The 141,275-nt window shown below is 49.4% G+C and overlaps 2 protein-coding genes, 1 long non-coding RNA gene, 1 other non-coding gene and 1 pseudogene across 15 annotated transcripts; 3 read left to right on the top strand and 2 right to left on the bottom strand.

Annotated features, from left to right (window-relative positions):
* The first annotated feature begins 18,319 nt into the window (after positions 1-18,319).
* On the top strand, positions 18,320-18,509 carry LOC115936164 (uncharacterized; annotated as a pseudogene).
* Positions 18,510-26,088: 7,579 nt separating this feature from the next.
* On the top strand, positions 26,089-50,767 carry HNRNPF (heterogeneous nuclear ribonucleoprotein F). Of its 5 annotated transcripts, XM_055352256.2 has the most exons (5): positions 27,805-27,902; positions 38,270-38,460; positions 39,049-39,183; positions 40,953-41,011; positions 48,848-50,767. In XM_055352256.2, exon 5 carries the CDS (start codon positions 48,900-48,902, stop codon positions 50,145-50,147), a length of 1,248 nt encoding a protein of 415 aa, XP_055208231.1. In that variant the 5' UTR covers positions 27,805-27,902; positions 38,270-38,460; positions 39,049-39,183; positions 40,953-41,011; positions 48,848-48,899; the 3' UTR covers positions 50,148-50,767. The 5 variants fall into 5 exon arrangements, with proteins under 5 accessions (XP_018890296.1, XP_018890298.1, XP_018890297.1 ...); XM_019034751.3 differs by lacking the exons at positions 27,805-27,902; positions 38,270-38,460 and adding an exon at positions 26,089-26,482; XM_019034753.3 differs by lacking the exons at positions 27,805-27,902; positions 38,270-38,460 and adding an exon at positions 26,436-26,887.
* An 8,669-nt stretch (positions 50,768-59,436) lies between these two features.
* On the bottom strand, positions 59,437-73,625 carry FXYD4 (FXYD domain containing ion transport regulator 4). 4 transcript variants are annotated; one of them, XM_055352260.2, is made up of 9 exons: positions 70,690-73,625; positions 62,980-63,025; positions 61,970-62,027; positions 61,270-61,302; positions 61,133-61,159; positions 60,199-60,273; positions 60,038-60,077; positions 59,703-59,740; positions 59,437-59,625 (listed from the first exon to the last, which is right to left on the bottom strand). In XM_055352260.2, exons 3-9 carry the CDS (start codon positions 62,004-62,006, stop codon positions 59,606-59,608), a joined length of 270 nt encoding a protein of 89 aa, XP_055208235.1. In that variant the 5' UTR covers positions 62,007-62,027; positions 62,980-63,025; positions 70,690-73,625; the 3' UTR covers positions 59,437-59,605. The 4 variants fall into 4 exon arrangements, with proteins under 4 accessions (XP_055208235.1, XP_055208234.1, XP_018890301.1 ...); XM_055352259.2 differs by having other exon boundaries at positions 61,970-62,102; XM_019034756.2 differs by lacking the exon at positions 70,690-73,625 and adding an exon at positions 64,389-64,450.
* A 196-nt stretch (positions 73,626-73,821) lies between these two features.
* On the top strand, positions 73,822-93,275 carry LOC115936047 (uncharacterized). Of its 5 annotated transcripts, none has more exons than XR_008668855.2 (4): positions 73,822-73,927; positions 84,938-85,214; positions 85,613-85,795; positions 90,432-90,757. It is a non-coding gene; the product is annotated as an uncharacterized lncRNA (long non-coding RNA). The 5 variants fall into 5 exon arrangements; XR_010135223.1 differs by having other exon boundaries at positions 73,841-73,927; positions 84,974-85,214; XR_010135224.1 differs by having other exon boundaries at positions 73,841-73,927; positions 84,989-85,214.
* Positions 93,276-94,608: 1,333 nt separating this feature from the next.
* LOC115936131 (U6atac minor spliceosomal RNA) lies at positions 94,609-94,733 on the bottom strand. The gene has a single exon (XR_004071710.1). It is a non-coding gene; the product is annotated as a U6atac minor spliceosomal RNA (small nuclear RNA).
* Between the last annotated feature and the right edge of the window lie 46,542 nt (positions 94,734-141,275).

Genomic DNA, 141,275 nt, shown 5'->3' on the forward strand with positions numbered 1-141,275 from the left:
GCGCAGGCAGCCTCTGCCGCCGGCTCTTGGGGAGACACGGAGAGGATGGGGTCCCCGCTGCGCATCAGGTCCTCTGACGCACCCCGGCTTTCCAGGAGGTAGGACTGGCCACAGGCCTCCTTCCCAGGGACAAAGTGCAAGGCAGAGGCTGTCAGCAGCGTGACCTTCGCTGCAGGAGAAATACGAGTCCAGTTCGTTTTCGTCAGAGTTCTGCTACATCAGGCCTGCCGTATTTGCTGTACACAAAGCAGCCAACTTCCCAGGCCTGGGTGCGGAGGTATTTGTTAAGCAGATGCACACAGTTGGAATTAGCAGCCTCAGGGATCAAAAGTTGTCCTTTTTTTTTTTTTTTTTGGAGACGGGGTTTCGCTCTTGTTGCCCAGGCTGGAGTGCAGTGGCGCGATCTTGGCTCACTGCAACCTCCGCCTCCCGAGTTCAAGTGATTCTCCTACCTCAGGCTCCCGAGTAGCTGGGATTACAGTCGTCCGCCACCACGCCCGGTTAATTTTTTTGTTTTTAGTAGAGATGGGGTTTCACCATTTTGGCCAGGCTGGTGTCGAACTCTTTTTTTTTTTTTTTTTTTTTGAGAGGGAGTCTCGCTCTGTCACCCAGGATGGAGTGCAGTGGCGCGATCTCAGCTCACTGCAAGCTCCGCCTCCCAGGTTCACGCCATTTTCCTGCCTCAGCCTCCCGAGTAGCTGGGACTACAGGCGCCCGCCACCACGCCCGGCTAATTTTTTGTATTTTTAGTAGAGACGGGGTTTCACCGTGTTAGCCAGGTTGGTCTTGATCTCCTGACCTCGTGATCCGCTCGTCTCGGCCTCCCAAAGTGCTGGGATTACAGGCATGAGCCACCGCGCCCGGCCTGGTGTCGAACTCTTGACCTCAGGTGATCCACTGGCCTCGGCCTCCCAAAGTGGTAGGATTACAGGCGTGAACCACCGCGCCCCTGCCCAAGAGTTGTCATTTCTGTAGCAAAGCAGCTAAGCAATATTCTTTTGCCTGCTACCTAAATGTGATTAGGTGCAGCATTATTAAGAAAAAAAATAAAAAGCCCGGGCGTGGTGGCTTACGCCTCTAATCCTAACACATTGGGAGGCCAAGGCGGGTGGATCACCTGAGATCAGGAGTTTAAGATCAGTCTGGCCTACATGGTGAAACTCCATCTCTACTAAAAATTCAAAATTAGCTGGGTGTGGTGGCACATGCCTGTGATCCCAGTTACTCTGGAGGCTGAGGCAGGAGAATAGCTTGCACCCGGGAGGCAGAGGTTGCTGTGAGCCGAGATCTCGCCATTGCACTCCAGCCTGGGCAACAAGAGCGAGACTCTGTCCAAAAAAAAAAAAAAAAAAAAAAAAAAAGCCCTGAGACCCACGGTAGCTGGCCTGGATTACTTGATGACTTGATGAACATAAACAGGTTCACAGAAAATTGGTATCAGACGAGTTCTTTCTGTGACTGAGGGAAGGAGAAAATAATTCCGATCAGTGATCTTGCCTGCATAAATAAAAACTGGCACTGCGCAACCACACACACAGAAGAATAAACATCCCTTCTTCAGCTAGCATGAGTAATTACTGCTTTTTCTCCAATGACAGCTTTAGCTCCTCTCTATTCCTCCTGCTTTCTGGATTTTAAAAAAAAAAATTTTTTTTTTTCTTTGGGAAGGAGTCTTGCTCTGTCGCCCAGGCTGGAGTGAAGTAGCACAATTTCGGCTCACTGCAACCTCTGCCTCCCAGGTTCAAGCAATTCTCCTGCCTCAGCCTCTCGAATAGCTGGGATTACAGGCACCTGCCACCTAGTAGAGATGGGGTTTCACCAGGTTGGCCAGGCTGGTCTCAAACTCCTGACCTCAAGTGATCGCCTGCCTCGGCCTCCCAGAGTGCTGGGATTACAGGCGTGAGCCACCGCGCCCCACCTAAAATTGTTAAAATAATCTTTTGAGTGGCCGGGCGCGGTGGCTCACGCCTGTAATCCCAGCACTTTGGGAGGCCGAGGCAGGCGGATCACGAGGTCAGGAGATCGAGACCATCCTGGCTAACACGGTGAAACCCCGTCTCTGCTAAAAATACAAAAAATTAGCCGGGCGAGGTGGCGGGCGCCTGTAGTCCCAGCTACTCGGGAGGCTGAGGCAGGAGAATGGCGTGAACCCCGCGGGGCGGAGCCTGCAGTGAGCCGAGATCGCGCCACTGCACTCCGGCCTGGGTGAAAAAGCGAGACTCCATCTCAAAAATAATAATAATAATAATAATAATCTTTGAGTTGCCCCTGTTAGTACAACACCAATCCAAAACACACCCCTGTCCTTGGACCCTCCCCAAAATCACCAGCCACAAGTCCAAATGGTATAACAAGCCCTCTAACAAGCCTCCTAAGACACCCCATGGTTTCAGAGGTGTGATGTCTCATTGCAGCAACTAACAGCCCCAAATAATAACTAGTTCACAGTGACGAATATATGCATTCACTGAAATAGCAAATCATCATTCCACCATATGTATGCCTTTTGTAGTCTGGTAGACACGGCAAATACAGATACACTTATATTTATATATGAAGGATACGTAACTCATATGCACAAATGAAACTTCAGAGCCTATACTCTAATGAGAAATCAAAATAAATTTTTCTTTCTTTTTTTTTTTTTAACTCTTTGAGACAGGGTCTTGCACCATCCCCTAGCCAGGAGTGCAGTGGCAGGATCTCAGCTCGCTGCAGCCTTGACAGCTCAAGCAATCTTCCCACCTCAGCCTCTCAGCCTCCCGGTAACTGGGACGACAGGGGGTCACCACCACACCCAGCTGATTTTTTTTTTTTTTTTTTTTTTGAGATGGTGTCTCGCACTGTCTCCCGGGCTGGAGTGCAATGGTGCGATCTCAGCTCACTGCAATCTCCACCTCCCAGGTTCACGCGATTCTCCTGCTTCAGCCTCCGGAGTAGTTGGGATTACAGGCGCACACCACCACACCCGGCTAACTTTTTGTGTTTTTAGTAGAGAGGGGGTTTCACTATGTTGGCCAGACTGGTCTCAAACTCCTGACCTCATGATCTGTCCTTCTTGGCCTCCCAAAGTGCTGGGATTACAGGATTGAGCCACCGTTCCTAGCCACACCCAGCTGATTTTTAAATTTTTTTGGAGAGACACAGACTTGCTATGTTACCTAGGCTGGTCTCTAACTCCTGGGCTCAAGTGATCCTCCTCCTGCATCGGCCTCCCAAAGTGCTGGGATTACAGCTGTGAGCCACTGCATCTGGCCAAAACAAACATTTCTTTTTTTTTTTTTTTTTTTTTTGGACACTGAGTCTTGCTCTGTTGTCCAGGCTAGAGTGCTGGGGCGTGATCTTGACTCACTGCAACCTCTGCCTCCCAGGTTCAAGCGATTCTCCTGCCTCATCCTCCCAAGTAGCTGGGACTACAGGTGCACGCCACCACACCTGGCTCATTTTTGCATTTTTAGTAGAGACAAGGTTTCACCATGTTGCCTAGGCTGGTCTTGAACTCCTGAGCTTAAGTGATCTGCCTGCTTTGGCCTCCCAAAGTGCTGGGATTACAGACGCGAGCCACTGCACCCGGCTAATTTTTTTATTTTTAGTAGAGATGGGGTTTTGCCATGTTCTCCAGGTTAGTCTCAAACTCCTGACCTCAGGTGATCTGCCCACCTCGGCCTCCCAAAGTGCTACTCGGGAGGCTGAGGCAGGAGAATGGCGTGAACCCAGGAGGCGGAGCTTGCAGTGAGCCGAGATTGCGCCACTGCACTCCAGCCTGGGCAACACAGCAAGACTCCGCCTCAAAAAACAAAAAAAAATTAGCCAGGCATGGTGGCAGGCACCTGTAATCCCAGCTACTCGGCAGGCTGAGGCGGGAAAGTCGCTTGAACCTGGGAGGCAGAGGTTGCAGCGAACCGAGATCACGCCACTGCCTGGGAGACAGTGCGAGACTCTGTCTCAAAAAAAAAAAAAAAAAAAATTAGCTGGGCGTAGTGGCGCAAGCCTATAGTCCCAGCTACTGGGGAGGCAGAGGTGAGAGAATCGCTTGAACTTGGGAGGCAGATGTTGCAGTGAGCTGAGATCGTGCCATTGCAACATAGGGAGGCCCCATCTCAAAAAAAAAAAAAAAAGAACCACAGATGTAGCCAGGCACAGGGGCTGATGTGTGTAATCCCAGCTACTCAGGAGGCTGTGGTGAGAGAATCACTTGAGCCTGGAACTTTAAGACCAGCCTAAGCAACGTAGTGAGACCCTGTCTCTAAAAAAAAAAATTTTAGGCCGGGTGCGGTGGCTCACGCCTGTAATCCCAGCACTTTGGGAGGCTGAGGCAGGTGGATCATGAGGTCAGGAGTTCAAGACCAGCCTGGCCAAGATGGTGAAACCCTGTCTCTACAAAAAATACAAAAATTATCCTGGTGTGGTGGCAGGCGCCTGTAATCCCAGCTAATCGAGAAGCTGAGGCAGAGAATTGCTGAGATCACAACACTGCACTCCAGCCTGGGCAACAAGAGCAAAACTCCGTCTCAAAAAAAAAAAATTTTTTCTTTAATAAGCTAAAACAGGCTGGGAACATGGCTAAAACCCGTCTCTACAGAAAACATACAAAAAAATTAGCTAGGTGTGGTAGCAAGTGCTGGTGGTCCCAGCTACTCAGGAGGCTGAGGTGGAAAGATCACCTGAGCCCAGGACGTTGAGGCTACAGTGAGCCATGATCATGCCACTGCACTACAGCCTGGGCAACAGGGTAAGACTCTATCTCAAAATAATTAATTAAAATAAATATAAAATTAAATTTAAAACCCCAAATGTGGCTGAGTGTGGTGGCTTACACCTATAATCCTAGCACTTTGGGAGGCTGAGGCAGGAGGATCAATTAAGCCCAGGAGTTTTGAGACCAGCCTGGGCAACACAGTGGGACCCTGTCTCTATAAAAAATAAAAACCACAAATCTGCAGGAGGAACAGGAAAAGTTTTGGTAAGGCGGCATTGTCAAATCAAAAGAGAAGGAAGGAAGGTATCTCTTTAGACTCTGCAAACACATTGACACATCTCCTGAGCTTTTCTTGGTGTTGTCAGCATCACCCAGCCCCATCCCCTACTCCTAGACTTCCCCAGACACAGAAATTAATCAACACTGTACAGGACAACCAACAAAACAGAAAATAGGGTACTCAAGCCTGGACACCAGACAGTCACCATGGGACAGCCCAGCCTTCTGCAGTAATAGTGGACAAATGTTTCCATTCAGGGAATCCAGTAATAAAAGGAAAATGAATGTGCATGTTAAGGGCAGACAAGAGGGAGAAGAGGGATTACTTGACTTACAGCAATTGCAACTTGGAGTCTGTCTTCCAGAATCTGATGGCTTTCATAATTATGTGGTATGAGTGGAGACTACCTCTGTGGCAGTGCTGTAGAATAGAATATAGAAATACATAAGCCAGCCAGGCACAGTGGTTCACGCCTGTAATCCCAGCACTGTAGGAGGCAGAGGTGGGTGGATCCTCTGAGGTCAGGAGTTCAAGACTAGCCTGACTGACATGGAGAAACCCTGTCTCTACTAAAAATATAAAATTAGCCAGGCATGGTGGCGCATGCCTGTAATCCCAGCTACTCCATAGGCTGGGGCAGGAGAATTGCTTGAACCCAGGAGGCGGAGGTTGTGGTGAGCCGAGATCGCGCCACTGCACTCTAGCCTGGGCGACAGAGCAGGACTCTGTCTCAAAAAAAAAAAAAAAATGCTACTAGCTGCATTTATAAAAGTAAAAAGAAACAGGTGAAATTAATGTTAATATTTTATTTGATTCAATATATCCAAAATATTATATTTCACATGTGATTAATAAAGTTATCCATGAGATATTTGACATTCTTTTTTTCTGTATTGTCTTTGAAACCTGGTATTACAGCACATCTCAATGCATATGCTATATTTTCCTGGGTATACTTAATTTTTATTTAGAATCCATAAAAATAATAGTTGACGCCGGGTGCAGTGGCTCAAGCCTGTAATCCCAGCACTTTGGGAGGCCGAAGCGGGCAGATCACGAGGTCAAGAGATTGAGACCTTCCTGGCCAATATGGTGAAACCCCGTCTCTACTAAAAATACAAAAATTAGCTGGACATGGTGGTGGGTGCCTGTAGTCCCAGCTACTCAGGAAGGTGAGGCAGGATAATCGCTTGAACCTTGGAGGTGGAGATTGCAGTGAGCCAAGATCAGGCCACTGCACTCCAGCCTGGCGACAAAGCAACACTCCATCTCAAAAATAAAATAAAATAATAGTTGAAAAAGTAGATTCACATACCCAAGTTGTTCTAAACATACTTAAAAGTCTTCTAGGCCGGGCGCAGTGGCTCATGCTTGTAATCCCAGCACTTTGGGAGGCCGAGGCAGGTGGATCGCCTGAGGTCAGGAGTTCGAGACCAGCCTGGCCAACATAGTGAAACCTTGTCTCTATTAAAAATACAAAAAATTAGCTGGGCGTGGTGGTGGGCACCTGTAATCCCAGCTACTAAGGAAGCTGAGGCAGGAGAATCACTTGAACCCATGAGGCAGAGGTTGCAGTGAGCCGAGATCATGCCATTGCACTCCAGCCTGGGCAACAAGAGCAAAACTCTTGTCTCAAAAGAAAAAAAAAAAATTCTTCTAATAACTGAATGAGTATTTGTTTTTAAATTTAAGGCAAGGACATGAAGAAATGTCAGCTCTATGTACTGTTGATAGAAATGTAAAATGGTACAGCTACTATGGAAAACAGTTCTGGCAGATCCTCAGGAAACAAAATAGAATTACCATACATACGATCCAGCAATACCACTTTTGGGTCTATATGCAAAAGAATTCAAAGCAGAAACTCAGATATTGTATGTTCATCTTCATAGCAGCATTATTTACAATAGTCAAAAGATAGAGGTGAGTCAAGTGTCCACTGGTTAGATGAATGGATGAACAAAGTGTGGTATATACATACAGTGGAGTTGTTGTTGTTTTTCCTTCTGAGACGGAGTCTTGCTGTGTTGCTCAGGCTGGAGTGCAGTGGCACCATCTTGGCTCACTGCAACCTCTGCCTCCTGGGTTCAAGCAATTCTCCTGCCTCAGGCTCCCTAGTAGCTGGGATTACAGGCACACGCCACCACACCTGGCTCATTTTTGTATTTGTAATAGAGACGGGGTTTCACCATGTTGACCAAGCTGGTCTCGAACTCCCAACCTCAGGTGATCCACCCACCCCAGCCTTCCAAAGTGCTGGGATTACAGACAAAGCAAGACCCTGGCTCAAAAAATAATACAATACAATACAATACAATAAAAAGTCAGCCTCTCAGTGGCACTAACCACATTTCCTTTTTTTTTTCGAGACAGAATCTCGCTCTGTCACCCAGGCTGGAGTGCAGTGGTGCGATCTCAGCTCACTGCAACCTCTGCCTCCCGGGTTCAAGTGATTCTCCGGCCTCAGCCTCCCGAGTAGCTGGGACTACAGGTGCGTGACACCATGCCTGGCTAATTTTTTGTATTTTTAGTAAAGACATGGTTTCACCATGTTAGCCAGGATGGTCTCGATCACCTGATCATGTCATCCGCCAGCCTTGGCCTCCCAAAGTGCTGGGATTATAGGCGTGAGCCACCGCGCCTGGCCAAACTAACCACATTTCAGGTGCTCAACAACATTTCATGGCTAAATGGCCCCTGTATCATACAATGAGCTCTAGTCTGAGACAGAACAATGGAAGTCCTATCTTAAACCTGACCTGTTGCTCAGTCTGTGTGCTAAGGTACTGCCTTTCTTGACTTACCCTGAAGGGTTGGAACCCCTTTATCTGACAAGCCTTGCTTATTATTCTGTTATTTCACAATATGCTGCGGTATGCTGTGGGAGTTTTACTAATATGTATAGAAGAGGCCAGGCACAGTGGCTCATGCCTGTAATCCCAACACTCTGGGAGGCTGAGGTGAGTGGATCACCTGAGGTCAGGAGTTCGAGACCAGCCTGGCCAACATGGTGAAACCCCAACTTTACTAAAAATACAAAAATTAGCCAGGCGTGGTGGCACATGCCTGTAATCCCAGCTACTCAGGAGGCTGCGGCAGTAGAATCGCTTGAACCCAGGAGGCAGAGGTTACAGTGATCCAACATTGCATCACTGCACTCCAGGCTAGGCAACAGAGTGAGACTCTGTCTAAAAAAAAAAAAGTATAGAAGAAAAATGCAGCCTCCTAATATGCTATCCATCCACTTTTACTCTGTGGATGCAAAATTTCTCAGAATGGAGGCATAGGGAGCTTACTCTAACTCCGTTTGTCGACTCATGAAATTGTACCCTAACATGGATGACTTCACGCCAAAGGCATTGACCCAACGTCTATGAATTGAAAGCAGCTTATTGTAAGGTTGTCTCATTTATGAACAGCACAGGGACTTGATATCTGAAACAGAGGGTGAAGGACCGCTGCTCCATAGGCATCAGGAGGGTTTGTTCTGACTTTGCCTCAAGGGCTTAATGTGGTTGGTTTTAATTTAGTTTTTAGTACAGTATAGGGTTCCTAACAGGTGCACAATATACATTTATTTCAGATAAGGATTGATTGGAAATGTGCTATTTTTATATTAGTCTTTATATTTCATTGCTGTGTGATTTAATCAAACTTTTCAATTCTCAAATATTCTGTTTGTTTCCAATTACATGCAGCTCCTGCATATGTCTTCTTTTCTGAAAACGTATAATATCTGACTTATCCCTCAGCTTGGCAGTAAGCGCTCTAAAAAGCAAGGATGCTGGCCAGGCGCGGTGGCTCACGCCTGTAATCCCAGCACTTTGGAAGGCCGAGGTGGGCAGATCACGAGGTCAGGAGTTTGAGACCAGCCTGGCCAGCATGGTGAACCCCTGTCTCTACTAAAAATATAAAAAATTAGCTGGTCATGGTGGTGCACTCCTGTAATCCCAGCTACTCAGGAGGCTGAGTCAGAAGAATCACATGAACCCAGGAGGCGGAGGTTGCAATGAGCCAACGTCGCGCCACTGCACTCCAGCCCGGGCGATAGAGCGAGACTCTGTCCAAAAAAAAAAAAAAGCAAGGATGCTGGTATCCAACACGTTAAAAAATAAATAAAAGCAAGGACAGAACAGTTTAATTCTTCTTACCTTCTATACCATCAGGCACAGAGCTCAATAAATTTTCAGTATTTGCTGACTACCAGAAATATTTTTTCTGTAAGAGTTCATGTGCATTTTAATCTTACTATATATGCTGCTGAAGTGAACACATGTTCACATGTATTTTGTGGTTTTTTTGGTTTTGGTTTCTTTTTTTTTTTTTTTTTGAGACAGTCTCCTCTGTCACCCAAGCTGGAGTGCAGTGGCGTGATTTCAGCCCACTGCAACCTCCGCCTCCTGGATTCTAGTGATTCTGCTCCCTCAGCCTCCCTGCTGGGTTCTAGTGATTCTCCTGCCTCAGCCTCCCAAGTAACTGGGACTCCAGGCATGCAACACCATGCCTGGCTTATTTTTAAATTTTTATTAGAGACAGGGTTTCACTATTGGTTGGCCAGGCTGGTTTCAAACTACTGAATTCAAGTGATAGGCCCATGTCGGCCTCCCAAAATGCTGGGATTACAGGCGTCAGCCACCATGCCCGGCCCACATGTATTTTCTTTTTCTTTTCTTTTCTTTTTTTTTTGAGATAGTCTCAGGCTGCCGTCCAGGCTGGAGTGCAATGGCATGATCTCAGCTCACTGCAACCTCCTCCACCTCCCGGGTTCAAGCGATTCTTTTGCCTCAGCCTCCCAAGTAGCTGGGATTACAGGCGCCCGCCACCACACCTGGCTAATTTTTGTATTTTTAGTAGAGACAGAGTTTCACCATGTTGGTTAGGCTAGTCTTAAACTCCTGACCTCAGGTGATCCACCTGCCTTGGCCTCCCAAAGTGGTGAGATTACAGGCGTAAGCCACCGTGCCCGGCCGTTTTTTTTTTTTTTTTTTTTTTTGAGGCAGGGTCTCACTCAGGTTGCCCAGGCTGGAGTGCAATGGCACCATCTCGGCTCACTGCAACCTCTGTCTCCTGGGTTCAAGCGATTCCCCTGCCTCAGCCTCCTGAGTAGCTGGGATTACAGGCAAGCACCACCACGCCCGGCTAATCTTGTATTTTTAGTAGAGTCGGGGGTTTTTCCATGTTGGCCAGGCTGGTCTCAAACTCCCAACCTCAGGTGATCCATCTGCCTCGGCCTCCCAGAGTGCTGGGATTATAGGCATGAGTCACCATGTCCAGCCAAAAACATTTTTTTAAAGAGATTGAGGGGGAGGGGGGTCTCACTATGTTGCCCAGGCTGGTCTCCAGCTGACCTCAAGTAATTCTCCTGCTTTAGCCTCCCAAAGTGCTGGAATTACAGACATGAGCCACCACATCTAACCCATAAAGGCACATTTAAGGGGCATGGTTGCCCAAGTGCATTTCAGCACCAGAAAGAACCATGGGGAGAGGATCCCAGCCATGGAAACAGGCCTGTCAGGTGTGGTCAAGATGAATGAAAACTAACTTTGTGGCTAAGTCAGCCAACTTATAGGAAATCAGCAAACTGATAGGAAATAATATTTATAGTTAAGATTTTTAGGAAACCAAATTGCTTTTCACTGCTTTTACAGATATCGGTAGACTTACTTATAGATTCAGTATTCATTACTTCATTGTATATTGAATCAAGTGGCCCTCTCTCTCTTAAGGGATGAAAGTTAGGCCTGGCTGGCAGAAGTCAGACTGGCTGGGATAGAAGAGAAAGAGTCCCAGTTAAGACCCATTATAGCTGGGCGTGGTGGCTCACGCCTGTAATCCCAGCACTTTGGGAGGCTGAGGCGGGCAGATCACGAGGTCAGGAGATTGAGACCATCCTGGCTAACAGGGTGAAACCTCGTCTGTACTAAAAATACAAAAAATTAGCTGGGCGTGGTGGCGGGTGCCTGTAGTCCCAGCTACTCAGGAGGCTGAGGCAGGAGAATGGTGTGAACCCAGGAGGCGGAGCTTGCAGTGAGCCGAGATGGTGCCACTGCACTCCAGCCTGGGCGACAGAGCGAGACTCTGTCTCAAAAAAAAAAAAAAAGACCCATTATTTTGCTGTCCAGAAAACTTATCCCAGGGAAGCTAAGCTAAGCAACTTTGGAAAAGTTGCCTAAATGGTGAATAGCTGCACAGAAACCCACTGTGCCTGAGTCCTATTCTAACCATCTTCCTCTCAAGCCAGACTGATTTATTTGCTATGCGTGTATGCATGTGTGTGTCTCCTTGCTTTGCCCAGTAAAAAGTACTGTAAGTACCATACCATAAGTACAAAGTAGTGTAAGACTGTAAAAGTGAACATACAAGCTGATACCATGCAAAGCAATCTTAATGATCAATGAGAAAAATTATGATTGTTCTGTGACTTTCAAAATTTTTTGCCAAAACATTAAAAACTCTTTCAGTTTTAAAGGTACAGGGAAATGAAAATAGTAAAACTAATATTTATCTGGTACTATGTAATTTAATACATTAGAAATATTGAGGCCAGGCGCAGTGGCTCACACTTACAATCCCAGCACTTTGGGAGGCCAAGTTGGGCAAATCACCTGAGGTCAGGAGTTTGAGACCAGCCTGGTCAACATGGTGAAACCCTGTCTCTACTAAAAATACAAAAATTAGCCAGGTGTGGTGGTGGGCGCCTGTAGTCTCAGCTACTTGGGAGGCTGAGACAGGAGAATCACTTGGAACCGGGAGGCAGAGTTTGCAGTGAGCTGAGATTACACTATTGCACTCCAGCCTGGGTGACAGAGTGAGACTCCGTCCCCCAACAACAACAATAAAAAAAAGAAAAGAAAAGAGAAAGAAATACTGAGAATTAGTTTTCTTTGTAAAAACCTACCAAGAGGCCTGGTATGGTGGGAGACAAGAAGCAACACAACCACATGCCTTTCTGTGCATAAGTGAACGAAATAACAGACTTTCAAAGACATTACGCAACTTGTCACTGATCATGTACATTTTTTATTCACAGTGCTTTGTGCACTGACGAGCTGGCAACGAAGTTTATATTTTATATAATTGCTCATACTTAACATACTGTAGTAACTGATATTTGAACCCTGTTGTTGGGAGACTGATGTTACTTAACAAAACCATGGTAAGCAAAATCCATGCATATCTGGGCCTTGTACAATGAGGTCTGGCTGTATAACGTATTTATATGACATTGGACAAGTCCCTCCGAGAGATAAAACCACCCATCTCTCAGAGTTACCATGCGAAGTAGTGATCACATAAATATGTTCTACACAGCAGTGGGCAGACAGCTGCCAGGCTTTTGAGTAGGAATAATTAATATTTGTGGCAGCAGAAACAAAATCTAATTTTTTTGTAGAAAATTCCAAAATTAGCCAGGTGCGGTGCTCATGTCTGTAATCCCAGCACTTTGGGAGGCCAAGGCAGGCGGATCGTGAGGTCAAGAGATAAAGATCATCCTGGCCAACATGGTGAAACCCCATCCCTACTGAAAATACAAAAATTAGCTGGGCGTGATGGCACGCACCTGTAGTCCCAGCTACTCACGAGGCTGAGGCAGGAGAATCACTTGAACCCAGGAGGTGGAGGTTGCAGTGAGCCGAGATTGCACCATAGCACACTAGCCTGGGTGACAGAACAAGACTCCATCTCAAAAAAAAAAAAAAAAAATCCAAAATTGCTTTTAGATTCCTACTGATGTGATTAAACAGAAGACTCAATACTTTATGGAAATATACACATTTCCTACGCCCAGCTAATTTTTGTATTTTCAGTAGAGACAGGGTTTCTCCATGTTGGTCAGGCTGGTCTTGAACTCCCAACCTCAGGTGATCCGCCCACCTCGGCCTCCCAAAGTGCTGGGATTACAGGCATGAGCCACCGTGTCCGGCTAGCAGTCTGAAACTTCTTAAGTCTTACCTAAATTATCTAGTTTTGAGAGGATGAAGGCAGTTAGAATGTCTAAAGCAAGGTACTGTGTAACCACAAAAGAGGACTGTTGCCTTGTTTCCAGGGATGGAGGAGGTAGAATAGGGGTATAAGATGAGAAAAGGGATGGTGTTCCGCACAGTGTTCTGTGTTTTTCTGAGTCAGATCTACATGGGAGCTTCATTATTTGGTTTGCAATTTCTAAAATACTCTTAACTCTAGTCCCAAGTGCAAGAATGAACATATTCCAGTAACAAATAACAGATTAAATTTTTGACATCTATAATTTTAGTTTGCTATAGCATGTTCCTTTCTAAGTGTTCTCTTTTATTTTATTTATTTAGTTATCTATTTCTTGAAATGGAGTCTCACTCTGTCACCCAGGCTGGAGTGCAGTGAAGCGATCTTGATTCACTGCCACCTCCACCTCCCAGGTTCAAACTATTCTCATTCCTCAGCCTCCGGAGTAGCAGGGATTACAGGCGTGTGCCACCATACCAGGCTAATTTTTGTATTTTTTAGTAGAGACAGGGTTTTGCCATGTTAGCCAGGCTGGTCTTGAACTCCTGGCCTCAAGTGATCCGCCAGCCTTGGCCTCCCAAAGTGCTGGGATTACAGGCGTGAGTCACTGTGCCTGGTCTAAGTGTTCTTTCTATATGGAAGTACAGATATATTGATGAGTCATATGCATAAGGATAACAAAGTCCACCGCTTTTTTTTTTTTTTTTTTTAAGAGACGGGGTCCTGCTCTGTCACCCAGGCTGAAGGTCAGTGGTGTGATCCCAGCTCACTGCAACCTCAACCTCCTAGGCTGAGTAATCCTCCCACCTCAGCTTCCCAAGTAGCTAAGATTATAGGTGCACACCACCACACCTGGCTAATTTTAAAATTTTTGTAGAGACAGGGTCTCGCTTATGCCGCCAAGGTTGGTCTTGAACTGCTAGGCTCAATCGATGCTCCCACCTTGGCTTCACAAAGTGCTGGGATTACAGGCATGAGCCACCAAGCCCAGCTAACTCATAGTCTTTAATACAATTTTTTCCCAGCATCTATAAAATGGTCATTCAGGAGAGTGTAGAAACAGCTTCTCTGATGAGTGGATTGCTCATCATATTCTGATAGTAGTCACTGGAATTAACATTGGTAAGAAGCAGTTGAGACCTGTAAGAGCAAAGAGAGACGATTTATTTCAAGAGGGTGCCCAGATGACCTGCAAACAAGTTTGCTCCAATGAGGTCCCTGAATTTGGAGAAGCAATGAAGGAAGGAGAAAGGGCTAAAATAACATAGTCGGTTGTTCCAATATTCCAAACGGGAAAAATGGAAGAAACCACTGATAACATTTTGAAGTACATCCTTCCAGAACTTTTCAATGTGTATTAAAGTATACATTATATATTTAATCACTATACCCTAATCCATCATTCTAGGGAAATGTACACGGGATCACTGTAAACGTTCTAGATTATCTCTCTCAGCCCAGCCCCAAGTCTTCCCGAAGGCAGAAAAGTTGACCACTTGTCCGATAGTAGGTTAACCTCTGCTGCGGGTGTTAGGATGGCAGTAAGAACTCAGCCTTGTCTCTAAGCACCCAGTTATTGAAGCATGGAGTACATGGTACAATTCCTTATCTCTGTTAGTGGACTCCTGTATCTATCAGGGTTCAAAGGGAGAAACACCACCAGTCACGCGTATGTGCGATGTGTTTCAGGGATCTGACGTTACGCAACCGCGGGAGTGGAGGGCTGCAGGAATATGCTGGAACGCACCTCGGGTCTCATGTTCTCCGCGCCTCTGACCTCGGCAGCGAGGACGTCCCGCAGAGGGAGGGGACCCTTCTCCACAGAGCTGCACACGCCTGGCCCCGGAAAGGCGAAAGGAGGAGCCAAAAGAGCCTCTCGGCCGGGCGCGGTGGCTCATGCCTGCAGTCTCAGCAGTTTGGGAGGCCCAGGCGGGCGGATCGCTTGAGCTCCGGAGTTCGGGAGCAGCCTAGCCAACATGGCGAGACCCACGTCTCTACTAAAAATACAAAAAATGTAGCCGGGAGTGGTGGCGCCCGCTGGTGGTCCCAGCTACCGAGCGGCTGAAGCGAGAGGAGGCTGAGGCTGCAGTGAGCGGTGATCACGCCACTGCACTCCAGCCTGAGCCACAGAGCCAGACTAGGTCTCAAGAAAAAAACAGAGGCGAGTGGCAGCCGCTCTCTGCAGAGCCTGGGAGTCCGCGTCCCGCCCCGCGCAGCAGGCGCGCCCGGCACCCCCCGCCGCCGGCAGCGCTGGAAGGGCGCTCTGGGCCACGTGGTCCTGCGGCCGCCCCGCCTGCTCCGGGTGGGCCTCAGGCGGCCTGCCCCGGGAGGATCCCGCGTTGGGCGGGCTCAGTGTTTCGTGATACCAGGCGGCTGTGAGGCAACTTAAGTTTTCTGAGGAAACTTTGGTTTCTTTTTCTTTGTCCGCAAAAGAGGTCAGCCCTATCCCTTGTTTCTCATTTTTCGCGGGTCTCTCTCATTGCCTTCACACACCAGTTTTAACCACAGTTAAACTGGGAAGGAGCTGGGCACGGTGGTAGCACGCGCCTGTGGTCCCAGCTACTTGGGAGGCTGAGGACGGAGAGATCGCTTGAGCCCGGGAGGTCGAGGCTGCAGTGAGCCGCGATCGCACCACTGCACTCCATCCTGGGCTATACAGCAAGACCCTTCAACAAAAAATAATTTAAAAAAACAAGGCTGGGCGCGGTGGCACACGCCTGTAATCCCAGCACTTTGGAAAACGGAGACAGACGGATTGCTTGAGCCCAGGAGTTCAAGATCAGCCTGGGCAACATAGCCAGACGCGTCTCTATAAAAAGAAAAATACAAATATTAGCGGGGCGTGCTGGCGAGAGCCTGTGGTCCCAGCTACTCTGGAGGCAGAGATGAGAGGATTGCTTGAGCTCAGGAGGCAGAGGTTGTAGTGAGCCCAGACTGCGCGCCATTGCACTCCAGCCTGGGCGAAAAAGTGAGACCCCGTCTCCAAAAATTAAAAAAAAAAAAAAAAATTTAAAAAGAGAATGGTAGGGGGAAAGGAAGGATAAGGAGAGATTTGCTAAAGGATATACATAAGTACAGCTATCTGGTTTTCTATGCCATAGGATGACTGTGGTTCACCATAATAGTTTCAAATAGCTAGGAGAAAAATATTGAATGTTCCCAACAGGAAGAAATGATAAATATTTGAGATGATGGATGTTAATTATCCTGATCACTATACGTTATATGTATCAAAACATCACTATGTACCCCATGAATATGTACAATTATTTGTCAATTAAAAATTATTTTAGGCCAGGTGCAGCGGCTCACGCCTGTAATCCCAGCACTTTGGGAGGCTGAGGTGGGCGGATCACGAGGTTAGGAGATCGAGACCATCCTGGCCAACACGGTGAAACCCCGTCTCTACTAAAAATACAAAAAATTAGCCGAGCGTGGTGGCGGGCGCCTGTAATCCCAGCCACTCGGGAGGCTGAGGCAGGAGAATGGCGTGAACCCTGGAGGTGGAGCTTGCAGTGAGCTGAGATCGTGCCCCTGCACTCCAGCCTGGGCAACAGAGCAAGACTCCGTCTTAAAAAAAAAATTATTTTAAAAAGATCAACTGATCTTTATGAACTTTTTTCCCCACTCTCTGTTGTAGGAGGGAAGAAAACTTCAAAGTCAACATTATTAAGAACCATTATGATGAAGATTTTATAAAAAGCTCAGATTTGGCTAGGCACGGTGGCTCATGCCTGTAATCCCAGCACTTTGGGGGTCCGAGGCAGGTGGATCACTTGAGGTCAGGAGTTTGAGACCAGCCTGGCCAACCAATGGTGGAACCCCATCTTTACTAACAATACAAGGATTAGTTGGGCTTGGTGGCACATGCTTGTAATCCCAGCTACTTGGGAGATTGAGGTGGGAGAATTGCTTGAATCTAGGAGGTGGAGGCTGCAGTGAGCCAAGATCGAGCCACTGTGCTCCAGCCTGGGTAACAGAGCCAGACTCTGTCTCAAACACAAAAACACAAACAAAACAGGTTACCTTGGGTGAGGTATGGTGAGGTTAGATGCAGCACAGGAGTTACAGACCAGTTTTACAGTTTTTGTTTTTGTTTTTTGTTTGAGACAGTCTTTTACTCCGTCACCCAGGCTGGAGAGTAGTGGCGCTCCAGCCTCCCAGAGGAGGTTGCTCCTCCACCTCCCGGTTTCAAGCGATTCTCCCTCCTCAGCCTCCCGAGTACCTGGGACTACAGGCGTGCGCACCACTATGCCCAGCTAATTTTTGTATTTTTAGTAGAGCCAGGGTTTCACCATGTTGGCCAGACTGGTCTTGAACTCTTGGCCTCAAGTGATTTGCCTGCTTCTGCCTCCCAAAGTGCTGGGATTACAAGCGTGAGCCACCACGTTGGCCCAAGTTTTAGTTTTGTACTCTCATTTCCCTGGGGCTTCACACAAGGCCACTCAGCAGGAGCAGAAGGGGTCACTAGGCAGAGGGAGTGAGGGGGGAACTGCAGAAGAGCCTTTGTTGTGGTTTTTGCAGGAAGAGAAGGGTTAGGCAAGGCCAACAGGTTTGGGATTGGCTAATTTGAGTAATTTCCGGGGGCTCAGGGGCATGGGGCTGGCCCTAGTTGTCTGGTAACTGGCCCTGGAGTGATTACGGTGTATAATGGTCCCAAGTGTTTGAGCCTGATAACAGAGGTGGTTGGGGGTGCAGACATAATCGGCAGCTCAAGAAGAGGAACTAACTGGCTTTTAGCCAGAGCCTAAAATCTAAGTCAAGACAGCACACACCCACACACAAACTACGTTGCCTGAAACAATATTCTTTAAAGATATTTACCTAAAGGGCCACAAATTTTATTAAATCTCTGATCCTGAAACTTCAATACTCCCCACTGACTGTATAAAGTTATCTTCAGTTTTTTTTTTTTTGAGAAGGAGTCTGGCTCTGTGGCTCAGGCTGGAGTGCAGTAGAGCCATCTCGGCTCACTGCAACCTCCACCTTCTGGGTTCAAGCAATTCTTCTGCCTCAGCCTCCCGAGTAGGTGGGATTACAGATGTGTGCCACCACACCCAACTGATTTTTCTATTTTTAGTAGACACGGGGTTTCACTATGTTGGCCAGGCTGGTCTTCATCTCCTGACCTCAGGTGATCCACCTGCCTCAAGCCTCCCATAGTGCTGGGATTACAGGCGTGAGCCACCGCACCCGGCCTGTATTTTTAGTAGAGAAGGGGTTTCGTCATGTTGGCCAGGCTGGTCTCGAACTCCTGACCTTAGGTGATTCACCCTCCTCAGCCTCCCAAAGTGCTGGGATTACAGGCATGAGCCACTATGCCTGACCAATTTAGAAATATTTTATCATTCAAAAATTAGGCGGCTTTCAGGGATCATTTCTATAGTCTGCTACTAGAGTACTTTCTGTGAAACTGTAGAGCCCCCGGAAACGACAGGAGGTGCAGTTTTCTCCTGAGTGTGAAGCCGGCGCTTGGTGTTGCTTTCGCCATTGAGGTTTCTTCTCCTCCGCGGGGGAATGAGAGGGAGAGGACACAGGCTGAATGGTTTGAGTTACCAAAGTAAAAAAATATATTTACAGTAATGCTTTTTAATTTTTATTTATTATTCCGAGACAGAATCTTGCTCTGTCGCCCAGGCTGGAGTGCAGTGGCATGATCTCGGCTCACTGTGACCTCCGCCTCCCGGGTTTAAGCGATTCTCCTGCCTCAACCTCTGGAGTAGCTGGGATTACAGACGCGCACCACCACGCCTAATTTTTTTTTTTTTTTTTTTTGAGACGGAGTCTCGCTCTGTCACCCAGGCTGGAGAGCAGTGGTGCGATCTCGGCTCACCGCAAGCTCCGCCTCCCGGGTTCACGCCATTCTCCTACCTCAGCCTCCTGAGTAGCTGGGACTACAGGCGCCCGCCACTGCGCCCGGCTAATTTTTTTTTTTTTTTGTATTTATAGTAGAGACGGGGTTTCACCATGTTGGCCAGGCTGGTGGCAAATTCCTGACCTCGTGATCCGCCCACCTCGGCCTCCCAAAGTGCTGGTGTTATAGGTGTGAACCATCGCACCCGGCCTGCTTTTTATTTTATTATTTATTTATTTTTTCTGAGACTGAGTCTCGCTCTTGTTGCCCAGGCTGGAGTGTGCAGTGGCTCAATCTCGGCTCACTGCAAACTCCGCCTCCCGGGTTCAAGCGATTCTCCTGCCTCACCCTCCCGAGTAGCTGGGATTACAGGCGCCCACCACCACGCCCAGCTAATTTTTCTATTTTTAGTAGAGACGGGTTTCACCATGTTGGTCAGGCTGGTCTCCAACACCTGACCTTGTGATCCGCCAGCCTCGGCCTCCCAAAGTGTTGGGATTACAGGCATGAGCCGCTGCGACGCCTGGCCAGTAATGCTTTTTTTTTTTGTTTGAGAGTTTCACTCTTCTTGCCCAGGCTAGAGTGCAATGGCACGATCTCGGCTCACCGCAACCTGCGCCTCCCGGGTTCAAGCGATTCTCCTGCCTCAGCCTCCCTAGTAGCGGGATTACAGGCATGCGCCACCATGCCTGGTTAATTTTGTATTTTTAGTAGAGACGGGGTTTCTCCATGTTGGTCAGGCTGGTCTCGAACTCCCAATCTCTGGTGATCCGCCCGCCTTGGCCTCCCAAAGTGTTGGGATTACAGGCCTGGCAATTTTTTTTTTTTTTTTTTTTTTTGAGATGGAGTTTCGCTCTTGTTTCCCAGGCTGGAGGGCAGTGGTGTGATCTCCACTCACGACAACCTCCACCTCCCGGGTTCAAGTGATTCTCCTGTCTCAACCTCTCAAGTAGCTGGGATTACAGGCATGTGCTACCACACCCGCCTAATTCTGTATTTTTAGTAGAGACATGGTTTCTCCGTGTTGGTCAGGCTTATCTCGAACTTCTGACCTCAGGTGATCCGCCCACCTCAGCCTGCAAAAGCACTGAGATTACAGGCATGAGCTACCACGCCTGGCCCAGTAATGCTTTTTAAAGAGTCGAAAAGCACCTCAGAGCACTGGTTTATCTATAGTCTTTTTTTTTTTTTGAGACAGTCTTGCTCTGTTGCCCAGGCTGGAGTACAATCTCACTGCAACCTCCACCTCCCCGGTTCAAGTGATTCTTCTCCCTCAGTCTCCCGAAAGCTAGGACTACAGGCACAGGCACATGCCACGACACCTGGCTAATTTTTTTATTTTTTGTAGAGATGGGGTTTCACCATGTTGGCCAGGCTGTTCTCGAACTCCTGACCTTGTGATCTGCCCACCTCGGCCTCCCAAAGTGCTGGGATTACAGGTGTGAGCCACCACACCTGGCCTATCTGTTATCTTTTGTCCAAAAACAATAAAAGAGCAAAATGTCTGTTAAATTTGTTATATATCTAGAATTTTCTGTATGTTTCAAATATTCCATAATTTTTTTTTAAATGTAAGTTAATAAGAGAAAAAGAAAGGCAGAGAGAAAGAGAAGGTGCATGCTGTCCTGTCCCTTGCACATTTTGATCCAAATGAAGTTTTCTGACTCTTCTGAGGCTCCATAGAGCTGAAGGCATCTAACTGTACACAGTTTTTGGTAGGAAAACTCATGATCAGACTAAAAGATGATGACTTAGAATGAAAAAAGAGCTGGCCAGGTGTGGTGGCTCATGCCTACCTATAATCCCAGCACTTTGGGAGGCCAAGGCAGGCAGATCACTTGAGGTCGGGAGTTCAAGACCAGTATGGCCAACATGGTGAAAACCTGTCCCTACTAAAAATACAAAAATTGGGTGGGCGCAGTAGCTCACGCCTGTAATCCCAGCGCTTTGGAGGCCGAGGCAGGCGGATCACCTGAGGTCAGCAGTTCGAAACAACCCTGGCCAACATGCGAAACCCCATCTCTATTAAAAATACCAAAAAAAAAAAAAAACTTTAGCTGGGCATGGTGGTGGGTGCCTGTGATCCCAGCTGCTCAGGAGGCTGAGGCAAAAGAATTGCTTGAACCCAGGAGGAGGAGGTTGCAGTGAGCCGAGATCACAACATTGTACTCCAGCCTGGGGTAGAAGAGGGAAACTCCGTCTCAAAAATAAATAAATAAAATAAAAGTAAATAAATAAAAATACAAAAATTATCCGAAAATTGCTTGAACCTGGCAGGCAGAGTTTGCAGTGAGCCCAGATCGTGCCACTGCACTCTAGCCTGGGCGACAGGGTGAGACTCCGCCTCAAAAAAATAAAATAAAAGGGTGAAGAAAGAGCTAGAACTTAGCTTACTAACATCCAAGTGAGTCCCTCAGTTGCTTGCTTGGCCTGCTGGGGAAATGGGCAAAGTAAGGGCAGCCACTCCACCAACACTGGCCACTACCACCTAATCAAGCTGTGGTCTTTTATTGGGCAAAGAAACCAATTCAAGCAAGTAACCAGCAAGCTCAGGTATCCCATAATCCTTCTTTCACTATTTAATACACAGTAAAAAGTGCTATTTGAAAGAACTGTCAAGTTCTCTGAAAGAATTGCAAATAACCTAGGGATCCAGCCTTCCTGGTGGTAGCTCACTTCAGTGAGTATCAGAGCAGCTTCAAAGTTGCACTTTTCTTTATTTTTTTTTTTTTTGAGACGGAGTCTCACTGTCGCCCAGGCTGGAGTGCAGTGGGGCCATCTCGGCTCACTGCAAGCTCCGCCTCCCGGGTTCAGGCCATGCTCCTGCCTCAGCCTCCCGAGTAGCTGGGACTACAGGCACCGCCACCTCACCCGGCTAATTTTTTGTATTTTTAGTAGAGACACGGTTTCACTGTGTTAGCCAGGATGGTCTCAATCTCCTGACCTCATGATCCGCCCGCCTTGGCCTCCCGAAGTGCTGGGATTACAGGCGTGAGCCACCGTGCCCGGCCTCAAAGTTGCACTTTTCTATATTGGTCATGAAAATTAACCAGACAAGACTGTGATTGCCGAATGTGCCTCTTCCCACCTGGGTTATCTCTGCCTCCTAGAGCACCTCGCTTCAAGGAGAAAAGTGACATTTAGACAGGGCCTATACTGACTAGACAGGTCAGTTGGCTTTCTCACTTCCTTCATTCTCCTCTCAGATGGGAAAGGGAGGAGACAGCCTGAAAAGCCCGTTTCTCACTAGGATCTAGATTGCAGTAGTTGAGAACGGACCCTGGAATCAGATGGGGCCTCCAGCCTCCATACAACTTCCAGCTCAGCCATCTAGAAGCTGGGTGACTCAGTTTCTTTCCGCCAAATGGTGGTAGTATCTACTGCGGGGTTGTTACGAGGTTTCAGTGGGATTAAGTAGAATAGCGCAAAGCATAGTGAGAATGCAGTATGTGTTAGCTACGGTTATTGCTATTTAACAGATAGTATGATTTTTGAGCAAGAGACATCTCTGAACCTTGGTGATCCCTGCCTACTTAATGGCACTGTCTTGCGGGAAGGGGGAATCTCAGCTTAATAGGTAAGGTAATTTTTCAAGAACTACTAAGTAGAAGATTTAAAAACCTCTATAACGCTCCAAACCTGTAACCAATTGTATGGATGAGTAGTGTCTAGAGGGGAACTTATTTTTTAAAACTGACAGTATTGGCCAGGCGCGGTGGCTCACGCCTGTAATCCCAGCACTTTGAGAGGCCGAGGCGGGTGGATCATGAGGTCAGGAGTTCGAGGCTAGCCTGGCCAACAAGGCAAAATCCGGTCTCTACTAAAAATACAAAAATTAGCCGGGCCTAGTGGTGGGCACCTCTAATCCCAGCTACTCGGGAGGCTGAGGCAGAAGAATCACTTGAACCTGGGAGGTGGAGGGTGCGGTGAGCCAAGATCGTGCCATTGCATTCCAGCCTGGGCGACAAGAGCAAAACTCCGTCTCAAAAAAAAAAAAAAAAAACCTGACAATATTTATTAAAAACTATTAAGTTTTTGGCTGGGCGCAGTGGCTCACGCCTGTAATCCCAGCACTTTGGGAGGCCGAGGCGGGCGGATCATGAGGTCAGGAGATTGACACCATCCTGGCTAACATGGTGAAACCCCGTCTCTGCTAAAAATAAAAAAAAATTTGCCGGGCGCCATGGTGGGCCCCTGTAGTCCCAGCTACTCGGGAGGCTGAGGCAGGAGCATGGCGTGAACCCGGGAGGAGGAGCTTGCAGTGAGCTGAGATCGTACCACTGCACTCCAGCCTGGGCGACAGAGCGAGACTCCGTCTCAAAAAAAAAAAGTATTAAGTTTTTGATAATAATCAATGTACATAAACAACAGGAAATAATCAGGCAGGTCAGTCTGTAAGGGGCAACATCTTGGAATTCAATTGTTTTAAACCATAGATCTTAAAGGTTCATCTCTGTGTAGATGCTCTCAAGCATCAAGGTGCTCTCTGAATGTTTAGATTTCAGAGTTTAGGTAAGACATTTCTATGGACACAGAGGTGAAAGGGCTACAGATAAGGAGGTAGTCCAGGTGGACCAGGTGTGGTTGAGCATTTGCGAGTTGGTGAAGTGAGCCCAGTGTGGAAAAGGCCTAGGACCTGTGGCATCATTCTGAGTGATGCCAAGTCTTCACTGTGGGATAAAGCCTACATGTGACTGTGTTGGTACTCAATGCTGAAAAAGATATAGTGGACACCTGGGATGACTCCTTAGGACGGGAGGAAGTTCTATAATCAGGCCAAAGTACCAGTCTTGCATTCAGAGAAGACCGTCTCCAACAACTATTACCTTATTTATGAATAATGGAGAACTGTCAAATTTGAGTGAGGGGATCAAAGGTCCACTTAGCTTAGAGGCTTTTTTTTTTTTCTTTAACTTTTAAAATACAGACTGGGTCTCACTATGTTCCCCAGGCTGGTCTTGAACTCCAGGGCTCAAGCAATCCACTGGCCTTGGCCTCCCAAAGTGCTGGGATTACAGGTCTGAGCCACCGCACCCAGCCAGAGAGACTCTTAATACAAACATTGCATGAATATATCTTCTTGCAGCTGGTTTAACAGTCCCTAAGTTCTGAAGCATTACTAGTCTTTTGGTTTAATTTTCTTTTTTTTTCTTTTTTTTTTTTTTTGAGACAGAGTCTTCCTCTGTTGGCCAGGCTGGAGTGCAGTGGCAAAATCTTGGCTCACTGCAACCTCCATCTCCCCGGCTCAAGCAGTTCTCCTGCCTCATCCTCCCGAGTAGCTGAGATTACAGGCATGTGCCACCACGCCCGGCTAATTTTTGTATTTTTAGTAGAGACAGGGTTTCACCATGTTGGCCAGGATGGTCTTGAACTCCTGACCTCAGGTAATCCGCCTGACTCGGCTTCCCAAAGTGCTAGGATTACAGGCGTGAGCCCTTTTGGTTTAATTTTCCTAATATTCAATTTAAATTGGCTACTTGAATTTTTCTCTCCAGAAACATCTTTCTACAGCATGAGCTGTGATGCTGTCACTGTATTACTTTTTTTTTTTTTTTTTTTTTGAGACAGAGTTTCGCTCTTGTTACCCAGGCTGGAGGGCAATGGTGCAATCTCGGCTCACTGCAACCACCGCCTCCTGGATTCAAGCGATTCTCCTGCCTCAGCCTCTAGAGTAGCTGGGACTACAGGCACGCGCCACCACGCCCGGCTAATTTTTTTTGTATTTTTAGTAGAGACAGGGTTTCGCCATGTTGCCCAGGCTGGTCTCAAACGCCTAACCTCAGGTGATCCACCCACCTCAGCCTCCCAAAGTCTTGGGATTACAGGCGCGAGCCACCGCGCCCGGCCGGCCACAACTTCTTAAGAATACCTACCTATCTGATTTTCGCCCCTTTCCTATGATGCTGAATACCTATCTGATTTTTGCAGGAACTATTTTCTGTAATTTTGCCTCAAATTATGCAGTTTTCTCTTTGGACATTTTTACCTATTCTGACAGCTCCTGCTTTACTCTTTCCATTCTCTTTCTTGGAACTAGCTTTTTCTTTTAACAAACTCCTTCCTTCATCACAATCATCCCACTCATCATCTGACACTATTTTGAGCACTCCTTTACTTTCTCTGGTGATTTAAAAAATAACGTTCAGCCAGATGCGTGGCTCAATCCAGTAATCCCAACACTCTGGGAGGCGTAGGTGGGCGGATGGCTTGAGTCCAGGAGTTCCTGACCAGCCTGGGCAACACAGCAAAACCCCGCCTCTACAAAAAATACAAAATTTAGCCGACAGTGGTGGTGCTACTCAGGAGGTTGAGGCAGGAGGATCGCTTGAGCCCAGGAGGTCGAGGCTGCAGTGAGCCGTGATTGTACCACTGCACTCCCGCCTGAATGACAGGGCGATACCCAGTCTGGAAATAATAATAGTAACAATGTTCAGCTTAACCTGTGATGAGTGCCTTGACATCATCTCTTCATGAAGAAGATCCACCAAAATAAAATGGTTACAATTATTAGCCCTACAAAGCATCAAAAAAAAAAAGAAAGAAAGAAAAGAAAGAAAATCTGTCCCTGGCTTAGCCATTAACCACCAAATCTGTGTGTTCAGGTGCTCTGTGACTGAAAATCTTGCCCTCGACCTGCGTCTAAGTTACATTCTGAGGTTTGGGGGCTTCTCACACCACGGAATTTATCACCTGAGCAACTTCAACCTGACAAATCCCTCCTAACGCCCCGCTCTGAGACCCCTTTAGGCGGTCTCCGGAGTACTCAGTGTACCTTTTTATTTTTTTTTCTTTGAGACATAGTATCGCTCTGTCGCTAGGCTGGAGTGCAGTGGCGCGATCTCGGCTCACGCAAGCTCCGCCTCCCGGGTTCAAGCGATTCCCCTGCCTCAGCCACCCGAGTGGCTGGGACTACAAGCGCGCGCCACCGCGCCCGGCTAATTTTTTTGTATTTTAGTAGGGGTTTCACTGTGTTGGCCAGGATGGTCTCGATTTCCTGACCGCCTGATCCGTCCGCCTCGGCCTCCCAAAGTGGTGGGATTACAGGCGTGAGCCACTGCGCCCGGCCTTCAGTGTACTACTTTCCTTATTTTATTTTTTGAGACAGCGTCTCGCTCTGTCGCCCAGGCTGGACGCAATGGAGCAGTCACGGATCACTGCAGCCTCGACCTCCCGGGCTCAAACGATTCTCCCGCCTTAGCCTCCCAAATTACTGGGACCACAGGCTTGCGCCACCAGGCCCTGCCATCGGCTCTCATTTCCTTTTCCCATCCTAGTCTTCAATCAGGCGTCCTTTCGGCGCACATTTCAGTGACCTGCGGGGCTCACCAGTGTCCTTCCTCCAGGGCCTCAGGGGCAGTCAGAGGGATCTTTCCCGCCGCTCCACTCCCTCCTCCTCCTCCCCCTCCCCCTATCCCCTCCCCTCCCCTCCCCTCCCTTCTCCTCTCCAGAAACGTCCTCGCTTGCCCGCCTCCGCCGCCTCCCCCGCCAGCCGTGTCGGCTCTGCTCCGCGCCCAGCCGGCCAACCGGCGGCTCAGCTCTGGGCGCGTCACAATGCGCCGTTGCGGCCCCGCCCCCGGACGCCGGACGCAGAAACTCCGCCCTGCCGCGGTCCTTGCGTTCTTCCGGCTCCGTCGTGGAAGCAGGACTGCGCCGCGTCTTCCTCAAGGTGGGGTTTGGGGGGGTCACCGAATCGCTGTCACGCCGGCAAGTAGCAGTGGGTGGGGACGCGGGCTCCTTGGGCTTCTGTTTCCTGGTGTCCAGGGCAAAGGGCCGAGCCGGGCAGTAGGGCCGAGTCGGGGCCTGGCACGCCGGGAGCAGGAGGGCTTCCGGCAAAGCCGCGTGCGCTCGACGGGCAGGCGCTGAGGATTGGGGCCGGCAGCGCGCCTGACCCCGCCCCTCTTAGGCTCCGCCCCGTGCTCGCAGGCGGGGGTTTCCATGGTGATGGTCAACAAGCCTCAACCGCCTCTGCTACAACTGCCAAGTTCCCCGCGTCCCACCCTCCTCTAGGTGCTCCGAGGGACCACCGGGGTGCCTGATATGAGAGCGGAAGTGTAGAGACTCGGAGGCCGAGGTGAGGGGCGGCCGAAGTCTCCGAGGTCGAAGGCCGCACACCCGGGACCTAGCGGGGACTGGGTCCCCCTGGGGGTGGGGACCGGGAGGTGGGATTTGAGATTAGGGAGACTATCCGAAGTCCAGGGCCCCGTACCCGGACTACCTGGGGATTGGGCGTATTGGGATGGGGATCGTTGGGCTGGGGCTGGGATTTGGTATCAGGGAAGAGAGATCTGAGTTTAAGCGCCGCAAACCTGGGACCGAGCGAGGACTGCACATAATGAGGGGCCGTGGCGCTGAGATTTGGGTGACGGGATTCGAGGTCGAGGGGCCCGTACGTGGGACCGGCAAGAACTGGACCCACTGGGATCAGGAGACGCAGCGTCGGAGGTCGAGAGCCGCACGCCCAGACAGTGGTCCCACGCGGTGAGCACCGCGGGCTGAGATTTTGGAGTCAGGAAAGCGCGGGGAAGGCACGGACGGCCGGGTGCGTTAGTCCGGCCTCCTGGCGGGGCGCTGGCGACTGCCGGAGGGTTCTGAAAGTGAGAACAGGCCTGGCGCAGTGGGAGGCCCAGCCGGGAGGATCTCTTGAGCCCAGGAGTTCCCGACAAGCCTGGGCAACATAGACTGTCTCTACTGAAAAGTAAAAAAAAAAAAAATTAGCCACGTGTGGTGGCGCGCGCCTGTTGTCCCAGCTACTCGGGAGGCTGAGACGGGAGGGTCGCTTGCTCTGAGGTCGAGGCTGCAGTGACAGTGATTGTGCCACTGCATTCCAGCCGGGCGACGGAAGTGAGACCTTGTCTCAAAAGAAGTAATAATAATAGTAATAATACCTGAGTAAAATGAAAGCCGCGCGCTCACGTGGCTGCAGGCGCCTGAGAGTTGCACAAGACTTCCTTGTGGGGAGTTGGCTCCGCCCTCCTCCCACGCCCGGTTCCCGGAGCCTTAGCTCTCGGCCCTGGGCGCTTTTTCTTCCTCGGCTGCGCCGCGTGTCCTCGGAGCGCGGTCCCTGTATTGGTCTCCTGCTCCTAGAGGTATCGTGTTTGTATTTGGGGTGAAAATCTGACTCTTGCGCGCTCTTCAGCTTAGTCGTCCTTTTTTTTTTTTCCTTTTGTTTGTTTGTATTAAGTATTTTCGTCGATTCCGCCTTGCTTGTAGGAAACTTGGGGACGGGGCCCGGCTCCTGCTGCGCCGGCTGCCCGGCTCCCCCAACCGCAGAGTCGTGGACCAGGGTTTTGAGGAGCAGGGCACCCGACTCGCCCTCCCCCCCAGGCCGCCCCGGGCGCGGGAACCCCTCCCCCTAGGCGCCTGGGACCCCCGCTCGGCTCCGCGTGTGTCCCGGCGGAGGGTGGAAGGAGAGCCGAGCTCGGCCATTGCCCGCGGGCGGCCCGGGCACAAGCTGACGCGCCTCTTTAGTTCTCGAAATTGCTCGCGGGCGCTGGGGGCTCGGGCCGGCCATCTGCGTGGCGGGACGCGAGGCGCGCGCTGGCTGCTGCGCGCGAAGGGCAACGGGCGGCGGCGGCGGCGGCTTCCCGGAACCGCGCGGGGCGGGCCCTGCGCCGGGGTCAGGGCCACAGCCTCAGGCGGCAGGGAGTTCTGAAAGCGTAGTTTTCAGTCGTTCCGTCCCAAAAGTCATCTTAATTCTTCCAAAAATATACGCATATAATTCTTTCTACTTAGTTATATTTTTAAAAGTTAAATACGTGGTTGTCTCTGAATTCCTAGTAAGATGAAAATTTTTTGGGTTCTCCAGGTAGGTGAAAGATACCTTAAGTGCTATTCCTGCAAAGTGACTCGTTGCTCTCACAGAATTTATAAACTATAAAATAAGACATTACTACTTTAATGAATATTAAGAGAGAGATTGCTTTATTCCTAAGCAAGAAGATCTTTTGCCTTGTAGGTATTACATTCCAGTGTGCATTCTGTAGACTAGAGTCATTATCGGCCGGGCGAGGTGGCTCACGCCTGTAATCCCAGCATTTAGGGAGGCCGAGGTGTGGGAGGATCGCTTGGGCCCCAGAGACCTACCCCGTCTCTATAAAAAATATATATTATTTTTTGAGACAGGGTCTCACTTTGTTGCCCAGGCTGGAGTGCAGTGGTGTGATCTCGGCTCGCTGCCGAGATCCTCTTGTGCTCAACGGATCCTCCCACCTCAGCCGCCGAGTATCTGGGACCACGGGCACTCTCCAGCACGCCCGGCAAATTTTTGTATTTTTTGTAGAGATGGGGTCTCCTTATGTTGCCCAGATTGATTTTCAAACTTTTGTGCTCAAGCGATTCTCACGCCTCTGCCTCCCAAAGTGCTGGGATTACAGGCATGAGCCATCGTGCCCGGCCACTTTTTTGTAAACTGGCACGTTTTCTGTTAAGGGTAGCGTTAACAAAGCTTTATTCAGGTAAAAATTGGAATTTATTTAAGGGAAAAGACTGAGTAAATAGAAAGTTACTTCTCCCACGTGGCCAGAACCTTGGAAAGCCTGGAGGCAAATGAGAGCCCGGTAGGGGTAGATGCCTGCAGGGGCTGCAGAAATGTGACAGGCCCTTTCCTTGGAGGTGACTTCACTAATTCCCTCTCCCCCACTGAGCTCTGGTTCTCTGCTCTTCGGGAGAACCACATTAGTTGACTCTTACTAGGTCCTAGAAGTTTTACTCCATTTTCTAATTACATGCTCAGGACTACTGCAAAAGGGCTTGCTATTAGCCCCATGTTTCAGATGAGAAAATGGAGGTTGGGAGAAGTCATGTGTCCAGGGACACAATTGGGACTGGGTCCCAAGTTGGACCGGGACACCCCTCCCCTGCCAGGGCCCTTGTCCTGTCTCAGTTGCCCTGAGCTACGGTTCTTGTGGAGGGCAACAGGGTGGGCAGAGGGAGAACTGAGCTCAGCCAAGACCACCCTGGCTTATTTTACAGCAAATCCCAGACCAATAAGGTCTTTATTAATAAATAAATCCGCAGTATTTCTAAGAACTTTTAAAACCTAACCATGATACTGCTGTCATGCCTAAAAATACATTCGAAAATATCAAGTATCCAGGGTTTAAATGTTTCTGTATTAAATTTTTTTTTTTTTTCGAGACGGAGTCTTGCTCTGTCACCCAAGCTGGAGTGCAGTGGCACAATCTCAGCTCACTGCAAACTCCATCTCCCGGGTTCATGCCATTCTCCTGCCTCAGCCTCCCGAGTTGCTGGGACTACAGGCGGCCGCCACCATGCCCGGCTAATTTTTTGTATTTTTAGTAGAGGCGGGGTTTCACCATGTTAGCAAGGATGGTCTCGATCTCCTGACCTCATGATCCGCCCGCCTTGGCCTCCCAAAGTGCTGGGATTACAGGCGTGAGCCACCGCGCCCGGCCTGTATTAAATATTTTAAACAGCTGGTTGGTTTGAGTCAGGATCCAAAGTCACACCTTATATTTTGTAGATAACTTTTTAAATTCAGAGCAGCACTGTCCAATAGAAATATAATGTATGCTATAAATGTAATCTTATATTCTTTAGAGGTAAAAGGAAACATGATTCATTGTATTAATAATTTAACCTAATATATATCCACTACTATTTTGCATGTAAGTAATTTTAAAACACTTTTTCATTTCTCCATGATCTTGACTAAAATAATTAAAAACAAAACCCTGTGAACTTGTCAAAATCCAGTGTGAGTTTTACACTTACACATTTCAAGCGTGGTGAATGGATGCTGTGTAAGTGATCATCTAGAGGTTCCCCTTTCTTAAAAGGCTCCATCCCCCGTTATATTTGTCGGGCTGTCTTGCAGCATTCCTTCCCCACACTTCGCATTTTTCTGATTGTTTTTCCGTGGTGGTCTTTGAGTGTCTGTTCTTTATATTTCCTGTAAAGTGATAGTTACCTCTAGAGGTAGTTTTGGTTTTGGTTTTATTTTTGTTTTTGAGACGGAGTTTTGGTTTTGTTGCCCAGGCTGGAGTGCAATGGTGTGATCTTGATTCACTGCTTCCCGGGTTCAAGCAATTCTCTTGCCTCAGCCTCCTGAGTAACTGGGATTACAGGCGTTATTTTTAGTAGAGACGGAGTATCAACTTGTTGGTCAGGCTGGTCTCAACCTCCTGACCTCAGGTGATCCACCCGCCTCAGCCTCCCAAAGTGCTGGGATTACAGGTGTGAGCCACCGCACCCAGTCTGGAGGTAGTTTTGATTCAGATGAGAGTTTTTGGAAAGAAAACTTACTTGAGGTGCTGTGCTCCAACTGGAGGCACATATTGGTTGGTATCTTCTCTTTTGTCATGTTACAGCAGCTATTAATTATCATTACGTAGATCCATTATTTTCTTAAATGGTTTTCAAATTAGTGATATTTTAATAATCGATTCCTTTTCATTTGTTAGCAGGAATACTTTTATAAGAGGATAACTCTTTCAATAATCATGTGATCGCTCTAAGATGTACTTTTGTTTTTGTTTTCCTTTTTTTTTTTTTTTAGAGACCGATTCTCACTCTGTCACCCAGGCTGGAGTGCAGTGGCAGGATCCAGGCTCACTGCAGCCTCCGCCTCCTGGGTTCAGGCGATTCTCAGGCTCGTGAGCAGCTGGGATTACAGGTGTGCAGCACCACCACGCCCATCTAATAGTAGAGATGGTGGAGTGGCAGGGGGTGGGGGGTTTCACCATGTTGGCCAGGCTGGTCTCAAACTCCTGACCTCAAGTGATCCACCTGCCTTGGCCTCCCAAAGTGCTGGGATTACAGGTGTGAGTCACCCACCATGCCCAGCCCTCCACATTTTTTTTTTTTTTTCGAGAAAGGGTTTCACTTTGATGCCCACACTGGAGTGCCCTGGTGTGGACAGAGCTCACTGCAGCCTCAACCTCCTGGGCTCAGGCAATCCTGCCTCAGCCCCCCAAGTAGCTGGGTTTACAGGTGTGTGCCACATGCCCAGCTATTTTTTTTTGTATTTTTTGTAGAGAAGGGGTTTTGCCATGTTGCCCAGGGTGGTCTCCTGAGCTCAAGTGATCTGCCCACCTCGGCCTCCCAAAGTGTTGGGATTACAGGTGTGAGCCACTATATATGGCCTCAGTTCTTCCTTGACATAAATTCAGCTTAGCATTTCTCATAAAACATTAAAAAACTACCTCTATACTTTGTCTCCATCGATACATCAGTATGAGAAATTGCAGTGATTGAGTTTGAAATGATCAACTACACTTGCACTCCTGAAATCCAACTTGGTCATAATATCGCTTTATATATTGCTGGATTAGGTTGACTGATACTTGGTTTGGACTTTTGCATCTGAGTTCTTGAGTGAAGTTAGCCTGTGATACTTGATTAATTGTAAAACTCTTTTGGAAATGAAAAAATCAATTCCAAGTTCATTGTAGATGTAAGTGTAAAAATTTAGAGAAGAACATCAACGCTTTGTAAGTTCAAATAACTATGTGGGCTGGGGCTAGGAAAAAGATCTCTTGAAAATGACACAGGCTGGGCGGGGTGGTTCACACCTTTAATCCCAGCAGGGCCAAGGCAGGTGGATTGCTTGAGGCCAGGAGTCCAAGACCAGCCTGGCCAATGTGGCGAAACCCCATCTCTACTAAAAATACAAAAATTTTTTGCCGGGTGTGGTGGTGTGCATCTGTAATCCCAGGCTGAGGCAGGAGAATTGCTTGAACTCAGGAGGTGGAGGTTGCAGTGAACCGAGAGTGGAACAGTGGTTTGAGCTCAGGAGTTCAAGATCAGCCTGGGCAAGATGGCAAGACCCTATCTTTTCAAAAACAGAATTTTTAATTAGCCAGGTGTGATAGCGAACACTTGTAAAGACATAGAGGATGCAGTGAGTTGTGATTGCAGAACTGCATACCACCCTGAGCAAGAAAGCAAGACCCCGTTTAAAAAAAAAAAAAAGCCATCATAATTAAGAAAAGGCATGACAGATTAAGACTCCTATTAGATTTATCCTAACGGTATGCCTCCTGTTAGACAAAATGCTTCACCTAATACAAATACAGATACTCTTACTTACTGTTATATCCTGATAAACCCATCATAAGTTATTTGATTAGAATAGTGCCATCTAATAGAATTATGATGTTTATGACAAATACATATCTTTTCTAATTTAAGTTGGTGTTAGATACCATATACGATCCTCTTAAAGTACCTAGAATTCAGGAGTTAGTTTTCTTGTGATGTTTTTGTCTGGTTTGGTAACACGTTGTATTAGTATGCTAGGGCTGCCATGCAAAGTAATACAGACTAGTAACAAATTTTCTCACAGTTATGGAGGCTAGAAGTCTTAAGATGAGGGTGTTGATAGGGTTGGTTTCTTCTCAGGCAGGAGAAATAATGTGAATAGTAGGAATTCCAGAAGGAGAAAAAGACACAGATGGAGGCAGCAAGAGAAGTGATAAAGGATAGAAGTGAATTTTCCTGGCTTAAGATCCCTGTAGTTCCCATTAGGATATTTTGAAAAGACACAGCACAGGCGTGTGTTGGTAAAACTCCTAAAGTATAGAGGAAACTGCTTTGGAAAAAGTATGTCCTCCAAATCTCTTATCTTCTCCCCCATTGTTTCTGTTTTGATGTTTATTCTACTTCGTTTTCCTTTCTTTGAATTCATTACTTTTAAATTTAAAACTCAGTTTTAGTTCCAGAAAGTTGTTTTTTTTTTTAAGTTTTGTAATGGAGTGGTATCTGAAGTTGCTCTTTTTTTCCTGTTAAAATCATTATGGTTTTTGTCTAGCACTTCTTGTTCCCTGAAACCTGCCTAAGTCTGAGGTGTGGTGCGTTATTTCTGGGTGCCGGAGCCCCTCTTCTGTAAATTGTCATGTTCCTTTCCTCCTTCCATCTCTCTGTTCTCCACAGTTCCCCCAAGGCAGAATGCAGTGGTCCCCTGGGCAGCACAGCTCAGGGCCAGCAGTCTCAGCTCAGGGCCTGCTGCTTGGAACCTGACTAAGGTGTCATGTTTCCATGGAGGCTTCAGGAAGAATTCCCAACCCAAGGAATGTACCTTCCTCAGGGGGCTGAGGATACCCCACAGGCCTCCTTTCTGTCCAGCTCCAGGGTTTGACTATGCACCTACTTAGGGGCTGCTTGCTCAAGGGAGAGAGGTACAGGAGGTGGTCTGGGAAAAACAAAATTGATCTTCCTATCAATTGTATTTTTGTTTAGCGGAATCTATACACACCCATTTCTTTGGATATTATTTCCAGTTACTCCAGCTAATCCAAATAATGATATTTGCACTCAGTTAAGAACAGATTTTATTTTTAGGAACAGAAGTCTAGTTAGCAGTTTTGCTTTTTATTAACGTTTTAAGGAACATTTACCTTAGATATCATGATTCTTGGGCATTTGCAAAATGCAATCAATATCAAACAGCAATGGTTGCTTGTTTTATGATCGGTCAAAATTTGTCCCTTATATTAATTTAAGTACAAACAGTATAGATAAAATTTATCTAACATTACATTATACTACTCTTGATGCTTTTTAGTAACACAGCTTTTGAGAAATGAACACTGAGGGAAGCAGTGTGTTATCCCCCCAGACTTAGCTACAGCAAGTAAGTGAAAGGACCTGATAGATGGTAATGGAAAACAGCTTTCCTGTTGCATGCAGATCAGGACAGGTCCCCTTTGGTGGATATAAATGTAGTAATAATGGAGTAAACATTTAAAATGTTAATATATGCTCCATCTGCAGCTTCTCAGTCTTTTTTTTTTTTTTTTTTTTTTTTTTTTTTTTGAGACGGAGTCTCGCTCTATCGCCCATGCTGGATGGAGTGCAGTGGTGCGATCTGGGCTCCCTGCAAGTTCCGCCTCCCAGGTTCACACCATTCTCCTGCCTCAGCCTCCTGAGTAGCTGGGACTACAGGCGCCCGCCACCACGTTTGGCTAATTTTTGTATTTTTAGTAGAGACGAGGTTTCACCGTATTAGCTAGGATGGTCTCGACCTCCTGACCTCGTGATCCACCCGCCTTGTCCTCCCAAAGTGCTGGGATTACAGGCATGAGCCACTGTGCCCGGCCACTTCTCAGTCCTTAATAGCTTTTAGGATAGCTCTGTGTATTGAATTTGGCATGTTGTGTGAATTGGGTTAGAATTCTCACACTTCAGATACATGTGCCCCTGAAAAGTTAAGTACAAATGTGTGCGTTGGTGCATTTTTTAAAAATGGAATTAGTGTCTTGTATCATAATTCTTGAGTTCATGACAGCAGGAAGTACTTAAGAGTGACTGAATAGGAATTTTATAAAATTGCTGGGTTGGAAGATACTTTTGAGGCCATTAAATCCAATTTTCAATATTTCCAACAGAAAAGGAAAACATCCATAACAAATATGGTCTATGATCTGCTCACATACTATATACCATGATGGGGAATATTTGCCCCCAAGACGCATCTTATGCTTCTCATGTGGTGAACAGACATGAGCAGCAGAAGCTGTGTCCTAAAATTTCTTCAATCTAAAGGATTCACCACGAAATAAGAATATGAATACAAAGCATCCAGCACCAAAATGTATCCCAGTAAAGGGCTTTGGTAAAAAATATAAATAATTTGAACAAGTGTCCAGAGGGGAGATAATGTACAGAAGGAAAAAAGAATAATGGGCTTTTAACTTCTTTTTTTTCCTCTCAGTTTTTATCTTTTTCCTATATAGAGATGGGAGTCTCACTATATTGCGCAGGCTGGTTTCGAACTCTCTTGGGCTCAAGTGATCCTCCCACCTCGGCCTCCCAAAGTGCTGGAGTTACAGGCTTGAGCCACTGCTCCTGGCCAGCTTCTACTTTAAACCTCAGCTATTTATCAAGGAAAAAAGGATTTCCCTTCTTTCTACATGAAATTCATCACTCAGTGTTCCCACTCACCCATGCTCCTGTCTGTTTAAATGTCACTTCCTCAGAACCCCAATCTGAGCTAATCCCTATTTTCTGCTTTTCGTTCATTCTAAAATTTGTCATCATATATTTGTACATTTCTTGATTTCCTACTCCACTGTTACTGGACCCACCAAGGCAGGAACTGTGTCTCTTTACCACTACAGTTCCTGTATCTTTTAGGTGCGTAGTATTTCTTGGTGAGTCAGTCAATCTCCAGACTCAGTCATTTTTCTCTACATTACACATTCTTTCACATTCTTTAGTTCCCACCAGTCTTCCTAGACTTGTTTCATTCCTTCCCATCTTGTCTCTATGTATCTCTTCCCACCATTCATTTTCCAGATAGCATCTAGACTGTTGTGTTAAAAAGCAAAACTCCTTTCACACCACATTCCATTAAATGCCTTCCCACTGGCCTTTGAACACCAAACCAGGCCTTTAAGGCTATGTCATCTCCTACCATTGATCTCAGACCTAGCTGCAGTTGCACAATACAACCCCTGGCTCAAGTCTTCTGCACACGTTGTTCCCTCACAGGCAGGAACCCTGTGGTGACTGATCAATAATTAAAACTTGCCTTGGGCCAGGCACAGTGGCTCATACCTATAATCCTAGCACTTTGGGAGGCCAAGGTGGATCAGTTGAGCCCAGGAGTTACAGACCAGTCTGGGCATCATAGAGAAACCTTGTCTCTACTAAAAAATTAAAAAGAAAAAATTAGCCCGGCTTGGTGGCATGCACCTGTGGTCCCAGCTACGTTGGGGAGGCTAAAGGTGGGAGGATCATTTGAGCCCAGGAGGTTGAGGCTAATGTGCCTGTCACACAGATTCAAGAGTTACTAATCATGGACAGTTATTCTCCATCTCCCCACCTACTACTTTGTGGACAACTTCAAACAAATCCAAGCCATCACAAATATTTCAAGATGGATTTCTAAAACTTAATTGCTTTATTTTATAACATAACCATAATTCTGTGGGTTCTTTTATCTGGCTGGAACTATTCTGAGGAAGGACTGGCTCATTTGTCCTTGTAGTTTCCCACAGTCTACATCACTATATGCAGTATGTTACTGTTCCTTGTAATTCCTGTTATCTAGTAAGTGCATTCTAAAGACTTGCTTTCTCTCAGTTTTACAAACAGTTGTATTAGCCGGGTGTGGTTGCATGCCAGTGGTCCCAACTACTCAGGAGGCTGAGGTTGGAGGCTTGCTTGAGCCTGGGAGGTTGAGGCTGCATTGCCATGATCGTGCCACTGCATTCCAGCCTGGGCAACTGAGTCAGACCCTGTCTCAAAATAATAATAATTCTGTTAAAAACGTAAAATAGGCCGGGCGCGGTGGCTCACACCTGTAATCCCAGCACTTTGAGAGGCTGAAGTTGGGTGGATCACAAGGTCAGGAGTTCGAGACCAGCCTGACCAACATGGTGAAACCCTGTCTCTACTAAAAATACAAAAATTAGCCAGGGTGTGGTAGCGCACGCCTGTAATCCCAGCTACTCAGGAGGTTGAGGCCAGGAGAATTGCTTGAACCTGGGAGGGGAGGTTGCAGTGAGCCGAGATTGTGCCATTGCACTCCAGCCCGGGCGACAGAGCAAGACTCTCTCAAAAAAAAAAAAAAAAAAAAAAAAAAACAACAAACTCCAAACAGGCCGGGCATGGGGCTCGCACCTATAATCCCAGTACTTTGGGAGGCCGAGGCAGGGGGATCACGAGGTCAAGATATCGGGTATAGTGGCATGGGCCTATAGTCCCAGCTACTCGGGAGGCTGAGGCAGGCGAATCACCTTAACCCAGGAGGCAGAGGTTGCAGTGAGCCGAGATCATGCCACTGCACTCCAGCCTGGGTGACAGAGTGAAAACTGTGTCTCAAAAAAAACCAAACAAACAAACAAAAAAGTCAAACATACACAAAAGTAGAAACAAGTGTAATGAAACTCTATGTATACATCAGGAGCTTTAATAAAAATTACTAGTTCATAGCACATCTTGTTTCATGTATATTTCCACTTTCCAAGTAATCTGAAACATTCAAGAAATCAGGTGTCATCTGCAAATATTTGTGGCTCTAAAAAGGGTCTTTTAAAGAAATAAAATTACAGTATAGTTACAACAAAATTTACAATTCTGTAATATAAAATGTCACTGATCATATTATCGAAATTGCTTTATAGTTGTTCTCCAGTTCATTTGAGCTAAGATTCAGAGGTCCACAAAATTGCGTTAGTTAAAAGTTTTAGGAATTGCGTTAAAAAAATTGTTTTTCAAAGTTTTTTTTCAAAATCTCTACGTGTGTCCATGGTCAAATGTACAAACCAAGGTACGTCCGCTAGTTCCATTTTAGAGGCGGCCTCCCGGAGAGGGGCTGTGTCTAACTTGCTGGCTTCTCTTCCACTCTGCAGTGCCCGCCTTTCCCCGTGGCTGGCACTCTGGACTTTGCCCAGGTCGCGCTCACGCCTGGCTCCCTTCGGGAGAACTCGGAGAAATGTCTTCCCGCCGCCCTGACTCTCTCTTTCCCCCACTTCCTGCCTGGGCCCAGCGCGCGGGCCACGGGGCCGCACCTGCAGGCACGCGTTTCCCATTGGTGACATCTTGGCGGGCCCGGCAGTGGCACTTCCTCCTCTGCACCCCGTGACCCACGTCCGGCTGCCGGTCTTGGATCACGAGGCCTCCGCTTTCCGGACTCCGGACCCCGCGCCTCCTCGGGGCCGACGGCCAGTCCCTGGCGTGGTGAGCCGCCGCGCGGGCGCCCCGGCCCCGCCACTCCAGTCCCGGCCGCCCCCCCCCCCCCCCCAGGTCCCTTTCCGCCGCCCCGGTCGCTCGGAGACGGACCCAGACCTAGGAGCGCCTCTTCCCTTCCCTCCCTTCAGCCGCGCTCGGCCCGCGGGTCCCGGAGCTCCCGCCCAGGCAGCGCTAGCCTGGCGGGCCCGGGAAGCAGCCCCCACCCCACCTTGCCGTCGCCCTCGCTCTCGCCCTCAGGGCCCTGGAAGCCCGCCAGGCGCCCCCTCCCCTCCCCCTCCCGCGAGGCGCCCTTCCCTCCGGGAACCCTCCCGTCCCTGCCCCCACTCTCCCCGCTGCGCCGCTCGCTCCGCCCCCCGCCCGGAAGCTCCCGCCCGAGCCCGCGCAGGCCCTGGGGCCGACCTTCCTGCCGGGCCGGGCGGTCCGAAGCTGCTGGAGCGCCGTGAGCAGGCCGCGGGGACGTCGCCGTCACCTTGTCTCGGGGCCTCGGCGCTGCTTCCCGCCAAAACACGTTTACCGCGCGCCCGGGCCTCCCACCTTGCGGAAGGGGCCCCCCCACCACTTGGATTTCTGTTGCAGGTTGAGAACAAAAACATGCACCTGGAGTTTCCCCGGAGCCCTCTGCGTGGTTGAGCTTCGGTGGAATTTCGGGGCTCTTGGCTGCCAGCCGCGCTTGCCTGGTAGCAACAGAAACCGGTCCCGCTCGCCTCCGTGGTAAGTCTAGAGCATGAAAGTCCGCGGGCCCGGCCGGGTGGACTTTGGTTTGAGAGTGGAACTAAGTGAAGTAATGGGGGCGGCGCGGCCGGACGCGCTCCCAGCCGCCTGGCGAGAGTGCTGCCCGGTTTCCCGGGGGCACGGGAGTGTGTCTAGGAGGGGAGGCCAGGATCCTTCCTCGAGTCCTGTCCTGAACAAAAGAAAACGAGGTGGGTGGTGCTTGAACGGCCCTGTTTACTCTGCAGATAGCCGAACTGGTAGGACTCTGGCGCGCCCTATTTATCTTGATTGGCTCTGCCTGAAGGCAAGCGTTGATCCCGTCCAACCTGTATCACTGCGAAGAGCTCGTTCGGGAGCGCTTTTTGGAAATGCAGATTCTTAGCCCCCACCCAGATCTGTTTTAGGGTTGGTGTTTTAATTATCTAGGTGGCCCGCGTGCAAGCTCGATCTGAAAACCTCCGGGTCCAGTCACCTGGGGGAGCTGAGCAGCCCTCCCCACCCCCAGCGCTTTCTTGGCGCCGCGGACGGAGAGACCAGACTCTTCCTCTGCGTGCGTTGGCGGTGCGCAGTGGCCGTGGTCTACAGGCTCACAGCAGCTGGTCCATTGGGGTAAATGGGTGTACGTGGGTCTGGCTGCCAGCTTGTGCATGTCCCCAGAGAGGCCTCAGGGTGTTGGTCTGTGGATCACGCAGGGATAAACAAGGGCATAAGTGGATCAGATCATTAAGATGACTGGGTTCCACCCTTTAGATCCTTGAACAAGTCGGATTGTTGAAGCCTTTTGAAAACCTGATTCCAGAGTACTTGAAACTATTTCACCCCTGAATAGGTTTCCTAATAAATGTAATGCTTTCCATTTGTACACCCCCCCCAAGAGTGTCTTAAGTAATAACCACTGGAAGTTTGCAAGACAAGGCAGATTTGATTATCTTCATGTTAAGACAACAGGTTCAGCATAATTAGTTGGTTTTACTAATTCCACATTTCCAAAACTCAAGCAGCTTAGTTCTCAGAATTCCATAGCCCTCAGCCCGTGTCCTAGTCCTTTGGGGCAGCGTTATTACTGGGATGTTGGTGATCTAGTGATTATGATGTATATTCTAGTGAAGCATATTTCAAAGAAGTTACCCAATAAAACTGAAAGTGTCTTTTGGATGTGTCTCCACACTGCTTACAGAGGGGTTCCTATAAATCAGATTGAACAATTTCTAGCAAGCACCCTTGCTCCATGCCCATGCTATCCCAGTGAAAGAGGGGTCTTAAGGTCAAGTCCCCTGTGGTTGTCACTTCTCCCCCACCCATCTCCCTCCCAAGTGCCCTGCCCCCGATATTTAAATTTCCTCCCAGCACTTAGGGTCCTCAGTGTACAAACTTAGAATTGGGCAGAGGCGGGCGGATCACCTGAGGTCAGGAGTTTGGGACCAGCCTGGCCAACATATTGAAATCCCATTTCTACTAAAAATACAAAAATTCGCTGGGTGGGGTGGTGCATGCCTGTAATACCAGGTACTGAGACAGGAGAATCTCATCAAGAGTAAATCTCATCAAGATCAATAAGGCGTTTCCCTTTTGTTGTGCTCTGTATTGCCCTGTGAAAAGATAATACTTCCAAAATGCTGTTAGGCGGATGGGGTGTGAGATTTAATTTAAACCCAGAGGCTATATAAAGGGCTTCCCAGCTGTCTCTGTCCTTACCTGGAGTTCTGATCCCAGAGCCAGTGCCTAGGATCTGAGACCACACAGCCAATATCGCTCTGTTTTTTTTTTAGGACATTTCATTACCATCCAGAAGTGTCTCCCACTGAAGGCATCCGTGGTTGTTTTTAAGGTAAGCTATTTTAAGAAGAGCCCTTTTTCAGCTGCAGTATTTATATTTGTTATACTCAAATTTGCTTAGCAGCCTGGAGTGAAAAAAGTTTTGTCCCTAACTTTAACCTTGAGCAGGACACCACAGGGCTCTTTTCAGCTTGAGTTTTAGTTAATGAAAAGCCTTAGGACTTCTGAGAAATGGAACAGAAAACCAATTCTGGAGTAAAAATAAGCAGTAAATGTTTTAAGTGTACACATGTGTTCTGGAAAGGAATGGTCTCTTCGCCTTGCCTTCAGAGAGGAAGTAATTTTGCTTCTGAAACATTTCCTGATGCAAAACACTTATGACGTGTAAGAGATTAGGCATTTTAAGTAATTATTCTAAGAAATGTTTTTATTTTTTATGCTTCTTGTATGTCTTTTTCAGCCTAGCCAGGCCACTGCCTTCTTGAGGAAGGTGTTGACCCCCCTACACATGGGCAACAGTTAATCCTGGTTAATCTTGGACCAACTGGGTCAAGTCTGTGCTGAGGATGGGGTCATGGTGGCCAACAAAACAGGCACAAGTTTCTCCCCAGTAGGCTCCTATTGTGGGTTTAAGACCCCTTTAACAACACAAGAGTGCTGTGGTTAGTGTAGAGCATGAGACTTAATTTGGATAATGAGAAGACCTTTGAGAAAGGTGGTGTATTGGAGCTTAGACCTTAAGGATTAGTGGGATTTAGGTAGACAGAAGGTTGAACAGAGTATATTTGGGGAGAGAATTAACCATGAGTGTCAACTATGTGCGTCACATCCCTGAAGGGGTAGAGAGCTTGCCACATTCCAGGAGAAGAGCGTTGGAGGCAAAAGTTGCAAGGCCTGAGGGACCCCATTGGGCCTGTGGTCCTTGTTCTGAGGTCAGTGGGAAACCACTGAGGACTTGGATGCAGGACAGTAATGAGTTTTAAAAGTACACATGAGCCGTAGATGGGATTGCAGTAAGGCCTAGCCACTGTGCTTGGAAAACTTTTTTTTTTTTTTTTTGAGATGGAGTTTTGCTCCTGTTGCCTAGGCTGGAGTGCAGTGACGCGACATTGGCTCACTGCAACCTCTGCCTCCCGGGTTCAAGCGATTCTCCTGCCTCAGCCTTCCTGAGTAGCTGGGATTACAGGCATGCGCCACCACACCTGGCTAATTTTGTATTTTTAGTAGAAACGGAGTTTCTCCATGTTGGTCAGGCTGGTCTTGAACTCCTGACTTCAGGTGACCTGCCCGCCTCAGCCTCCCAAAGTGCTAGGATTACAGGCATGAGCCACCGCGCCCGGCCTATGCTTGGAATCTTTTTTTTTTTTCCCCCAAGGCAGAAGAATTTTTCTTAGTACAGAACAAAATGAAAAGTCTCCCATGTCTACTTCTTTCTACACAGACACAGCAACCATCCGATTTCTCAATCTTTTCCCCACCTTTCCCCCTTTTCTATTCCACAAAACCGCCATTGTCATCATGGCCCGTTCTCAATGAGCTGTTGGGTACACCTCCCAGACGGGGTGGTGGCCGGGCAGAGGGGCTCCTCACTTCCCAGTAGGGGCAGCCGGGCAGAGGCACCCCCCACCTCCCGGACGGGGCGGCTGGCCGGGCGGGGGCTGACCCCCGCCTCCCTCCCGGATGGGGTGGCTGCCGGTCGGAGATGCTCCTCACTTCCCAGACGGGGTGGCTGCCGGGCGGAGGGGCTCCTCACTTCTCAGACGGGCGGCTGCCGGGCGGAGGGGCTCCTCACTTCTCAGACGGGGCGGCCGGGCAGAGACACTCCTCACCTCCCAGACGGGGTCGCGGCCGGGCAGAGGCGCTCCTCACATCCCAGACGGGGCGGCGGGGCAGAGGCGCTCCCCACATCTCAGACGATGGGCGGCCGGGCAGAGACGCTCCTCACTTCCTAGATGGGATGGCGGCCGGGAAGAGGCGCTCCTCACTTCCCAAACTGGGCAGCCAGGCAGAGGGGCTCCTCACATCCCAGACGATGGGCGGCCAGGCAGAGACGCTCCTCACTTCCCAGACGGGGTGGCAGCTGGGCAGAGGCTGCAATCTCGGCACTTTGGGAGGCCAAGGCAGGCTGCTGGGAGGTGGAGGTTGTAGCGAGCCGAGATCACGCCACTGCACTCCAGCCTGGGCGCCATTGAGCACTGAGTGGACGAGACTCCGTCTGCAATCCCGGCACCTCGGGAGGCTGAGGCTGGCAGATCACTCGTGGTTAGGAGCTGGAGACCAGCCCGGCCAACACAGCGAAACCCCGTCTCCACCCAAAAAATACGAAAACCAGTCAGGCGTGGTGGCGCGCGCCTGCATTTGCAGGCACTCGGCAGGCTGAGGCAGGAGAATCAGGCAGGGAGGTTGCAGTGAGCCGAGATGGCAGCAGTACAGTCCAGCTTCGGCTCGGCATCAGAGGGAGACCGTGGGGAGAGGGAGAGGGAGAGCGGAATTATTTAAAAGATATGTTGGTAATCTGGAATTGGCTGTTTGTACATACAGGAATTAGAATAGGAGAAATAACAATATGAGGTACAGAAAGAAAATGACAATTTGATAACTCCCATTACAAAGAAAAGAATTACTGAGTTCATAGGCTGCCATTCAACGTGTTAGAAACAGGGTAGAGCTGTGAGGCACCTTTATTGCTGAGGAAATGGAAGAGTTGAATAGGATTTAGGGATGAGGATACTGTGGAGAATGGGATCACCCAAGGGAGTTGAGTTGATTGGATTTGAGGGCTTGGGAGAAGGTCAAGGATTACTCCAGTTTCCTTCTAGAGCCTCTGGGTGCAGGTAGGGGCAGTCATGTTGCTATTGGAGTGTGACAGAAGAGAGAATGTGAGGTTTAGTTGTGGCACAGAGGAGAACCTGTGGAGTGGAGTTGTGTCTACCCGTCTGGGCTTCAGGGAGCCGAAGACTGGGGGTTTGTGTATCTCCTGACCCTGGAGATGATTATGGAGACCCTGGGAGCAGGTGAGTCCACTGATAAGAGGACTGGGCCCAAGCCGGATTCCCTACAGTTAATGGTTAAGGAAGGACTCAGAGACTGTCTAAGGAATTAACTGGAAAACCAACAGTAATTGCCAACAGGAGTGAAAGGGAGAGGATTTCCAGGAAAGAATGGTTAAGTAAGATGAAGACGAAAACGTTTGCTCTTTTTCTTGCCATGGAGATCTGTATAGTAGGATCATGCAGTTTTTTTGTTTGTTTTTGTTTTTGAGACGAGTCTCTGTCGCCTAGGCTGGAGTGCAGTGGCACGATCTCAGCTCACTGCAACCTCTGCCTTCCAGGTCCAAGCGATTCTCCTGCCCCGGCGTCTGGAGTAGCTGGGATTACAGGCGCCCGCCACCACGCCCGGCTAATTTTTGTATTTTTAGTAGAGACGGGGTCTCACCATGTTAGCCAGGATGGTCTCGATCTCCTGACCTCATGATCCACCTGCCTCAGCCTCCCAAAGTGCTGGGATTACAGGTGTGAGGCACTGTGCCCGGCCACTTTTTCTGTATTTTTAGTAGAGACGGGGTTTCAATATGTTGGCTAGGCTGGTCTGGAACTCCTGACCTCAAATGATCTGCCTGCCTTGGCCACCCAAAGTGCTGGGATTACAGGCGTGAGCCACTGCGCTCAGCCTAGGTGTCCACCACTATGCTCGGCTAATTTTTATATTTTTGGTAGAGGCGGGATTTCACCATGTTGGTCAGGCTGGTCTTGAACTCCTGACTCCGGTTATCCACCCTCCTTGACCTCCTAAAGTGCTGGGATTACAGGCGGTGAGCCACCACACGTGGCCTTGATCATGCAGTTTTAATGGAGGGGAGTGGAAGTGACAGTAGAGGCCTTTTGACAAGATTTTGCTGAACAAATCAACAAGTAGCTAGAGGCAAAGTTGGCACAGGGGAGGTATGACATGATTGGGTAGAACTGAGCATGTTTAATTACCAAGTAGACAGGGTTCAGTGGAGAAAGGGGAAAAGGAAAAAAAGAAGAAAGCATGGCCCCGGGGTATGTGAGGTTGGACCCAGAGCAGAGCTGTTGTTCACGATGTCCGCTGTAAGGGGCCCACTACGTGCTTACAAACTCCTGGACTCTGACTTGACTTCACAAAGTCCACTTCCAAGAGTAATGTCAACCAGCTGGAGAGGAGGTGAGAGTCTGTAAGGCTGCCCCAGACACCTGAAGGGCTTTGGACAAGCAGGGTGCTGGGGTAGGACAGTGGGCGATATTGAGGGCCCGCTTACTCTATGGCTGTTCACTATGATTTTCTTTTTTTTTTCTTCTTGTGTGGTGGGTTTTTTTTTGGAGTTAGTCTCGCTCCGTCACCCGGGCTGGAGTACAATGGTGCGATCTCCACTCACTGAAAACTCCGCTTCCTGGGTTCAGGTGATTCTCTTGCCTCAGCCTCCCTAGTGGCTGGGACTACAGGTGCCCACCACCACGTCCAAGTAATTTTTTTTTTTTTTTTTGAGACGGAGTCTTGCACTGTCGCCCAGGCTGGAGTGCAGTGGTGCGATCTTGGCTTACTGCAACCTCTGCCTCCCAGGTTCAAGCGATGCTCCTGCCTCAGCCTCCCAAGTAGCTGGGACTACAGGTGCCCGCCATCACGCCCGGCTAATTTTTTGTATTTTTAGTCGAGACAGAGGTTTTGTCTATTGGAACTCATGACCTCAAGTGGTCCCACCCGCCTCGGCCTCCCAAAGTGCTAGGATTATAGGTGGGAGCCACTGTGCCTGGCCTCACCCTGATTTCTACAGTATTTCACAACTTGGGGGCAGCATTAGCCACCAGAGAACATTTGGGAATGTCTGGAGACATTCAGTTGTCAGAACTGGAGGTGGAGGGTGCTACTGGCATCTAGTGGGCAGAGACCAGGGATGCAGCTAAACATCCTACAGTGCCTGGGCCTGCCTCCACAACACAAAGAACTGTCTGGTCCAAAATGTCAGTAGTCCTGAGGCTGAGAAATTGTAGCTTAGAGGCACCGTTTCGCCTGGCTATGTGCAGCTGAGCCACTCAGTACATCCATGGAGTAGTCAGATATTTGTTTGGAATCTTCCAGAGCTCTGGCTTTACTGGGCGCGTACAGTTAAGAAGTTCATTGAATGAATCCCATGTATTGTGAGGAAGTAATGTAAAATGATACTTGCTCTAAGCTGGATTATGAAGAATGAGGAGAGAAAGAGGCTGTGTGGATAAGGAAGCCAAGGTCTCTACAAAGGAGGGAGGAGGATAGCAGTTGTGGTGGAGGGAGTAGGATGTGATTAAGGTGGGGTTTCCTGCAGGGAATGGTGAAATCATTGGAGGTAGGAGTCCAGGAGAAAATGGTTAGTGGATTATGGCTTCATCTCCCCCACCCGGAACGATGGCTGGACCTAAGGCTAGGAACAGAACTCGAGGGAGGCCTTCAGATACTTTTCATGAGTGAGGAGCAAGACCAGGGTATGGTCAAAGACAAAAGGACAGGCGGTACCTAGCCTGACCCAGTGTTGGGAATGGAATTGCATAAGAAGCCCCCCCCCCCCCCCGTAATTAAGCTGTCCCAGACCCATTATCCCAAGAGACACAATACAAACTTGCCCTGACTCTCCAAGGAGGAGCTTCTGAACTGTTAGCACAGAATTCCCTCCGTGGGCAGGAGAGGAAGAATCTGCTGTGACCTTGCTCTGCCAGATCAGCATGTTGCAGTGGCCATATGCTGCTGCAGGGGATTTAGATAAGGCCCTGGGGAGGCGGGGACCATTACTTTCTAAGGTGGAGGCTAAACCCCAGGGTTTGTTGCAGACCCAAAGCACAGTTTGAGAATTGGGGATAGGATTATTTATGCCCAATCCTTTGCCCTTCAGGATTATTTTATAAAAGTTGATGGAGTTTATGTACATAGTCAATAATTTGAGGTGGACAATGAGCAATCCAGGTTAGGCTCCCCTTGACTCTCTTCCCAGAGGCTTCCATGTTCCACTCTCATTAGCAAGGGTGACATCTTTTAGTTAGGCTGTATACTTTCAAAGCCCTTGCATTCCAAATCACAGTTCGTGAGTAAATGCCGAGTGTTTGGTCTTGGTGATGTGTTCAGGATATCACATACTGTTCTGTTTCATTTGTGCCATTATGCTTGTTATTGGGAGAGGAGACACATCTTGTTATCTTTATAATCTGGTGTCGACACAGGTAAATTTGAAAGATTTACACAATTATCCTTTTAGACATTGTCAATTTGAAATGATGAAGCGCTGTATGATAATATGTCATTATCTGCAATGGCTACATCAAACTTTAAAATTACTAATTTTCCCTGAAGCTAGTGCAGTTGAGCATTTATTTATTATGAATTTGCTTTTCCTTTTCTTAAATTACACTTACCTTTACTTTTTGTCTGTTTTTTAAATTGTGTGGTTTTCTTATGGAGCTTTTTTCCCCACATGAGCCCATATTTCTTGAAAAGGCCACCAGCTATATCTCTTATGCTTGATGTAAAATGACACTTTGAAACATTCGATTTCCAGCTGTGCACGGTGGCTCACGCCAGTAATCCCAGCACTTTGGGCAGCTGAGGTGGGCGGATCACCTGAGGTCAGGAGTTCAAGACCAGCCTGGCCAACATGGTGAAATCCCGTATCTCCTAAAAGTATAAAAAATTAGCCGTGCGTGGCGGCTGGTGCATGTAATCCCAGCTACTCAGGAGGCTGAGACAGGAGAATTTCGTGAACCCAGGAGGTGGAGGTTGCAGTGAGCCGAGACAGCACCACTGCACTCCAGCCTGGGCGACAGTGAGACCCTTTTCTCAAAAAAAAAAAGAAAAAAATTACATATACTCCTATGCTCATTTTGAGCGTCACCTTTGACAGTGTTCATATAAAAATACGTCTTTGGCCCCATGATACTGCAGTATTTTTCTTGCTTGTGGCTACGTTATATACCCTGCTGTCTAGGTCAGCTGCTCCTCTTTCTCAGAAGACTGCCTTCCAGTGTGTGGTTGGCCTTGCTCTGAGTTTGGACTTCAGGTGCCATGTACCACCCTGGTGGGAAGGGCATTTCTCAGCCCTCTTGCGATTGCCCTTTCTTCCCGATGCCCTCTTCCAGATCTTCAGCACAAGGCAGCAATTCTGCTATATTTTATGTGAACCTGTGAATCATCTGATCTGGTTTCTCCATTTATTTGCAGTGCACATAACTAAGTCTGCTGGTGAATTTGTCTGCTTCTCTGTATATGTCATCAGTTTGGCCTCATACTTGACTGGTATTTAGTTTGAATTGACAATTTAGGAGCAAAATCATAACTCCATAGACACTGGAAGCCATTGCTGTCTTGTATCCTGGCAACATTACTGCTGATGAGAACACTAGAAAATCTTACCCTATGTTGTGGTTTAAAAACAGCCTGCTATGTTCCCATCCCTTATTTTTACTCATGAACGTAAAAGTATCCTACCATAGACAAGCAGATTTACTAAATTTACTATTTTACCAAATGTAAGGCCTATAGTTTAGGAGGAACAACTCAGGAGCTCTTCTAGGTGAACTGCCACATATTATCATGACAAATATGTGGAATAAATATAACAAGGAAATGCGCTTGCTCTAACCTGACTGAAACTTACATTTCTCTGTGTTCAAGGCACCACATTCACATGCATCGTCCTGTCTTGTAAACTCCTGATTTGTTTTTCAAACTGCCTGTGACTGGTAATGTAATTTTTTGAGAGACCTGGAGTTAAATCTTAGCTCTCAATTGTATTTGGTATATTTCTTAATGTCTTGCTACCTCTCTCATCTGTAAAATGGGGAAAATTTCTGTTGCATACTTTAGTTGTGCATATTAAATAAATTCTTCTTTTTTTTTTTTTTTCCAGCCACAAAAAAGCCACACCCAAGATCACCTGACACCCACCCTGTCAAGTGTCCATGATGCTGGGCCCTGAGGGAGGTGAAGGCTTTGTGGTCAAGCTCCGTGGCCTGCCCTGGTCCTGCTCTGTTGAGGACGTGCAGAACTTCCTCTCTGACTGCACGATTCATGATGGGGCCGCAGGTGTCCATTTCATCTACACTAGAGAGGGCAGGCAGAGTGGTGAGGCTTTTGTTGAACTTGGATCAGAAGATGATGTAAAAATGGCCCTGAAAAAAGACAGGGAAAGCATGGGACACCGGTACATTGAGGTGTTCAAGTCCCACAGAACCGAGATGGATTGGGTGTTGAAGCACAGTGGTCCCAACAGTGCCGACAGCGCCAACGATGGCTTCGTGCGGCTTCGAGGACTCCCATTTGGATGCACAAAGGAAGAAATTGTTCAGTTCTTCTCAGGGTTGGAAATCGTGCCAAACGGGATCACATTGCCTGTGGACCCCGAAGGCAAGATTACAGGGGAAGCATTCGTGCAGTTTGCCTCGCAGGAGTTAGCTGAGAAGGCTCTAGGGAAACACAAGGAGAGGATAGGGCACAGGTACATTGAGGTGTTTAAGAGCAGCCAGGAGGAAGTTAGGTCATACTCAGATCCCCCTCTGAAGTTCATGTCCGTGCAGCGGCCAGGGCCCTATGACCGGCCCGGGACTGCCAGGAGGTACATTGGCATCGTGAAGCAGGCAGGCCTGGAAAGGATGAGGCCCGGTGCCTACAGCACAGGCTACGGGGGCTACGAGGAGTACAGTGGCCTCAGTGATGGCTACGGCTTCACCACCGACCTGTTTGGGAGAGACCTCAGCTACTGTCTCTCCGGAATGTATGACCACAGATACGGCGACAGTGAGTTCACAGTGCAGAGCACCACAGGCCACTGTGTCCACATGAGGGGCCTGCCGTACAAAGCGACCGAGAACGACATTTACAACTTCTTCTCTCCTCTCAACCCTGTGAGAGTCCATATTGAGATCGGCCCAGATGGAAGAGTGACGGGCGAAGCAGATGTTGAGTTTGCTACTCATGAAGAAGCTGTGGCAGCTATGTCCAAAGACAGGGCCAATATGCAGCACAGATATATAGAACTCTTCTTGAATTCAACAACAGGGGCCAGCAATGGGGCGTATAGCAGCCAGGTGATGCAAGGCATGGGGGTGTCTGCTGCCCAGGCCACTTACAGTGGCCTGGAGAGCCAGTCAGTGAGTGGTTGTTACGGGGCCGGCTACAGTGGGCAGAACAGCATGGGTGGCTATGACTAGTTTTGTTAGGAACATTTGAGTTATTTCAATCAAATTTTCACAGGCAGCCAACAAGCAATTAAGAGCAGTTATAATAGAGGAAGCTGGGGGACCCATTTTGCACCATGAGTTTGTGAAAAATCTGGATTAAAAAATTACCTCTTCAGTGTTTTCTCATGCAAAATTTTCTTCTAGCATGTGATAATGAGTAAACTAAAACTATTTTCAGCTTTTCTCAATTAACATTTTGGTAGTATACTTCAGAGTGATGTTATCTGAGTTTAAGTAGTTTAAGTATGTTAAATGTGGATCTTTTACACCACATCACAGTGAACACACTGGGGAGACGTGCTTTTTTGGAAAACTCAAAGGTGCTAGCTCCCTGATTCAAAGAAATATTTCTCATGTTTGTTCATTCTAGTTTATATTTTCATTTAAAATCCTTTAGGTTAAGTTTAAGCTTTTTAAAAGTTAGTTTTGAGAATTGAGACACAATACTAATACTGTAGGAATTGGTGAGGCCTTGACTTAAAACTTTCTTTGTACTGTGATTTCCTTTTGGGTGTATTTTGCTAAGTGAAACTTGTTAAATTTTTTGTTAACTAAATTTTTTTCTTAAAATAAAGACTTTTTCACAATGACTGGCACAGATTATCTACTCAGCAAAAGATAGCAAAATGGGTGGTTGAAGATAATTCATTTTAATCGTAATGTATTTTAGTGTGAATTTAAAAATTTCATACATCAAATCTATGATCTCCCTTATATTATGATGAGGCTAAATAAAAGTCTAATAAAAATGTTAAATATGTGAATGGTGGAAATGGTGACTAGCAGCACACGTTCTGGGAAGCATCAAATAGACACACGGCCCCAGCCACCTGCAACTTAGGTGCACTGTTGTAAACCATTCAGAATTTTCCTGCTAGGCCCTTGATGCTGGAGTCACATCTGTTGATAGCTGGAGAACTTTAGTTTCAAGTACTACATTGTGAGAGCAATTACTTTGTTTCTAGTTTTTATAAAATGCTGATTTAAACTTTTTTTTTTGGTCACGCTCCTGATTTCTATAGGGAGCATTTGTTAATTAGGTTATGACAGGATACACATTATCAAGCTTGAGACCCATTTTCAAATTGCTATCAACCTTGGCAACAGCAATGTTGAAATTCAGGCAGCTCTGTATATAGCATACAGTATTACTATCATTTTAAACCCTATGCTAAATACAAACCATCAGGACTTTAAAATGTGGAGTTTATTTAAAACCATTCTATGCAAAAATGCTATCTACCATTGGGAATTCTTCAACTTTATTTTCCCACTTCACTAGCTGTATAATGTTAACCTATATGTTATGATTTTACCAATATTAAGGGTCTTCATTAGTATCTTAAAGAGTAAATAAATGCTCTTGGTAAAACCCCTGAGAGCTGCATTAAAAATTAGGTCTGTGAAGTCTTCAGCCTTTTCTAGCCTCATTGGGCTTCAGAGGCTCACCTTAGGTACAGCCCTTCGTTCCAGTGTTCTGCATGCTTATGTTCTGCATGCTTGGATGGCCTGATGTGAGGGCAGCAGCATCACCAGGAATGGCAGGGTACAGGGATGCAGAAAGAGGCACTCGGAAGACTGGTATGGGGGAAACCTAGGGAGAACTGTCCTTGCTGTAACCCTGATCTGGGATCTCTGCCCACCCATGGGCCTACCATGCTTCAAGTGTCAGCACTGCATGGGGAAGGAGAGGCGTGCAGGTGAGGGAGACCCAGAGAAACAGGTGGAGTTTCAGCTGGAAATGGGGCTGGAATGCCATGAAGATGAGACCTCAGATTTTGTAGAGTGGTGGAGATTCAGAGTACCTTCACAACCCTGGAAGTCTATGCTAGATTTAGGATGCATGGGTGGAAAGGGCTCCAGGGGATGGGAAAGGGAATGTGTTAGATGACCTGACATCCCAAGGTAACAACATAACATGGACAGCAAAACATCCCCTTGCTCCAGGATTGTTAACTTTTCTTGGGGTGGGACAAGTCTCCCTCTGATGCCCAGGCTGGAGTCTAGTGGCATGATATTGGCTCACTGCAGCGTCAGCCTCCCGTGCTCAAGTTATCCTCCCACCTCAGCCTCTCAAGTAGCTGGGACTGGAGGCGCACACCGCTATGCCCAGCTGATTTCTGTATTTTTTGTAGAGATGGGGTCTCGCTATGTTGCCCAGACTGGTCTTGAACTCCTCAGCTCAAGTGATCTGTATTTTTCGGCCTCCCAAAGTTCTAAGATTTCAGGCATGCACCATGGTACCCAGCCATGCCCATTTGTTACTACACACAGCCGTGCCCATTTGTTAATACTGTCCATGGCTGCCCAGGTACTACAGCAGGCAGAGAGATGGGTAGTTGTATCAGAGACCACATGGCCCACAAAATCTAAAATATTTACTGACACTACAGGAAATGTTTTTCAACCTGTGGCCTTGGGCATGACTAGGGCATTCCCTGCAAGGTAAAAGTCAAGATACTGCATCTTGTTATGTTGTAGAACCCCAAATTCAGGCTTGCGTACCTGATGTGTAGCTGATGCCAAACACCAAGACAAAGGTGCTTGGAGATAAAGGTTTATTTGGTTTGGCCAAGGTGAGAAATCTGCCTTAACAAGAAGCAGCTTGGAGTTTTTTTGTTTGTTTTGTTTTTTTAGAGATGGGGGTCTCCCTATATCGCCCAGGCTGGAGTGCAGTGACTTTGAGAGAGTCTCAAAGTGCTGGGGTTACAAGTGTGAGCCACCGCGCACAGCCTCAGCATGGAAGTTTTGACCTCCGTTTTCAACCTGGGCCAGTTCACCCCTCCTTAGGCAACGTGGTGGTCCTCCACTCCTGGGAGGTCATAGTGAGGCCGAACTTGCTGCAGATACCCAATCGACATAGTACACTACAGCCTCGGCCTTCCAAAGTGCTGGGATTATAGGCATAAGCCACCATGCCAGGCATGGGGAGTTTTTACACAGCTAGAGACTAAGGGAGGGGCAGTTTCAGAGAACCGAGGGGGGAAAAGTCTGTGTTTCTTTAGTCTCACATAGTGTCTTGAATAACCAGACTTCTGGGTGTCTGCAGCTGGTCGCAGTGTGTTTAAAGACATTCATTACTTCTGCAAAATTTTTTTATGGCCCTGAAGTTATCCCCTCCTTCACAAGGAACAGTATTTCAGCAGTTCATAATTTCATTATGGGAACAAGGAATACTGGGCAAAAAGCGAGTGGTTAATGTGTAAGCAAGTAAGGGCCTGATAAGAATTTTCATCCCTTGAGTCACTAAAAATGCTGGGTGTTGAAAGAGGCATAATTTTGGGTAGTAGTTTTTGGATTTTGGAGAAAGCTGCTTTGACACTTGAAAATACCCTGAGGCCTGGCGCAGTGGCTCACACCTGTAATGCCAGCACTTTGGGAGGCTGAGGCAGGTGGACTGCTTGAGCTGAGGAGTTTTTTTTTTTTTTTTTTTTTTTTTAAAGACGGAGTCTCACTCACCCAGGCTAGAGTGCGGTGGTGCGATCTCGGCTCATTGCAACCTCCACCTCCCCAGTTCAAGCGATTCTGCCTCAGCTTCCTGAGTAGCTGGGATTACAGGTGGGTGTCGCCACGCCCAGCTAATTTTTGTATTTTTGGTAGAGATGGGGTTTTACCATTTTGGCCAGGGTGGTCTTGAACTCTGGACCTCAGGTGATCCACCCACCTCGGCCTCCCAAAGTGCTGGGATTACAAGTGTGAGCCAGTGTGCCCGGCCAAGCTGAGGAGTTTGAGCAGCTTGGGCAACATGGCAAGACGCTCGACTCTACAAAAAATACAAAAATTACTCGGGCATGGTGGCTCACACCTGTAGGCCAGCTACTTGGGAGGCTGAGGTGGGAGGATCACTTGAGCCCAGGTGGCAGAGGTTGCAGTGAGCCAAGATCGCACCACTGCACCTCAGCCTGGATGACAGTGAGACCCTGTCTCAAAAAAAAAAAAAAAATACTACTCCTGCTAATTATCAGGTGACCAGAAGGATGCAAGGGCTCCACCAGCTGCTCTGTCATCTGCTACAAATGACAGCATAGGCCCCATCAAAGAGGTACCTGTGTTCCTAAATGATTTCATGTGGCACCTCTGATAAGTCTCAGTAAACACTCAGGCCAAACCCTGAAACTCTGAGTGTTCTGAATCAAGGCCACGTTTTCTGCAGGAGAGGGCTAGTTACCTTTCTTTTCTTTTTCTTTCTTTTTTTTTTTTTTGAGACAGAGTCTCATTCTGTTGCCCAGGCTGGAGTGCAATGGCGCAATCTCAGCTCACTGTAATCTCCGTCTCCCAGGTTCAAGCGATTCTCCTGTCTCCGCCTCCCAAGTAGCTGGGATTGCAGGCACCCGCCACCACAGCCGGCTAATTTTCGTATTTTTAGTAGAGACAGGGTTTCACCATGTTGGTCAGGCTGGTCTCGAACCCCTAACCTTAGATGATCCACCTGCTTCGGCTTCCCAAAGTTTTGAGATTACAGGTGTGAGCCACCGTGCCCGGTCCTAACATTCTTGAAATAACAAAACTATAGAGATAGAGGACAGTTTAGTGGTTGCCAGAGGTTAGGCCTGGGGGGCCTAAGTAGGGAGGGAAATGGGTTTGGCTATAAAAGAGGAGCATGAGGGATCCTGGTAATGAACTGTTCCAGATCTTGACTGTTGTGGTCACAGGCATCACAGGTGATAAAGTTGCACAGAACTAAACGTACATACACACACAAATGAGTGATGTAACACTGGTGAAATCTCAGTAAGGCCAATGCTTCTAGCAGTTTCAATATTCTGCTGTGATATAGTGTACTATAGTTATGCAAGAAGTTGCCACTGGGGGAAACTGGCTTATCTCTCTCCATTATTTTTTACAATTGCATGTGAATCTACAATTATCTTAAATGTAAGGTTTTTTGTTTTGTTTTGTTTTAGTTTGTTTCGTTTTAGTTGTTTTAGTTTGTTTTGTTTTAGTTGAGAAAAAAGAGGCAGACCAGGTGCTGTGGCTCACGCCTGTAGTCCCAGCATTTTGGGAGGCTGAGGTGGGAGGATTGCTTGAACGCAGGAGTTCCAGACCAGCCTAGGCAACACAGTGAGAGCCCATCTCTACATAAAAAAAATTAGCTGGGCCAGGTGCAGTGGCTCATGCCTGTAATCCCAGCACTTTGGGAGGCTGAGGTGGGTGGATCACCTGAGGCTGGGAGTTCAAGACCAGCCTGACCAACATGGAAAAACCCCACCTCTACTAAAAAAAAAAACAAAATTAGCCAGGCATGGTGGCACATGCCTGTAATCCCAGCTAATCAGGAGGCTGAGGTAGGAGAATCACTTGAACCCAGGGGGCAGAGGTTGTGGTGAGCCGAGATCATGCCATTGCACTCCAGCCTGGGCAACAAGAGCGAAACTCCATCTCAAAAAAAAAAAATTTGCTGGGCATAGTGACACGCGCCTGTGGTCCTACCTAATCTGGAGGCTGAAGTGGGAAGATTGCTTTAGCCCGGGAGGTTGAGGCTGCCATGAGCTGTAATCATGCTACTGCACTCCAGCCTGGGTGAGAGAGTGAGACCCAGTTTTAAGAAAAAAAAGAAGAAGAAAATAAAAAAAATACAGAAATTAAAAAAAGAGAGCTGGGTGCCATGGCTCACGCCTGTATTCCTAGCACTTTGGGAGGCTTAAGCTCAGGAGTTTGAGACTAGCCTGGGCAACATGACGAGACTTCATCTCTACAAAAAATATAGCCGGGTGTGGTGGCATGTGCCTGTAGTTCCAGCTACTTGGGAGGCTGAAGCAGAGGTTGCAGTGAGATGAGATTGCACCACTGCACCCCAGCCTGGGCGACAGAGCCAGACTTTGTCTCAAAAAAAAAAAAAAAAAAAGTATTATTTTAAATCAGAATAATAAGTCCTTTCTCTAGTCCTCACCTTTGGGTTCTGAAACAATAGCTTTTTTTTTTTTTTTTTTTGAGACCGAGTCTCACTCTGTTGCCAGGCTGGAGTGCAATGGCACGATCTCAGCTCATTGCAACCTCCGCCTCCCGGATTCAAGCAATTCTCCTGCCTCAGCCTCCTGAGTAGCTGGGATTACAGACATGTGCCACCACGCCCAGCTAATTTTCTATTTTTACTAGACACGGGGTTTCACCATGTTGGTCAGGCTGGTCCCGACCTCAGGTGATCTGCCCGCCTCAGCCTCCCAAAGTGCTTGGATTACAGGCTTGAGCCACTGTGCCTGGCAATAGCCTGAGTTCTGATCCCAAACTCACAAGGCCAACTCCCAGGTACAAGAGGGAAAAGATGATCTGAAAGACTAGCGAACAATTTTTTTTTTTTGCAAACTTTTAAACTTGATTATTTTGGGGTGCTAGGTTAGAAGTTGGTTTACTTTGTGAGTAAATGTCTCTGTGATGTTTGTTTTCTTTTCTTTCTTCTTTTTTTTTTTTTTTTGGAGACAGAGTCTCGATCTGTCACCCAGGCTGGAGTGCAGTGGTGCGATCTCGGCTCACTGCAACCTCCACATCTTGGGTTCAAGTGATCCTCCCACCTTAGCCTCCTGAGTAGCTAGGATTACAGGCACGAGCCACTGCACCCGGCCAATTTTTGTATTTTTAGTAGTGACAGGGTTTCACCATGTTGGCCAGGCTGCTCCTGAACTCTGGACCTCAAAGTGATCCTCCCACCTCGGCCTCCCAAAGTGCTGGGATTACAGGCGTGAGCCACTGAACCCAGCCCTGAAAAATAAAAGATTTTTAAAATAAAAAAGTGAGGGAGGATGTATAGTCACCCAGCAGCACAGTCCCTGGGCTCTGTCTTTGACAATGATAAACATCGGGAAGGCAACAGGCCCCAGTCCTTTGGAAACAGGGCTCAGGAGCAGGACACCAGGGTTGGAGGCTGGCTGTGGAATTCGTTAGCCCATGAGAACCTCTGGGTGCCTCCTCTCCTCTAACCTAACCCTAACCCTAGTGTCATCCGCATCACATAGGTTGCTAGGAAAATTCAACATGTGTGAAGTGTTTATAGTGGTGTCTGTCACTCAGTAAATCCCCAATTGAGTGGAAATGACACTTTGCTTTCTCTGGTCCCCCCTACCTCTCCCCGCAGCCCCTCAACTAGGAGAGGATGACAAGGGGAAATCACCCCCCACCTCTGAAACAGGCCCCAGGAAGGGGTCTCTGACGCACAGCCAGTAATCCCACAAAGGGAAGCCTGGAGAGCCTCTGTCATGCCCTAGTCAGCCCATTCCTCACTCCCAGAAGGGAGAGAGGAGAGCTCGTTTCCCCTGGGAACCAGGATCCCAACTCCAGGGCCTGGCCTTGTCCATCTGGGGCTAACACCAACTCCATCCTCCACTGTCACCCAGGCCTGGCCTCCTATCAATTTCTGACTCCTCCCACCATGATTTTCCCAGGCTCCATGAGCGAGAGCCGTCACCCTCCACATCAGAGAGATAAGCCTGTCACTGGACAGTCACACCTAGGGACTCATGTGTGGTGGGGCCTCCTTCATGAGTGGTCACTTATAGGACTTGGGGGAACTGTGGCACCTGTCCAGGAGAAGTTTAAATGAAGCAGCATGAGAGCTTGAAAGCAGAGCGGCAGGTCTCCACCACGACGTGGCCCCAGGATACATGTGAAGGTGGAGGTGGGTGGCTGTCACGTCCAGAAACCTCTGCTCCCCAGTGGGGCACTGGGGTTGGAAGTTGAGGCTGCATCTCTTGTCAGGGTCATGGGGCCACCATGCAAGGACAGGGTTTGCTAGGATTTCAAACAGCAGAGCTCCTGATAGTCGTGACTGCGCAGCCCTGGGTTCCTCAGTCAGAAAGCATGCACTGCTTCCGGTCACCTTTGTGTGGCTTCCCCTGGGTCTGCCACTCCAGACTTGGCTTTCTTACCTCACTTTTCATGTTCTCAAAAGCAGTCTCTCACACCAGCGTCTTCCCGTGCCAACGAGGAGAGAGCTCTGCACTGCACCCCCTGGATGAGGAGGCGTGCTCAGGAGCCCCCTTCTACTAGCCCTGCTGGGTGGCTCCCACCCCTGCCTCTGTGTCCTGCAGGGCTGGGCCTTGCCTCCTCAGTGATCCTATCGCCTGCATTCCAGTCGTGCTGCTAATTCCCTCCACCAGGGTGGTTTGCGCACAGGCCCCTCCCTAGGTCCACCTGTGCAGACTCAGCGCTGCCTCTGGGCTGGCCATACCACCTGGGGCTGCCGGTACAGGACAGCTTCCCCAAAGCACTGGGGCTTGCCAGGCCTTCTGTGACCCACCCAAGATTCCCTGATAGTGGCTGGACTCAGCCAGGTATCTTTAGTCCCACTCAGCCCCACCTTGGAACCTTGCTCTCAGCCCCTACATGTCCTGTTTCAAAGGCCCTGGAAGACATGTGGACCTCATTTTTACACCTCTGGGGCCCTGCACAAGTCTCTGACCCCACCCACAAGGCAGGTGACCCTAAGTCTAGGATACATCATACTTCTCAAGGATGTGGCCCACCCTGAGACATGGAGGAAGGGTGCATCATTGGAGACAGCTACCCAGCCCAAGCCCTGGCCTCAGATTGGGAGCTGCCACCTGGCAGGGACTCCATTGTTCTCTGGCCTTTGCTGGAGGCAGAGGCTAGAAGTGGTCTCAGTTCCTTCTCCTGGGCTGTCAAGGGGCAGGACTGCAGGATGGGCACCAGGCAGTAGTGGAACTTCACACCCATGCCCGGGGTGCCACAGGGACATTGCCAGGGAGGTCTTCCTGGAGGGGAGTTCGGGCATGCCAAAGAACTTGGATTTGCACACATGGTGTTTGTCTCCCACATGCACTATGCAGGGCTTCTCGAGACATACTTCTTCATGGAATTTCACAGGATATTTCCTGGGAGAAGGGGGGCCCATGGGGTGAGCTGAGGATTTTACTGGGATGGGTCAAAGGAATTGCTACATTTTCTACCATAGAGAGCATTCACTGGGTGAGGTCTCAATGGGGGGTCTCAATTGAGGTCTCAATGGGGGGTGAGCCCTGGGGGTCACTCTAGATTAAAGGAAGTCATGGGTACCTGAGGCATCAGGACTTCTAGGGCCCCCGTGCAAGTGGTGGAAATGGAAAGGTCTTCTGTTATAACACTGTGGTGTCTCACAGTGCATGGGTCTCTCTGTGGGGCTTGCTGGAGTGGGAGCCATAGGAGACAGTTGGGCGGCAGGGACTCAGGGATTGGGAAGCTTGCTGGGAGTGGGCATCCAGGGAAAGTCAGCAATCCAAGGGATTACCCACCCCCAGACCCAAAGACGATGGATCACAAGACTACCGAGGAGGGGGTGGTGGGGCGAGTTTAATTCATAAAGAAGCCTCCTGATCAGAAAGGGGCCTAACAGCCTGCCCTTGGAGAGAAGTCCTTCCTTGAGGATAAGGCCTCCCAGGGGAGGAGGTGCTGGGGGCCAGTGTTAGGCTTCAGGCCATCCCTGGAGGCCAGTCCTGTGCTCAGCAAGTAGTGGCAGAGCCTGCGGAGAGTGGCGGGCAGGCCATCAGACACAGTCCTTACACAGACACCCCCTCAGCCCACAGAAGCCCGTCTCACCTGGAGTAATGAGTGGGATGGCTTTCTCAGGTACAGGACTAGAGAAAGGACCACATCAGAGTAGTATCAGGTTAGCCTGGAGGACCTTCTCCCCTATATCCCAGACTCTTGCTGCCCGGCCCCAGGAGTGCACCTCCTTGCTCTCCTTCCATCGTCACTTCCCACAATACCGAGGTCAGAGCTTTCCTGACTGGGGCCCTTCAGGGTTGACTATCTGAATAACAAAGCCAGCTGCAAGCCCAGCGAGTGGCCAGGACGCTGTCCACTCTCCAGGTCAGGACTGTCCCCTCGTAGTTCTGCCCCGAAGGAGGAGTGCACCATAGGGTCAGGCTCACCTGTGCTGCTTCTGGCTGCTCTTGCATTTGCATTTGCCACCTGGGAGAGAGAGAGGGGTCAGCGCCAGGGTGAGTGCTGGAATGAGAGCACTCTCTCTTTCTGCCCCACCCTGTCCGCCAGCCCCACCCTGTCCTCCAGCCCCACCTGTCCTGCCACTCACTCAGAACTGCCGCGATCCCAGCAATGGCCAGGAGCCCTCCGCAGATCAGTCCGCTCAGCTGCAGGTTTTTCCAGTCTGGGGTGGGTACAGAGAGTGAGCTTGCACCAGCCTGGGGCCTCAGTCATTCATTCAAAAGACATTCCTGAGCCCCTGCTTGTGCCAGCTGCTGCCATATACATAAAGACAAGCCAGCAACAGAGGCATCATTCTGTGTCTGGTGGGGAAACACTAAGAAGAAAAAAAGTGAGGCTGGGTGCGGTGGCTCACACCTGTAATCCCAGCACTTTGGGAGGCCAAGGCGGGCAGATCACCTGAGGTCAGAAGTTCGAGACCAGCGTGACCAATATGGTGAAACCCCATCTCTACTAAAAATACAAAAAGTAGCTAGGCGTGGCGGCAGGCTCCTGTAGTCCCAGCTACTCGAGAGGCTGAGACAGGAGAATTGCTTGAACCCGGGAGATGGAGGTTGCAGTGAGCCGAGATCATGCCACTGTACTCCAGCCTAGGCGACAGAGTCAGAATCTGTCTCAAAAAAAAAAAAAAAAAAAAAAAAAGAAGTGGACATGCGCAAAGAAGGGGCTTTGAAGGATGATCAAGGAAAGCTGTCCTGGAGCTGAGGCCCAGGGGAGAGGAGGAGCGGAGGACCGCCTGAGGGCTGGGGACTAGGGAAAGGGAGGGTGAGGGTGAGTGAAGGCAAGAGGGTAGGGGTGATTTATCGGGGGGCCTAACCGCCCAGGCACCAGCCCTTCTCCAGGAGGGTTCCTAAGCGTCCTGTGGCCACCCTCCCCTTGTTGGAGCGACGCTCTCACAGAGACCAGGTTTAATCCCCCATCCCACTGTCTACACTAGGTCCACACTACCCCTCACCAACTTGTCTAGCAAAGAGGTCCAGGATAGGCAAGGGTCGGGTGGGGGTGGGAATATCGGCTCTTACCATAGTAGAAGGGATCGTCTTTATTGGCTAGAAAAAGTGGGGCAAAAAGACTTCAGAACCAGAACCAGGAGACAGGATGTGGGTGTCAGAGGGGAGATGTGGGCAGAGTGGGCAGGCTGTTTGGGGGCCTCACTCACCAAATGGGTCATTGGCTTCCAAGGCAGTCAGGCCTGTGTGGGAGGAGCAGAGAAAATGGGTGGGAATTCATGACACTGGTGTCCAAGTGAGCCAGACAGCAGGACCCCAGCCCGGAGGTTGTGGGGTGACCCTGGAGCCACCAGTTCCCTTCCTCATGCCCTCCCCAGCCCCACACAGCCTCAGGGTGTGGCCCCGCCCAAGCCCTGCTGTCCCAGGCTTCCTGATGCTCCTGTGTGCGGGCTGACTGGGATGGTTTGTTACGTCTCTGCCCCCTGAAGAAACAGGGAATGCTTGTCTTTTTTATGAGTCGGAACCTCTCTCTGTCACCCATGCTGGAGTGCAATGGTGCAATCCTAGCTCACTGCAACCTCGACCTCCCAGGCTCAAGTGATCCTCCCACCTTGGCCTCCCAAAACACCGGGATTACAGGCCTGAGCCTCTGTGCCACCCTGCTTTTGTCTTCAAGCCACAGGTGGTTAATGTTTTCCATGGTTCAATTCCTCTGGAGCTATTAGGACCTTTTTGCAATATTCTCATCCTACCTGTACTGTCATTTCCTTCATGTTTCTCTCTAAATTGGCAGTTTAAATAAAGCATGCTGATTGAACACCAGACTCCCAAAGGAGATGTTGTCTGGCTTTTGCTGCCTTTGTGGGTGGGGTGAATGCAAGAGGGTCCCAGGAGACTGGGAGGACTCACCTGCCAGTAGGAGAAGGGCCAGGGTCACTCTCTCCATGTCACAGTTCGAGGGGCAGGGCTGCAGGGGGAGAGGCACTGGGGCTGGGGTCTGCAGCCCACGGATCTGCTCCAGGCTCACAGCTCACTTGGTCAGCTAGAGGAGGCGGGGGCGGGGGCAGGCAGAGCCCCGTGGTGAAAGTAGGTGTACAAACCCCAAGGATACACTTGCTTGTGGGGAGATCTTGGGAAAGTAACTACTTTGTGTCTTCCCATCTAGAGATGGTGATGGCCTGGAGGAGTTGTGTGGATTGAGTAAGCACAAGCTAAGAGCTCAAAACTGTGCCTGCACAGAGTAAGTGCTGTAGAAGGCGTTGTTAAAATCCATGCGACAAACCCACCCCCTACTCCTCCCCATGAGGAAGATACTATTATTGTCTCTATTTCAGAGGAGAAAAAAAAAATGGAGCTTAGAGAGGTGTAATCAGATGCCCAGGGTCAGGTGGCTGCTATTCTAAGTCAGGGTCTGGAGCCTGCCTTCCTAACCCCACACAAAGGGCATTGTTATCAGGCCCCAGGCTGTTGTTCCCAAAGGTCTGGGCCTGGGGTGGCCAGAGTCCAGCACCCTCAGTCTGAATTCCCAGAGAGCCTCCACAAAAGCAAGGGTGCAGAGGAGGGAGGGAGTGCTGAGTCCTGGGATGAGATGACTGCAGCAGCCAGGACCTCCCCTGCCAGCCCTGGCAAGGGACCCTGCTCCAGCAGACTCAGATTCTGCTCTCAGAGTATAGACCTCCTGTGGTATGACATTTCTCCCTCAGGTTGGAAGTAGCCAGGACCCCATTTACTTGTCCTTAGGGAGGCTGAGTCTTTGAGCGCAGGCCCCCTCCCAGCCCTCTGCATATTGTTAGCCTAGTGTGGTCAAGTTTTCAATACTGAAGCCATTGTCATCATCTGCTGTACCCAGCACTGGCCTCCTGATGAGATCACAGATCCAGGGCCATCTGTCTGTGCTGGGTCCCTTCTCAGCAACTTACCAACTGTGTGACTCTGCAAGTTCCTCACTGCTCCTTCACCAGTGTCCTGTAAAAGGAGGATCATCAGAATAGTAGCAACCTCATAAGGTTATAGCGATGGAATTACGTGAACTACTATTTGTCAAGCCTAAGAACTATGCCTAGCACACAGTAAGCACTAAAAACCTGTTACAATAAATACATCCATAGGCTGGGCGCAGTGGCTCACACCTATAATCCCAGCACTTTGGGAGGCTGAGGTGGGTGGATCACCTGAGGTCAGGAGTTCAAGATCAGCCTGGCCAACATGGCAAAACCCCATCTATACTAAAAATACAAAAATTAGCTGAGTGTGGTGACAGGCACCTGTATTCCCAGCTACTTGGGAAGCTGAGGCAGGAGAATCACTTGAACCTGGAAGGTGGAGGTTGCAGTGAGCCGAGATCCTGCCACTGCACTCCAGCCTGGGCAACAGAGTGAGACTCCATCTCAAAATAAATAAATAAATACGGCCGGGCGCGGTGGCTCACGCCTGTAATCCCAGCACTTTGGGAGGCCGAGGAGGGCGGATCACGAGGTCAGGAGATCGAGACCATCCTGGCTAACACGGTGAAACCCCATCTCTACTAAAAATACAAAAAATTAGCTGGGCGTGGTAGTGGGCGCCTGTAGTCCCAGCTACTCGGGAGGCTGAGGCAGGAGAATGGCGTGAACCCGGGAGGTGGAGCTTGCAGTGAGCCGAGATCGCGCCACTGCACTCCAGCCTGGGTGACAAAGCAAGACTCCGTCTCAAAAAAAAAAAAAAAAAAATAAAAAATAAATAAATAAATAAATACATCCATAAATAAACACACGGTCCTTCTGCAGTGGGAGGGAGGCACTGGAGGGAGAGACTGTTAGGCACTGCTTCTGAACATCGGTTCTTGGGCTAGGAGCAGTCTCCAAAGCTGGCTTCCCCCAGCCTTCACTGGTCTCTCTACCTTCACCAACCTGGAGTTCCTGGAATACGAGGGTCTCAACTCTAGGTCACATTTTTTATTTTATTATTATTATTATTACTATTTTTTTTTTTTTTTTTTTTTTGAGACAGGGTCTTGCTCTGTTACCCAGGATGGAGAGCAGTGGCGTGATCTCGGCTCACTGCAGCCTTGAACTCTCTTGGCTCAGGTGATCTCCTCACCTGAGTATCTCAAGCAGTTGGGACCAGAGGTGCACCCCACCAGCTCATATATTCTGTAGCCAAGGGCTGGCTTCTGTTTCCTCCAGCCCCCAACCCACCATCCATATGACAGTGGGTGCAAAGCAGGAGGCCTTCAAGCGGCTGCTGCAGCCATATCTGTCCTAAGACCCCTCAACAGGCTCCTCATTACTCAGAATTCTTGGGCACCCACCCCCTTCACCCAGCAGCCCCAAAGTGGACGCCTGCTCACCTGCGAGGTCACCTTGGCGAGGGCTCACCTGAGCTGGCAGCAAAGAGAATGGATCTGAGGAGGCTGCTGGGCAGGTGGGTCGGCTCTTTAAACCCTGCAGCCACGCCCAGGGCTCCATGACGCAGGCTGGAGGGAACTGGTCAGGCTCCCTGCCACACCCAGGGCTGTTGGGGAGGGGCGGGCTGGGCCGAAGACCCTCTTTTGGCTTCTTCTTTTTTTTTTTTTTTCTTTTTTTGAGATGGAGTCTCACTCTGTCACCCAGGCTGGAGTGCAGTGATGCAATCTCAGCTCACTGCAACCTCTGCCTCCTGGGTTCAAGCAATTCCTCTGCCTCAGGCTCCCGAGTAGCTGGGACTACAGGTGCACGTCACCACACCTGGCTAATTTTTTTTGTATTTTAGTAGAGATGGAGTTTCAATGTGTTGCCCAGGCTGGTCTCCAACTCCTGAGCTCAGGCAATCCGCCCACCTCGGCCTCCCAAAGTGCTAGGATTACAGGCGTGAGCCACCGCGCCCAGCCTTTCTTTTGGCTTCTTTAGCTCACCCAGATCCTAAAAGAGGGACCTGGAGGGTGCTGGGTAGGGTGTTCCTGGGCTCTTGTGCCAGCTGTGGGGGTTCTGGGACCTCTGTGTGGGGGTGTCCTGGGGACCACGGAGGATACCAGGAGCCAGGCACTGACCTTGAGGCTCCCTGTGCTCAGCAGTGCCATGCCACTGCTGTCACTTTGGCTGGGTGTCTACTGAAGGGAGGCTGGTGGCTGATGGGCACCCCCAGGGGTGGCTCACCCTCTGACAGGGCCCTGACACCCACTTAGCCTCCCCCACAGGTGAGGGATGGGGCCAGGAGGAGGATAGACGCTCCCGGCTGAGGAGTGGGCTGCCTCCCTCTGCAGACCTCAGGCCTGCCTTGTTGCTGGGGGCCAAAGTCACCCCACACAGGTGTGTGGAGGACCCCAGGCCTCCCTAGTCTGCTGTTACCCCTCCTTAATTCTTTTCCAAATGAGGGACACTTGTCCCTGTCCAGAAGGTAAGGGGGGATGGCTGACAAGGGATGGGGGTCTCTGGGCTGGGAGGGCTGGGGAGAGCAATGATGGTTTAGTTGGTTTGTTTGTTTATTTATATATTTATTTTTGAGCTGGAATTTTGCTTTGTCACCCAAGCTGGAGTGCAGTGGCTCAATCTTGGCACACCACAATCTCCACCTCCCAGGTTCAAGCAATTCTGTCTCAGCCTCCCGAGTAGCTGGGATTACGGGCACACACCACTGTGCCCAGCTAATTTTTGTATTTTTAGTAGAGATGGGATTTCGCTATGTTGAGCAGGCTGGTCTCGAGCTCCTGACCTCAGGCGATCCACCTGCCTCGGCCTCCCAAAATGCTGGGATTACAGGTGTGAGACACTATGTCTGGCCCAGACATACTTTTAAGTGGAAAAAAAGTATAGGGCAGTCTGAAAGGATGCTGTCACTTGTGTAAAAATATAAAATATTGGTTGGGAAAGGCGGCTCACGCCTGTAATCCCAGCACTTTGGGAGGCTGAGGTGGGCCTGTGTCTGTGTGCATGCTGCATGGGGCTTAGCACAGATGAGGCGTCCTGGTGTTTCCTCGGCCAGCTGTTTACTTGAGCTCATTGCATATATGACTGCACTTAGCCCTCACAGAAGTCTTTGGAGGTTCATACTCTCATTAGCCTGTCAATCTACAATAGTCAAACAGGTTAGATTTTAGTTTTAAAGGAGTTTATTTAAGTGTAAAGGTTAAGGATAGCCTGCTCAGGAAGTAAGGATTGTAAAGAATGGAAGTCATGGCTGGGGGCGGTGGCTCATGGTTGTGATTCCAGCACTTTGGGAGGCTGAGGAGGGCAGAACATGAGATCAGGAGTTCAAGACCAGCCTGGCCAACATGGTGAAACCCCATCTCTACTAAAAATACAAAAATTAGCCCCGCGTGGTGGCGCGCTCCTGTAGTCCCAGCTACTTGGGAAACTGAGGCAGGAGAATCGCTTGAACCTGGGAGGTGGAGGTTGCAGTAAGCTGAGATCGTGCCACTGCACTCCAGCCTCAGCGACAGAGCGAGACTCCATCTTAAAAAAGAAAAAAAGAGAAGAATGGAAGTCAGAGTTTTAAAGTCTCGGTGGGGTGTGGGGGTTAAATCCTGACACTCTGGGAGGCCAAGGTGGGCAGATCACTTGAGCCCAGGAGTTTGAGACCAGTCTGGGCAACATAGCAAGACCCCATCTCTACAAAAAAAAATAGAACAAACAGCCTGGCGTGGTGGCACACACCTATACTCCAGCAGAGGTGGGAGGATCGCTTCAGCATGGGAGGTCAAGGCTGCTGTGAGCCCAGAAAGCACCACTGCGCTCCAGCCTGGGTGACAGAGGGAGACCCTGTCTCACAATAAATACGTAAAATGTAGAAGTTTGGGATCATTTATTTTATTTTTATTTTTTTGAGACAGAGTCTCATTCTGTTGAGACAGAGTCTCATTCTGTTGCCCAAGCTAGAGTGCAGTGGCACGATCTCTGCTCACTATAACCTCCGCCTTTTGGGTTCAAGTGATTCTTGTGCCTCAGCCTCTTGAGTAGCTGAGATTACAGGCCCAAGCCTCTATGCCCAGCTAATTTTTTGTATTTTTAGTAGAGACAGGGTTTCACTACGTTGACCAGGCTGGTCTCAAACTCCTGACCTCAAGTGATCCACCTGCCTCGGACTCCCAAAGTGCTGGGATTACAGGCATGAGCCACCGTGCCTGGCCTGGGATCATTTATATAGACACAGTTTAGGAATGTTTAATAGGATTTTAGCTGTTTTTTTAATCTTTTTTGAGACAGGGTCTCCCTCTGTCGCCCAGGCTGAAGTGCAATGATACAGTCATGGTTCTCTGCAGCCTCGACCTTCTGGAACAAGCAATTCTCCTGCCTCACCCTCCTGCGTAGCTGGGACTACAAGTTCACACCACCACGCCAGGCTAATTTTTGTATTTTTTTTGGTAGAGACAGAGTTTTGCCATGTTGCCCAGGCTGGTCTCAAACTTCTGGACTCTAGTGATTCACTTGCCTTGGCTGCCTAAAGTGTTGGGATTACAGATGTGAGCCACCCACTGCCCCTGGCTGAATTTTAACTTTTTAAAATTCAAGGTTTAATGCATAGTTATAATGATCTGGGCCGAGTGTGGTGGCTCACGTCTGTAATCCTAGCACTTTAGGAGGCCGAGGCAGGTGGATCACCTGAGGTCGGGAGTTCGAGACCAGTCTGACCAACATGGAGAAACCCCATCTCTACTAAAAATACAAAATTCGCCGGGCGTGGTGGCGCATGCCTGTAATCCCAGCTACTTGGGAGGCTGAAGCAGGAGAATTGCTTGAACCTAGGAGGCAGAGGTTGCAGTGAGCCAAGATTGCGCCATTGCACTCCAGCCTGGGCAACAAGAGTGAAACTCCATCTCAAAAAAAAAAAAAGATCTGATCAGTTGAGGTAGTCTTTCTTTAGGAGGAAGGTCTATTTAACACTTTATTTATTTATTTAAAATTTAAATATTTGTATATAAAATGAAGGCTGAGTCAGGCTGGGGGTGGTAGCTCACGCCTGTAATCCCAGCACATTGGGAGGCCGAGGTGGGAGGATCACGAGGTCAGGAGTTTGAGACCAGCCTGGCCAACATACTGAAACCCCGTCTCTACTAAAAAATACAAAAAATTAGCTGGGCATGGTGGCGGGAGCCTGTAATGCCAGCTATTCGGAAGGCTGAGGCAGGAGAATCGCTTGAAGCCAGTGGGTGGAGGTTGCAGTGAGCCGAGATCACGCCATTGCACTCCAGTCCAGGGAACAGTGCGAGACTCCGTCTCAAAAAAAAAAAAAAAAAAGTGAAGGCTAGGTCTCACTATGTTGCCCAGGCTGATCTTGAACTCTTGGTCTCTTGCCTTGGACTCCCAAAGTGCTGGAATTATAGTGGTGAGCCACTCCTCTCAGCCAATTTATTCATTTTTTAAATTAAAACATATGGAATCAGCCTGGACAACATGGTGAAACCCTATCTCTACCAAAAATAGAAAAAATTAGCCAGGCGTGGTGGTGCACACCTGTGGTCCCAGCTACTTGGGAGGCTGAGGCAGGAGGATAGCTTGAGCCTAGGAAGCAGAGGCTGCAGTGAGCTGAGATCTCGCCACTGCACTCCAGCCTGAGTGACAGGGTGAAACCCTGTGTGTGTGTGCGTGTGTGTGTGTGTGTGTATATATATATATATATATGGGATGATATACATATATATAGTCAGGAGATTGAGACTATCCTGGCTAACACGGTGAAACCCCGTCTCCACTAAAAATACAAAAAATTAGCCGGGCGTGGTGGCGGGCGCCTGTAGTCCCAGCTACTCGGGAGGCTGAGGCAGGAGAATAGCGTGAACTCAGGAGGCGGAGCTTGCAGTGAGCGTGAGCTGAGATCGCGCCACTGCACTCCAGCCTGAGCAACAGAGTGAGACTCCGTCTCAAAAAAAAAAGAAGTAGACTTGTGAAATGTTATGTGATTCAGATCATAGTCACATCTCTCTTAAAGCTTAAAGTGTTTTAGGTGTTGTAAACTTTATTTTCACAATCCCCAATTTAAGGGTGAGAAAACTGAGGAAGAGAAAGGTTGAGTGACTTGCCCCATGTCACATGTAGCGTGGATGGTGAGGTCAGGACCCCAGCCTGGTGGCTGGATGGTGACACCCTCACTGCCTAGGGCAGCCGCCTCACTGTGCTTTTTTTTTTTTTTTTTTTTTTTTTTTTTTGAGATGGAGTCTCGCTCTGTTGCCCAGGCTAGAGTGCAGTGGCATGATCTTGACTCACTGAAACCTCCGCCTCCCGGGTTCAAGCGATTCTCCTGCCTCGGCCTCCAGAGTAGCTGGGACTACAGGCGCATGCCACCACGCCAGGTTAATTTTTGTAATTTTAGTAGAGACTGGGTTTCACCATATTGGTCAGGCTGGTCTCAAACTCCTGACCTCAGGTGATCCACCCGAAAGTGCTGGGATTACAGGCATGAGCTACTGCACCCAGCCTTGCTGTGCTTTTTATGGTGTGGCCTCTCTGGGTGCCACGGTCTCCTGGAGGGCAGATCTTGGCCTGCCTGACCCTGTGTTTCCTGGCCTCTGCCTCCCACTCTCTCTCTCTGCTGGTCTCTGGGCATGTGTCCCCCAGCCATTCTCTATGCAGGAAATAGAACGTAGTGGCTCTGCAGTAACTGAGCAGAGTTTAAACTTGGGGCCCATTTCCCAAGCCAGGTGACATTGGAGAAGGTTTCTACCTCCTTGGGTCTCGGTTTCTTCATTTATTAAAGGAGACTAGTGAAAGCATTGTTTTGAGGACTCGATGTCCTGAGCCAGCTCCCTTGCCATGGTGGTTTCTCTGAGGGTGGTGTCACTGCAGCAGGGTATATTTTCTCCCACTTTCTGTCTGGGTCTCCCAGGTCTTTTTTTTTATTTTTTATTTTTTGAGACGGAGTCTCACTCTGTCACCCAGGCTGGAGTGCAATGGTGTGATCTCGGCTCACTGCAACCTCCTCGTCTCGGGTTCAAGCGATTCTCCTGCCTCAGCCTCCCGAGTAGCTGGGACTACAGGCACCTACAACCACGCCTGGCTAATTTTTGTATTTTTAGTAGAGATAGGGTTTCACCATATTGGCAAGGCTGGTCTGAAACTCCTGACCTTGTGATCCACCCGCCTTGGCTTCCCACAGTGCTGGGATTACAGGTGTGAGCCACTGCACCCGGCCTTTTTTTTTTTTTTTTTTTTTGAGACAAGGTCTTGCTGTCACCTAGGCTGGTGTGTAGTGGTGCTATCATGGTTCACTGTAACCTTGACCTGCCAGGCTCAAGTAATCATCTCACCTCAGCCTCCCAAGTAGCTGGGACTACAGGCATGCACCAACATACCCAATCAATATTTTAAATTTTTGTAGAATCAGGGCCTCCCTATGTTGCCCAGGCTGGTCTTGAACTCCTGGTCTTAAGTGATCCTCCCAACTCAGCCTCCCAAAGTGCTAGGATGACAGGCGTGAGCCACTGGGTGTGGCTTTACTGGGTCTTTCAAAATCTCAGTCTGTGTGTGTGTGTGTGTGTGTATGGGTGTGCACGTGCACACACACACGCGAACACGTACAGCACTCCTCAAAATAGACCATCTCAGCCTTCTACTGATGCCTGTGACGTTCAGTCCATCTTGGAAAATAGAAATCTCAGGTTATGTTCCCACTGTGTGCCAGGTAAGATACCTGCCACTTCCTTTTTATTTTATATCTGGGTACATTCCAGTCTTTATTACCTTTCCTCAGGGAAATTAACACCTTCATGGACACATCTATGTTCTTCATAGAGCAACAGGGAAAAGCTCATTGAGTAGGGGAGGCCAGGTGGCAGGGAGGAGTCCCAGTTGCGAAGTGCTCATCTTCAGGTGCCACTCTGGACCACAGACTTCCCTTCCTCTGCACCAGGTCCTTTGTATACTTTGCAGTGCTGGAGCCAGAGAGAGAAGATAAGCTGAAGCTGGATCCTGTAATTTTCTCTTTGAAACGTCTTGATACCTCCGAACTTTGACCTGCACCCACCCAGCTGAGGCTCAGGCAAAGTGGTGTTGTTTTTCCTTTACCCTTCCAGTCTCATCACCCAAGGGTTGATTTCCTGTAGGTTTCAGTGCCTCTCACCCAGCTTTCCCATATTTGTACTATATAAGAAGTCCAATTCCAATGCATCGCTCCAGGAGTTTTGGTAAGAAACGCATGTCCAGGAAGCAGGGCAAGAAACTTCCTGAACACAGCCTTCATTGCCAGTCCAACCCTCAGGAATCACACCATGAGAGAGTTCATCTAAACACTCCTAATGGATGAAAAAACACTTTTTTTTTTGAGACAGGGTTTCACTCTGTCACCCAAGCTGTTGTGCAGTGGCACAATCACGGCTCATTGCAGCCTCCACCTTCCAGGCTCAAGTGATTCTCTCGCCTTGGCCTCCTAAAGTGTTGGGATTACAGGTGTGAGTCAACACCCCCAGCCAACACTTTTTTTTTTTTTTTTTTTTTTTTGAGACAGAGTTTCTCTTCTTTGCCCAGGCTGGAGTGCAATGGGTGCAATCTTGGCTCACTGCAACCTCTGCCTCCCGGATTCAAGCAATTATCCTGCCTCAGTCTCCCAAGTAGCTGGGATTACAGGCACGTGCCAGCATGCCTGACTAATTTTTGTATTTTCAGTGGAGACAACAGGGTTTCATCATGTTTGCCAGGCTGGTCTTGAACTCCTGACCTCAAGTGATCCGCCCGCCTTGGCATCCCAAAGTGCTGGCGTAAGCCACCGCGCCTGGCCCAGCCAACACTTAATATCCAAAACTTTTAAAGTTTTCTACACCATTCTGTGGTCATTTATTTATAAATACTGGGTTTAATACCTAAGAAGATACGTTCATTAACCCAGGGACTGACTTTGCATCACTTCCAGTGTAAAAGGTGTTGCTGCAGATTGAGTGTGTGGCCAGAAATTGGGGGCCTCTCAGAGGGCACACAGTGCTAAGGCATGGTACACACCGTGGATGAGGTGATGTACCATTGTGCTTGCAGAAGGTACACTCAAAGACCCGGATTCCCAATCTCTGGATCTGTCCAAGCCTCAACTTGTCCCCTGCCTTGGATGGGTATCAATACCACCTGGCTGAGGTGAAGTTTTCTTTCCACCTGTTAAAGGTTATAATACCTCACAGCAATAGGAATAGGAATGGTGGATCCCTGAAGAGGGCAGAAGTTGTTGCGGGGTGGGGATGGGGGCAGGCAAAAATGCTAGGGCCTTCTGGAGAAGTGCATCTGAGGTTCCTTTTGGAGACCTTCCAAAGCAAAGGTGGCTTTTGGGACTTACAGGACCCCTTTCCTACGAATGCCTGCTTTCTTGAGGCTTAGTCTCCGGCTTAGCCTGATGGGCCAGAACTCAGCTGAGAAGGCTGGAAGCTTGGGCGGAGCAGGCTGCCCTGTGCTCGCTACCAGGGCACAGTGTGACCTTAGCAAGACATTTCTCTTCTCTGGAACAGTTTCCCTCTGGGGTCTCTCTCATGGTGGCCCCCTTTATCCTAGGCTACCGATCTTACCATGTGTGTCTCAGGGCGCTTCCCAACTACAGTAACAGCTCTTGTAAACTGAACAGTCACTCAACTGAGCCCTGTCTTCTGAGTTCATGCAGCATAATCAGATTCAAAGTAGACTCAGTCACAGTTCCCATTTTACGGATGAGCAAACAGGCAGAAACAGGTAAGTCGGGGGCGCACGCAGCAAGTTAACAGCCTGGATTTGACTCCAAAGCTTGTGCTGTGAATGGTGCTTCTGAATCTTGAGGTTAACGAGCTTTCTTCACAACCTGTCCTGGGAGGGATTAATTCCACAAATGTGTACTGAAGGCTGAGCGTGGACCACCCCCTGCCCCTTGCTGCCTGTGCGTGGTCATTTTTTTTTTTTTTTGAGACGGAGTCTTGCTCTGTTGTTGTCAGGCTGGAGTGCAGAGGCGCAATCTCGGCTCACTGCAACTTCTGCCTCCCAGGTTCAAGCGATTCTCCTGCCTCAGCCTCCCAAGTAGCAGGGGCTACAGGCACGCGCCACCACGCCCGGCTAATTTTTAGTAGAGATGGGGTTTCACCATGTTGGCCAGGATGGTTCTCGATCTCTTGACTTGGTGATCCACCCAACTCGTCCTCCCAAAGTGCTGGGATTACAGGCGCAAGCCACCGCACCCAGCTTAGACTGTCTATTTTGAGGCAGATGAGGAAATCCGAAGTCCCTTGCCCCGAGGCCTTTCCCAGCTGTCTCCACGAGGACTATTGGACTCCCGCCTGGACCCCCGCCCTGTGAGTGTCCCCTGCTCTTCCCGTCTCTCCGCAGATTCCTCGGGCCCATGGATGTGGAGCCCACTCCCTTGGAGGGCCCTGGGGAGGGAGGCGGCCGACTCCGCTCACCTCCTGCCTGTGCTAGGCAGGCGAGCAGCGTCAGGCGCGGCTGCTGTCCTAGGGCTCAGCCTTAGGCTGACTCCCGCGTGTAGGGCAGAGATGGGACAGGGCCCTTAGCGCAGGGGGCTTTGGGCCCTAAGGACAAGGCGGCACGGAAATGGGGCGGAGATCTCCCCGGCAGCGACGACCCCCGGGACTCTAGAAGTTAGGCCCACTTAGGCCGCCAGAAAAGACCCCACGGCCTCCAGGAGGCCTTCCCGCAAGGGGCCGCGAGAGAGCCAGAGGAAGGAGGACTGCGCTGGCCGCCAACCAATCAGCACCAAGGAATGTCTATGAGGCTGGCTCGCGGGAGAAACCGCCAGTGAGGCGAGGGCCCAGGAGGTGTGGGCGGGGCTTTCCTCCGCGGAAGTGGTCCCGACCCCCTTCGCGTGGATTGGCTGCTCCCACTCACCTGCAAGCCCCTGCTCTACCGCGCTTGCGCAGTCGTTTTCCGTGTAACGCGCGTCTCGGGTTACTTCTTTGCTTGAGTCTCAGTCCATTTGTTTACCCATATGTGCTGCGCTATGTCGTGATGGTGGCGGTCTTCGGTAACGGGGACCTTGGAGGCTGGGAGGGATAACTGGACGTGAAAGGCCAGCACTGGGGGCGAGCTCAGGGCGGGCAGGGCGGGGGGATGGGCGCGAAGAGTGAGGCCTGCAACCCGGCAGGGGGCCCGGGACCCTGGGGAGTTTCCTGCTGGGGTGAGACAGTTGTTAGGTTTGCATTTCAGAACGTTCTGGTAGGGGCTGTGTAGCAGGGTGAGAATGAAGACCTGTGCAAGAAGAGAAGCCGAAAGGGTTCAAGATGGTAGGCAAAGTCATTTGTCATCAACCTTTGCTCGTTCCGCACCTGGGAGAACGCGAGTGCTTTCCTCCTACTGCACAGGTCACCTCTTAGCCCCCTGTTGCAGCTCCTACTCATGCTTCTCCTATACCAGACTTCTTAGCTCTTGGGCACCTCCCTTTCATTTCCTGCAGGCACTTCACAGTCAACAACTGTTAAACTTTTCCGTTCCCCCACCATCTCTGACCTTTAAGAATTTCCCATCTCAGGTCGGTCTCTTTCCCACGTGGTCCCACAGGCCACCACTAAACACAGTCATATGGAGATATCTGCTGAAATGTGTGCCAGCTCCTCAGGATATGACCCCCTCAAGGACATGGACAGTGGTCCAAAGTCACAGCGCTCAGCATACAGTCTGACTCCACCAAAGGGAGTTAGGCAACTCGGTTCCCTGTCCCCCCCGACCCCCCAGTGAGAGCCCATCCTTTTAGTTCTTCCATATCTCACGTATTCAATCTTTTCTCTCCATCCTAATTCTCATCCTCTCCCAAGGACCACTGTGAGCCATTTCCACTCTGTCCAATTCAACAATTGTCTCACCTGGGAAGCCACCTTTCCTGTTCACCTGCCTCCCCTCTGGGAGGCCCACCTTTCCCAAACCCCACATCACAGGTATGGGTGTATCTGTCTTGACCACTCACCTCCCTTTTCTCCCAGGGCTGTGATTTCAGGTCACTCAGCTTCCTGTCCCAGAGACCTTGGCACGTGGATGGAATTCATTGTGGGAACTGGATGGATGTGTGAATTAACTATTGAGTAAAATGATTGATAAATCACTTGAGTAGAAAGGGCGCCATGGCTCACGCCTGTAATCCCAGAACTGGGAGGCCTAGGCAGGTGGATCCCTTGAACCCAGGACTTTGAGACCAGCCTGGGCAAAATGACAAGACCCCGTCTCAATAAAAATAAATAAATTGGCAGGGCGCGGTGGCTCACGCCTGTAATCCCAGCACTTTGGGAGGCTGAGGCTGGTGGATCATGAGGTCAAGAGACCGAGACCATCCTGGCCAACATGGTGAAACTCCGTCTCTACTAAAAATACAAAAACTAGCTGGGCGTGGTGGCGCGCCTGTAATCCCAGCTCCTCGGGAGGCTGAGGCAGGAGAATTGCTTGAACCCGGGAGGCGCAGGTTGCAGTTAGCTAAGATCGCGCCACTGCACTCCAGCCTGGCGACAGAGCGAGACTCTGTCTCAAAAATAAACAAACAAACAAACAAACAAACAAATAAATAAATAAAATAACTGAGTAATATTTGGGTGGATGGATACACTTTTGGATGGATAATTAGGTCTTAACCCCCTCAGTAGGCTCTGAGATTTGGCTGCTCCCTCCTGGAAACTCACCTCTCTGACCTCTCTCCTTAGCTGGAGACCACCAGGCCCACTGCCTTCCTCCTGTCTCCACATGCATGTCTCATAGTTTGCTGAAACTTGACATTTCCTGAAATAAATACTTGGTTTCTTCTTTAAACCACCCCGCCTACTCTCTGTGCTCCATCCAAGTGGTAAAGCCGAAGGCCTGAGCATCATCCTAGACTTTATTTGCCTCCAAATCCCCATAACCAATCAAACGATTCTTGTCCATTCTGCCTCCTAAACAGCTCTGTGACTCACCCCTTTCTGTCCTCCTGTGACACACGTAAAGTGCAGTACAAGCTTTGGCATTCTAGGCCCCGCTTGAATCCCTTCTTGGGCAGTCTCCCTCAGCCCTCTCTTGCTGAACCCTAGAAGCTCCTGCTATTTCGTTTCTGGGCCACTCTTCTATTCCCGTATTTATGTAATAGAGTAGTCTTTGAATGTTTGCTCTCATTTCTGAAAAACCACATATCCATTCCACAGTTTTATGTTGCTAAAGTTTCTCATCATAAGCGCAAATAGTTGCAAAAGATACAATTTCTGGTAGGTTTTAATATTTATATTTTAAAGTAAAATGGCTACATGAGTTGTAATATATCTAGTGGAATCTGAACACCATACATACCATTTTTTTTTTGAGATGGAGTTTTGCTCTTGTTGCACCGTACTATTTTTATTCCAAATCTCCATTTGAAGATTTACTTAACTCTTGTTTAATATTAGTTACTCCATACCACCGCCTCCTTTTTTTTTTTTTTTGGCCTGAGTTGAGTCTATTTCCTTCCTCTGTCACCCACTGAACTTAACCTAAGTAATATATTTTTATTCTTGGAAGTCTTCTATTTTTGAGACTGAGTCTTGCTCTGTCGCCCAGGCTGGAGTACAGTGGTGCGATCTCGGCTGACTACAACCTCCACCTCCCTGGCTCAAGCAATTCCCCTGCCTTGCTTTAGCCTCCCGAATAGCCGAACATCACCACGTCCGGCTAATTTTTTTGTATTTTTAGTAGAGACGGGGTTTCACGATGTTGGCCAGACTGGTCTCAAACTCCTGACTTCAGCCAATGTGCCCATCTCGGCCTCCCAAAGTGCTGGGATTACAGGCGTGAGCGACCGCACCAGGCCATTCTTGGAAGTCTTACTGGCCACATGTTGAAACACTCTTCCTTTCTGTGTCTCCCTGGCACATCACCTGATGCCTGCAGTCACTGAGAGCCTGTTCCCTGGCACCTTGTTTTCCACATACAGGTTGAGCATCCCTAATCCAAAAATCCAAAATTTGTCTGGGCGTAGTGGCTCACACCTGTAATCCCAGCACTTTGGGAGGTCAAGGTGGGTGGATCCCTTCAGCTCAGGAGTTTGAGACCAGCCTGGGCAACATGGTGAAACCCCGTCTCTACAAAAAATATAAAAATTAGCCAGGTGTAGTGGTGCACATCTGTGGTCCCAGCTAGTCGAAAGGCTGAGGTGAGAGGATCCCTTGAACCCAGCAGATCAGGCTTCACTGAGCTGTAATTGTGCCACTGCACTCCAGCCTAGGTAACAGAGTGAGACCCTGTCTCAAAAAAAAAAAAAAAAAAAAAAAAAAAAAATCTGAAATCCAAAAATGCTCCAAAATCCAAAACTTTTTGAGCACCAGCATGACGCCACAGGTAGAAAATTCCACACCTGGCCTCATGTGACAGGCCATATTAAAAAATCAAAACTTTGTTTCATACACAAAATTATTTGAAATATATAAGATCTGCTGGATGCGGTGGCTCACGCCTATAATCCCAGCACTTTGGGAGGCCGAGGAGGGCAGATCACGAGGTCAGGAGATCGAGACCATCCTATCTAACACGGTGAAACCCCGTCTCTACTAAAAATGCAAAAACAAAATTAGCCGGGCATGGTGGTGGGCCCCTGTAGTCCCAGCTACTCGGGAGGCTGAAGCAGGAGATCAGCGTGAACCCGGGAGGTGGAGCTTGCAGTAAGCTGAGATTGCGCCACTGCACTCCTCCTGGGCAACAGAAGGAGTCTTCGTCTCAAAAAAAAAAAAAAAAAAGAAATATATAAAATCATCTTCAGGCTATGTGTATAAGGTGTATATGAAACGTAAATTATTTAGACATGGTTCTCATTCCCAAGATATCTCATTATGTATATGCAAATATTCCAAAATCCAAAAAATTCCACAATCAGAAATATCTCTGGTCCCAAGCATTATTTTTTTTTTTTGAGACAGAGTCTTGCTGTGTTGCCCAGGCTGGAGTACAGTGGCACGATCTCAGTTCAGTGTAAACTCTTCTTCCTAGGTTCAAGTGATTATCCTGCCTCAGCCTCCCTTATCTTGGAATTACAGGAGTCCACCACCACGCCTGGCTAATTTTTGTATTTTTAGTAGAGATGGGGTTTCACTGTGTTGGCCAGGCTGCTGGTCTTGAACTCCTGACCTCAAGTGCTCGGCCAGCCTTAGCCTCCCAAAGTGCTGGGATTACAGGCATGAATCACTGCGGTGGGCCCATTTTCTTTCTTTTTTTCTTTTTTTTTTTTTGAGACGGAGTTTTGCTCAGTTGCCCAGGCTGGAGTGCAATGGCGTTATCTCGGCTCACCGCAACCTCCGCCTCCCGGTTCAAGTGATTCTCCTGCCTCAGCCTCCCGAGTAGCTGGGACTACAGGTGCCAGCCACTGCGCCCGGCTAAGTTTTTGTATTTTTAGGAGAGACGGGGTTTCACTGTGGTCTCGATCTCCTGACCTCGTGGTCCACCTGTCTCAGCCTCCCAAAGTGCTGAGATTACAGGCGTGAGCCACCATGCCCGGCTAATTGTGTATTTTTAGTAGAGATGGGGTTTCTCCATGTTGGTCAGGCTGGTCTCGAACTCCTGACCTCAGGTGGATCTCCTGCCTCGGCCTCCCAAAATGCTGGAATTACAGGCATGAGCCACTGCGCCTGGCCCCATTTTCTTTTTTTTAATACAGAATCTCACTCTGTCACCCAGGCTGGAGTACAGTGGTGCAGTCTCAGCTCACTGCAACTTCTGCCTTCGGAACTCATCCTCCCACCTTAGTCTCCTGAATAGCTGGGACTACAGGTATGTACCACCACGCCCAGCTAATTTTTTTTTTTTTTTTTTTTGAGACGGAGTCTCGCTCTGTCGCCCAGACTGGAGTGCAGTGGCACAATCTCGGCTCACTGCAACCTCCGCCTCCCAGGTTCACGCCATTCTCCTGCCTCAGCCTCCTGAGTAGCTGGGACTACAGGCACCTGCCACCTCGCCCGGCTAATTTTGTTTTTGTGTTGGGTTTCACTGTGTTAGCCAGGATGGTCTTGATGTCCTGATCTCGTGATCCGCCCGCCTCAGCCTCCCAAAGTGCTGGGATTACAGGCATGAGCCACCGCACCCAGCCAGCTAATTTTTTTTGAGATGGAGTTTTGCTCAGTTGCTCAGCCTGGAGTGCAATGGTGCGATCTCGACTCACTGCAACCTCCACCTCCTGGGTTCAATCAGTTCTCCCACCTCAGCCTCCCGAGTAGCTGGGATTACAGGCGCCTGCCATCATGCCAGGCTAATTTGTATTTTTAGTAGAGAGGGGGTTTCACCATGTTGGCCAGGCTGGTCTTGAACTCCTGACCTCAGGTGATCCACTTTGGTCCTCGGCCTCCCAAAGTGCTGGGATTACAGGTGTGAGCCACTGTGCCCAGCCTAATTTTTGCATTTTTAGTAGAGATGGGGTTTCACCATGTTGAAACTGCCTAGGCAAAATTATGACTGAGACAGTGAAAGAGATCTAACTTAACCGACTCCTTGCTTCTAACTGCCAAGCTGCCTTTGTTCATTCCTGGATGTGGGCTGAACTAACTTTGGGAAAAACTTAGTTTGTAGTTTGTTTGTTTGTTTATTTATTTATTGAGATGAAGTTTCACTCTTTTGCCCAGGCTGGAGTTCAGTGGCAGGACCTAGGTGAGATGTCGGCTCACCACAACCTCTGCCTCCTGGGCTCAAGGGATTCTCCTGCCTTAACTTCCGGAGTAGATGGGATTACAGGCGCCCACCACCACACCCAGCTAATTTTTTTGTATTTTTAGTAGAGACGGGGGTTTCACCATGTTGGTCAGGCTGGTCTCGAACTCATGACCTCAGGTAATCCACCTGCCCCCTAAAGTGCTGGGAGGTGAGCCACCTCACCAGGATTGTTTGCCGTTTATAGTTTAAACAAAGATGATAACAGCCGTTTCTCAAAGCAGACTTCCTTCTTGCCTGGGGACTAGGCTAACAGCCACAGAATTAGAAATCATGGTTTAGGAGTCACGCAGCTGGAGGCTACAAGATTCTGACCCTCCCTAAACTGCTGCTAAGATCAGTGCTTGAGATATTTTACAGAACTGCACTTGTGGATCAGCTGGCACCACCCAGATCAATAAACTGGCTTGTCTGACATTGTGTTCCACACCCAGGAACTGACTCAGTGCTAGAAGACAGCTTCTACTCCCTGTGATTTCATCTCTGACCAATCAGCACTCCTGGCTCACTGGCTCCCCCTCTACCCACCAAGTTATCCTTAAAAACTCTGATCCCCGAATGCTCAGGGAGACTGATTTGAGTAATGATAAAACTCCAGCCACCCACACGGCTGGCTTTGCATGAATTACTTTTTCTCTATTGCAGTTCCCTGTCTTGATGAATTGGCTCTGTCTACGCAGCGGGCAAGGTGAACCCCTTGGGCAGTTACAGTGTTGGCCCAGATTACTTGAGGTCAGGAGTGCAAGACCAGCCTGGCCAACAGGGTGTGTGTGTGACTATGCCCTGTTAATTTTGGTATTTTTAGTGGAGACTGGGCCACCTGCCTCAGCCTCCCAAAGTGCTGGGATTACAGGCATCAGCCACTGTGCCTGGCTCCTTTTTTTTTTTTTTGAGAAGGAGTTTCGCTCTTGTTGCTTAGGCTGGAGTGCAGTGATGTGATCTCGGCTCACTGCAACCTCCGCCTCCTCGGTTTAAGCTATTCTCCTGCCTCAGCCTCCTGAGTAGCTGGGATGACAGGCATGTGCCACCACGCCTGGCTAATTTTGTATTTTTAGTAAAGACGGGATTTCTCCATATTTGTCAGGCTGGTCTTGAACTCCCGACCTCAGGTGATCCACCCGCCTTGGTCTCCCAAAGTGCTGGGATTACAGGAGTGAGCCACTGTGCCTGGCCCATTTAAAAATTCTTAATTGGCTTTGTGATTCTCAAATAAGGCAACACTTCCTTTCATAAAATGGAATAAATGTTCCAGGGAACTGAGCAGAGGAGGTTGGTTTTATAGACCAAAAGGGCTAAAGAAAGCAGAAACAAAAAAGAAAAAGTGAATTGGTCATTTTAAGGTTGCTTTCCTCCTAAGGCAAGAATAAGGAGACAGAACAATAGAAAAAAGAACTGATTGACTAACCTTGGGTCCCTTTTTGTTGTAAGGATTAAAGGCAGAGGGAACTTCATTATCATGCCACTGAAGCTGGCCTGTTTGGGAAGTTGGACTGTTATCTCTCTCCTGATGGAAGGCCAGAGGTGACTCTGTTTTGGAGTAATTGTATTAGAATGAAAATGCTTTGAAAGTTATGTTAGATAAAAATTATAGGAGACCCCTGTGTTTTTTGTTTGTTTCTTTTTCTTTTCTTTTCTTTTTTTTTTTGAGGCGGAGTTTCAAGTTTTGCTTTTGTTGCCCAGGCTGGAGTGCAACCTCTGCCTCCCAGGTTCAAGCGATTCTCCTGCCTCAGCCTCCTGAGTAGCTGGGATTACAGGCATGTGCCACCACACCTGGCTAATTCTTTTTGTATTTTTAGTAGAGACAGGGTTTCTCCATGTTGGTCAGGCTGGTCTCGAACTCAGGTGATCCACCCAGGAGACCCTTGTTTAGGACTAAGCTGATCCTAAGCAGGAGCTTAGTCCAAAACAAGGGTCTCCTATAATTTTTATTTATAGAATTACTTGGTATTTATGGATTGACTCAATACACACATCTCACTGCAGTTCCAGGGGCTGCAAAGGGACAGCGCAGAGCTCCTGCCTCCAATGGATGATGTCACAGTGGGCTTAGAGTGGGAGGAAGAAATAGATGTGTTATCTTCCCAGTGTTGACTGACGGGTGTAGTGAAGATTCATAAAGCAGGCTGTGAGGCAGAGTGCTGGGGCAGAGAGACAGCTTTCTCAGAGGTCAGAGTCAGTCAGTGAAAGAAACAGGTTTTCTTTTTTTTTTCTCAGTAATCCTTGATCACTGTTTCTGAAGAAACAGGTTTTAAATATTTATAAGCCATAGTCATAAATTTCTCTTTGCTATTTCCTCCAGTTAAACTGAGCCAATGAAGTAAAATACTTACCCAGATTTTAGATTAAGGCATAATTTATGAAAAGGGTTTCTTATCTCAAACCAGTGGTTCATTCCAATAAATGTCTCTCCACTGAACTCCTTTATCTAAATCTTTATAAAAATAAGTTAGTTATGATGAGATTAAGCATCTGATAAGGGGAATCACTTATTTACTTGGTAGGAGTAGAATAAAAGAATGTTTTTACTGGCACTGAATGTTAAAGTTGAAAGAATCCCACGACACTACGATTTGGAAAGGTATTGGTTCTGTGTTTGTTGGCATAGAATGTGACCATGAATGTCAGTAGTTTGTAGAGGCTTGTCTGTTAAATAAGTTAAAGAAATTATTGAATTTGTGGCCACCTGAAACCTAGATTCAAATGCAATCAGAGCTCCACATGTATTTGTTGTCTCCACAGCAGTAGCTAATATAAAATACCAACCATTTGTTATTCGGCCTCCCCAGTAAACAAAGGGAGCTGGTAGTGTGCTCTCCTCTGATCAGACTACAAAAGAGAAGGAGAAGTGACTCAGAGCAATGTTTACCAAACCAGAAAGAACTATTGAAGATGTTGAAATTTAGTAAACAATGGGGAAAAAAATCCAATCATGTTTTTAAAAATAGAGCACCAGGTTTTTTCTATAATGTAAAATTAAAATGTCTTGTGGTTTGATGTATAAATTCTTGAGAGCTATTATTTGCCTCTAAGTTCTTAATAAACTGGTAAAATATTTTAATATATTAACTTCTAATGATCAACATTGGGATTTTCCACACTGAGGGTCTGAATTTATAGCCTGCACCACAGAGGAATTGGAGAACCCATTTTGCTCTGAGGGATGGGTAGAGTTTGCTATTTTCCACCTTTTCACTGACACAGGGGATTAGGACCCCTCTAGGTTCCTGGGTTTGGGCAGACTGGGGGTGCATGGGACTCATTTCCAGTCCTAAATTGGCACACCTGCCTTAGAAAACAATCAACATTGTCTCTGAAAGCTGAAGTTGTGCACACGTGGTGCTCAGCAGGGATGCCCCAGGTGTGTCCCTCAGAGGACCAGACACACCTGCCCCTAGAGGAGGAGGGCAGATCTGAAAGTGGGAGCTGAAGTAGGCACCATAGGTAGAGTTATCTCTAAGAAAAGAACACAAGATTAGGCCGGGCGGGCACAGTAGCTCACGCCTGTAATCCCAGCACTTTGGGAGGCCATAGGCGGGCAGATCACCTGAGGTCAGGAGTTCAAGACCAGCCTGGCCAACATGGTGAAACCCCGTCTGTACTAAAAATACAAAAATTAGCTGGGCAGCATGCGGCTGTAATCCCAGTTACTCGGGAGGCTGAGGCAGGAGAACTGCTTGAACCCGGGAGGCAGAGGTTGCAGTGAGCCGAGGTTGCACCACTGCAATCTCGGCTCAAAAGATGGACAGAGACTCCATTTCGAAAAAATAAAAAAAAAAATTAACCGGACATGGTGGTGCACACCTGTAAGCAGGAGGCTGAGGCACAAGAATCGCTTGAACCCAGGAGGCAGAGGTTGCAGCGAGCCGAGATGGCGCCACTGCACTACAGCCTGGGCTACAGAGTGAGACTCTATCTCAAAAGAAAAAAGAAAAGAGCACAAAATTCTGAATATAATCAGTTTGTCTCAAAGTTTGTATTTATTTATAATGATAAAAGAATGATTTTAGAATGACAAAAGCAAAACAACTGCAAATTTTCAAAAGCATAGCATAACAAAATTCCAAAAGATAAATTTTAAAATTAATTCCCTCATAATTACATTTTACTGCTACCAGTAACTGCATAATCATGATCACTGCTTCATATGATAATGATTTAGAATATTAGAACAATGTCTTTGAGAAAGAATGAAGGATAAACGGGTCTTCTGGTGTGATTGACCCCCTCTCTTTTTTTTTTTGAAGTGGAGTTTCACTTTTGTTGCCCAGGGTAGAGTGCAATGGCGCAATCTCGGCTCACTGCAGCCTCCGCCTCCTGGGTTCAAGCAGTTCTCCTACCCCAGCCTCCCGAGTAGCTGGGATTACAAGCACTCGCCACCACGCCCAGCTGATTTTTTTTTTTTTTTTTTTTTTTGTATTTTTAGTAGAGACAGGGTTTCACTATGTTGGCCAGGCTGGTCTGGAACTCCAGACCTCAGGTGATCCACCCGCCTCGGCCTCCCAAAGTGCTGTGATTTCAGGCATGAGCCACCATGCCCAGCCGACCCCCTCTCTTAAATTTTTTTTACTAATAGCTTAGAAAATGTGCATTCCAGTTCACCACTTATTATTGCTAACATTTCCTCGCATACCAGTTGCCCTGAATATATGCTCCCCATTGCTAATGTGAAAGTTTTGGACATTGTCAAATTTGGGAAAACCTCTTTCAAGTGTTTTTCATATAGGAGCAGCAAGATTTCAGGGCTCTCACGTTCTCCAGTGCAGTGCAGTCTTGAACATTCTTTGAATTGAGGATACTCATTAACTACATTGCTGCCACCAAACCCCCAACAGCCTTGGCAGAGCCCCTGGGTGTGTGTGGGTAGGGGAGGTTTGGGGGGTGTGGAGGGGGCCTGGAACCTAGGGTGGGCCCAGCGCCGGGCAGGGGTCTGGACGTGGGAAGGTGACCAAAGTGTGATAGGGACAGCTGTGAGGGAGGCCCTGGGCGTGGGAGAGTCAGACATGGGGTGGGGCCGGGACGTGGGGGACGATGGCTAGAGGGTGTGGGGGTCTGGAATGCAGGGGGCCGGGATACTGGGGGATCGGGTATTGCAGAAGTTGCTGGGCACGGGGAAAGCCGGGTGTGGGAGGAGACTCAGGCCATGGGGTGCAGGCTTAGGCGGCCTTGGGGAGCGGTTTTGAGTGTGGGGCGGGCGTGGGGTGCAGATCGTGGGCCGGGATCTGAGCTAGGTGGCTGGTTGTGGGTGGGTTGGGCGGGGGAACGGGGGCCCGGGTGTGGGTGGGCCTGGTGCGTGGGGTTGAAGCTTCAGAAACTCCAGTAGTGCAGAAATGTTCCCACCAAGCACTGTCTTTAATAGAAAAAAACAAGGAACGACATATATTTGCACTGACAGAAGAAACGTCTCCAGTGACAGGAGAGACCGTCGCGGTGCCGGAGCGGGTTGGGATGGAATTCGCGGTGACCCAGGCACTGACTGGCACGCGTGGCTGCGTGCGGGCACCGAGGAGCCGATGGAACTAGCGCGTAGAGCGCCGTTCACGCGGAGCTCCAAACTCTACAAGGAAGCCCCGAGATGGAGACAATGAAAAACAAGCACACGGTTCACGCTGGGGTCCCTTCGAGCCGCAGGAAAGGTAGAGGCGGCTCGCGGGGCGGCCTGCCGCGAGTTGAGATGCGCTGAGCACCGGGCACAGCGGCCGTTTGGAGAAGCAGACGTGCGGCTCATTCGGGGAGGGCGCAGAGGTGTCTCATGGGGGAGGCGCAGCCAGCTTCTGAAGTGGGAATAGAGGGATTGTTTCCAGGATTAGCAGCCATGGAGGGGGTGGGGGTGCAGGCTGGATAAGAGGCCGTTCTTGCGGATTGGCAGCCAGTTTGGGCAGCTCGTTTGGAGGGGTTGTTCTCCAGTATTACTGGCCATGGTTCGGGCAGCCTGGACTTTATGGGGGAATGCAGGGATTGTTTGGAGCAATGAGCACCCATAGGCTGGGCAGGCTCGATTCTTTATTGGGGGGTGTCTTGCTATGTTGCCCAGGCTGGACTCAAATTCCTTGGCTCAAGTGATCCTCCCACCTCCTCAGCCTCCCAAAGTGCTGGAATTACAGGCGTGAGTTGCTGCACCCAGCCTGCTCAGTGACGTTGATGTTAGCCAGATTCCATCTTATCTATGGAAAACGGAAGCACAACAGGTGAAGTTGCCTGCCAAGTCAGCCAGCTGGTAAGTGGTGGGACTAGAATTAGATCCGGGCGGTCAGGTTCCAGCATCTGGGTCTCTGGGCACAGGCAACAGAGTGTTTGTTGAAGAATGCTGAATGTGGCCTACGGGTGGGGGAAGATAAGAGGAAGATTGCAGGTAAATGTCATCTCCTGACTGAGGAGGAGTTCACATCTCCTCCTTCCCCAGGCCTTCGACTGATGGACTTCCCAGCCATCTTCAGGAGGCTGCACTCATGAGGAGGCAGTCCTGGTTCTGATAATAAAGCCTTGGCCACTGGGTGGGGGCCAGATGAGGCCCCAGGGCTGGTCCAGGCAGGTTGGGACAGGTTCTGTTCCTCAGCCAGGAAGGGGTCTTCATCAAAGCCCAGGAAGAGTCACTGGCATCTCCAAGTCACAGTTCTTTAATTTGTATTTTTATAGAGACAGGGTCTCACTTTGTTGCCCAACCTGGCCTCAAACTTTTGGCCTCAAGTGATCCCCCTATCTCAGCCTCTCAGTGTTGGGATTAGGAGTGTGAGCCATCATGCCCAGCAAAGTTCACAGTTTTTTGTTTTTGTTTTTGTTTTTGTTTGAGACAGTCTCGCTCTGTCACCCAGGCTGGAGTGCAGTGGTGCCATCTCAGCTCACTGCAACCTCTGCCTCCCGGTTTCAAGCGATTCTCCTGCCTCAGCTTCCCGAGTAGCTGGGACTACAGGTGTGAGCCACCACGCCCGGCTATTTTTTGTATTTTTAGTAGAAACGGGGTTTCACCATGTTGGCCAGGCTGGTCTCGAACTCCTGATCTCAAGTGATCCACCCACCTCGGCCTCCCAAAGTGCTGGAATTACAGGAGTGAGCCACCATGCCCAGCCAGGTTCACAGTTCTTTATCAGCCTCAGTGGGACAGAGCTGGTTGGGAGGAAACCTCCATTTTTTGTGTGAAAAGGCAAGCATACTCACCAGGAGAATGAGACAGGCAAAGAGACATGGCAGTGGAATTTAGGAAGCTGGGAAACTGGGCCTGCTGCCACAGACAGAGTCCTAGCCCATCCTGGGGAAAGTCCCACAGCAAGCCCGTTTGTACCAACAAATCCCAGAGGACTAGGATGCAGAGCTCCTGGGAGCTTCTGAAATCGGGTGTTGGGCTGGGGCGGGAAGACTGTCTAGACGCCACAGGATGGGTAAGGGAAGAGCTCTTCCTGCTAGGGGCTCCCTGTCTGTCTCGGCTCAGGTCAGAGAAGATGCTTCCTTTTCCACCATGTCTTGGGGTGCAGGGCCGGGGCGGGGGCGGCTTCTGTGTGTCTCAGTCCTTCCGCATCTCTCTGGCTTGGTTGGTATCTGTCTGGGAGAGTCTCTCTATCTCTCTCTGGGTGTCTCTCTCCCTGTCCTTGCTCCGTCTCTCTCTCCCTCTGCTGAACTGTTGTTTCCTTCTTTATCTCTGCATCTTTGCAGTGTCCAGGTGTCTCCCAGTGACCGTGCATTTGCTTGTTTCTGAAATTTCTGTGGCTTCAGATGTGTCCCTTTGCGTCCCCTCTCCAGGCCAAGCCAGCAACTTCCCACCCTGGCCACAGCCCCACTAGGCACGAAGCGAGTGGTTAGTGCATCTTGTCACACACACACAGGGCCCTTATTGAGGACTGGCCCCTACCTCTAGCCAAGAGAGGGCGGTTTTTGTTCATGGAGACAGCTGAGCCCACCTCCTCTGGCCAGAAGGGGGCGGTCTAGGACAGTTCGGCATCAGTTCCACCCTCCCCACTGCTCTCCCTGGTGCAGACTCTCAGGATACAGGAAGTAGATTTTGGGTGTCTGCAAGTTTGCTCAAGCCTGAAGTTTTCTTTAAAAATCCGGACTAGTCCACTAATTGTCATGACATTTTACTTTTTATTTGTTTTTATTTTTGCAGAGACACTTCCAGGTTAGGGAGAGTAGATTTTGAGTGTCTGCAAATTTGCTCAAACTTGAAGTTTTCTTTAAAAATCTGGACTAGCCCACAAATTCTCATGACATTGTAAAGGTTTATAAAGTTGCTGGTGTGGCAGCTTTTCTTTGTTGGGCCCTGGTTTCCTCTACTATAACTTGGGGATGATGGTATCATCCATCTCAGGGTAGAGAAGATGAGATGAATAATGCCCCTGCAGGGCTTAGGCCAGCCCTTCGTACACAGCGTGCTCAGTGCACCTCGAATACCATAAACTTCACATTCATGTATATCCCTTCCCTTCTCCTCACTGGCTGTGCTGCCTCCAGGGTGCCTGCCTCAACAGGCACTCAGTTTCCCCACTGGCATCTTGATACAGGACTGGACAGGACCGGACAGGACCATCTGGAGCTTTTGGTGGGAAAAGCATGTTTTCCTGGTGTCCAGGTGCCTTAACTAAGCTTCCCTAACCATTAAGTATCTGGATATACATTTATTGAGTAACTTTATGTATCTTATCTATCAAGAAATGTGTGGCTGGGTACGGTTGCTCACGCCTGTAATCCCAGCACTTTGGGAGGCTGAGGCGGGTGGATCACCTGAGGTCTGGAGTTCCAGACCAGCCTGGCCAACATGGTGAAACCCCGTCTCTACTAAAAATACAGAAATTAGCTGGGCTTGGTGGTGGGCACCTGCAATCCCAGCTACTTGGGAGACTGAGGCAGGGGAATCGCTTGAACTCGGGAGGCGGAGGTTGCAGTGAGCCAAGATCATGCCACTGCACTCCAGCCTGGGTGACAGAGTGAGACTCTGTCTCAAAAAAAAAAAAAAAAAGTGAATATATGGTATTTTTTACCTTTTTCTTTTTCTTTTTCTTTTTTTTTTGAGACAGAGTCTCGCTCTGTCACCCAGGCTGGAGTACAGTGGCGCAGTCTCGGCTCACTGCAAGCTCCGCCTCATGGGTTCACACCATTCTCCTGCCTCAGCCTCTCCGAGTAGCTGGGACTACAGGCGCCTGCCACCACACCTGGCTAATTTTTTTGTGTTTTTAGTAGAGACGGGGTTTCACTGTGGTCTCGATCTCCTGACCTCATGATCCACCCGCCTCGGCCTCCCAAAGTGCTGGGATTACAAGCGTGAGCCACCGCGCCCGGCCTTTCTTTTTTTTCTTGAGACAAGTTCTTGTTATGTTGCCCAGGCTGGTCTCAAACTCCTAGGCTCAAGCGATCCTCCCAGGTTGGCTTCCCAAGTCTGGGACTACAGTGCAGGCCACTGTGCCCCATGCTTTATAGTATTTCTATAAATAGTGTCCCTTTAAACATTATATTTATCCAACTGCTATATATATATATGCAAATGTATAACTTTACCAATTTACAGAGAGACATATGTGTGTATATTTGCATATCTATATCTATATCATTTCTCCACTTAGAATTAATTTTAGCACTATTCTACATTTTTTCATCATTCTTTCAATATTTATGTAACCACTATAGTTATCCATTCTATGTATTTATGCATGGTGATTACTAAACTACTCTACATTTCTACGTGTAGGAAGATAGATGTGTAATACCTTTCTTGCATAGATAGCATGTAAATCCCCTCCATGTTGTATAAATATATTATATCCTATATGCTTTATATCACTGATGTGTGTACCTTGCCCTGCTCTTTGTGAGGCTCTCAGCCTTGCATATATGGGCACTGAACTCTTGTGCTGGGAAGTGGCATTAGGAGCCGTCATCTTCTGGCAGGACCTCATGGCTGATACTATACATGTACATATATGTGTGTGTGTGTGTGTTTGTATGAGTGTGTGTGTATATATATACACACACATACTTTTAACTTTTTTATTTTTATTTTATTATCATTATTTTGAGACAGAGTTCTGCTCTTGTTGCCCAGGCTGGAGTGCAATGGCGCGATCTCGGCTCACTGCAACCTCTACCTCCTGGGTTCAAGCAATTCTCCTGCTTCAGCCTCCTGAGTAGCTGGGATTACAGGTGCCTACCACTATGCCCAGCTAATTTTTTTTTTTTATTTTTAGTAGAGACGAGGTTTCATCATGTTGGCCAGGCTGGTCTCAAACTCCTGACCTCAGGTGATCCACCCGCCTCGGCCTCCCAAAATGCTGGGATTACAGGCGTGAGCCACTGCACCCAGCCAAAGTCTTGCTCTGTCACCCAGGCTGGAGTGCAATGGCGCACTCTTGGCTCACTGCAATCTCCGCCTCCCAGATTCAAGCAATTCTCCTGCCTCAGCTTCCTGAGTAACTGGGATTACAGGCAACTGCCACCATGCCTGGCTAATTTTTGTATTTTTAGTAGAGATGGGGTTTCACCATGTTAGCCAGTCTGGTCTCGAACTCCTGACCTCAGGTGATCCGCCTGCCTATGACTTCCCAAGGTGCTAGGATTACAGGAGTGAGCCACTGTGCCTGGCATTTAACTTTTTTATTTTGAGACAAGGTCTCATTCTGTCACTCAGGCTGGAGTGCAGTAGTGTGTTCATGGCTTACTGCAGCTTCAACCTCCCAGGCTCAAGTGATCCTCCCACCTCAGCCTCTTGAGTAGCTGGGACCATAGGTGTGAGCCACCACACCCAACCTTATTTATTTATTTAGCACTTTAATTTCTTTCAACAATGTTTTGTATTTTTCAGAGTACACATTTTGCAATTATTTTGTTAAATTTACTCCTAAGACTCCTCTTTTTTTTTTTTTTTTTTTCAGATGGAGTTTTACTCTTATCACCCAAGCTGGAGTGCAATGGCATGATCTCCGCTCACTACAACCTCTGCTTCCTGAGTTCAAGTGATTCTCCTGCCTCAGCCCCCTGAGTAGCTGGGACTACAGACACCCACCACCATGCCCGGCTAATTTTTGTATTTTTAGTAGAGACAAGGTTTCACTATGTTGGCTAGGTTGGTCTCAAACTCCTGACCTCAGGTGATCCGCCTGCCTCAGCCTCCCAAAATGCTGGGATTACAGGCTTGAGCTGCCGTGCCCGGCTGAGACTGTTATTCTTCTTAGTGCTACTGTTAATGTTTTCTTGTTTATTTTTGGATTTTTTTTTTTTTTTTTTTTTTTTTTGAGATGGAGCCTTGCTCTGTCCTACAGGCTGGAGTGCATTGGCGTGATCTCACCTCACTGCAACCTCAGCCTCCCAGGTTCAAGTGATTTTCCTGCCTCAGCCTCCTGAGTAGCTGGGATTACAGATGTGTGCCACCACACCTGGCTAATTTTTGTATTTTTAGTAGTGACAGGGTTTCACCATGTTGATCAGGCTGGTCTCGTGCTCCTGACTTCATGATCTGCCTGCCTTGGCCTCCCGAAGTGCTGGGATTACAGGCGTGAGCCACCACGCCTGGCCGACACTCTTTTTTTCTTTTTTTCTTTTTTGAGACTGTCACCCAGGCTGGAGTGCAGTGGCACGATCTCGGCTCATTGCAAGCTCCGCCTCCCGGGTTCACGCCATTCTCCTGCCTCAGCCTCCTGAATAGCTGGGACTACAGGTGCCTGCCACATGCCTGGCTAATTTTTTTGTAATTTTATTAGAGACAGGGTTTCACCGTGTTGGCCAGGATGGTTTCGATCTCCTGACCTTGTGATCCGCCCGCCTCAGCCTCCCAAAGTGCTGGGATTACAGGCATGAGCCACCATGCCCAGCCAGCTTTTCTTGAATAAAGAAAAGAGAGTGATGAGACAGAGAAGCAAATGGCAGCCCAGCTTCAAAGCAGGAGGAGCGAGGAGGCAGGGACAGAGGGGATGCTGGGGGAGTCCAGGGGGGATTTTGGCAGTGCCCATACCCTTCACCATCCCACATCAGAAGTTCCATGTCTTCTCCAGAGCCCAGGGCCAATTTTCCCTTCTCAGGAAAGCCTCCTGACTGCTGGGATCTCACACTCCTCAGCTGTTTGTCTATACTTTCTCTAATTTTTTTTGAGACAGGGTCTTTGTTCTGTCACCCAGGCTGGAGTGCAGTGGTGTGATCACAGCTCACTGGAGCCTAAAACTCCTGGGCTCAAGAGATCCTTCTGCTTCAGCCTGCCCAGTTGCTGCACAATAGGCATGCACCACCATGCCTGGCTAAGGTGAAAAAAAATTTTTTTTTGCAGTGACAGGGTCTCACTATGGTGCCCAGGCTGGTCTTGAATTCCTGGCTTCAGGTGATTTTCCTGCCTTAGCCTCCCAAAGTGCTGGGATTATAGGCATGAGCCACTGTGCCTGGACACACTTTTCTCTTAACTTTACTACTCTGTCTTCTGTGACAGGTGGCTGCTTCCTCTGTACACCTCACCCCAAATCTGAAAGCTCTTGGAAGGAGCAGTGCCTCATACACACCACAGCCATTCTGGTGCCGGGTTGGAGCAGCTGCACATTTATGAACGCCTGCCCATTGCCTGATCTCAGGGTGCCACTGAGGACGAGGGGCCTGTGCACAGCACGCGTGTGATGTGCACTTCTGGGTCACAAGAGTCCTGGGGAGACTCCAGAGGAAAAACCACCCATAGGCACTATGCCATGACCACACCCATGGGGAACAGGACAGTTGTGACTCAGTCACCAGGAAGAACGCTGGCCAGAGATGAGAGATTCTGAAGGTGATTTTCTTTCCCTGACCTGATGAGCCAGAGCTCGGGCCACTGCGCTGTCTCCCGGGGCCAGCAAAGAGAACTCCACCTGCAGAGGACCAGAGCCTTGGAATGGAAGGCTGCAGCTTGCAGGGGCTTCTATTAGGGACACAGAGGGCCAAACACCAATAAACTGCCCTCTGCTTGCTGCCATTAGGGTCAACAGAATCAGTGCTGCGGGGACCAACTCAGCCTGACCCACTGTGGACAGTGCCCTGCTCACGGTACTGGGAAGATACCAACATTTGTGAAATATGAGGCACATTGTTTTCTATACATTTGGGGGAAAATGGCAACTGTAAAAATGACATAATAGGCCGGACTTGGTGGCTCACGCCTGTAATCCCAGTACTTTGGAGGCCGAGAAGGGCGCATTGCTTGAGCCCAGGGTTTAAGACCAGCCTGGGCAATATCTCAGAACCCTATCTCTAGAAAGAATACAAAAATTAGTTAGACAGCGGTGCCTGCCTGTGGTCCCAGCTACTTAGAAGGCTGAGGCGGAAGGATCGCTTGAGCCTGGGAGGTGGAGGTTGCAGTGAACTGAGATCCCACCACTGCACTCCAGCCTGGGGGACAGAGCCAGACAGTGTCTCAAAAAAAAAAAAAAAAAAAAAAAAAAAGTAGCAGAGGGTGCTGCTGGACAGACCTGCTGTCCTGTGTTGGTTCTTATTACTGATATTATTACCAGTGCCCACCTGCTGATTCGGACTCTTAGCGACCCCTCCACAGCACTGTCCTGAGGGTGAAATGAGATCGGGGACAAAGTGCCACCAACTGGAAAAGGTTAACTCAGCACCATCTGGCACCCACCAGAGCTTCCTACGCCGGGAGTGCGTCAGAACCAGCCGAGGGTGTGAAAGCGGACACTGTCACACTGTGGTAGGATTCTAAATCATTCACTATTTACATGAGCACAGAAATAAACTAGAATAAGATGTGTTAATTTTCTGTGTTAATTATCACAGACCGCACTCTATCCCCTGGCGGTTCTGCAGGTCGGAGCCGGGTATGCGCTCCTCCTGAAGTGGGCTCACGGGCCTGGCGGGCCCAGGACAAGGGGTGGGGGTAGGAGAAGGGAGGGCTGGGGGCAAAGCAGTCTCTCCCCGGCCTCGCCCCGTACCCACCAAGCCTGGTGACCCACCCCGCCACCGTCTCCATGGTGACGGTAAACAGGCCTCCTCCTTCGCCTTGCCAGCGCCCCCACGTACCCAGTCTCTGGTGGAAACCAGGGAGATGGAACCCTGGGGTGAGGAGCAGGCCCTGGGGTGGAGGGTGGGGGGCCTGAGGGCCTGGCAGGGCACGGGCAGCCTGGGCCCAGCGCAGCAGGCACTGGGGGGACAGGCGGGGAGCCCCCGAGCTTAGCCTGGCAGGGCCGGGCCAGCCTGGGCTCCGTTGCTCTCACCGCCTGCACCCCCTTAACCCTGGGCGCGACAGCACTCCATGGGCCAAGCCCCAGGACTCCACCCTGCGCAGCACCCGAGCGCATGGCAGCCCGCACACGCTGTCCCCGACACCCTCTGCTGGCTTGCGTCAACCACTCTCTCAAGGCGTCTTCCTGCCCGACTCTCTGCACACTCGGCCTTGGTTTCTCCTGAGAGCAGCCATCAGGAGCGCTCCTACTCGCCCAATGCAGCCTCTGCCCACCTTCCTGCCTCTGGCTCCGGCCCAGCCCGGCGTCCTGTGCACCACGCGGTGAGCTTCTCGCGCCACCGTCCGCGCAGCCTCCCTCCCTCCCTGCCCTCCACTCCTTAAGGTCTCCCCAGTCTCCTCACTCCAGGATGTCCTTCCTGCGCGTCTCCCGGGGGTACGGAGACGGTGCCCCCCGCGTGGAAACATGCTGATTTTTTTCTCTCTTTCTCTTTTTTAATTTTTAGTTTTTAAAAGATTTAAAAGCTGGGCGCTATGGCTCACGCCTGTAATCCCAGCACTTTGGGAGACCAAGGCGGACGGATCACTTGAGGTCAGGAGTTCGAGATTGGCCTGGCCAAAATGGTGAAACCTCGTCTCTACTAAAAATACAAAAATTAGCCAGACTTGGTGGCGGACGCCTGCAATCCCAGCTACTCAGGAGGCCGAGGCAGGAGAATCGCTTGAACCTGGGAGGCGGAGGTTGCAGTGAGCTGAGATCGGGCCACTGCACTGGGATTGTCAGGGTTGGAAATTGTCTCTAAAACATCCACTCCCATTGGTGACCTCATCCCTTCTTCCTGAAGGCACACGGTTCCCAAATGCTCCTCATATTAAAAAAAAAAAAAAAAAAAAAAAAAAAAAGATTTAAAAAACGAGGGTTAGACGCCAGAAGTAGGTGGGAGCACCTTAACCCTGTGTGTGTTGTCAGGCCTGAGGGCCTCTTCCATCCCTGTCAAGGGGAATGCCAACCTTCTTTCCCTCCATACAGCACGGTTCTCTCCTAAAACCCTCTCTTGACCCCACTTCCATTTGCAACGACCACCTCAGTGCTTTGTGCCCCTTAACAGCAAAGTCACGCTGAGTTGTCCACCTTCATTGTTTCCACTTTCTCTCCTCCCACCCTAAGTCACTCTCCCTCCTTTCCCTCCAACTCCACCTGCCTTTTCTGCCCGACCATATCATGGTTGATCATTTCTTTCTGAAATTGTTTGTTTTTTGAGATGGAGTCTTGCTCTGTCATGCAGGCTGGGGTGCAGTGGCGTGATCTCGGCTCATTGCAACCTCCGCCTCCCGGGTTCAAGTGATTCTCCTGCCTCAACCTCCTGAGTAGCTGGGATTATGGGCGTGTGCCACCACACCCAGCTGATTTTTTGTATTTTTAGTAGAGACGGGGTTTCACCATGTTGGCCAGGCTGGTCTGGAACTCCTGACCTCAAGTGATTCGCCCACCTTGGCCTCCCAAAGTGCTGGAATTACAGGCATGAGCCACTGCCGTTGGCCTGAAATATTTTTTTCTTGGCCTCCAGCACCTCTGTCCCATGGTTCTCTTACCTCGCTGACCAGCCCTTGGTCTCCTCACTAGTTCCTCATCACTGTCCCAATCTTTTAATGTTGAAATGCCCCCCGGGATTGTCAGGGTTGGAACTTTTCTCTAAAACATCCACTGCCATTGGTGACCTCATCCCTTCTTCCTGAAGGCACACAGTTCCCAAATGCTCCTCATATCCTGGGCCTTTCTCCTCAACCCCAGGCTCTAATGCATTTGTTCCCCCAACATCTCCACCTGGACATCTCCTAGACACCTTGAGCTGAATGTGTAGCCACTGATCTCCTTCAAACCAGTCATCCCATTCACCTAGCCAGGATTCTTGCAAACGCCTCATCTCTCACACCCAGCATACCACCCACAAGCAAATACTTCTTGTCAAGGCTGCAGGTACTTCCAGAAATATGAGTCGCAGTCTGTGCTTCCTGCATTCCCACTGGTTCCTGCCGTAGCCTCCTGACCGGACTCCCTGTCTGCGCACTTGCTCTCCTCATTCACTTGTCAGCCAAGTCAGCAGCAGCTGAGTCATCCCCAACCGTGTCCCTCCTCAGCTGCAAACCTTCTGAGGGCACCAAACTTGCCTCAGAATCCAACCCGGAGTCTGCACAGTTTCTCACGACCCTGTGTGAAGTTCGTTGTTCCCTCTCTGCCTTCACTTCCTCTTCCTCTCGCCCTTGTCCACTCTGTTCCAGCTGCACTTGCTTTTCCAGCCATAGCACCAGGCACCAAGAGCACCAGACCTCTCCTGCCTGTAGAGTGTTGACACTGGTTCCCACCCTTGATAGCTCAGCACCTTCACATTTTCCTCTAATATCGCCTGTGAAACCTTCCCTAACTATCCTGTTTTAGAATGGAATTCTGCCACACTCCTCTTCCTTCCCGCCTAATTCTACCCATAGCATTTTCACTGCCCCACACAATGCCCCAGGCCAGCCTCTCCCATGGCCGGGACTCCTGTCTACTGCCTCCTACCCCAGCACTTAAAAAAACTCTAATCGTAGGCTGGGCGTGGTGGCTTACGCCTGTAATCCTAGTACTTTTCGGGACAGAGGCAGGCAGATTGCCTGAGCTCAGGAGTTTGAGACCAGGCTGGGCAACATGGTGAAACCCTGTCTCTACTAAAAAAACAAAAAATTAGCTGGGCATGGTGGTGGGTGCCTGTAAATCCCAGCTACTCAGGAGGCTGAGGCAGGAGAATCACTTGAACGTGGGAGGCGGAGGTTGCAGTGAGACGAGATCATGCTACTGCACTCCAGCCTGAGCAACAGAGCAAGACTCTGTCTCAGAAGAAGAAGAAGAAGAACAACAACAACAACAACAACAAAACCACTCTAATCGTTTCTACCCCAAAGCAGAAAGGAGTCCTCCCTCTCTCCCTGACCCTCTCCTACCCCACCCCGAATGAATTTCCCGTCTTATTTCTCCGTGGGGCTCCTCCCCTTGGCTTTCTTCCTGTCTTTATGACTCTCCTCTATACACACACGGCCCCTCTGGAGCCCATTGTCCTCCCCTGCCCCACCAGCCCCTCTGGCGTGGACTCTCTCCCCACTTCTGTAACAAGCCCCGTCGGACACTGCCAGCCCCTCAGGCTGCCGCGTGCATTCTTCTTTCCTTCTTGACACATTTCCATCCTGAGTGTCTGTTCCCAGCGTGGATCTCCCCTTCTGTCCTCTTGCAGCAGTGTGGTTCCCAGCCCTGGCATCTTTGTGGGCCGTTTTGTCAAGGCTGCTCCTTGGTGCTCCTCGTTCCTGACCTCCTGCCCACCTCAATGTGGGCAGTGTGGACTGGTGGTTAAGGAGGTGGTTCTAGTGCCGACTCAGGTGCAGGTCCTGACCCCACCGCTGCATGGCTGCGTGGCTTTGGGCCAGTCTCCTCCTCCTGGAGAGTCACATTCCCTTCCTGACAGTTGGAGATGAGGCCAACGCCTCCCCACTGGACAGCCCTCGGGCAGGGCCCCCTGGACACACTAGCCAGGAAGCCCTGCAGGTCCCCTCCACGTGGCCCTGCCTCAGACCTCAGCTAGCTGGCACTTGGCCTCGTACAGGCCTTTCTGCCTCTTGTGTGCCTGTGTCGCTCTCCTGACACTCCTGGAGGTTGGAGCGGTTTTTTGCCCCCACTGGTACAGCCAAAGCTCAGGGAATGCAGAGTTATCCCCTCTTAACATCCATTATGTTGGATGGAATTTTCTCAAGCACTGCTCTAGCCATGTCTGGTCCCCACCAGAAAACCTCCCCCATGGCCTCCTCTTCCCCTCATAATGTCCAGCACCTCAGCTCCAGCCATAGCATCCCCCTGACCCCTCCCTGTCTCATCCACCCCACCTCCCGCCCATACAACAGTTCAAATCCACCGTGTGCTCAGTCGGCTTCACTCTTTGTTCTCTCCACACCAGATGCTGTCTGCCCGGCTGGCCCCCCAGGATTTGGAACTGCTGGCACGTCCAAAGCAATACACAGTTTAGGGTGGAGCCCTGGAGCTGCTCAGGGTTAGGCACAGAGGAGTCGTGCTCAGAGGGACTTTCCAAGGTCTCTGGCGCTCTGTGCCCACGGGCAAGATCCTCTCAGGACTGAGGCACTCGGTCCCACAGCCACTGGGAAGAGTGGCTACTGGTGGCTCTCAGCTGAGTCCCCTGCAGGAATTACCCGCGGCCCATGGTCATGCCCCTCCTTTTGGTATCTTGGCACCACCAGTAGCCTGGAAGGGCAGAGTTCCCTTGCCTCAAGGCAGGATGTCCCTGACCAGCCATCCCAGCACCAGAGCTCCCCCAGGGATCGGGCGAGGCCTCCGTTGCGGCATCCTGTCTCCTTCACTCTACCATGGGGGTGGCTCCTGCCTGCACAGGACCAGCTCGAGTTTTCCAGAGAACCTGACCTAGGCTTGGTTCCAGGGCAGGCGGAGGAAGCAGGCTCCACGTGGGATGTGCGAGCTGCTTCACATCACTGCTGGTGCTAACCCTGGTGGTGGGTGGCAGGTTGACGCCCCTGGCATGCTGAAGTAGGCGAAATTGTTAGAACTTAGAACCTCCACAGTTGGTGAATTAGAATGGGAGAACGTGCACTGGGGATGCCATAGCTCAGTTTTCTGAGAGGTCCTGGGGATGGACGTCAATAAGGCCTGGAGTTGGATGGGTGCTGCTGAGACCATCAGTTAGAGAAAGACAGTGAAAGGCTAAGCATGATTCACCACCAATCACACCATAGCACAGTGTTGGTCACGGGGCCTTGAGGCTGCAGCTAAAGAGACTATTTCCTGCTACTGGAGGGCTAAAAATGCTGAGAATTGAGCCCAGGGCATAATTAGAGAAAATTATGAACTCTCAGTCCTGGTCAGTTTAGCTCCCTCTGTGGGGACAGAGGCTCCCTGAAGCTTGGAATGGGGTTGTCTGAAGGGAAGCACCCAGGTGCCCAGCCGCCACTGACTTGCAAGGCAATGGCCACCCTCAGGGCCAGCCACCTGCTCCTGGTCACACCCGAACTTGAGACTACACTTGGCTAGGGAGGCACTGGGCTTAATAAGAAAGGGCAGGGACCAAATTCTAAAGAAGCTGCAGGACTTGGCCAAGGTGACTAGGAAGAGCGAGTCAGAGAGAGTTGTGCATGTGCACGTGTGTGTGGCAGGCCTGAGGGTCCTGGGACAAGGTAGGGAGGGGTAGAACATAAAGTTGGATAAGGTAGAGTTTATTTTTATTTATTTATTTACTTATTTATTTGAGACAGGGTCTTGCTCTGTTGCCCAGGCTCACTGGGCAGTGCAGTGGTGCGATCATGGCTCACTGCAGCCTTGACTTCAAAGCAATCCTTCCACCTCAGCCTCCTGAGTTGCTGGGGCTACAGGCATGTGCCAGCATCACGGGCTAACTTTTTCTATTTTTTGTAGAGATGGGGGTCTCACTATGTTGCCCAGGCTTCTGTGAGAACACTCTTCTAAGATACAGGATATAACATCCTAGAAAGAGCCCAGGAGGTGGGGCCAACATGCTGCCTGTGTAGCCCCTGGAGGCTTGGAGAAAGCATGGCCCTCTCTAAGCAGAGGTGCCAACATTGCTGTGGCAGCCAGGGACATCCGACCTTCCCAGAGCTGTGGAGGTGGCGAATTGAGCAGGTTATTCCTGTGGCCAAGGAGGAGAACAGCCCACAAAGTCATTGCTTAATCTACACAACCAAAAGAAATCCAAGATGGGAGATGGAGGCTGAGGGCAGCTACCCCAGTGAAAAACTTCAGACCAGACCCCAGTGCCTGAAGGAGAGGCTGGGTTTCCAGGAGGAACAACTCCTTCATGGCAGTGAGTGAGTGGTCATGATTCCTCAATTCTTCCCCCATGGCACTTATGGCTATTTACTAGAGTTGCCACATACTAGGTAAAGAGGAATTTAAACATTTCAAGTGCTGGTAGACACAGAATCCATCTTGGCATTGATACCCAGGGACCCAAAGCCTTATTGTGGTCCCCTGCTAGTGTTGGGGCTATATGAGAGTTAGGCAATAGAGTTTTGACCCAGGCCCAACTCACTGTAGGTCCACTGCATTCAGGAATCCACCCAGAGGTCCCTTTCCCAGGTTCTATGCATGATTCAATAGACGTATCTGGTGTTTTGAGAGCAGCCACATTGATTTCTTTTTTTTCTTTTCTTTTTTTTTTTAGATGGAGTCTCATACTTGTTGCCCAGGCTGGAGTGCAATGGCACAATCTTGGTTCACCACAAACTCTGCCTCCCAGATTCAAGTGAGCTCTGTCACCCAGGCTAGAGTGCAGTGGCATGATCATAGCGTACTGCAACCTCCACCTCCTGGGCTCAAGAAATGCTCCCACCTCAGCCTCCTGAGTAGCTGGGACTACAGGTGTGCACCACCACGCCCGGCTACTTTAAATAATTTTTTCCACAGATGGGGGTCTCATTGTATTGCCCAGGCTAGTCTGGAATTCCTGGGCTCAAGGGGTCCTCTTGCCTCAGGCTACCAAAGTGCTGGGATTATAGGTGACAGCCACCGCACTCGGCCAAAATTGGAAGAAATATATATATATATATATATATATATATACCCGTGAAATAATCACCACAATCAAAAAAATGACTACATCCATCACTGAAAACTTTCCTTATGCCCTTCTGTGATCCTTTTCTTCCTCCCCCAAGGCCCCCTTGGAGAGGCAATGCAACGCCACAGGCAAGCACTGATCTGCTTTCTGTTTGATTCATTTGCGATTTCTAGAATTTTATATAGATGGAATCATACAATATGTACTCTTTTGTCTGGCTTCTTTCCATTAGCATAATTATTTTGAGATTTATCTGTAGTGATGTGAATATCAATAGTTTACTATTATTTTTTCTTTTTTAGACAGGGTCTTGCTCTGTCACCCAGGGTGGAGTGCAGTTCATTCTTTTAAAATTGCTAAACAGTATTCCATAGCATGGATGTGCCATAATTTATGCATTCTTCTGTTTTTTTTTTTTTTTTTTTTGCCCCCGAGATGGTGTCTTGATCTGTTTCCCAGGCTGGAGTGCAGTGGCTCTATCTCAGCTCACTGCAACCTCTGCCTCCCGGGTTTAATCGATACTCCTGCCTCAGCCTCCCGAGTAGCTGGGATTACAGGCATGTGCCACCACGCGCAGCTAATTTTTGTATTTTTAGTAGAGGTGGAGTTTCACCATGTTGGCCAGACTGGTCTTGAACTCCTGACCTCATGATCCGCCCACCTCGGCCTCCCAAAGTGCTGGGATTACAGGGATGAGCCACTGTGCCTGGCTGCATTCTTCTGTTGATGGACACTTGGGTTGTTTCCAGTTTCTAACTATTACCAATAAAGTGTCTATACATATTACTGTGCAGGTCTTGTGTGGACTATGTTTTCATGAAACCTGGGTAAATCCCTACGAGTGAAGTGACTGAGTCATATGGCAGGTTTAACTTTTTTATTTTTGGAAACAGGGTCTTGCAGGCCGGGCGCGTGGCTCACGCCTGTAATCCCAGCAATTTGGGAGGCTGAGGTGGGTGGATCACCTGAGGTCAGGAGTTCAAGACTAGCCTGCCAACATGGTGAAACCCCATCTCTACTAAAATACAAAAATTAGCACATTGTGGTGGCACGTGCCTGTAATCCTAGTTACTTGGGAGGCTGAGGCAGGAGAATCGCTTGAACCTGGGAGGTGGAGGTTGCAGTGAGTGGAGATTGTGCCACTGCACTCCAGCCTGGGTGACAGAGCCTGGGTGACATGGCAAAACAGGGTCTCGCCATGTTACCCAGGCTGGTCTCTAACTCCTGGGCTGGGCTCAAGCCATCCACCCTCCTCCACCTCCCAAAGCCCAAAGTATTAGGATTACAGGTGTGAGCCACCATCCCTGGCTGTATGCTTAACTTCATAAGAACCTGCCAAACTGTCTTCCGAAATGGTTGTGCTATTTCACATTCCCACCAGCAGTGCATGAATGTCCCAGTTTCTTCACACCCTCACTACCACTTGCCATGGTGAGTCTCTTTGGTTGTAGCCATCCTAGTGGGTGTGTCGCGGTGTCTCTTCGTGGTTTCAATGAGTGTTTCCCTAATGACTAATGATGTTGAGCATCTTTTCCTGTGCTTATTTGCCATCAGCTTATCTTCTTTGCTGAGGTGATTCTCCAAATCTTTTATCCATTTTATTTATTTATTTATTTATTTATTTTTGAGACAGAGTCTTGCTTTGTCACCGAGGCTGGAGTGCATCGTCGCAATCTCAGCTCACTGCAACCTCTGCCTCCCAGGTTCAAGCAATTCTCCTGCCTCAGCTTCCCAAGTAGCTGGGATCACAGGTGCGTGCCACCACACCCGGTTAATTTTTGTATTTTTAGTAGAGATGGGGTTTCACCATGTTGGTCAGGCTGGTCTCGAACTCCTGACCTTGTGATCTGCCTGCCTTGGCATCCCAAAGTGCTGGGATTACAGGCGTGAGCCACCGTGCCCGGCCTACCCATTTTTTAAAAAAAAAAACAGAAACAAAAATGCTACAGCGCAAGTGGCTGTTCACAGCCTTCCCTTTCCTTTGTGTCATGAGGAGGTGCGAGTGTTTGGCTGCTCCTTATGGGGCCTTTGCTGTGGGAGTGGGCAGAGATGGGAAGAGCCCAGGCTGATCCATGTTAGAACAGACCTGGGAGTTTTTGCCAGAAATCCAGCAGTCCTGTTGGAGGGGATGGGAGGGGAGAGGAAGAGAAGGCTGGAAGCTTAGTGGGAGAGAAGCAGATGGGGAGAGGGGAGGAGATACTGGAGGATCTGCTTTAAAGCGCAGCTTTGGTCGGGGGTGGGAAGGAGGACATCAGGAAGTTTTGCTTTGCATCATGAGATGGGAGCCTCCTCTCCACAGTCCTCCCAAGAAAACTTGAAGCAAAGCTCTCCATGACTGCTCAGGGTTTTGGACCTGCATTACTTTTGGCTATGTCACTACACTGAGATGACATGGAGAAGGGTGGGGGTGGTTTTATCTGGGTGTTACATAAACACTGAGCAGTTGTAGCTTTATTTGTGGTGCTGGCCTTCATGGACCACTGCCTGAGATAGCAACAGAAGTACAGCGGTGGAGAGGAGTGGGTGGAGAAGCATTTTAAAAATAATATATGTTAAGAATTTTAAAATTTGGGCCAGGTGCAGTGGCTCATGCCTGTAATCCCAGCACTTTGGTAGGCCAAGGCTGGCGGATCACTTGAGGTCAGGAGTTCAAGACCGGCCTGGCCAACATGTTGAAACCCCATCTCTACTAAAAATACAAAAATTAGCCGGGTGTGGTGGTGCGTGCCTGTAATCCCAGCTACATGGGAGGCTGAGACAGAAGAATTGCTTGAACCTGGGAGGGAGAGGTTGCAGTAAGCCGAGATCGGGCTATTGCACTCCAACCTGGACGACAGAGTGAGACTCTGTCTCAAAAAAAAAAAAGAGGTTAAATTTCAAAATGACTATAGACCCACAGGAAGTTGCAAAAAAAAGAAAAGTTCGAGGAAGTTTCGTGTACGTTTCACCCAGTTTCCCCCAATGATAACATCTTCTCTAACTATGGTTTAATATCAAAGCCAGGACGCTGATGTTGATACAGTCCTCAGAGCTTGTTTGTACTTCATCAGTGTCACATGCACTCACTTGTGTGTGTTGTATGTATGCGTGTGAATAGTTCAATGCAATTTTATCACATGGGTAGGTTCGTGTAACCAGCACCACAATCAAGATACAGAATAATTATGACCACAGCAGCCCTTCATGCTAACCCTTTACCTATGTCCACCCCCTCCTCCTCTGCCCCTAAACCCTGGCAACTGCTAATCTGATTTTCATCTGTCTATTTTGTCATTTCAAAAATGTTATATAAATGGAATCACACAGTATATGGCCTTTTGAACTGGCTCTTTTTCACTGAGCATAATTTGCTTGAGATCCATCCAAGTTGTTGAATGTATCAATTGTCGGTTCCTTTTTATTGCTGAGTAGTATTACATGGTATGGGGGTATCAAAGTTTCTTTAACCATTCACCCATTGAAGAGCATTTGTGTTTTTTCCAGTTTTTGGCAATTGTGAATAATGCTGCTGTGGACATTTGTGGCCAGGTGTTGGTGTGAACAGTTTTCATTTCTCTGTGATAAATGTGAGTGTGGTTTCTGGGTTTTATGGCCAGTATATATTTAGTTTTATAAGAGACTACCGGCCGGGCATGGTGGCTCACACCTGTAATCCCAGCACTTTGGGAGGCCGAAGCGGGAGGATCACCTGACTTCAGGAGTTCAAGATCAGCCTGGCTAACATGGTAAAACCCCGTTTCTACTAAAAATACAAAAAATTAGCCAGGCATGATGGTGCGCACCTATAATCCCAGCTACTCAGGAGGCTGAGGCAGGAGAATTGCTTGAACCCAGGAGGCGGAGGTTGCAGTGAGCCGAGATCTCACCATTGCACTCCAGCCTGGGCAACAAGAGCAAAACTCCATCTTAAAAAAAAAAGAAAGAAAGAAAGAAAGAAACTACCAAGCTATTTTCCAGGGTGCCTGTACCATTTTACATTATTTTTTTTGTGAGATGGAGTCTTGCTCTGTTGCCCAGGATGGAGTGCAGTGGCCTGATCTTGGCTCACTGCAACCACCACCTCCCAGGTTCAAGCCATTCTCCTGCCTCAGACTCCTGAGTAGCTGGGATTACAGGTGCCCGCCACCACTCCTGGCTAATTTTTAAATATTTTTAGTAGAGATAGGGTTTCATCATGTTGGCCAGGCTGGTCTCAAACTCCTGACTTCAAGTAATCCACCTGCCTCTGTCTCCCAAAATGCTGGGATTACAGGCATAAGCCACCATGCCTGGCCACATTCCTAACAGTAATGTGTGGTCTAGTTTTTCTGCATCCTCACTATCATTTGGTGTTATCACTATTTTTTTTCTTTCTTTTTTTTTCTGAGGCAGGGTTTTGCTGTGTCACCCAGGCTGGAGTGCAGTGGCATAATCTCGGCTCAATGCAGCCTCGATCTCCTGGGCTCAAGCGATCCTCCCACCTCAGTCTCCCAAATAGCTGGGACTACAGGTGTGAGCCATCATGCCCAGCTAATTATTATTTTTTGTAGAGATTGGGTCTCACTATGTTGCCCAGGCTGGTCTTGAACTCCTGGGCTCAGGCAGTCTTTCCCCCTCAGCCTTCCAAAGTGCTGAAACTGCAGGTGTGGGACACTACACCAAGCCACTGTTCTTTTTTTTTTTTTTTTTTTTTAGTATTTATTGATCATTCTTGGGTGTTTCTCAGAGAGGGGGATGTGGCAGGGTCATAGGATAATAGTGGAGAGAAGGTCAGCAGATAACACGTGAACAAAGGTCTCTGGTTTTCCTAGGCAGAGGACCCTGCAGCCTTCGGCTGTGTTTGTGTCCCTGGGTACTTGAGATTAGGGAGTGGTGATGACTCTTAACGAGTATGCTGCCTTCAAGCATCTGTTTAACAAAGCACATCTTGCACCGCCCTTAATCCATTTAACCCTGAGTTGACACAGCACATGCTTCAGAGAGCACGGGGTTGGGGATAAGGTTATAGATTAACAGCATCCCAAGGCAGAAGAATTTTTCTTAGTACAGAACAAAATGGAGTCTCCTATGTCTACTTCTTTCTACACAGACACAGTAACAATCTGATCTCTCTTTCTTTTCCCCACATTTCCCCCTTTTCTTTACGACAAAACCGCCATCATCATCATGGCCCGTTCTCGATGGTCACTGTCTCTTCGGAGCTGTTGGGTACACTTCCCAGATGGGGCGGCCTGGCAGAGGTGCTTCCCACCTCCCAGACGATGGGCCGCCGGGCAGAGGCACTCCCCACCTCCCAGACAAGGCGGCCGGACAGAGGTGCTCCTCACCTCCCAGATGGGGCGGCCAGGCATAGACGCCCCTCACCTCCCAGATGGGGCAGCCGGGCAGAGGCGCCCACTTCCCAGATGGGGCAGCCGAGCAGAGGCGCTCCCCACCTCCCAGACGAAGGGCGGCCGGGCAGAGGCACTTCTCATTTCCCAGGCGGGGTGGCCGGGCAGAGGCGCGCCTCACCTCCCAGATGGGGCGGCCGGGCAGAGATGCCCCTCACCTCCCAGACAGGGCAGCGGCCGGGCAGAGGTGCCCCTCACCTCCCAGACGGGGTGGCGGCCCGGCAGAGATGCCCCTCACCTCCCAGACGGGGCGGCTGGTCAGAGGCGCTCCTCACCTCCCAGATGGGGCAGCCGGGCAGAGGCGCCCCTCATCTCCCAGATGGGGCAGCCGGGCAGAGACACCCCTCACCTCCCAGATGGGGCGGCCGGGCAGAGACGCCCCTCACCTCCCAGATGGGGCGGCTGGGCAGAGGCGCCCACTTCCCAGACGGGGTGGCCGGGCAGAGGTGCTCCCCAACTCCCAGATGAAGGGTGGCTGGGCAGAGACGCCCCTCACCTCCCAGACGGGGCAGCCGGGCAGAGGCGCCCCTCACCTCCCAGACGGGGTGGCGGCCGGGCAGAGGCGCTCCTCACTTCCCAGACTGGGCGGCCAGGCATAGGCGCTCCTCACATCCCAGACGGGGCGGCCGGGCAGAGGCGCTCCTCACATCCCAGACGATGGGTGGCCAGGCAGAGACGCTCCTCACTTCCCAGACGGGGCAGCTGGGCAGAGGCACTCCTCGCTTCCCAGACGGGGCGGTCAGGTAGAGGCGCTCCTCACTTCCCAGACGGGGCGGCCGGGCATAGGTGCTCCTCACTTCCCAGACAGGGCGGTCAGGTAGAGGCGCTCCTCACTTCCCAGACGGGGCAGCCGGGCAGAGGTGCTCCTCACATCCCAGACAGGGTGGTAGCCTGGCAGAGACGCTCCTCACCTCCCAGACGGGGTGGCAGCCGGGCAGAGGTGCTCCTCACTTCCCAGATGGGGCAGTCAGGTAGAGGTGCTCCTCACTTCCCAGACGGGGCAGCCGGGTAGAGGCACTCCTCACTTCCCAGACGGGGCGGCCGGGCAGAGGCGCTCCTCACATCCCAGAGGAGGCCGGCGGGCAGAGGCGCTCCTCACATCCCAAACGATGGGCGGCCAGGCAGAGACGCTCCTCACTTCCCAGACGGGGTGGCAGCCAGGCAGAGGCGCTCCTCACTTCCCAAACGGGGCAGCTGGGCAGAGGCTCTCCTCACTTCCCAGACTGGGTGGCCGGGCAGAGGGGTTCCCCACATCCCAGACGATGGGCAGCCAGGCAGAGACGCTCCCCACTTCCCACATGGGGTGGCGGCCGGGCAGAGGCAGTAATCGTAGCACTTTGGGAGGCCAAGGCAGGCAGCTGGAAGGTGGAGGTTGCAGTGAGCCGAGATCACACCACTGCACTCCAGCCTGGGCAACAGTGAGCATTGAGTGAGCGAGACTCCGTCTGCAATCCCAGCACCCTGGGAGGCCGAGGCAGGCAGACCACTCGAGGTCAGGAGCCGGAGACCAGCCCGGTCAACAGGGGAAACCCCGTCTCCTCCAAAAATACAAAAACCAGTCAGGCGCGGCAGCGCGCGCCCACAATCCCAGGCACTCGGCAGGCCGAGGCAGGAGAACCACGGGAGCCCGGGGCAGGGAGGCTGCAGCAAGCCGAGACCACGGCGGTACAGTCCAGCCTCAGCAACAGAGGGAGACCAGAGGGAGAGGGAGAGGGAGAGGGAGAGGCCACTGTTCTTTATTTTAGTCACTGTGATAGGTGTATAGTGATTGTGGGTTTGAGTTTCTCTAATAGCTAATCATGTTGAGCATCATTTAATAAGCTTATTTGCCAATGTATACCCTTTTTGGTGAAATATATATTTATGTCTTTTGCTCACATACGAATTGGATTTTTAAAAATTGGGTTGTTTGTCTTCTTATTATTGAGTTATGGGAGTTCTTTATGTATTCCAGATTCATGTTTTTTGTTGGATATATATTTCGCAAATATTTTTCACAGTATATAGCTCCCTTTTTCTTTCTAACAGAGTCTTTTGTAGAGCCAAAGTTTTAATTTTGAGAAAGTTCAATTTATTGATTTGTTGCCTTCATGGATTATGCTGTTTGTGTCTTATCTAAGTAATCTTTGCCAAACCAAAGGTTGTTAAGATGTTCTCCTATGCCTTCTTTAAGGAATTTGTGTGAATTACACATTAATCACCCTAAGAGTTCAGCTGCTGAAAGGACGTGCAGGACTCAGTTTAGACTTGTGCTTTTTTATAGGCACAGTAGCAAAAGCAGAAGGCTATGCACTAAAGGGACTTTGAGATCTAGGTATTTTTAACACTGGGACACATAGGATGCACTTTGATTTCAGATCTTGCCCTTGAACACTGTGTGTGGAAGCACCTCGGTCCCAAGAAGCCTGAACTCGGCTCATGGTGGGAGTGGAGGGTCTTAGAGTGAGCTGATCACATAGGTATGTTCCGACTTTGTGACCAGCTTTAGCTTTCAAAATTTTCCAGACCCCTCTAAAACCAGGTACAAATAATGAGTTCAATTATTATTGAACAATGCTGACAGGCTGGTAGTCCTGCCCTGAAGCAACTCACAGACTCATAGTTATAGAACATCTTTATCTTTAGTTAATCCATTGCACAGCATTGGCCAAGGGTCAATACCTTGTAATAAGCATGTGTGTATTGGTCAGGGTTCTACAGAGAGACAGATCAATAGGAGCTATCGATAGATATAGACATATGAGAGGGGGTTTATTAGGGGAATTAGCTCACTTGATTACAGAGGTTGAGAAGTCCCACGACAGGCTGTCTACAAGCTGGCAACTCTGAGATGCCGGTAGCATGGCCCAGTCCAAGTCCAGAGACCTTAGAACCAGGGAAGCCACTTATGTAAGTCTCTGTCTGAGGCTGAAGTCATGAGAACCGGGGGGCAGGAAGAGGAGAGTGTCCCAGTTCCAGGAGAGAGAGGGGAAATCCTTTTCCTTCCTTTTTTGTTCTCTCTGGACCCCCAGCCAATTGAATGGTGGCTGCCCACATTGAGGAACATCTTCCCGACTCAGTGCAGCAACTCACACATCAGTCTCCTTGAAACACCCTCACAGACACATCCAGAAGTACTGTTTTGCCAGTTTTGTAGGTATTTCTTAATCCAGTCATGTCAACACCTAAAATTAACCGTCACAATGTGGTTAATCCAGATCAGCTGAGATTAACCCATGATAGCATGGGTTAATATATAACCCATGATAGCATGGGTAAAACTATAAGGCTTATAGTTTTAGCTAACACAAAAACTATGTTTAGGTATATGATCCATTTTGAGTTAATTTTTTTTTTAAGAGATAGGGTCTTTCTCTGTCACCCAGGTTGGAGTGCCGTGGCATGATCATAGCTCACTGTAACCTTCAACTCCTGGGCTCAAGGGATTTTTCTGCCTCAACCTCTCAAGTAGCTAGAACTACAGGTTTCTCAGGAGGTTGAGGTGAGAGGAGCCACCACACATGGCTAATTTTAAAACTTTTTGTAGAGATGGGATCTCACTATGTTGCCCAAGCTGGTCTCGAATGCTTGGTCTCAAGAAATCCTCCTTGCTTGGCCTCTGAATGCACTTTATTTTTGTATACCTAATTAATTGATATATATATTGACCTTGTATCTTCCAGCCTGCTAAACACATTTGTGGAGACTTCAGGGATCCAGTGGTTTGGGACATGCTTGGACGTTCCTTCCAAAGTAAAAGACAAATGATTGCATCTCATACCTCCCACCAACAAGAATAAAGCACGATGCTTAGTAGGCTCCCTTGGGTTTAAAGGTAGCAAACCCCATAGGTGGGCATGCTGCTCTGGCCCCCTTATTGAGCTATATGAAGGCTCTGGGCCCAGAGCTGGAAAGGGCTCTGTAGCAAGTTCAGGATGTGGGTCAGCGCCCTGCTCCTTGCATCATAAGATCCAGCAGACCTTATTGTATACGAGGTATCTATGGTAGAAAAAGAGGGCATTTGGAGTTTACGACAGGTTCCCATGGGAGAATCACAATACAGACAATTAGGGTTCTGGATCAAGACCACACCATCTGTAACTGATAATTATACATATACCACCCAAAAAACCAAACCCAACCAGAACAGCTCCCAGCATGCCACCGGGCCCTGATGGAGGCAGAGCACCCAGCAACAGACATCAAGCGACTCTGCAGCCAGAACTGCCCATCCTGAGCTGGGTTTGGCTAGAACCCAAGTTATAAAGTCAGTGGTGGGCCCAACAGCCCCATTCACAGTATGATGGTGATGGTGCATTCCATTCTGGGCCAGAGCAGGGCCATGTGGCAGCCAGGAGCTGCACAAGCAGGTGGCCCAGGCCCCATATTGTCTGCAAAGGTTGCATCGGGCCCCTGTCTCACTCAGCTCAGAACCGGGGTAGAGGTGGGAGTAAAGGGGCCAAACTTGGGTCATGGCTTGATAGGTGGATGTAAGCCCCAAATGCTGCTGTGCTATAGCCTGCCATGGGACAGCCCTGAAAAACAGTGGTGGGGGAAAGTCCTCCCAATAGGCAGAAATTCTGACAGAGCAACCGTCATTCACTATGTGGAAAGAAGCGGACTGAGGTTAGAGTAAACATGAAACTGATGGACAGTGGCTGATGGCTGGGCTGGTGATCAGGGGCCTAGAAGGAGAAAGACTGGGAGGTGTGGTGGGCTGAAAAATGCCCCCCCCCAGCAAAGTGTGTCCATGTTCTCTTCCTGAAATCTGTGAATGTGACCTTATTTGGAAAAAGGGTCTTTGCACGTGTGATTCATTTAAGCATCCTCAGGTGAGGGTCATCCTGGGTTATCTGGGTGGGCCCTGAATGCCATCATAAGTGTCCTTGTGAGAGAGAGGTAGTGCGAGATTAGACACACACAGTTGGAAGGCCACGTGATGGTGGGAGCAGACATTGGGGTGTACAGCCATAAGTCCAGGAACACCCGCAGCCACCATAGGCAAGGCATGGGTTCTACCCTAGAGGCTCTGGAGGAAGTGCAGCTTTGCTGACACCTTAACTTCAGAGTTCTGGACTCCAGGACCTGTGAGAAAAAACTAGGCTGTTCTTTTAAGTCACTAAGTTCATGGTAATTTGTTACAGCAGCCCAGGAAACTAATAAGAGAAGGCGGGGCAAGAGGAGGTCTTTGCAGAGGCCTGTGATGGAGCTGTGGAGTGGGCATGTGAGGGTCCATGCAGCCCATGCAGACACCACACGTCCATGTGCAGTCTGCCTCTGTTGCAGTGCCCCAGCCTGTGGCTGATGGGGTCATGGAGGCTCCCGGCAAGGACTTGCATTCATTCTCACATCTTGCCTCTGCCTTGTGCAGTGTGCTGTGATCTTGCCCACCACCCATGGCTCACACTGCATGGGAACTAGCCGCCTCCTTTTTCAACCCTTGTTAAGAAAGAATTTGTCTGGGTGACATCTGTCCTCTCTCTCCTCTGATGTTTTATCTTCTCTCTCTGGTGTTGGGCCAAGTTTTTGCTGCCTACAGCTGAAACTGCTCACAATTTCACATCATCCACTCTGTAAGGCAGGGCTTCTAGAACAGACAGTCCAGGGAGTTCTCACTCAGGGGGCTGCTCCCACTGGCATGGAGCTTCCTGTTGTAACTGCTCTGGCATCTTCTGCCGGGCACTGTTTCTTTGAGCCGATGGAGTTCAGCTTTGTACCTGTCTGCACTTTGTTTAGCTTCCTTAGGAGGGTCTTTTAACCTCTACGTTTTTGACCTATAAAAATTTTAATAAAATCTTGCAACTGGGGCCAAGCATGGTGGCTCACACCTGTAATCCTAGCACTTTGGGAGGCCAAGGTGGGAGGATCGCTTGAACCCAGGAGCTCCAGACCAGCCTGGGCAACATAATGAGACCCCCATCTCTACAAAAATAAAAATAAAAAATAAAATTAGCCAGGTGTGGTGGTGTGCGCCTGTGGTCCCAGCTACTCAGGAGGCTGAGGTGGAAGGATTGCTTAAGCCTGGGAGGTTGAGACTGCAGTGAGCTATGATTGTACCACTGCACTCCATCCTGGGCGACAGAGTGACACTCTGTCTTTAAAAAAAAAAATCTTGCCATCAGCTCATAGATAACCAGCTTTCAAGTATATTTTAAAAATTCGGCTGGGAGCAGTGGTTCACGCCTGTAATCCCATCACTTTGGGAGGCTGAGGCAGATGGATCACTTGAGGCCAGGAGTTCAAGACCAACTTGGTCAACATGGAGAAACTTCGTCTCTACTAAAAATACAAAAATTAGCTGGGCGCGGTGGCACATGCCTGTAATCTCATCTACTTGGGAGGCTGAGGCACTAGAATTACTTGAACCTGGGAACTGGAGGTTGCAGTGAGCCAGAATCGAGCCACTACACTCCAGCCTGGGCGATAGAGCAAGACTCTTGTGTTAAGAAAAAAAAGGCCGGGTACGGTGGCTCACACCTGCAATCCCAGCACTTTGGAAGCCCGAGGCGGGTGGATCACGAGGTCAGGAGATCAAGACCATCCTGGCTAACATGTGAAACCCCGTCTCTACTAAAATTACAAAAAATTAGCCGGGCGTGGTGGCGAGCGCCTGTAGTTCCAGCTACTCGGGCGGCTGAGGCAGGACAACGGCTTGAACCCGGGAGACGGAGCTTGCAGTGAGCCGAGATTGCGCCACTGCACTCCAGCCTGGGCGACAGAGCGAGACTCCGTCTCAAAAAACAAACAAACAAAAAATCTGTTCTCTTTTGGTCCCCAAAAAGCAAGTCGATTTTCCACTCATCTTTAAGCTTTGATACTTCCTCCAAGAGATTTTTTATTGTGTACCTTACTTCCTTGAAAAGGTTTTATTGTTTTGGGTTTCTCTTCATTGTCTGATTAAACATTTAAACAATTTTCTTTTATAATTTATCTTCATCTGTCGTTCAGTTATGTGTTGTCTTCCTCCGCCGCCCCGCACAGGAAAGTGAACTCCCTAGAAGAAAATGGCTCCCCAAAATTATATGCTCCGAACTCCTCCTGACAAACAGACAGGTTTTCAGGCAGAGGGACCACTAGACCTCCGTGAAGGCTCAGGAAGCGCGGGGCCCTGACGCTTTGCCCGGAGGGAACCTGGTGGGCGGCCTGCATCACACCCCCATCCCCACTCCAGCCCCTTGGGGGCTTCCCATTCTAGACACCCTAGTGCCAGAGCGTTAGAGTCGCCAGGTCCTGCTGGGCCTTGATCCTCTGTGTCGTCTGTTATCCTGGCTATCTTTTGGGCTCCATTTCTAGCTGTTTCGTGGGTTTCACAGAGAAAGTTTCTTGGTAGGAAGGATGGGAGCCCAGGAGTGTCCAGTGGGAGGCATGACTTTGGCATTAGTGACATTGCCCGGAAACAGTGCGTTTGAAGCCGCTGTCCCTGCTCTCTGCAGGCTCCCCGCTCTCTGTGGTGCCCCCGGGGAGTGGCAAGAAGCGGCATCCATCATCTCCCTCGGCCCAGCCCGGGCCTACGGCCTTCACTGGAGCCTCAGCCCCGCCCCCTCCAACTGACTCAGCCCGCCCCGCGCCCAGATGGCCAATCACTGGCTTAGCTCCGAATGCGCCACAAAGGCACTGGCAGTCTGGCCCCGCCCCAGCCCAGGACGCGCTGTTGCCATGGTGACGGCAAACCGGCTTGGTCTGAGTAGCCGAGCTCGCGTGTGAAACCCCTGCACAGACACTCAAGGGGCAGGTGAGGGGCGGAGGGGCCACGGTTGCGAGAAAAGAGGCCCTCCAAAGCCCCCGCAGCCCTCCTTGTTGGTTAGTGAAGATTTTGGCCCCACCTCGCGTCTCTTCACCGCTTCTGTCATCTTCCCGGATTCCTTCAGCGTCTACCTTGGTCTCTTGGGGCCTTCGCTCCTTGACCGCGAAAACAAAGTCGCTTCTTTCCTAAAAGTCTTCCTTTCTTCCTCAAAGTAATCATTCTTCAGGCATCTTGAGCAAAGTGCACAGAGAGCCGAGCCTCCCGAAGGCCGCTCCCTTTGTCAGGGGTTGGAGTAGAGTTGGGCCAACTTGGCAGTTCCGCCCAATTCTGACTGGCAGGACCAGAAACCAAGGACTCTCTGTCTGTGGTATGGGCAAGTGGCCTTGGTAAATGACGTGCGGAGTTGCAGAGGCATCCATGACTTTCTTCCTTTTTTTCCTTTCTTTCCTTTCCTTCCTTTCCTTCCTTCCCTCCCTCCCTCCCTTCCTTCCTTTTTCTCTGTCTCTCTCTCTCTCTTTCTTTCTTTTTCTTCATTTCTTTCTTTCTTTCTTTTTTTTTTTTTTGATACGGAGTTTTGCTCTGTCGTCCAGGCTGGAGTGCAATGGTGCGATCTCGGCTCACTGCAACTTTTGCCTCCCGGGTTCAAATCATTCTCCTGCCTCAGCCTCCTAAGTAGCTGGGATTACAGGTGCGTGCCACCAAGCCCAGCTAATTTTTGTATTTTTTAGTAGAGATGGGGTTTTGCCGTGTTGGCCAGACTGGTCTTGAACTCCTGACTTCAGGTGATCTGCCCGCCTTGGCCTCCCAAAGTGCTGGGATTACAGGCATGAGCCACCATGCCTGGCCAACACCCTGTTGTTTAAGCCACTTTGGCCAGGATTTCCTGTACTTGAACCTGGAAGCATCCTTTATAATATGCCATCCTTATGATAACACCTCTGTTCCACTGTGAACACCCATGAGACTCTAGACCTCAGTATTACCAGTCACTGCACCCTCTCCGAATCTCCAGGTCAGCCATCTCCCTCCCATACCCTGCCCAGCTTTCTGGTGGACCTCACCATCTCTTTGAAGGCCTTTCCTCACTTGGCTTGAGACAGCATTCCCTGGTCTTCAGCCTTTTTCAGGGGGCCTCCCTGGGTCTCACTTTCTCACCTTTGTGGTGGCAGTGGTGCAGCCTCCATCCAGCCTTGGACCCTTCTTTTGATCTCTTCACCCTCCTTAAATGAAGGTATCGAGCCATGATTTTTAAATTCCATCTGCATGCTGACTCCCCAAGCCACTGTCTCCAGCCTGTTTTTATAGACACAGGCTCAAGCAGCCAACTGCCTCACACACATCATGCTTGGATGCTGTATTAGTCCGTTCTCACACTGCTGAAGAAAGGCCTGAGACTGGGTAATTTATAAACAAAAGAGGTTTAATTGGCTCACAGTTCTGCAGGCTCTACAGGAAGCATGGCAGCATCTGCTTCTGGGGAGGCCTCAGGGAGCTTTCACTCATGGCAGAAGGCAGAGCGGGAGCAGGCGTCTCACATGGCAGGACCAGGAGCAAGACAGGGAATGGGGAGATGTCCCACACTTTCAAACAGTTGGATCCCTCCAGAACTCACTCACTAATAGGAGAACAGCGCCGAGGGGATGGTGCTGACCCATTCATGAGAACTCCGCCCCCATGATCAAATTACCTCCCACCAGGCCCCACCTCCAACACTGGGGATTACCATTGAACAGGAGATTTGGGTGGGGACACAGATCCAAACCATATCAGATATCTAATGCCCATTTCAAATTGAGCATGTTCGAAATAGAATTACTGATGTCTCATGTGTCCGTGTGAAGAGACCACCAAACAGGCTTTGTGTGAGCAACAAGGCTGTTTATTTCACCTGTGTGCAGGCGGGCTGAGTCTGAAAAGAGTCAGCAAAGGGTGGTGGGATTATCATTAGTTCTTATAAGTTTGGGGATAGGCAGTGGAGTTAGAAGCAATGTTTTGTGGGCAGGGGGTGGATCTTGCAAAGTACATTCTCAAGGGTGGGGAGAATTACAAAGAACCTTCTTAAGGGTGGGGGAGATTATAAAGAACCTTCTTAAGGGTGGGGGAGATTACAAAGTACATTGATCAGTTAGGGTGGGACAGAAACAAATTACAATGGTGGAATGTCATCAGTTAAGGCTATTTTCACTTCTTTTGTGGATCTTCAGTTGCTTCAGGCCTTCTGGATGTATACGTGCAGGTCACAGGGGATATGATGGCTTAGCTTGGGCTCAGAGGCCTGACAACTGATACGCACCCAATACCCCTGCAAAACAAAAACAAAAACAAAAACAAAACCACCCTGCTCCTGGGAGCAGAGATTCTATGTTGACGAACTGGAGGCAAAAACGGAGGCAGGAATGTTAGGTTCTCCAGTGGGGGTGGTGGGGAGGTGTCCAGGCAGGCACCGGCTCCAGCATGAGCTTGGAACTGCACTGCGGCAGTAAGGGGATGTTGTTCCAGAGACACATTGTAGCGAGTGGTCTTGGCAAAGCACTTACCCATGATCTTAGCTGACCTCCAGGACAGAGCTGAGATGGATGGATGTTGGTCACCAAATTTCAAAGGGACCCTCTTCCTCAAGGTCTCCAGTGGCACTAAATGAAAATAAGGGGCCAGAGCATGAGCTCACTCATGATGCTGCACTGTTTGATGCTCTTTGCAATTTTTTTTTTTTTTGAGACGGAGTCTCACTGTGTCGCCCAGGCTGGAGTGCAGTGGCGTGATCTCGGCTTACTGCAACCTCCATCTCCCGGGTTCAAGTGATTCTCCTGCCTCAGCCTCCTGAATAGCTGGGATTACAGGCTTATGCCACCACACCCAGCTAATTTTTGTATTTTTAGTAGAGACGGGTTTTCACCATGTTGGTCAGGCTGGTCTTGAAGTCCTGACCTCCACGCCCGTCCCTTTGCACATATTAACTCATTGAAAATACATGACCCACCAGTGGGGAGGCTCTCTTATCATTATTCTATAGAAAGGCAAATTGGAAATGCAGAGAAGCCACAGCCAGCTTGCGACTCTCTCTCCACCCCCTTGGCCAGGATCCCAGCTGGCTCCTGCATCCACCTCACTGTTTTCAGCCTGGCTCTCAAACTCCTCCTCAGCATCCTGCCTTGCTGTGGGCAAAGAAGCAGCCTTGTCTTGGCTGACCACCACAGGGACTTCTTAAAAACATGAGGTTTCTCCTTGGCGATGATGATCAGGCCTGAAGCAGAGGACGAGCAGGCAGGGGTGTCCCTAGGGAAGCTGGACTGCCGTGCATCCCGAGCCGGACCCCAGGCATCTCCCCTGTGGGGTAGGAGGCTGGGGCAGCAGGCACACTCGGACATTACTCACTCAGTGCATTCTCTTCTTCACCATGCACTTCCCATGAGCGGGGGAAGCCACATCACTGTTTATCTGTGGAGTCTGTCAGTCAGTGTAAGGGCCTATTGCTAGAAAAGGTGTGATTTTGCTCACCCCACACTGAGGGCACCGCAGTGCTAAGGCACAAAGTGACAAGACGCTCCCCTCTGTGGCTTCCCGAATGTGAGCTTGTGCCCCAGCCAGCCATGGAGTCATACGGAGTTGCTTCCTTCTGCTCCCTCCTGAGAGTCCTAGAAACCTCACTCGACTCCTGGGCGCAGTCTCACAAGTAACGTTGTCTGGTGCGAACATGCCTGCACCACCAGCCATGACCTCATGGTGTCATTTGCTGAGTGTCCAATCCGGCTCTTTCCACCCTGGCTTTGAGACAGTCCTCTGTTGGACATACAGTTTCTAGCTTTTCGCTTAAACTGAGTCTCCAGGCAAGCATGGCAGAAAAGCAGAAACCATCTATCCCGAGGTGACCTGACAGCCTGGTTAAATGATGGCACTAGCTGGCAACAGAAGAGTCGAGAGGAGAAGTAACCCCTCATGAGGTTCGACCCAGAGTGATTTGGTAGGGATTTCCCCAGGGGCACGCAGCACAGCACAGCCAGGACATGGATGCGGCCCCAGGCCTTCCCATTCCCTCTGGAAAGAGTACGAATTCTAGGGCATTTTATTAATATAACACTTTATTCATATCTTGTACATTTTGCATATACAAAATTAGCCTCTGAGCTTCACTTTTAGGTTTTAGAACTTTTTCCGCCCTGTGGGCTGCATAAACAGGTCAGCAGGTCAGCTCTTCGGTGAGTAGCAAATAGAAAATGTGGAGCTAATTAAAGGTCAAGGACACCAAGGTACCTGTTATTTCCAGGGCCTCTCATGTGGCTGCCATCTCGGGCAGTGAGGTGAGGGATCTGGCTGTCATGAAGCACCAAGATGGTTTGGGTGTAAAGCCATGCCGCCAGTCTTGGTGCCTTCCTGAGTTTAGTGTCTGATCATAGGGAAGATGACATTACAAAGGCAGGTCTGCAGAGGCTGGCCCCTTGGCCGAGGGTGAGGCAGGGACAAGACCAGGCACAGAGGAAGGGGAGGGCACATGAAACCCACTGGTGTGTTCTTTCAGGGCACAACACAAAATAAAACCACAACGAGCAGCAAGGAAACAATTCACACCAAGGACAAGAGTGGAGCCTGGGGTGGGTCAGGGGATGCGCTCACCTCCAAGGCCAGCGGTCGCACCCTTGAGAGGCTGACTCAGGCTCAAGCACACAGAGGCCACCTGAGGACATGGCATGTCCTGCTTTCTATGTGGAGTCTTTCTATTTATTATTTATACCTTACCTTTATAACCTCTCTCACACATGATATCTTGTTTATTCTTTTTTTTTTTCTCTTTGAGACAGGGTCTCACTCTATCATCCAGGCTGGAGTGCAGTGGTACCATCCCAACTCTCTGCAGCCTTGACTTCTTGAGCCCAAGCGATCCTCCCACTTCAGCCTCCAAAAGTGCTGGGATTACAGGCTTGAGCCACTACACCCAGCCTCATTTATTCCTTTAAAATGAGGAAAATGATGACACACCAAACTGGATTGTAACAAAGCCTGCACAAGCCTAGAACACAGCCCTTGATCCCCCCAGCACAAACGTCCTGCAAAAACCTGGTTTGGGAAAAACTCACCTTTGGAGATAACTTAGGGACAAGGAACCAGCAAAGGATCATCCTGAAGACCTGGCCCACAGAAGAATGACTGACAGGCAGGTGAGTCAGAGCACTGACCAGAAGGTGCGGCCACGTGCTGCATGAACAGCAGGTGACATTGGCGGAGGGAGCAGCCATCACTGCAAACCAGAGGCATGCATGAGAGTGCAGGGAGGCGGCAGGGCTGCTGGGGAGAGGGGATGCTGCCTGGCCAAGCTCGAGGTTGGAAAAGCCCAGCTCGGAAATGATTTCCTTGGGAGTAGGCTGCAGGGAACCTAGTGCCAGATATCTACTGAAAGATATCTTCCAAGCTCCTTACGTGCAGAATCAGAACTGGAAGTCCTCACTTATTACCATTTTATTCTTGGAGCTCCATGCTCCTTAAGACATCAAATGAATCAGCAATGAACTGAACCAAAGTTTAAAACTGCACAGAAATGCCACGTTGCTGAATACTGCCACATTGCGGCCTTCTGGCCAAAGCAGCAAAGTTACCTTCTGAAAACCTGCAAGGCTAGGAATGGGCCTCACCCAGGGAATCACCCAAGGCCTCTGGAAGCCAGGCCAGGTGCACAGCGACAATCTGGGAGGAAGTTCCAGCCACAGGGAAGGAAGGCAGTTCAGGTGTACAGCCACAAGGCTGCACTTGCTGGGGCTCTGGCCTGCAGAGGCTCCTAGGGCAGGGAGGGCAGGGAAGGCAGGAAGAACAGTGCTGTGGTGAGTGGCAGAGAAGGCCTTCGATCCACAGAAAGGAAGAAAGAAAAGAAAAGGATTAGCCAGGCCAGGCACGGTGGCTCACGCCTGTAATCCCAGCACTTTGGGAGGCTGAGGCTGGAGGATCGCTTGAGCCCAGCAGTTCCAGACCCACCTGGGCAACATGGTGAGACCCCATCTCTACCCAAAAAAACTCAAGCAAACAAATTAGACAGGTGTGGTGGTGTGCACCTGTGGTCCCAGCTACACAGGAGGCTGAGGTGGGAGGATTGCTTGAGCCAGGGAGGTGGAGGCTGCAGTGAGCTGATTGCTTCACTGCACTCCAGCCTGGGTGACAAAGCAAAACCCTATCTTGGAAAAAAAAAAAGAAAAGAGAAAACAAGAACTGCAGAAATAGAAAGGAATAAGCAAAAAATCATCTAAACAAGAAGAGGAGACAAGAAGTGCAGGGAAAAATGACAGAAAACTGTCCACTCATCCGAAACCCAGGTGGTGTCCCTGTACCAAGTCAGACTGTGACCTCCATGCTTCAGGGCCGGCTGTAGGCAGGCTCTGAATGAGGAGGAGTTTTCAGAGAAGAACATCTCAAAATGGAAATATTTCAAAGACCAAACAGTGTAAAAGCATCTCCAGGAAGACCTGGGCTTCAGACCCCTACTGAAGGGGTCCCAGGCCCAGGCTTCCCCTGGCGGGGGGTGGGTCTCTGAGGCAGCACTTTGTCTCCTTTTCATGGAAATATTATGGTCCTAGAATAGAATCTGGGCCTGAAGAGGGGCCTCCCCTGGCCTCCAGGGGATGGAGCACTTTAGTGTAAATGTAATTTTTTCAAGAATAGTTTTGTTTTATGTTATTTTAACACTCCCCAGGGCAATCTGCTGCACACTCCAGTGTGGGCAGCATTCATCCTAGCAGTTCTACCAAAGGGATCCGGGTCTGAGGACTTGTAGTTCACTATGGCGCTCCTGCTGGGGCCTGACAAAGGCACAGCACCAGCATCCCAGGCGGCCTCAGGATGGAGCTGTGAGGACGCGGGATCCCCAAAGGTTAATGAAGTTCTCTCACAACCTCTGCAGCGAGGACATTCTCTGTCAGGAGAACCAGCCCTGGATAACTCCTTGTGCTTGTCCTAGTTCTGAGCACTTGGTACTTTAACTCATTCAATGCCTACAACCACCAGTTTTGAAAAAGTGAGAGGAAGCCCAGGGACGTGGAGTCACTTGTCCAAGATTGCACAGCTAGCGTGTGGCCAACCCAGCGTCTGAAATCAGGCGCTGTGAGTCAAAGTCCAGCCCCATCCTCTGGCTCCCAGGACTTCTGTCACTTGTGCTCTCTGGGGTCCACTTCCTCATGCTGCCACCTCCGCCGGTCTCCCCAGGTGATGGGCAGGGTCAGCGTAGCCAGTGCTCAGCCTGAACCCAGGCTCTTCTCTACCAAAGCAGATTGAGGGGGGGTGGGGGCAGCGAGCGAGTTGATGCCAGATGTTTGTTCATGGTGGCGCAGGGGGTTCAGCTCAGGCGCTGCTGGGTGGGCGGCAGATGCAGGCTCATCCCTATCTGCCTCGCAGAGGGCAGCACTGCCCCCGAGGTCACAGAGGTGGTCCTGCCTTCCGACACTGTGCCGTTCTTGCTGTTTCCATGAACTCTCCTTGGCTTTCTCTGGCTGGCTGTGCTTTCACGCTGTTCTTTCCAGAACGCTTGGCTGACGATCGGCAGGGCAGGAGGTGGGGAGTACTCAGGGCCAGTGCAGCTGCCAGTGAAGCCCAGCTTCTTCTGTCCTGAGACACCTCCAGCCCCAGGCCATCCCCTGCCTCCCTGGCCCAGAGCCCCCAGCCCCTCCTCAGCCCCCTCCCGCCTGCTCCCGGAGGTGCGCACGCCTGTCCTCCTGTTGTCTCAATGCCCTGGGATGCCCTGGCTAAGGCAGGTTTTCTGTCCTCCTTCCAGAGCGCTTCCAGGCTAGCAAAATGGCAGGGATGTCCTTTCCCCAGGCTGAGCCTGTCCTGTGCACCATCGGCCTAACCCCTGCTGAAAGCTGGGCTGTCCAGCACATGGCCCAGCTGCCCTGAGTGTTGTCATCATGATGAGTAGACATCCTCATCACCGGGACCTGGGCTGTCTGGCAGTGAACTGATTCCATGTCCAAGCCCCTGACTGTCTCCCCATTGGACCTGGCCAGCAGCTCGTGGCTGAGTAAAAACCTCCTCCCCACCAGTTGCCAGGCCGCCGGCCGCCAGTCTGATCGTGGGAGGCACCAGGTCTGATCTGCGCTGCCTCCTCTAGTGTCTGAGGGGCCCATTAACAGTCCTCAGAAGCAAGTCTACCTCGAGGACCAGTCCATACTTGAGGCCCATGGAGCCTGGTTTGTGAAATCGCGTTCATGCTGGTGTGCAGGATAGGTGTATTCAGAATTGTGTGTGTAAGTGACAAAGTGCATTTTCTGAGACAGCCAATTTGCTCAGCTCTCCAAGGGTCCATGACCCCTGGTGGGTTAAGAGGCACCTATTGGAGGAGACCCATCCTGCTCTGGAAGGCCTGAGACAGACTCTTTCTGGGTCCCATTTTGCTCCCATTCCCAAAGGGGCAGCATCTGTGGGGAGCCTCAGGCCTGGGCTGGGGACGAGGGTGTGGGAGGCAGGCCAGGGCCCCATGGTCTTCTGGGGCTCACTTACGGACCTGCATGAATCACTGAATGCCCCCTACCATAGCTTCAAGGCTCCGTGAGGGGCACTGCTGTGGGTCGGGGTGGGGGCGCTGTCAGTGAAGGGCCAGGTCTGTGCCCGCTGTGGTCCTGGGATAGCCAAGACAGCGTGGTCTGGGGCTGGTCCTGCGTGTGATTTACCCTCAAAGTGGCTGATGCAGGGAAGCATGCTGGCCAGAGCGCCTGTCCCTTGTTCAGTTTTCTTTGGAACTCACCCAGGTTCGCTTCGTTGCAATCTCTTGTTCCTGGGCAACTGGACTCAACCATTAGGTGATTTTTTTTGGAGCAGAAACCACAACAGGCCAGGCATCTGAAATGGAAGCCTTTCTGTCTTGATGTTCCTAAGCAGTGCTGGGGCTCTGGCAGGAGCTGCTCTTTGCACTGGGCTGTCACTGAGCTAGAGCCTAGAAGGTGGCAGGGAGCTGGTGGAGCCCAGGTGCAGGCAGCCTCACTCTCACAGGCCTTACAGGACCCTACCGCTTTCTTTTGCTTTAGACCTACCTGATGACTGGGATGCTGCAGATGAGCTGGGGTGGTGGCATCCCTGTAGTCCAAGCTACTCAGGAGGCTGAGGTGGGAGGGTCACTTGAATCCAGGAGTTTGAGGTTGCAGTGAGCTAGAGTTGTGCGTAAGTTTTTTGAAGAGACAGGTTCTTGCTGTGTTGCCCAGGCTGGTCTGGAACTTCTGGCCTCCAGCTCAGCCTCCCAAAGCACTGGGATTATAGGCGTGAGACACCATGCCCAGCCCAGTGTTTGATTTTTTTTTTTTTTTTTTTTTTTTGAGACAGAGTCTCGCTCTGTCATCCAGGCTGGAGTGCTGTGACTCAATCTCGGCTCACTGCAACCTCCGCCTCCCAGGTTCAAGTGATTTTCATCTCGTGCCTCAGCCTCCTGAATAGCTGGGAGTATAGGTGTGCATCACCACGCCTGGCTAATGTTTGTATTTTAGTAGAGGTGGACTTTCACCATGTTGGCCAGGCTGGTCTCGAACTCCTGACCTCAAGTGATCTGCCTGCCTCGACCTCCCAAAGTTCTGGGATTACAGGCGTAAGCCACCGCGCCTGGCTCAGTGTTTGAGTCAAAATGCTGCTGTGCAGGTGCTGCCCTGCAAATGATCCCAAAATGATCATCCAGCAAGGGAAGCAGGGGAACTGCACGGGGGCTGAAACACCCATCCTGGATGGCACTCAGCTGTGGGGAACTGCATGGATCGTCCCCTCACTGGCGGTGTCCTCTGACCACAGGGGCGCCAAGGCCTAGCCCACGGCTTAGCGTCCGCACCAGTGGCCATAGCTTTGGGGCCGCCTTCCCAGCACAGTCCTGCTTTCTAGGAGACAACTTCATCATTCATTCCAGCAACTTCCAGAAAGGCCCATCAACTCTTCGGTAGAAAGCAGAAACAAGTTTACTCCTAGGGCTCTCTGAACCCTCGCCTTGCTGTGTTTGCCACTTCTAAATTGCTGTGTTGTGACCCTTACCCTAATCCTAACCAGCCCCACATTGAAAGACCCTAAACCAGACTTCATAGTCTCCCAGACATCTCGGCCCTGCCCTTCTGCCACCATGCGGTGGAGGAGCGTCTGCCCTCTCAGGTCCATCCTACAGAGAAAGAAGGAGAGCAGGGGAGAGAGGGAGGGGCAAGGAGAAAGAAAGAAGAAAAAGGGAATACAAGGAAGAGAAAGAAGGAAACAAAAATAAACAGCAGTAGATCTTTCTTTCTTTCTTTCTTTCTTTCTTTCTTTCTTTCTTTCTTTCTTTCTTTCTTTTTTTTTGAGACAGTCTCACTCTATCATCCAGGTTGGAGTGCAGTGGCACAATCTTGGCTCCCTGCAACCTCCGCCTCCCAGGTTCAAGCAATTCTTCTGCCTCAGCCTCCCCAGTAGCTGGGATTACAGGTGCCCACCACCATGCCCAGCTAATTTTTTTTTTTTTTTTTTTTTTGAGACGTAGTCTTGCTTTGTCTCCCAGGCTGGAGTGCAGTGGCGCGATCTCGGCTCACTGCAAGCTCCGCCTCCCGGGTTCACGCCATTCTCCTGCCTCAGCCTCCCGAGTAGCTGGGACTACAGGCGCCCACAACCACGTCCGGCTAATTTTTTTTTGTATTTTTGGTAGAAACAGGGTTTCACTGTGTTAGCCAGGATGGTCTCAATCTCCTGACCTCATGATCCACACGCCTCGGCCTCTCAGAGTGCGGGGATTACAGGCGTGAGCCACTGCGCCCGGCCCATGCCCAGCTAAATTTTGGATTTAGAAACTTGGTTTCACAATGTTGGCCAGGCTGGTCTTGAACTCCTGAACTCAGGTGATTCTCCCACCTCGGCCTCCCAAAGTGCTGGGATTACAGGCTTGAGCCACGGCGCCCAGCCAATAGTGATATTTCTTTTTCCATTTTAGAGACAGAGTTTTGCTGTGTCACTCAGGCAGAAGTGCAGTGGCGGGATCATAGCTCACTGCAGCCTTGAACTCAAGTGATTCTCCCACCTCAGCTCCCAAGCAGGAGTAGCTGGGACCACAGGTGCAAGCCACCACACCTGGCAAATTTTTGTATTTTTTGTAGAGACCAGGTCTCACTATGTTGTCCAGGCTGGTCTCAAACCCCTGGCCTCAAGTGATCCTCCCACCTCTGCCTCCCAAAGTGCTGGGATTAGAGGTATGAGCCACTGTGCCCCATTGACAGTAGGTATTTCAGATGAGTTCTATGATTGTTTTTCTATGTATGATGTAAGCAAATTAAAGAAGTAAAAAATAATCGCCTAATATAAAACCGTTTGGAGGAATTAAAATTTATTTTTTCTTATCCTTTCCGGTGTCTGTTAACACAACAAATAATTTTAAATAATCTAAGAGCTCATAAGCAAATCTTTATGTTTCTCAAACTTTAAAAAGAAATAAAGATGGGAAAATCCTGAAACTACATCCAGCAGAGGAGAATGGACTGTAGTTGTGTCTGTGCTGGTTTGGAAGGGATCATGTCATCCCTAAGGGTAATTTGAGAACAAAATCAAGATTTCAATGAAAGCTGTTCCTCTACTCTGAATGTCTCTTTCCATGTCAACATTGGAGCACTGGGGTTTATGTAAGGAGCGTTTCCTAAAGTTAATACCTGAAGGAAATTTACGAGGTCATCTCAATGTCTGAACATGCAGCATCACCATTTACAGTGTGGCAATTTCCATATCAGGTCTATGTGGTGAACATCTGAGAGAAACCTGAAAGACCACAGAGTGAAACATGTAATGTGGCTCTATGTTGGGAATTTAGGCGACTGCCACTTTTTTCTACCTTTTAGTTTCTTTGTTTTTTCTAATTTCTACAATCAACAAGTATTACGTAATAGACACTAAAAAGGAAAATGAGAAGGAATTGGCAAAGGCCATCAACAGACAGCTCAGAGCTAGAAATGTGCATTTAGGCCTGGCGAGGGCTCAGCCTGTGATCCCAGCACCTTGGGAGGCTGAGGCGAGAGGATTGCCTGAGCCCAGGAGTTCAAGATCAGCCTGGGCAATATAGTGAGACCCCATCTCTACAAAAATATTGAAAAATTAGCCAAACATGGTGGTGCATGCCTCTGGTCCTGGCTACTTGGGAGGCTGAGGCAGGAGGATCACTTGATCCCAGGAGGGAGAGGTTACAGTGAGTTGAGATCGCACCACTGGACTCCAGCCTGGGCATCAGAGCAAGACCCGTTCTCAAAAAAAAAGGCCAGGGGTGGTGGCAGGTGCCTATAATTCCAGCTACTCAGGAGGCTGAGGCAGGAGAATTGCTTGAACTTGGGAGATGGAGGTTGCAGTGAGCCAAGATCACGCCACTGCACTCCAGCGTGGGTGACAGAGCAAGACTCTGTCTCAAAAAAAAAAAAAAAAAGAAAAAACCAAAATACTGAAATTCTCTTTCTTCATTCTCAGAGGAATGGGTGTCTCTTTACATAATACCCAGGCTAAGAGACAGCGCTGTGAGCCTGCTCATCATAAGTATACATGAAACCTTCCCAGTGAGGCAGAGCACATACAGGGGTGAGAGACAAAGGGAGGGGCTTGAGAATTTGTAAAATTCTTTTTGTGGCAGAAAAGAAATAGACAACTGTTAAATTTATGAAACAAATACAAGTAAATAAATGTAAGTGTGGATCTTAAGGACAACTGCCATAAAAATAAACATAGTGCATTGCTGCTGGGCGCAGTGGCTCACACCTGTAATCCCAGCACTTTGGGAGGCTGAGGCAGGCGGATCACTTGAGGTCAAGAGTTCGAGACCAGCCCGGCCAACATGGCAAAACCCTGTCTCTACTGAAAATATAAAAATTAGTGGGGTATGATGGCTCATGCCTGTAATCCCAGCTACTCAGGTGGCTGAGGCACGAGAATCGCTTGAACCCAGGAGGTGGAGGTGGCAGTGAGCCAAGATCGTGCCACTGCACTCCAGCCTGGGTGACAGAGCAAGGCTCTGTCTCAAAAAAACCTACAAAAAACCCCCAAAAACCAGAGTACAGTGCTTTTAAAGTACCACAAAAAAGCCCTCAAAGCATGATATATCTGGTGGATGCATGAAAGAAAAACAAAGAGACAAAACCTCTTTGCAAACTACATTTATAAGGGAACTTCCTTTTCTTGTTAAAGGTTATCTACCAAGACCTGCAACTGCCACATTTAAGACTTTAGGAGCATCCCCTTTAAAATCAAGCACGGGATCAGATGTGCACATCACTATGCCATAGTTAGCCGCAGTTTGCAGGTGTTGTAATCATGTATGGAGAACACCTACCAAATGAAACAGCTGTCTCCTGTGTTTTGCTCTGGCATACCACGAGCTTCCCCCTTCATCGGGGACCCCTGCCCCTGTGGGCATGCCCAGGCTGGCTTTAGGAAAGGAGGTGGGACACACTCAACACCGTGGTTGTTCCCACAGCAGGAAAGTGTTTGTTTCCACCTCCGTACCCTAGGGGAATCCTAGAGGCAGCATGAGAGGCAGAAAGATGAGCTCCAAACATCAGCTTTTCTATAGTTAATATGTGTTTAATACCCTTGGTGTCAGTACATAGATAGCATACGTGTGTGTATCACACATTCTCCCTCTTTCTATGCATGTGCAAACACACTCCTTGACCAAAAAAGGGCAAAACAGAATTGGAAAAGTGTCCACTCAGGACACTGCATGTTGTGGGCCGTTCCCTCTCTCAGGTTTTGCGTCACAGAGATTACTGGGAAACCACGTGCGCTGCTTGGGTCGGGAGGATGGGACCTTTGGATTCCATCCCATCCATGCAGTGAGCACACAGCCATGTGAAAGAAGCCTATTGTCAGTGAGCATATTGCTAAGAAAGAAGTGTTAACAGGCTAATTTACCATCCAAGCACAATTATTTGAGTAAACAAAATGTTAATCCATCAGGCCAATTGTGAGACTGAGATGTACAATTGCCAAAGAATTATTAAATAAGCCACATGTGACACATAAACACGAAAAAAAGATTGGAGTAGAACTTGGGAATGTCATAATTTCTAACTCAAAGATTCGTTCTCAATTGAAAAAATAAGAGGGAATGTAAGAGTTAAGCAGAAAGCAGAGTTTCCATTGTCAACTCTGTCCACCATGGGCATTTTAAACACGCAGATGCCCAGGGCCACACCTGGAGACGTCAGTGCAGGACAAGGGACTGGGCTGGGGAGCAGATGTCTCATGGTCTTTCCATTGAAAATAGTGACACAGAGCTGATATTTCCTTTCCTCTCCAGAATCAGATCTGAAGAGTATGACGATCTCCAGGTGCACAAGGGGAGGTGTGCTGACCAGGGCAGGGGAGGGCAGGTTCAGAATGGGCTGCAGGAAGAGGGGCATTCTGCCCCCCAAATTAAAACACCTCTCTTGCAAGTTCAGGAATGGGTGCAGCTGCCTTCTCTGAGAGGAAGAAATCAGTTGCAATTAAAAAAATATGCCACAGCATGGACACCCCTTTAAAAGGTCATGCTAAGTGAGAGAAGCCAAACGCAAAAGGCCACATATGATCTGATTCCATTTGCCTCAAGTGCTGAGAGAAGGACATCCACAGAGATGGAAAGTGGTGTCGCGATGGGGTCAGGGGCTGATGGAAGTGCCTGAAAACTGGATTGTGGTGAGCGTTGCTCAACTGCATGCATTAGCTAAAAATTATTGATTTACACCTAAAATGGATGAATTTTTTTTTTTGAGACAGAGTTTCACTCTTGTTGCCCAGGCTGGAGTGCAATGGTGCTATCTCGGCTCACTACAACCTCCGCCTCCCGGGTTCAAGTGATTCTCCTGCCTCAGCCTCCTGAGTAGCTGGGATTACAGGCATGTGCCACCACGCCCAGCTAATTTTGTATTTTTAGTAGAGATGAGGTTTCTCCATGTTGGACAGGCTGGTCTCGAACTCCCAACCTCAGGTGATCCACCTGCCTTGGCTTCCCAAAGTGCTGGGATTACAGGCATGAGCCACCGTGCCCGGCCCAGTTTCTTTTCTTTTCTTTTTGAGATGGAGTTTCACTCTCATTGCCCAGGCTGGAGTGCAATGGCATGATTATTTGCTCACTGCAACCTCCGCCTCCCAGTTTCAAGCGATTCTCCTGCCTCAGCCTCCCAAGTGGTGGGATTACAGGCATGCGCCACCACACCCAGCTAATTTTGTATTTTCAGTAGAGATGGGGTTTCACCATATTGGCCAGGCTGGTCTCGAACTCCTAACCTCAGGTAATCCACCCGCCTCGGCCTCCCAAAGTACTGGGATTACAGGCGTGAGCCACCATGCCTGGCCAAAACTGGTGGAATTTTATGCGGGAGGGAGGTGAAGAAGCCCCCTCCCAGGAGCAGGTCAGGCACAGGTGAGAAGTCCCAGCGTGGCTGGCAGGGCCAGTGGGGAGGCTCCGTGGCCCAGCAGCTGGGTCTGCGGGGGGTTCTGCTGCCCCTTGACAGACCTTTCAGGAGCCTCAGCCTCGTCATCACCATAAGCTAGGGTGATGGCACTGCAGGCTGGCAGGCTACACTAGAGATGCAGCCCTCCGGGTGGGGAATGGGGTGACACCCTGCCCTCAACCAGGAGCAGAGGGCCCTGTCTGGGGGCTCCTAGTGTGGCCCCAGAGTGCCTAGGGGCCACAGAGTCCAGCAGCGTGTGGAGCCCATATGCACACTCAGCTTTCCTAGTGACAGGTGAAGCCAGCTGGACTTTCTGGGTGCAGCAGGTACTTGGATAACTTTTCTGTCTAGCTAGAGGATTGCAAACGCACCAATGAGCACTCTGTAAAAACGCACCGATCAGTGCTCTGTGTCTAGCTAAAAGATTGTAAATGCACTAATCAGCACTCTGTAAAATGGACCAATCAGCAATCTGTAAAATGGACCAATCAGCACTCTGTAAAATGGACCATCAGCAGGATGTGGGTGGGGACAAATAAGGGAATACAAGCTGGCCACCCCTCCCAAACCTCTGCCTCAGCCTCCAGAGTAGCTGGGATCACAGGCATGTGCCACCATACCTGGCTAATATTTTTGTTGCTGTTGTAGAAATGGACTCTCCCTTTGTTGCCCAGACTGGTCTCAAACCCCTGGTCTCAAGTGATCCTCCCACCTCAGCCTCCCAAAGTGCTGAGATTACAGGTGTGAGCCACTGCGCCCAGCCATATAACAGTTATTAACCAGAAATTTCACATCCTTTTTTTTCTTACAAAGCATTCAAAATGCAGTGTGTATTTTACCCTCCAGCACATTTCCATTTGGGCCAGCCATGTTTCAAATGTCCATCAGCTGCCTGTGTCTCTTGGTCATGGTAGTGGACAGTCGTGGTGGTTCAGTCAGGCTGGTGGGGAAAATTTTAGTTATAATAGCTACAAACCCTCTTGGAAGGCCTCAGAGTTCGCATAACTTCAGTAATAAATCTGACTGAAGGCAGCCTAGTCCCCTTACCTTTAGTTAAATAAATTAGGGTAGAAACAAAGGAGTGTAGGGAGTTTATCTAACTAACTTGTTTAATCATGTGGTCTTAAGACTAACCTTTGTTATACTGAGGGTGCTTAATTGCTTTCTACTTGGGAGGTCCGCAATGTCAATTACCCTCTAGTGGTGTTGACTCAAGCCTTTGTCAATTAATCTTTACTGAATAAATGCGAGTCTCACTAGCTGTTCTGGCCGCAGTGGCAACTGTTTGTGGCACTCTGCATGGAGTCTGTAAGCTGCCCAGATGCTCAGCTGGACTGGCAAAGCAGAATATCTGTGTATCAGTGTACTTTATTCATCCATCCTTGGGTCAGGGTCTGCGGGACAGACCCCCACAGCCGGTGCCCCCACGTGATGAACACTGGGAAGGAAGCAGAACGGACCCCGAGAAAGGAAGGTGAAAAAGGAAACACGTGGTCAGTGAGTAATCAGTAAGTCATTGGTGCCCACTTGGGATTTCCAAGTTCGGGGGAGATTGTTCATGCTGAGATTTCATCATGGGACAACAGTTATCAGCTCAACAGAAACAGTATATAAAAGTGTTGAAACAGTTGCTAAAGGCTAGCAGACCATCAGTTTTGCAGGCTCAATTAAAGGACTTAATGCAAACTGTTGAATCCCAAAGCCCATGGTTCCCTGAAAAAGGCACACTAAACATGAAGCTCTGGGAACAAGTGGGGAGAAATATTTATTTATTTATTTGAGATGGAGTTTCACTCTTGTTGCCCAGGCTGGAGTGCAATGGCACAATCTCGGCTCACCACAACCTCTGCCTCCCACGTTCAAGGGATTCTCCTGCGTCAGCCTCCCGAGTAGCTGGGATTACAGGCATGTGCCACCACGCCCAGCTAATTTTGTATTTTTAGCAGAGACGGGGTTGCTCCATATTGGTCAGGCTGGTCTCGAACTCCCGACCTCAGGTGATCCGCCCACCTCAGCCTCCCAAGGTGCTGGGATTATAGGAGTGAGCCACCGCGCCCGGCCTGTGGGGAGAAATCTTAAACAACATTATGCACAAGGGAAACAGGTCCCAGTAACAGCTTTAACGCTATGGGCTTTAATTAGAGCAGCCCTGCTGCCATTATACATGCAAGAGCCTAAAAAGGGGAAGGAGGAGGAACTGTCACCCACCTTATCGCCTTGTGTTCCCTCAGCCCCAGTATCACCGGGGCAAAATAACAAAGAGGAAAGGGAGGTTTCACCTGAGCCCCCTCCTCCAATAAGTAGGAAAAAAAGACAAGAAACATGCTCCAGCTATGGGACCTTGTCTTAGGCAAGCGGCATTACAAGGGCCCTTAGCCTGCCCGTAATGCAAGATCGGCAAGGCAATCAGCTACATAAGGGGTTAAGAAAAGGCATTAGAGGCCCGATCCCGGGGGCGGGGGCGGGGGCGGGGGCGGGGGCGGGGGCGGGGGCGGGGTGGGGGGGGCGGTGCGGCCGAGCTAGCAAGCATTAAGTAGAAGGGAAAGCTCCGCGGCCAGGAAGTTCGCGAAACCGAAGCCAGCAAGTGCTCCCGGGAACTCTGCACCGAGGGCGGCAGCTGCAGCAAAGAGCCAGGCCCGGCGCGGAAAAGTTAGCCTGTTAGGGCGGGGCAGGAGGCACGCGAGAAAGTCTGACTAGCCAGCGGCGCCCGGGGGAGGAAGTCTCACAGGCGAAAATCAGCACAGAAAAAAGGGGCGCCTTTGCAAGCGCAACGCTGCCGCTGCCCCAGGACCCGCCTCCTCAGCTCTCCAGCTCCGCAGGCGGCCTACGGCAAAATTTCGAGTGCTCCTTGTAGAGGAGCGACATCCCAATGTATAATTCTATGCTAAGATTTAAGTAAAATTTAAGAATTTGAAAAACCTCTTTCTGATAATGGCCACTGTTCTCTTTCTCTTACCCCTAGCGTGACTCTCCAAATCCAATTTAAGCAAAACTAACCTCTGAAGGGGGAGAAATTACAGAAGTCCCATGAGTTAGTTAAGGAGCAATTAAAATCAAGCTCTGCTCCCTAGTGAAAAAAAATTTCCTGATTGCAAGATTATTCATTTTATGGATACTATTCTAACAGCCCTTAAAATTCACCCATTTTCGTCATTCCCAAAAAGTCTAGTAAATATTTTACCTACAAAAATAGTTCATTCCCCCCTACCTGATGCTTTAACACTGTTTACTGATGGGTCTAGTAAACAGAAAAGTGGCAGTCTAGTAGAGACCAAATTCAATCACTCAATCTGTTTACTAGCAGAGAGCTGAGATTAGGGCTCTGATACTGGCCTTAGAAACTTTTTCAACTCAGCCCATCAATATAGTTAGTAATTCTGCTTACTCTGTGTATTTACTACAGAACCTTGAGACAGCACTAATTAAGTCTACTCTGGAACCAGCCCTGTGTGCTCTTTTTCTTCGACTTCAGCAATTGCTAGATCAACATATACATACTATTTTTATTACACACATTCAAGCCCACAGCTCACTGCCTGGCCCATTGGCTTATGGCAATGAACAAGCAGACCTTCAGGTTATGACATCACTGCTTGACCAAGCCACCCAATCACATCAATTTTTCCACCAAAATTGGACAAACTTATCTAAACAATTTCAACTTACACAGAGACTGGCTAAACAAATTATCCTACAATGCCCCGATGGCCAGCTCACAGGCATGTCCCCTCCTTCAACAGGTGTTAACCCTAGAGAACTAGAACCTAATCAGTTATAGCAAACAGATGTTACCTACATCCCTAAATTTAAAAAACTAAGATATGTGTGTGTATCCATTGATACCAACACTCATTTAACTAGTGCACATGCTCTGCTTAGAGAGTCCACTCGATATGTCATTAAACATCTTTTAACTGTTACATTTATAAGACAACCCGCAAAAATTAAGACTGATAATGGTCCGGCTTATGCCACCTCACAATTTCAACAATTTCGTCACACGTGGAATATCCAACATTCCACAGGCATCCCATATAATCCCCAAAGACAAGCAATAGTAGAATGTGCCCACTCCACTGTTAAAAATATGCTCAAAAAACAAAAAAGGAGGAGTATGGGTAAAGACCCTGCAACACTATTGGCACAAGCCTTATTTACCCTTAATTTTAAAAATTTAGATGACAAATTTCATTCAATCAGCTGTAGAAAAGCACTTTGATAAAACCTCTCAAGGCATAAAACCAGCAGTTTTATGGAAAGATGTGAACAGTAATGAATGGTGTGGTCCAAATGAATTATTAACGTGGGGAAGAGGGTATGCTTGTGTCCACACCCCCTCAGGTCCTCTTTGGATTCCAGCATGATGCATCAAACCATACCATGGTGTAGCTAGGACCGAATCCGGTACCAGAAATAAAGGAGTTAACCCTGCAAGACCCACAGCCCTGGACAATGTGGCTTCCACGGATAACGTGAGTCCTGGATGTTACCTGGGGGATGCTGAAGAGGACAACTCAGGAGGCTGAATGAATCCTGCTCCAGACACAAACACCATTTACTCCAGATAATTTGTTTCTTGCTATGCTTTCTGTTGTACATTGCATCTCATGTAGGGTATTAATCGTTTTTATTCTCTCACTTTGTCTGCAACCTGTACCTGCTACTACACTGTATTGGACTCATATCTTAGACCCACCTTTCTTTTGCCCTGTCACCTGGGCAGACGCTCCCTTCCCAGCCTATTATAACGTGACTGCTTAGTTAGGAGGAATAGATTTACCGCCAGTGAGGTCCCACAATAATGGCACACATTGGACTAAGATGCCAGATAACATTACATATCACTCCACTATCCTCCCACTGTGTGTAAGTTATAAAGGCTCTAACCCTTACTGTGTACCTGCCCCAAAACAAGTATGGCTACATCACTGTGAAGGAAATGCCTTAGCATTCTTAGCTGCAGGAAGCCTCAAACTGGGCAATGCAATCAACACCACTTTCCCAAACATTCCTTCCTGTGCTAAAGAACAAAGCCAGGAAAGTAATGGATTCCACTTTAGCTGGGAGGTCTGTCACAGGAGACAAGCCCATAGCCTCCAGTTAGGCAATTATAACATCTTAGACTGGTGCCCCCATGGCTGATTGTAGGGCAGCCTTACTAATGTCTTCATCCATCACAGCATCAATCACGGTTTCATAGCCACGTCTCGTTCCCCTATAATTTGGGCCGATGGGGGGATGAGATATCCCAGACCCTAAGTAAAGTCCATGCCACCCCAATGAAACTTATGGCACCTGGGACATCTTAGCACCTCCCTTAACACCTGGCATGGGACATGTCATAAATCCAGTCGCAACTATACCATAACCTTTATTCATAATCACACTGATCAGTGCCTGATTTGCTCTACCCATCCATATGTTTTCCTTATGGGAACTAACATTTCCATTACACCTCAAAACTTCACGCTTGTGACCCGGGTGCAGGGACAGGCTTGGTTTGCCTCATGTATCACCACAATATATCTAATTTAAAAATTACTAGTGTCATGATATTAAGGAGACAATCTGAGGCATTCCTACCAGTCAATCTGACTCACGATTGGCAAGGTTCCTCTGTCCTTGTCACCTTAGAATGTAGAACATACCCTATCCCACGTCAGACACAAAAGATTCATAGTTACACTTATGGCTTTTATAGTCTCAGCTATAGTCATCCTGGCAACTGCTCGCGTTGCTCTTGCATCTATTACTGAGTCAGTACAAACAGCTGCCTTTGTAGATAATCTGGCCAAAAATGTGTCTAATGAACTCTTACAGCAAGGTATAGATCAAAAAATTCTTGCACATCTGCAAGCCCACAAGGCAGCTTTAGAATACGTGGGGGAGCGACAAGATGCACTGGCATTCCGACAGCAATTAAACTGTGACTGGGAGCATAAACATATCTGTGTCACTTCTCTACCATAGAATCAATCTATACATAGTTGAGATGAGGTGAAACAACACCTCTGGGGAACCTTTCATGACAATTTAACAGCAGACATAAAGCAACTTAAAACAAAAATTTTAGAATCCCTTCACACCATAGATCTACACACCCAACAAAGAGCCATATGGAAAGGTGTGCAAAATCATCTCTCCTGGTTAGACCCCCACTCCTGGAGGTCACTCTGACTGGAACTGAATGTTGCAAATTGTACTCATGATTGTTTTATGTTATTTGCTAATTCTAGGATGCAAAGCTGGAATAAGAGCAATGACTGCCATGCCCGACAAACCTGTTGCTGCACACATCTGCAGTCTCTAATGCAAAAGACCTGATGCAGAAAACAAAAAAGGGGGAGATGTGGGGGTTCAGTCAGACTGGTGGGAAAAATTTTAGTTATAATAGCCACAAACCCTCTTGGAAGGCCTGAGAGTTTGCATAACTTCGGTAATAAATCTGGCTGAAGGCAGCCTAGTCCCTTTACCTTTAGTTAAATAAATTAGAGTAGAAACAAAGGAGTGTAGGGAGTTTATCTAACTAACTTGCTTAATCACGTGGTCTTAAGACTAACCTTTGTTCTACCGCTGGTGCTTAATTGCTTTCTACTTGGGAGGTCCACAATGTCAATTACACAATGTCAAGTGTAGAAAAATTGGATGTTTCAAAAAAGAACACCGCCAGACCTCTGGGCGGAAGGGATCTTAAAACACGGTTACCCTCTCCACAGAAAAAACACGAGGACTTTGCCCTCGTTGCAATAAAGGAAATCATTGGGCTAATCAATGCCACTCAAAATTTCATCAAAATGGCACGGGAAGCGAAAAGGGGACCTGGACCCAGGCACTTCAAACTATGAGGGCATTCCCCGTCCAGGCCACAACTCCGTTTCAGGGGTGGGTTTCCAGAGGCACATTGATTCCCTCTCCTCAGGAACACCTGGAAATGCAGGATTAGCTCTCCTAGAGAAAAAATTATGTTGATTGAAAGAAACAAACTCACTAAGATTCCCGTTGGTATTTGGGGACCTTTGCCAACAATATACATGAGACTGGTTTTGGTAAAAGCTGTCTTTACTTACAGGTCCAGGAGTTGTTGATTTTGATTGTGAAGGAGAAATTCAGGTAGTGGTAATGTCACAAGATCTTTGGGTTTTTGAACCAGGAGAGCGTATTGCTCAGTTGTTGCTTATTTCCTGTAAATTGTACCCTTCTCTAAGTAAGAAGTAAGGAGATCAGGGATTGGGGAGGTATAATTAGGAGATAAATTTATCTATCACAACCCATAGCATCTCATAGACCCAATTGTGCAGTGTACATTGAAGAAAATAAGTTTTGTGGGCTTATGGATACAGGAGCAAGAGACTGGTCTCTTGTGGTAATAGATCTTGAGGATTGTTTATGAGAAGGATAAGTCTTGATTTGCTTTTTCCGTGTCTTCTGTTAATCAGAAAGAGCCTGTCTTTCATTATCAGTGGAAAGTTTTACCCCATGGAAATTGACTAAAGAGGCAGAAGCTGAGTTACAATTGCTTCAGCAGTGGCATGCCTCCTGGCTACAGCCACAAAAACCTTTGCTTTTACAGATTTACTAATGTGGGGTCGAGGGTATGCTTGTGTTTTTGCAGGAGATGAACAAACCATGTGGGTGCCGTCAAGATGTGTGCAACCATGGAAAGGGAGACTGGAGGGACCCATGGATTCCAACTACAGGCCTGGTTCCCCCAGTATGAGCAATGAACCAGTTGAATCTGAATGCGAAAACAAAACGAGGACCAACCAGAGTCACGCTGACACCAACCCCCGTGACATGGGGACAGATCAAGAAAACCACACAGGAAGCTGAGAAACTGCTGGAGTGCCAGGGTTTTACCTTGTGCTGGAACTCAGAGGTACAATCGATGCTTAATGGACCAATGCTTTCTGACTGAGCTCCTCTCTACCCTGAATACAAGAGAACCTAATAGGCAAGAATATCTTCACCCCTGTTCAACATGAAGAAGTTGCAGAAGAGAGACCTTCATCTTTCTGCAACCCTTAGGATTAAGCGTCCTCTTGTTAAAGGGAAGGGGGAAATATGTAAGAAGCATTCAAACCAGAGCAACTCCATTTTGAATAAGGGCTAAGAAAAATGAAGCTGGATCACCAACTCGCAATTAAGGGCTGCACAGCCTGCAATTGCCTTGCTCAATTAATTTAAAAACAAAAAGGAGGAGATGTTGGAAGCCGCACAAATGTTTCTTATGATTAGACATAATTGAAGCCTGTTAGTAACAATATGAACCTGTGATCAATTAAGCATCTGACCAATCATTACCTCCTCCTCCTTGCTGTTGTTACCCAATAAATACGAAGGGCTGTAGAAGCTCAGACGGCTGCCTTTGCTTACTACAAGCAGAGAGCCCTTTTCTTCTCTCTTCTTCTTCCCCATGCTAGCCTTTCCTTAAAATAGTTACTTTTGTCTTTTATCATTTCTACGTTCGTCTTGTAATGACAGTCTCAAGCAGTAACAGTAGTAACTACTGTAATGACAGTCTTAGGCAGTAACAGTAGTAATTGTTGTAGTGACAGTCTCAAGTAGTAGCAGTGGCAGTCGGCCACAGATCATCACCCAAAGGTGTCTGGGATTCTGGTTCCAGCCAGCGAGGCCCAGGTTGGACGTATGAGTCTGGACCTGATAGCACCCACACTGTGTCTGCAGTGCCAGAGAGGGACAGATCGCAGAGTAGGTGGATGCAGAGGGAGGCACGGAGCCGAGGACTGAGTCTCGGGCATGCCAGTGGGAGGTGGGGGAACCAGGAAAGGGGGTTGAGGGGAGGGAACAGGGCAGGGGTGTCCTGGGACAGGTTAGGAGGCCGAGGAGGGGCTGTGGAGGAGGAGGACATAGGAGAAGGAGGGGCTTAGGAAGGCAGGGGTGAGCCCATACAGATAGGTCATGATAGGCTACGTCACCATAGGAAACTAAGGATTAGTTTCTAGAATTGGCTGCTGTGGGCCGGGTAATCCCACAGGCTGTGGGATCACGCCTGTAATCCCAGCACTTTGGGAGGCTAAGGTGGGTGGATCACCTGATGTCAGAAGTTCGAGACCAGCCTGGCCAACGTGGTGAATCCCTGTCTCTACTAAAAATACAAAAATTAGCCAGGTGTAGTGGCACATGCCTGTAGCCCCAGCTACTCGGGAGGCTGAGGCAAGAGAATCACTCGAATATGGGAGGCAGAGGTTTCAGTGAGGCAAGATTGCAACACTGCACTCCAGCCTAGGTGAAAACAGTGAAACTCCGTCTCAAAAAAAAAAAAAAAAAAAAAAAGAATTGGCTGTCATGGAGGCCATTGAAGCCTTACAAGACCAGTTTTGGTTGAGGAAATGATTTGGAATAGATTCAAGAGTGATGGGATGGGAGTGAGTATAGACCATGAAAGTAGATGAATTTTTGAGCATATTTTCCTGGAAATGGGAGCAAAAAGAGGCACAAGAAAAATAGAGTCGAGAGAGTATTTTAAAGGATTTTTTTGTTTGTTTGTTTTTAGAGACAGGGTCTTGATCACGGCGCACTGCGGCCTCCGTCTCTCAGGCTCAAGCGATCCTCCCACCTCAGCCTCCCCAGTAGCTGAGACTACAGGCGCATACCACCATGCCCAACTAATTTATTATTAGCAGAGATGAGGTTTCTCTATGTTACCCAGGCTGGTCTTGAACTTCTGGGTTCAAGTGATCCTCCTGCCTCAAAGGGTGTTTGCATCACTATCTCTGGCAGAGTCTCCATGTGGCCTCCCCAGCATGGTGGCCTCAGGGCAGCCAGGCTTCACACCTGCAGTTGATCCCAAGGCGCCTGCCCCAAGAGAGGCCCATGACAAAGCTGTGTGGTCTTGTGTCTCAGAAGCCATACGCTATGAGTTAAGGCAGTTATTGAGGGCCACCCAGGTCAAGGGGTGGGGACTTGGACTCCACCTCTCGATGGAGGTGTATCCAGGTCATACCGTGGAAAGAGCATATGTGACCACCTTTGGAAATGCAATCAAGAGCTCCTAGATCAATGTGCAGCCTAAATCACAGTCTATTCAAAACCATGTAGCCCATCCTGCTGACAAGTTCTTACTTATGTCCTCCCCAAATGCCTCTTTCCCTAACTCCCATCTTCAGTCCAATGTGGCTGTTGAGGAGGGGTGGAATTATTCCCACCTGCAAAGGCAGATTTCAACTTTTGGGGTCTGAGGGATCGGAATTCCCACTCCTGTTCTGCCACCTATGCACTGAATGGCCTTGGGCAAACATCCTATTCTCTCAAGCCTCAATTTCATCATTCTAAAAGTGTGGATGATCATGATATTCCTTTTTAAAACATAAACGTTTATTGAGCACCTACTATTATAGGTTTTTTTGGTTTGTTTGTTTGTTTTTGAGACAGGATTGCATTCTGTCGCCCAGGCTGGAGTGCAGTGGCGTGATCACAGCTCACTGTATGTAGCCTCAACCTCCTTGGCTCAAGTAATCCTCCTGCCTCAGTCTTCCGAGTGGCTGGGATTACAAGTGCGTGCCACCCACTCAAATAATTTTTTGTATTTTTTGCAGAAATAGGGCTTCACCATGTTGCCCAGGCTGGTCTTCTCCTGGGCTCAACCCATCTACCCACCTCAGCCTCCCAAAGTGCTGGAATTACAGGTGTGAGCCCCCACACCCAGCCAGGAGAGGCAAAATAAACATGTTCCCACAATGATGCCCATGAATCCCTAAGACAGGGAACTTGAGTTAAAAGCAAGAGTTCAAATCTTTGGGACAAAGAAAGAGAAGGTTTGGCTGGGGAAGAAGAGTAAGAAGTGTTTCCAGTGCACTGTCACCAGTGCCACAATCACGTAAGGACGGTTAAGTCAAGCATGAAATTAACAGGAGCAGAAATCTGTGTTCCTTCCACTCAAATCTCTGTGGCTGGGCTTCATGTTTGTTGAGATAATTGTCCCCCATGAGATTACCCTGTGCCTCCAAGGAGACACTATTCTCATTAACGCTAGGTGGAGTGCAGGCTTCCCCAGCAGTACCAGCCCAACAGTCTCTCACCAGCTGGTGGTCTCCCTCCTCCAGGGTAAGGCCACGAAGATGTCTCTACCTCTCCTCGTAAAAAGCCCAGCCTGACTCTTACCAACCTGCCCATTGCTGGGACACCTGTGGAGGAGCCTGGGGCAGGAGGGAGGACACAGGACTTCTCTATGTGGCTGCGCCCTCCCCCCAGTAGGCTCCACCTACTTCACCCACTCCTGACCAGTGCACCCAGCCTATGATCCCTCGGCCATGCCGTCTACCTCTACATGCCTTAGGCCTGTACTAGCTGGCATGGCCTCTGCCTGCATATCTAAGATGGGATCCTTGACCTCATCAAATGAGGCACCTGCAAAATTTCATCATTCTGGAGAGATTTGAAAGATATGTAATGATATTATTTTGCATTGAAACACAGGCCTGGCGTGGTGGCTCACACCTATAATCTTAGCAGTTCGGGAGGCTGAGGTGGGAGGATTGTTTGACACCAGGAGATCTAGACCAGCCTGGGCAACACAGTGAGACCCGGCTCTACACAAAATACTAGTTAGCTGGGTGTATTGATGTGCTCCTGTAGTCCTAACTATTTGAGAGGCTGAGGGCAAGAGGATTGCTTGAGGCCAGGGTTCAAGGCTGCAGTGAGCCATGTTCATATCACTGCACTCCAGCCTGGGTAACAGAGCAAGATCCTGTCTCAAAAAAACTCCAAAAACAAAATCCCCAAAACAGAAAATAAAAAAGAAACACAGCCAGGAATGCAATGTTACCTGGTCTCTCTGGGTCTCCGGATGTATGGATTAACACCTTCCTGTGAGGGGTGAGAGGAGGCGGAGGGGTGCGGCCTGCTGGACACTGGCACAGCTCCCAGCCTCGTGACCGCCCCCTCCACTGCCCGCCCCTTTCCATTCGGTGGCTCCCAGCCACTGCCCTCGGCCCGGCCATCCCTTGCCCTTCCCTGCTCTCCTCTTGAGGGACTGCTCTTTCTTACTCACTTTGCTGGCACAAGGCCCTCTTCGTCCCTGAAGGGGAGATGGTGAGGGGCCCACACTTACCGCCACTCGCTGTGTCTGACACCAGCCCACTCAGGCTAAGACGTGCTGCTGTGACGAAGGGGCCCAGATCTCAGAGACTGTGACCCAGAGGACTATTTCTTACCCACATGGACCGTCTACTGCGAGTCCCCTCAGCCGGGGCCTTAGGATGCAGAGGCCACAAATGGGACCTGCAAGGCTTGTGGGAGGCGAGGAGTGAAGGGAGCCCAAATTCCGGCCCCTCAGCTCTTCCTGGGGGTGCCCAGGCCATGGCTGCTCAGACCTCCTTGCCAAAGCTCATCCCATCCCCAGCCTGCTGTCAACAGGGGAGGCAGACCCCCAATAGCCGGGAGGGATGGCAGGGACTCCCAGCAAGTGGCACCCTCCATGGCTGGCTGTCCACTCGCCTTTTAGGCCCCTCCTCAGAGCCCTGTGAGGAGGAG

Source organism: Gorilla gorilla, chromosome 8 (assembly GCF_029281585.2).
Source record: "Gorilla gorilla gorilla isolate KB3781 chromosome 8, NHGRI_mGorGor1-v2.1_pri, whole genome shotgun sequence".
Taxonomy (NCBI): Eukaryota; Metazoa; Chordata; class Mammalia; order Primates; family Hominidae; genus Gorilla; species Gorilla gorilla.

Bases quoted from the DNA above. Each gene is read 5' to 3' on its own strand.
- FXYD4 (XM_055352260.2), bottom strand. From the start codon at position 62,006: ATGGAGAGAGTGACCCTGGCCCTTCTCCTACTGGCAG. The intron at 61,303-61,969 runs GTGAGTCCTCCC...CCTCCCACACAG, and splicing joins GGCCCTTCTCCTACTGGCAG to GCCTGACTGCCTTGGAAGCC. The intron at 59,741-60,037 runs GTGAGCCTGACC...TCCTTTCTCTAG, and splicing joins AGCAGCCAGAAGCAGCACAG to TCCTGTACCTGAGAAAGCCA.
- HNRNPF (XM_019034751.3), top strand. From the start codon at position 48,900: ATGATGCTGGGCCCTGAGGGAGGTGAAGGCTTTGTGGTCAAGCTCCGT.